The sequence below is a fragment of the Puma concolor genome, chromosome A3 (genome assembly GCF_028749965.1).
Source record: "Puma concolor isolate L17-30 chromosome A3, mPumCon1.1.hap2, whole genome shotgun sequence".
Lineage (NCBI taxonomy): Eukaryota > Metazoa > Chordata > Mammalia > Carnivora > Felidae > Puma > Puma concolor.
Window position 1 is genome coordinate 85,312,155 of NC_141669.1, and position 144,179 is coordinate 85,456,333.

A 144,179-nucleotide genomic window follows, 5' to 3' on the forward strand; every position below is an offset into this window, starting at 1 on the left:
GTTTCTCCTCCTAGAGGCACCCTACCTCCATTACTGTCACCCCGCAGGGTCTGATCCACCAAAGGTGAGAGTAGAGCATTTCAGGGCTCCTCAGAAGGCCTTTCTCACTTGAGGGCAATTCCCTGACTAATCTATCTCATTATGGGCCCATAAGGACACCATACGGTCACCAGGTTAAAATTAAGTTGATTCTTTGTCTTCAAGTTCAGAGCAAAGCTAACCAGTTGTAACTGCCAAGAAACAAACACTAAGAAAGATAACTGAAAAACCAAGCCAGGTTCTGTCCTGTCTCAAAATTCAGTTTACCTGTGTCTTTAGTTTATAGGCATACCCTTTCTACTTAATGGAATAGTCACTATGACCTTGACTTCTGCCTGGTCACATACCATATTGAATTATTTTCATTGACGTAACGTAGGCTGATGGAGCAAGATAACAAAGAAACAAGTATTTTTCCTGTTCTCTTCCTCCCCGACATACACGCAAACACACACAACGGACACGGGAATGACTCCCTCTTTTCTGACTCGTATGAGAAAAGCAATAGCCGCGATGCCACCAAATTACCCAAAAGAAATGAAGGCATAGATCCTCAAAGAAATCCCGTGTTATTATCTGCTCTACCTCTCCTCTTTTGTGCTATATTGTTACCTTAAAGTCATTACGCTGTCAAAAATGTCTTTTCTGTCCCGTTCCCCAATCTTTAGACACTCTTACGACAGTAGACAGTGTAGGAAGAAAGCAAGCATCTCTGTTATGCAGACGAAGCCTGCCAACCACGCTTGCTTAATCTTGGGTCATAAAAGACTTTGATCAGTTTCAACAAAGAGCGGTGTGCTCCTCTTGGCCTTTTCAAACTTTTACCTGTTTTCCAGATTTTACCCAGAAGAGTATCTGAGGGGCTAGGGTCTCTTCATAATTGTCTCTGGGTGGAAACCAATGATCGCTGTTACCGTTTATCTGCCCACAAACAGTCTCGTCTACCTGGCTCCTCCATCTACCTTTGTGATTCCTACACAATCTCCGAATGTCTTGACCTTCAGGGACTCTTTCTTCCCTGTTTCCTTTATGAACATTTAGGAAGAGGAGAGGAGGCAGATTTAATAGGGCCAAAAGGATATAGACCCCTCTGTAGAGATGTTCATGGGTGGGTGTCCAAATTTTATCAGAGAGGTTTAAAGAACTTAGGTCTGATTTGGGGGGTTAGGATGCCCATTCTGTAGGTGTGGTGCAACCCAAGTCTACGATAACGCCACCTCCAGTGGGGTGGGGGGTGGAAAGACCAGCAAACATCAGCTTATAGGATTGCATCTGTGTTGAAACAAGACCTGTATCAGCCAGCATTGTAGTTCTGGGTCAGACCACCATTCTAGAAAAGGGGGCTGCCATATGTAGACAAATCTCACCAAATATGTTTAGGCAGGACTTCCGTGAGGAAAGGTTCTGAGAGTATATGACAGCACATGAAGTTCTCTAGTGCATTCTCAGGCTGCATTCTTCCTGTTCATGCCTCCACAGCCACAGTCCTCTTGCCCAGACTTTAGCTCCTTGTTGCCTTAATCCCCATGTGCTTTGTTTTCAGTTTTGGTGCCCAGACCTTTCACTGGGTTTAACCTTTTGGATGCCAGTTTCCTAACTGGGATCACGACTGGCAAATAGGAATGACTTTCCCAGGTCTAAGGCTGTTTCTCCCTTTGGTGGCTGACCTCTCTGAACTTGACTTCAGCCTGGAGTCCTTTTTCACCTTGCTCACCAGGAGAGACTGTCCTTTCTGACTTCACAACTCCGGACCCAGGGCGCCTGGCTGGCTCAGTCGGCTCAGTCAGGTAAGCATCCGACTTCCGTTCAAGTCACCATCTCACGGTTCCTGAGTTCAGAGTTATAGCCCACATCCGGTTCCACACTGGTGATGCAGAGCCTGCCCGGGATTCTCTCTCTCTCTCCCTCTCTCTGCCCCCTCCCCGCACACTTGCTCTCGCTCTCTCTCTCTCTCAACAACAAATACATAAACTTAAAAAAAAAGTTAAAAACTGAAGATCCTCCTCTCCATTTTCATAGCACTACATGAACCTCCATTTTCACTTATTGTATTATGTCCTAAAGACCTGTTGAAGTTACAGCCTACATAAGCAACCTGAAAACAGGGAAAATCAGAAGGGCGGAATTTAGTCCCAGAAATATACAAGACGTTGTTCATTACACGTGTTCAAAATATGTTTGGTGAATGAATAAATGAAATTGGCCACCCTGATTTACGGACCTCACGTAACCAGCTCCTTTAAAATGCTCATATCTCTGTTATCCAATTGGCCAAACACACAGGTAAAATTTTGCTTAAATCGGATCTATCATTTTGGCTCATTTTGGATAATACTGTTTAAATCAGGCGTATGAGTGAGTGTGCTATAGACACAAATCTATAACATCAGCTCGCTAGTGACGTTAGGTGGAAGCTTAGCCATCAGGCTCATTCTGAACTTAATAGCTTTACGTTAAATGACTGCACTATATCCTGATGAAGAAATGTATGTGGAGATCTTATTACTTACTTACCACCTATAAGATGGTTATCTAGATGTGTTAATTAATAAATTAATGGAGGGCATAAGTTTAATAATAAAATGTACAGACTTAAAACTTCTAAACCATCATAGCATTTAATCTGTATAAGATTTTTCCAGTCCTGGAAATTAAACAAATGGACTCCTTTTAATGTATGGGAGGTGTTCATTTCCTAGGGAGGATTTGAGGAAACTTGTCTTCACAGTTCAAGAAAGAACACTGAGATGAAACTTGATACCAATTTCATAAGCCCTTTGGGTTTTTATAATTGAAAAAAAAATTGGAGCGGGGGGAGGTTCTTTTATGCATCTGTTACCACACTAGATGTGTTACCGGCAAATGAAAATAGTGTGGAGCCTCTCCACCAAGAGGAATGTACTATGAATTCTTTGTTTACGAGGGGCTCAATATCTCACTGGATGCCTTTACCCAGAGACAGATATTAGTGGAACCATAATTATGGGTCGTAGTGGTGATCCAAAGTTTCCCAGGTAAGGTGGCTGGAGAGGGTCCAATGTGAAACACTGTCTTACTTAGCGTTGCATTCCCAAGGCCGCTTCATCCCATGAACTTGAAATGGATATTTCAAAGTACTCTCAGTAGATTCTGTAAGAATCATGGCTATCCTGTGTTGATTCTACTTTCATATTGTGGATTTGGGCAGCACAAATATTTTTCCTGTGGCCTTGCTTAGGTGTGCCCGTTTGGGAAATAAGAATAATAATATTTTAACCAGCTGCATTCTTTTTAAAAAGTCCAAAGTTTGCACATCTTTGTGACCTCATGCTTTGCTTTTAATTCAAACTCAGGTGCCATGTAAATCCCTTCTGGAGCAGAATTTACAGGTGGAGGAATAAGATGCCCGTGTGGAGTGACTTCCCAAGGGCAACACAGGTGTGTGTATGTTATCAGAGCAGAATTTTGTGGCTTTGACTGTCAACCCAGTCTTTTGCTCCTAAGTCATTTTCAGTTCACACCATTTTCTTTTTCTTTCTTTCTTTCTTTCTTTCTTTCTTTCTTTCTTTCTTTCTTCCCTTTTCTTTCTTTCTTCCCTTTTCTTTCTTTCTTTCTTTCTTTTTCTTTCTTTTTCTTTCTTTCTTTCTCTTTCTGTTTCTTCTTTCTTTCTCTCTTTCTTTCTTTCTGTTCTTGCTTTCTTTCTTCTTATTTTTTTTCTTGATTCATGGACATCATGAACAGAAACTCTAAGAAGTTTAAACCAGGCCATTCAAAGAATAGATAAAATTCAGTTTTTTCTTTCCTTCTATATATTTTTTTCATATTCTTATGTTCTAAAATAGCGAGCTTTAGCAATACATACTGTCTTTTTTCCAAGGCACAGTACTCTTTCCTAAGTGTGAGTTTTAAAAATAGTCTTGCTAGGAAAGATGGGTCAGACCCAATCATTTGTAAAGGAAGAAACTGAGGTAGAGAGTGACTTAGTGATTTTCGCGTGGCCATTCATGACTGAGCACAAGCCCACTTGGACTTTGGAACTTAATTTATTCCAGAGAAGGGCCAAGTTCCAGACTATGCAACTTACACATGAAAAGGCAACCCAAACAAGACTACTTTCCTGAATTTTAAATAGAAGTCTTAAATTGCTTGCAAGTAAGCATAAAATTCCAAGATTTTACTGTGCAAAATCCTATAGTATAGGCACACAGATGGACAAATAAGCAGGCAAATGACTAGAATGAAAACAACAAAAAAAAACCCCACCTTTTTCACATTAAAATTACATTGTAGGATGCATTGTGCATATTGGGAGACAAGAGTATTTTTCCCTGTGTATAGGTTTCATGGTCTGCATTACAATATACAGTGAAGATATACTTAAGTATGACTATCTCCCTTATCTGTGTTTTAAGCACAATTATGAATATTTTAAACATTTCCTGGGCTCCCCCGGGACACTTGGAATCATGCTACCCAAGTGACAGGAGATCTAACAAGCCCATCCCAATGGGAGTGGTGTTTGCGTCTCACACTACAATTTCTCCAACATCTTGCCCTCTGGTATATCTGATCCCGACGGGTCCCCCGGAGTACCTTTTACATCCCATGATTTTCCACCTCCAGGCCAAAATCTGAGCAACGCTGTGGCAAGACAAGACACCTGGGAGAGGCCTCAAGAAGTAGCCCCAGAGGTTAAGGTCTCAGGGATTGCTAGAAGGCCAAAGCGGGCAAAATGACATCTGTGGTAAGAAGTAATAGAGGTCTCTCAAACCACACGCATAGCCGAGGGGAGTGAAGAGGAAGGCAGGGTGAGAGAGGAAGGCTTTCAACACCAAACAAGTCTGACCTTAGGCCAAATGCTATTGCCCCTTGGTATCTTCCTGTTCTCAGTGGTAGAAAAGGGGCTGGGTGACCGGCAGAGAGTTCCCTGGCCCAGCAGGTGTAAGCGGAGTTTGCAGATGGGTAGAGAGCACTCTAACGACAGCTGCAGGAGAAATCAAACCTAGAGAAGTGAGGCTTTAGTAAAACACTTGACGCCCAAATAATACGGTTTTTATATTAGTTTTTCTTTCGAGGTCCCATGGATATCGATCACGATTCCCTGATATTTACGTTGCGCCCCGTCTGCATGTGAGTATGCTTGCTCCGGGTACTACAGCTGCTAAGAAGAACAACTTAGGATGTTTCAGTACACGTTAGACAGGTGAAAAGTTCCGAGGACTCTTTAAGTTGCAAACTTAGGACAAGCGGACAACAAATATCCAGTGTTGTCATTTACATACAAAATAACCTTTAAGCTTCCATTTGTCAGTGTCCTTAGGGTTCAACTTCCGCACTCCTGGATTCTCAGCATTAGTTTATAAAACTCATATAATCACAGAGAGAAGAAAAGAGTTTTTAAAATCGAAAATAAGGAGTCCTAAAAGACAAATATCCCAGAAAGCCTTGTATGGGGGGGGGGGGGGAATACAGAACTTAAAACAGGGTGACTGGAATGAATAGGAATGAAAATGCTGAGTTTTATGTTTACTTTGGATTCTATTTATGCACCACTCTCCCTCAAAGTAAAGGAAGTTTTTAACAATGCTTTTAACGATGATCTATCTGCAAATTCAAAATAGTCTCAGGGTTTCACAGAATTTCATACTACTTTATGGTTTGGAATGAACCAAATAGATTTATAGGTAAATTGCCCAAACACAAATCATTCGAGGCAATCTCATAAATGGAAAGATTCTGTACCAAGAATTTTTTCCCCCAGAAATATATGGATGAATTAACACCATAAGCTTGAAATGGTAATTTTATGTTAATCATTTTCCACATTGCAGAGGGCATCGATACTTTTGTGCAATGCACAAATGTGCTCTTGCGAGCGCGCGTGTGTGTGTGCGCGCCCGTGCCCGGGCGTGCGCATGAGGGTGATGTTAATTGTGAGTCTGCTCTTCATATGCAGGCTGGGTTCATCTTAGCAAATCCTAAATGAAGAAATAAATGTCCTTGACATTCCATTTAATAGACAGTGGGTGGCACCATCTTAAGGAGCGGATGATGTAAGGTTGCATTTGGCACTATTTTCTTTATTTGGGCTACAAACTCTATCCAAATTGTGAAGGACTTTCCACATTAGCAATTAATAGGGCCCCATTATGCTAACTATCATCCAACGTAGGACATCTTAGAGGAAAGATAAGAGATGAATAATTTGAAGTAATTTTCTTGTAATCATGCCAATCACTTGAGCAAAGTAGTTATTAAAGGAAACAGTATTATGATGAATTATAGGACATCTAACACTGAATACCTTTTCTTATCAGCTGCTTATAGTTTCTGATGCTTAAAAAAAAGGCAAACAAGTAGAAGTCTATTTCGAATAACACTCATCTTACTGTAAATAATAGTTTGTTTAGCAAACCCTGAATTTTAATGAGGTTTGAAAGACAGATTTTACCTTCGTTTCTGCGCATCTCCTTGAAAAGAGCTGAAGTTTGCTGCTTTGCCTTTCCTTAAAAGGTAGATGAGTCACCTTTGATGACAAGGATCCTTCCAGTTCAGATTTGCTGAAGTGATTAGACATTATTTATCTAATTAAATGTTCAAAACACATCATTATTGAAAGGAATAAATTTAGTACATTTGTGGAGCAGTGTTAACGGAAATATAACTGCACATCATTTGACTTTTTAACATTTTATTATATCTATTAAGTCTTTCTGTGCTTAATTAAATCAACTTATTTTTTACAGTTAATTTAACGTGATTTCATTTTCGTTACAGCGTCTGCATCAGATATTATGGAGAAAGCCAACTGTATACACAAATTAAGCTTTGACTCCTCAGGTGCTCTCTTGCATTTCATTCAAGTCTGGCACTTCTGAGGATTACCGGGATGTTAAATGGATGTTATTTTTCACGTAGTGAAAAGCTTACTCTTCATCTTTCTCCTTCTTTAACGCAACAATTTTTAAGGCTACAGAGCCATCAGATTTGTGCTCTTCGCATCATTGATCATGGCCAACATTTGGAAGCGATATTTTTTGTTTGTTTGTTTTTGGCGCCTGGGAAAAAGTAAACAAGAATGAAAATTTGGAAGTATAAGCATTAGCCGCCACCCCCTGGGAGCCGGGCTTCGTAATTGTCCTTATAGGAACAATGGTGTCTAAATAATAATGCTATACGGTCCCTGAGAAGGCACAAAGTATCTGAGTAGCAATAAGTAGGGGGCTGGGCATCCTGGAGGAAGGTATTTCACCACTATTATTATTATATTCAAATGAGTGCCTCTTGGTGATCAATATGGAGCAGTATTCTTTTCTTCGCAAGAACCCCAAACTCTAAAATGGGGGCGAGGGGAGGAGCAGCATGAAAGCCACAAATGCTTGGTGCCAATCAACTGCAGTGAATCGTGAGACACGGGGATGAAGGGAGCGATCTGGTACATTCAAATCTACCCTGAAAAGTGTTAAAATGGAGAGCGTGGCTGGAAACAAATGGGAAAGCAAGATTCAAAGGTTGCAAGGGGTAGTGGAAAATTCTAATTAGACATTTACGTCAGCTTGCAAAGCTCCTTGTTTTTCCCAAATGTTGGAGTGTTTCTTGCTCTGTCAGTCTTCAATTGAAAGTCCTAAAAAAGGGGGGGGGGGGAGGGGGAGGGGTTCTGAGACCTTCACCGAGCCATAGGGACGGTGAATTTAAAAGGTGGCCACAGACGCGTTCGCTGGGAATGAAGTGTCCCATCCCAGAGCGCCAAATGAACACGGGAAGATGAAAAAGAAGAAAGTGAACGTATGTGTGTCTCTGCGTCCTCCCCCGCCCCCCAGGGGCCCGGGAGCTTCATCAGAAATGGCCCGCTGCTTTTGCCCACTGCTGGCTACTCAGAGGCCACTTGGACTGGCTTCGATCCCCCCGGGGAAGTGTTCATGATCGCAAATTTGGCCAAAAGATTTTTTTCATTACCCTCCAACATTTCCTTTCACCTCCAACCTCGAGGCAGGGCCCTGGCTTTCCCTTTGGAGCCCGGAATATAAAGACGTGGGGCCATCCGGGCTGACCCGGAGGGCCCCTCTGTCAATCACTGCCTCCCCATCCCTGCTGCCTTTCACACCAGGCAGCTGGACCCATCGCTGTCAACCAGGTAACAACCCCCAGACAATAGCGGACTGAAAGCCTGGTCTAGACACTCTTTTAGCCACTTATTTGCTCCTCTTGGCAGCTGTTGAAGCATAAATAAGCAGTTTGTAATCAGAAAGCTGACATCATCGCAGCTCGGCTGAGAGGGGAGATTGTTCCTGAGCACTGAGCGGCTTTTTTGTGTGTGTGTGACAACAGATTCCGGGGTGGGGATGCAGATTTGTGCCATGCTAAGCTGGTCTTTCTTTGATTTACAGAAGACAATTGGACCAGGTCTCCAGTTCCTGGACATACGAGAATTATTCTTTCGTGTTCAGTCCCTGATGGCCAGTAAAATCGGAGGAGAGACTGGGGGGAAGCGTGTCACTGGGCTGGTCCTGGGTAGTCGGAACAGAGCGGGGCACATGGGAAGTTTGGACTTGAGACGTTTTCTAGGCCACCGGGCATACGTCTCGTCAGCCCCTTGAAAGTGCGCCTGCGGCATGGTTTGGGTGGGAGACACCGAGGGGAGGTTTGGTACTAGATACACATGTCTGACTGCTTTGAGAAATAAATAGTTTCACAAAAGGCAGCAGAGAAACGGGTGTGTTTATCCCTGCTTCCCAAGTGTGGCTTGTTGTTTTTTCTTTCTTTCTTTTTTTTTTTTTCCCCCTCTCAAGATCAAGTTTGCCATTCAAAGTGATTGGCAGTTGTCCTCGTGAAAGAGAATAGACACGAACCATTCTCCAGAAACGTTGACTCTTCATCACCTCCACAGCTGAGAAACCCCTCTGTAGGTGTTTCTTCCCCCAAAACTGGCTTTGTTATTGGAAGAGACAGAGATGGCCAGATGACAGACGTTATTTATTTATCATAAGTGATTTCTTATAATTATTTTGAGGATGCTCCCAAAGGAAGGAGAGCTTCTCTGGTTTCTTTTAACAGTGTGGTTCTGATTGCCCTGATGTCTGCTTGGGACATCTGACTCAAGGTCTATTGGTAAATGGTGGGGCCGAATGAATGTCAGGTTACCACAGAGCAGGCTACCTGAAACCCATTCAGGTGGTTTTGGGTTTTGCCCATCTCCAGTTTCACTTACCAAAAAAAAAAAAAAAAAAAAAAAAAGAAAGAAAGAAAAAAAGAAAGAAAAAGTAAAAGTAAAAAACGAACAGAAAGACAGAAAGAAAAAAAAAAAAGAAAGAAAAGCGTTTCAACAAAAATATTGACTTCCTGGCTCCCTGAGGGTTTCTGGTATTAGTTTGCTATAAGTAGCTCATGATTTAGAGTACAAAGGCATTTCCAGAATGCATGTTTAACAAAATGACATAGCAGATAATTGAAATTTATTTGCAATTTTCAAACTACAATAAACACAATTCTCCTTTTCTTTCATTAATAATCGCACGGCTAATGCATAGCAATCCCTCTGCAGCTTTTACAAGCAAACTTGAGCTGCTGTGTTGTAATAGCTGGAAAAGTTAATGTAGCTTGAACAAGGTTCCTAATTGTCCCTGTCTCTGTCATATTTGTCTACTTGAATGGTCCTAAATACCACAGCGATTAATTACTACAGAGCAGGTATTACAAGATGTTATCATCCTTCCCCAACTGTCTGGGTGAATGGAGAGAAGCAGGAGACTGTTCCAGTGTTTCATCTTTGCTCTTCCTGTAAGGCACTTTAACCAGAAGATTTAACGTGTCAAAGTTAACTGCGTTCTCTAGCAGATATTCACATTCTAATTAAAGATTAAGAACGTAGTACATTACACTGTGATTTGTCATACATGGCTTGTTAAATAGGAAACCTACCGGGATTCCCTAACATTTTATAAACATTATTCAGGGCTTTTAATGTGGGCAAAGAGAAAGATGATTCAACTGCATTGCAGTATGGAAAGCAGGTCGCCCTCTAAACCCCCCCCCCCCGCCTCACGCCCCCCAATAAATAACAAAACCGGAGAACTTGGGCAGTTTGGAACTGTTTTGCTGTGGAGATTTTGTTCAAACCATGAATCACCTCTGGTTTGTATTTGGTGGTGAAGGGGGAGATCTTAATGATTATCCCTCGGCATTTTTTCCCCCTACTTTTGCTTTTTGCTGTCAGCTAAGTAGAGGAAGGTAAGAGTCTTTGTTTGAATTAGAGTGCCAAAGGACGGAATAAAGATGAAACAGTGTTTCAATATGCAGCCTGAGCTTTCTAGTTGATTCACATCGCCCTGATCGGCACCGTCTCTAGCACTGGTGGCACAGGGCTGGTTCACATTCTATGATTGCCTGAGGAATAAATTAATGAGGTTACTGAGACACTGAACATTTGCATATTCACGGATGCTTATTAGGTAGAAAGTGAATGCCAGGTGCACTGAATTTGGGGGATATAGGATTTGTTGAGAATTAACATCTTTCCGTTCCTCAGAAAAGGGGTGTCTTGTCACTGAAAATAACGTGCAGGCAAAACTCCTGCCTAATAACTCTCTGAATAATTATGATAGAATAGAAAGCCAAGGCAAAAGAGGGTCCTGCCTGAAAGCAACAGAGAAGCCACTGCAGCGCCCTTGTTATAGGGAGACCTGGATCCGGTGGTCCTGGAGCGTAAAAGAAACAAATGCCCTGCTCTGTTTGGATTTTAGGCTGTAATTATGCTGGTGGCACGCACGGCAGAACACGATGCCATCTTACCGAACGCAAAAGGATCAATTTAAAGAGACCTTTGCATTTGTAAATATCAGTATTGACAGGTCACCCTTCTAAGCTGGAGCAGGAGAAAGCTTTCCTAAGAAATTATGTCCAAACCTGAATCACACAATGAATCTTAACTGTTTCTCTAAGGGGTATCGGTCCAGAGTTCCGTAGTTGGGGGTTTCTGCTGGGGCTGTGTGGAAGCATATTATTTGAGCTATGTGTATCTCATTATTGAGAGAAGTTTGTCTGCTGCTCTGGGTTGTAGGCTTGGAGACTACCTCTTCACAGCTCACATGGGCAGATTTCCTATTCCTCTTGTCCTTAGGAATACTTCGTAAGACAGAATGATGACTGTCCAGGTTTTTCAGAGCCCTGCGCAGTGGGGAGAGCCTGCCTTGTCTTTTTGCTACCATTGTACGCAGGTAGGTTTTCTTTCTTTCAATCTCTTATTCTATTTTATTTTTTTCCCCTCTTCAAAGAAAATGATTGGCAGAGTCCAACCTCAAGGAACTGATCTATCAAAATCAAGCTGGGATAAGTATTTCTTTGAGAAATAATATATATTTATCAACAGGCTCTATTCTGCCCCCTTGTTTCACTGTACCTTGCTTACCACTTCCCTTTCCTGGCCAAGGCCAGTGATAACCCTGTATTAAGAACACAGTCAGTGTATCTGTATGTGTGTGTGTATATATATATATATATATATATATAGGTATATATATATATATATAGGTATATATATATATATGCATTTTTTTCAAAGATTCCCTGATGTGCATTCTATATACATTTTACGGCCCCTTCTCTTGATTTTAAAAATATTTTCGACATCTCACCCGTATTTTGAAAGATTTTTTTTTCCTCTTTTTAAAAATAGCCTTTAAATATGAATGAGTTAAATGTCTTCCCAGAGCAAAGTCAAAGGGACTCTCAGTGTTTATTTCAGTATTGCATCAGACTTAAGCTTTCCATTTATTTTGTCGGGGTTCAGGGGTATAGTAATTGTCAGAATAAACGCCTTCAAAATAATCTGCGCATGTTTGAAAATTCAGTCGGTTCCCTGCCGCAAATTTTTGATGCATTCATAAATCTGCTGAAAAATCACAATGATTTCGATGTGGCAGAGTTGCAAGCAGGAATCTATAGATTTTTTTTCGTGGCGTATTACAGATTTCTGACTATTTGCTGCAAATATTGCATAAGACGTTTTTTTTAAACGCGTTTCACCCCAGAAGGGCCTGCCTGAAAACATACCCTGCAGTAAAATCACTGTAGTCCAGGCTTTTTGTCACATACACAGAGCACAGATTTTTTTGATTATGTAGATTTCTTTTCCTACTGCAGTTTCATATGCAAAGCATGCATCCGCCACATCCATGCTATCTCCTAAAGCAGTCATTCTGAAACCCAATCTGGGGACAGTGCAGACTAAATAAAATTTCATTTTGATTTGGCCTCCCGCTGTGAATAGGACTGCTTTGTCTCAGCCGACAGAACCAGCAAGTCAGAAAGGTATGTCCTGTTTTGCATGGCTGATGTTGTGTCTTGAGGCTTACAATCAGGCCGTCCTGCTCCGGCTCCGCGGCTCTCGCACTCTGCCTTCTCTTTCCCCTTCCATCCGCCTTTCTCTTTCCCCGTCCATTAGCTCCCGTGCTGCCTGTGGTCTTACCTGCAGGGCAGAGCCGTGGCAAACCCACACCGATTGTTTACTTTGGCATATGCCTGATAGCGTGCGTGGCTGTGTGCGTTTTTTTTTTTTTTTTTTTTCTCCCACTGTCTTTGTCGGTGGTGGCTTTTTTTTTTTTTTCCTCTTTTGGTTTTTGTTTTGTTTTGCTTGCCTTGCCCGCATTGGCTTTCCCTGTAGCTCAAGGTGTTGAATACTAACATGCTAACTTAAAGAAAAATTGTTGAAGTGCTGCTATGATGCTCCAGAGACTTTACTGGAAGATTTGTCATGCTGAATTTTATTGTAAATTTGAGGATGCGTTTAACAGCTTTGAAGGACTTTAGTTTTCATGGCCCTTTTGAGCCTATTTGGCAGAAAAGCAATTGCCCGTTTTAGATAAGGGGGGAAATATAAAATAAGGACTCTCTTCTAATGGGGTTGAACTGTTTCTGCCATCCTGGTGCGCTTTTACAAAATCCATTGTGGTCTCTGCCTGAAGAGCTGTTAAATATGACGCTTTTGAACGCGACGACCTTCATCCGGGGTCACGTCACTAGAGACTGGATTGTGGCAAATGTTCTTCTTACACTTGTCCCGCCTTTGGGGGAATTTTTCGGCCATCAGGGACGAGCTGCTGTGAGGTTCTCAGAGGCAGCGCTCTGGACACCTGGTGAAGTGTCAGGGGGGCTGAGAGTAGTGGGAACTCTGCGTTCAAGCCTAGTTTCTCCTTGGAGTTGTCATTGCCCGGAAACCACTTCGCGGGGAACCATAAGGAAAAGAAGCTTCTCCCTGGTTCACGTATGGACGTATCATGAATCTAAAATACATTCTACCAAACTGGTAAAGATGGGTAGAAAGTAAATGAAAATAAATTGCTTAAGAGAAGGGCAGGGAGCGACTGCTCTTGGACGCTGGGCTCAGCCTAAATCATTCCACCTAAGGTAGAAAGGAATTAAAAAAAAAAAAAAAAAAAAAACTAATCAGCAAAGGGATCCCATCCACTCACCCACCCGGAAGCAGTAACTTCTGCCGTAACTCGGCACAAGGCCAGAAGTTAACTTTCATAAATCCGTGCTTCGGCCATCCCGGTGGTTTGTGGGAAGGTCGTGGCGCCATTTCTGGAATTCAGTGGGTGAGCGTTTGGCATTACAACAAATTTTCCTTTTGCCACAAAATCCGTAAGTTCACCATTGTGCACCTGTTGGCCAAGAGCCCTGGGAGAGGAGATTCATCGAAAGCTTTAGTAACTTATTGGAAGCTCCCCTCCTGATCAGGTACAACAGGTTGATGAACCCAGTAACAGTTAGTTAAAGAAGATGTGGCAAAATAATACTAGCCTGAAAACAGCATTAGAGGTTGTTTGATAAAGACAGCACAGTCTTACAGCAGGAAGAGGAAAATGGTGGTGAGGGGCACCGCTGGTAAGGTTTGGATTGAGAGATGGATAATTTCTACTATTATCCAGTAGTACGTGTTTTTGCTCTAACCTCACTAAGAGAGCCAGTTGGTTATTGTATGGCTTGTTGGTTGATGATGTTAAAAAGCCCCAATTGGTTTTTTTGTCTGATTTGTACAGGTTCTGCAGGGGGAACACTTATTGGCATTATAGGGACTTTTTTGATACCTCGGTGATGTTTTAAAAAGTAAATTTGTTACGTTGCTGCGTAGGCTTCTTTTAAAAAATGAAATTATATAGCGACAATAAAATACCTTTAAAAAAAATGACAACATGAGCACTGGTTTTAGAAAACAAGGTACTCACAAACGATCTAAGGATCCATAAAAATACATAGGCATATATATCTATGTTATGTGTGTATACACACACACACACACACACACACACACACATATCCAGAAAGAAAGAGAGAGGGAGACTGAAGCAATTATGCTCTTAAGGAGAGTCATGTGGGGGTGTCTGGGTGGCTCAGTCAGTTGAGCATCTGACTCCAGCTCAGGTCAAGATCTCACTTTTCATGAGTTCGAGCCCCACGTCGGGCTCTGTGCTGACAGCTCAGAGCCTGGAGTCTGCTTTGGATCCTGTGTCTCCCTCTCTCTGCCCCTCCCCTGCTCACGCTCTTTCTCCCTCTCTCTCTCAAAAACAAATAAAAAGAAGGAAAGAAAGAAAGAAAGAAAGAAAGAAAGAAAGAAAGAAAGAAAAGAAAAGAGAAGAAAAAAGTCATGTGGCGCCTGGGTGGCTCAGTCATTTAAGCACCCGACTCTTGATTTTGGCTCAGGTCACGTTCTCATAGTTTGTGAGATCAAGCCCCATGTCGGGCTCTGTGCTGGTAACGCGGAGCCTGCTTGGGATTCTCTCTGTTCCTCTCTCTCTGTCTCTCTCCCGCTGGTGCACGCTCTCTCTCTCACTCAAAATAAATAAACCAACATTTTTAAAAAAAGAAGAGTCACAAAGCTGACTTTGAAGGTAAAAGTCGAGAACTATATCTAGCAGACAAGATTCTACGCCACAGTTTGACTTATCATATACCTGTAATATATACCAAAAGTTCGCTTTGAGCCAGATGATACTTCTAGTAATTCATGTGTTCATCTTCGATTTCATCTGCAGGACACAAATGCTATATCATGTTGTTTGTTTGGGAATGACCTCAGTGAAGAACGAATGTTCGCCTTACATCAGTCTATGCCTCTCTGTCTTTGATGTCGGCCAAGCCGGCTGTCCCCCATGTTGTAGTACGTGTGCTCCGTAAATGCGATAGCTCAGTGTGTCTGCAAGCACTTAATAAAATAATGTGGTTAAAATATTGAAGATAATGACTGTAATGGAGGTACTTGGCATGGGAATTCAGTTTATACTAAATTCCATTTGCTAATGTTTGTGGTGACCATAATCTGACCTTCCATATTTCATTATCTGCATCCCTCTACCAGTAAGAAAAAGAACACTGGCTGGGGCTCAGTGTGCATTGTGGCCAAAGATAGATTTCTGTGTTCTCTTGATCCCTCGTAACTCTTGGGAAACGGTGGACACTCAAGGAATCTTTCTTGAGAAGAAGGTGAATGGGTGAGTGAATGGCCCTGGTTGAGCCCAGAAGGAGAACAAGAGGCCCTTTCACTGGTTGGATCCTGCCCCTGCACCAGCTAGAGGTCATCACACATGAAAGAAAGATATTTGAAAGCCACAGGTTCGGGGCGCCTGGGTGGCGCAGTCGGTTAAGCGTCCGGCTTCAGCCAGGTCACGATCTCGCGGTCCGTGAGTTCGAGCCCCGCGTCAGGCTCTGGGCTGATGGCTCGGAGCCTGGAGCCTGTTTCCGATTCTGTGTCTCTCTCTCTCTCTGCCCCTCCCCTGTTCATGCTCTGTCTCTCTCTGTCCCAAAAAAAATAAATAAAAACGTTGAAAAAAAAAATTTTTTTAATAAAATAAATAAATAAAAAAAGCCACACGTTCTCCACCTGGGGCCCCCAGTCTTCCTAAGTGTGTGAATCCTCTGAAGACACATGCATGCTTATCCAAAAGAAATAAATTACCTGACCCGCTCAAGTAGGTCTAAATAGAACCCCAAATGCTAAGGATCCAGCAGTTCTAAGATCTAGCTAGAGAAACATTGCAAGTGGCAGGGGAAGGAAAATCCATGGCATTCTCTGAAAAGGTCCTAATGAGAATAAGGAAAGAGATCCAATTTATGTATACTCTGTAACTTTCCCAGTAAGGAAAGTTTATTTTACATTCCTGTAGGTGTAGTAATCGAAAACCAGAAACAACAAAGAGAATGCAAGCTGGAATCCAGACACTGGGCACTGGGGAGATACCCCTGAAAATATATCTCTGGAGTTAGTTCTCAAAGCATGACACTAGATTTGAATAAAACGGTTTATGTTGTTTTTATATAAAAAAAAAAAATAGTTACTTTCAATAGAGAAGCCATTGACAATACCAATCTTCATCTGAAAAAATACTCTGCTATTTAGATGTGTGTGATAATAAGAAAGGCCATTATAGATCCAAAAAGTCTACCAAGAACTATGAACATTTGGATTTTCTGTTAAGACTTAGGCAGCCTCAGAAAATCCCCACAGAGTAGCAGATTACAGGAGGGAGTCAAGGAAGTTAGTCCGTGAACAATTTGAAATCTAAATTTACTGTTGAAGAGAAGGCTTCTATTTGGCCTATGAAATGAAAAGTTGTACAGTCAGAAAATCTCTGGAAACTGTGACTTTCATGCCCATGGAAATAATCTTAGACCTCAATATTTTGATCTTTGAAAGTGTACAGAAAAGTTGAATGTCCAGAACAAACAAGACCTGCGTGCTAAAGGTACAGCTCTAGATGCTTTCCATACGATGTTTGTCCTCAAAAACTCGTAGAATGGGCATAATGTTTCTTATAAAGCCTACACCAAAATGACCGTTGCCCTAGTCACGTGATAAGACAGAGGGAGGGCCTATGAGCTTCCCTAGCTATCCCCGGTTATGTAAGGGGTGGACCTGTTGTCACAGGGCAAGCAGCCCCACAGGGAGTGACTAGGAGTGACCACTGGCCCCTGAGCTGGATGGAACAGTCCGCAGGAAAGTGGTTCTATAGACACAGAGGGCCGAGCTGAGTTCATAGGGCTGGGAACAGTTACATGCCCTTCCCCTATCATTCTATCCCAGCCAAAATAAAGGATCATGAGTTCACCAGCTCCCGACTGCTTCCAGAAACGCAAGCAGGCCTCTAGAGACTAGACAGACAGTGGAGTCAGCAAGGAAAGGGCCAGAAGAGAATACAAAGCTACCATGTGAATCTGAGAATTCCTACTTTATTCCCAGGGCCGGCAGAATTCATAAATCGCACCCACCTTTCCCCACACAGCAAAATGTCATCTAAGGGGAAGAAGCGGGGAAGGGGGCAAATACATAAGAGAGTGGGCCTTTTATCCAAATGGAAGAATGAACATCAATTAAGAAAGACGGCTTAAATGATCAGGCCTGACAGCTCCAAACTTGATTGGACATTTAATTAATTTCTCTCCCCTACCCTCACTCACTGCTGATTGAGGGCTCAGGAAGAGGCCAAGATGAGCCGCCGCCAAAATAAAGAAAATAAATTATATTTTTGCTTATCTACAAGTTGTATTGGGACTACCATTTTGCAACCAGCGACGCTTGAAAGATCCTAGATTTTCTCACACATGCCTACTACCAATAACCCAAGGAATGTTAGAAACTTCATATGCCAATCTCAGAAAAAGAGGGGGATGTAATGTTGAACAAATACTGATAGCAATGTGTCAAATTAATCTTCAGTACCTGCCATGCAATATAACTTTAACTCCAGAAGGTGAGACTCCTTTTATGTATGGATTTTTCACCCCGGTTTCTCCAGCTCTGGGATGGATCTCGGAGGCACAAGGACTCTAGCTTGCGGCCCTTTAGGCACAAGGGCTCTAGCTGCAAATGTCTGGAGACCAAGTCCCCGCCCTAGTTCGTAGGTTCATCTCAACAGGGGCCCAAACAAAGCCAGATTCGCTCTCCCCACCATTTGAAATTGAAAACAGAGAATCCCACCTGCTGGGCGCCATTGGCACTGAGTGACATTAACGTCAACAGGACCGAAGACCCGTCAATTTTACGCCACATTTCAGAAGACCTAGAAACTGGCCACCCTTCTTTTCCTTCCGTGGCCCTGATTAGTCAGCTCTTTCTTTATGTTTAATGCCTTGCAATGCCACCGTGTTATCTTAGTGGATCTCCTCCCTTCCACTCTAAGTTTTCTGGCCTTCCCTTTTGTTGGTTTCAACTTACATGCCGCCAACAAATACATGAACAAGAAATTCTTAGAAATCAGTGGCACGCCCTAGACATTGGACCATGCAGCCTAAGGAAGGAAGTATAGAGACGGTGAAGACTCAGCCTGGGACTTGGGTCCACATGCTGAATCTGGCAACGGATACAAACGTTCGTGATATCTGCCAGAAATTTTCCAGAAAGGCACATAAATGTCTTCAGCAATGCCAGTAGCTGGTAACATGAAGATGCTCTTACCGAATCAAGTGTTCCAGGGTATGGGCCACAGAATAACTTTCCAAAAGTTATGTTATATTTCTTCTGTTCCGTTGGCTTGTTTCTTCGTGTAAGACTTGTGTCAGTTATTATGAATATACGCAGAAAACCGGCTTACAATTCAAGATAAAAGTGAGAAGAATCAAGCAGGATCACAGTATTGAAGGATAGAGGCAGACCCCAGCCACTACTACAGGGATCTAATTATTTCCTAAACAGAGACCAGGGAGGGAGTTTTGCAACATTGGAGGAAAATGAATCGAAAACTTGATTTCTAAAACGTATATTATTTTGAAAGTTCGCTGCTGAAACAGAGTCTTTTCCCGTCGCCAGTAAATCAAATTGGTAAAGCAGTCTAAAAATAAAAAAGAACAGGTCGTGTTATGAATGAGACCTAAGTTAGGGCTTGGTTTTCCCATAAGTCCTATCTTGTAATATTTTATGACCCTCTGTAATAACACAAATTATTCATATTAATGTCACTGGTTTTATTAAAATAATGATTATTGGTAGAAAATATATTGTCAAGGAACGTTTTTGTACAGCAGGAAAAACACTCGTTCAATCCATAACAGGCAAGGATGATATAAAACTAGTATACAAATAGACAACTTTGGGGGAAAAGCCTTCCACCAATTGTTTTAATGGTTTGCTCCGTCTGTGCCAAGGGCAAAAGAAGGTGAATGTAGCTATACCATTATCGCCCGCCCACGTTAAGAATGCCTTCATTCCCCTCTAGTCCGTTCCAGACTGCTGTGGTTTACACTTGTAGATGTTTTTGGATTATTAAAAAAAAAATACTTGAACCTTTTAATATTACAGAATGCCTTTGAGGAGAACAGTGTATGAGGGAACAGACATATTTTTCAAGGAGAAGTAACTATCTGTGGTCTAGCCAAGTGATGACTGAGAGCGGGTTAGTTTTTTGTGGTCATTTCTGGTGTGTGTGTGTGTGTGTGTGTGTGTGTGTGCACGCGCGCGCGTTGCCAGCTATCTATTACTATTTGGGGAGTGTAAACACTAATGAAGGTGAGGAGCTAGGTGGAACAAGAGGACAGGGTTTGGGGTAATGGGATGAAATTAAGAAAAGGGAAATTTAGGTTGATTACCAATTACCAATTGAAAATCTTCTTAATGTCGAAGCCTATTAGACTGTAGGGTAATCTTGCGAGGGAGGTGGTGGGACTCCCATTGCTTAGATACTTAAAATTAGAGTGGACAGAGCACTATCAAGAACACCCCGTGGTGAATGATCTACCCCGTTGTGTGGAATGAGCGAGTTCACCTTGGTTGCCTTTATAGGCTCAAGCTTCCCCACGACCTGGGGAGAGAAGGGAAGAAAAATGACCCCAGTCTGTCCCACACAGGCCCACCAAGCCCAAGTGATCGGGGGAATCATTTGAAAATACTTCTGCTTTTCATCTGGAACAGTCTTTCTACACTTCCACAGACACCCCCGAAAAAGACAGATCTGTTGGCAACAAAGACCTTCCCAAGGGTACACGTTTCCCACCTGGGAAGTTCACAGCTTTCTGAGATTCACAGACGCAGCAGCGTCTTGTGTCGTGTGGTACTCTGCTTTTCCCTGGAGTAGAAATTGGATCAAGCAGGCCAGTGACATTTTGAGAACGTGGCTATCGTGACATTTGTGGGCAGACATGGTCTGTCATTGTAGGAAGATAAAGAAATTGAAGGAAGGGAAAGTGAGAAAGAGAACCTCAGCTTGAGAGAGAACAGATCAGAGTAGCAATTGATGAACATTGTCCCATAGTCCAGGTGAAGGTAGGGAAGAGAGATTACATGAGGAAAATGGTCATTCCCTCTTGTTCCCTTGGAGCCCGTTGTGGTACCCGGGAGTCTACTTCAGAAGAGGCTCTTTTACTTAATGGGAACATTTCTGGAAATGAATATATTAGAGACGATGCAGTCGTATCTTCTGATTTTAATGAAGTCTTACCTCACGCTCTTCGATCGGGGTTCTTTCTGTCAGTCATAATAAAATTTTTAAAAATATATCCACGTGGTTTTAGAATAGTTTCTTTTTGCTCAGAATATCTCTCTGTTCTGGCTGACATAGACACGTCCAGGCTTTTCCAAAAGCCTTCAAAAAAGAAGTGAGGCATGAGAAAGAGTGTGTCTCTATATGAGTTGCTGAATGTAATGGACAGTGGAAGCCAGAGACATGAACGACACAATAAAGTCATCCAGCACTGAACGTCCTCTCCCTGCTGGAGGTGACAGAGGAGGCTGAATGCCACGGGAAGGTGGGGGCAGAGAAAGCCTGTACACTGAAACTCTATTTTAAATACATCCAGCCTCCTCTGCTCTGTAAAACCAACCAGAACGTCAACAGACTTAAGCTTCCTTCCTGGTTCCTCTTACCTTTCTAGTAGACAATGGCCACAAAGGTAACTCTTGAGGTTCAGAGAAGGTAATTGGAACAAGAGAAGTTAAGTGTAACGCAAGGTTCAAAGTCCCCTTCTGATAAGTGCTGGGCAAGAAGCAATGTATACCTTCCATATCTGCATGTGTATCTTCCATATCACATGTGCCGTTCTAATCTCCCATTTCTTCCTTGTGGCAAATTCTTTCTGTCTTTCTAAGTTTAAGGTTTTATTTGATTACAAAGTCACTGTCGTTTTGGGGAGCCTGGGTGTCTCAGTTGGTGAGCGTCCGGCCTCGGCTCAGGTCATGAGCTCGCAGTCTGTGAGTTCGAGCCCCATGTCGGGCTCTGAGCTGACAGCTCAGCGCCTAGAGCCTGCTTCCGATTCGGTGTCTCCCTCTCTCTCTGCCCCTTCCTCGCTCATCCCCTGCCTCTCTTTGATTCTCAAAAATGAATAAACGTTAAAAAAATTTTTTAATTAAAAAAAAAAAACTAAAAAACAAAGTTGCTGTCGTTTAAATCAATAAAAATATCTCACTCCTACCAACTGGTCTCACACATAAAATGAACATTTTCCCCCTAAAAGTTATCTTTTTTTTTCCCCTTGTGGGAAAAAAATTTCTTCAGGAACTTGTGATTGTACACAACGAAATGTATGTTTCAGAATTCAAACACCTACGTGCAACCTACTGCTTCAACTTTCGGCTTGAAACAGACTTGCATGACTTTTCTTTAAGGGGAATGGTATTTGGAAATAACCCAGGTCCTCTGTTGTGAGCTCAAGGTTCTTGAACAATTGGCAAATGCGTCCTAACCACTAGGCTGCAGGGAACACCCAGAGTCTGGGTGCAGTTGACTGGTTATTCATCTGAAATAAACACCAAAATGTTTCACTACAAAAAAGCCAGTCTTCTGAAAAGATTTCAAAGTCATTCAAATGTACCTTCAAAACAGTATGCAATATGGAAATCTCCAAATACTCACTTCTTATGCTCAACTAAGGGTATCGTTTTTCTGTTTCTTAGATCCAAACATTGCAATTTACTTTTAGGGTGATAATACTTTATGCGGAAATATCTTTTTGCAGCACTTTCCTGCACATTATTTCATTTTGTCTTCTAAGAGATGTTCAGTTTTTATTGCCAAAAAAATTTTTTTAATTTAATTACAACTGAATTTTATTTCACCAACTGGTAGGAAAAAAATAGTAGAGTTGTGATAAAACTCACATACGATAATAAACATGGCCATAAGGGTAGACTTTAACAAATCGTGACCACTTAATGCATTTTCGTATCTGCTGAAGTAGGCTTTCAAATGAGAGTGGGGTATTTATATATCATAAAAACTATGCGCCCTTCTTGGGAATAGAGATTAAAGATACCCCAAGACTCTTTGTTTTATCGACCAGTTCAGTTTTTAGATTCTATTTTTCAGATTCCCAGTCTCTTGGCGTTCTGGCTTCTCCCACCTCTTCACATGTGGTCCCCACTGCCCCACTAGACAGACAGTCGTGGCGGGGGCAGGATTGGGGTTGTGCTTTCTCTCTCTCTCTCTCTCTCTCTCGCTCTTGGATCATTCTCCCAACTTTAACCCTAATGCTTTAAATGACTCACCCAGAATACCTTCTGATAATCACTTGGGCTCAATTTCCACTACCTAGAAAGGTTCTAGTAGCTTCGTTCTTCCTTGAAAACTTTTCACAGAACTTCTTCCACGTGACCAAGATGATACAGGGTACCTAAAGAACAGCGGGCAAAAACAAGACGAGAAACACACCAGGCCTGCATTCACCGTGAGCATATGGTCTGATGGAGGTCCTGAGATGTTCGTCTGGGGTCACTGTAGCAGGATGGGATGGGAGAAACATAGCGCTAGGCTGGCCCCCAGGGAGTCTCTGCACCCGAGTTCAGAAAATCCCCAGGCTCACTCAGCACTACTTGGCAAGCTTTGCTGCAGCCCTGGGGGACAGCCAGGCCCAAGGGGGGGAAAGGGAGACAGCCGAGGTAAGTGTCATTTCCAAAGTCATAGCATCAGTAAGAAGCACGAATCAGCATTCAAACCAAGTGTTCCGCGGATGCTACTGGTTAGCTTAGACCCTGCCTCACTTAGCCAAAACATGTACTTCTCCTTTGATTGACAGGGAGGATTTGGGTTAGTATTTCAAAAGCAAAGGACAGAGAAGCTTAATAATGCTGAAGTTCAGAGACTGTTCTTTCGTCGAGTTTGTATTCCTACCCTTCCTGGAACCCCACTGAATTAAGTGGCATGATGGCACTGGGCAATGGGGGAGGGGGGGCAATCCATGAATTAAAAACTGGTTTGCAAGGAAGTCCAAGGAATATTATGTAATTCTGTTGACAAGACGTATAGATAGATAGATGACGGGGGGAGGGGGAGGGGGTAACAAAATAATATAGCATTGGAAGCCCACAAAAGCATGCTACGAAAGAGTTCCTGTTGGTCACTCATCTCCAATTACAATTGGCAAGATCCACTCTGTAGTTTGTGGGGCCCGCTACAACATGAAACGGTCGGGACCCCTTGTGAGAAATGAGTAAGGATTTCAAGACAATGACAGCAGAGCATGAAACCAACCAGGGGGTGGCACGTGACCACACAGGTCCCACACGCACGAAGGGGGCCCTGGCTGGCATTAACGCTTCTGCACATTATCCAGTCCTGCTTGGAAAGGCCGCCGTCTCAACGCAACGTCAAGAAAACCACCCAACGATTAGGGCCGTTTACAAATAGAGCGGACTGCTTTGTTAAGCAGAATTTGCCCTTCAAGGGAAAGTTCACACCGAACCTGGAAGACCATCTGTCAAAGATGTTGAGGACGGATTGATTCCTCCATTAGGGGAGCGCCGGATTGGGCCCTAGAGGTCCCTTTCCATGCTGGGATTCTGTGAGTCAGACAGTTTCCATCTTCCGATTTTTGAATGGAGCCACTTTCTATGATTCACCAATACCGCCTACGAAGCACACCAAAGTTCCCGACACTGTCACCTTAGCAGGGAGCAATCAGATCTTGGCTTTATGGTTATTTGACGTAAGTAAAGACGGTCGTACTTACGCACGTGGGCAGTATAAGCATGTGCACAATTATACTCAGCATGCGAGAGCGTGCTGATAGAAGACAGCCAAGGCAGCTTGGGTATTTCATTACTTCAAGATCCTGTGTCTGTCAGTACTACGTGAAGCTTATGGCCCCCCTAGCCACAGAGTATCACAACCAACCCTTTTTGGTCACTGTAAGTCTCCATACAATCGCGGTGCCATTGCCCAGAGAAGCCAAGGTAAGAAGCCACTAAGGAAGTATTTGAAAGGGTTGGAGCCGTAATATTGAAATGTTAATAAAGACGATGCTGTGGACTTGAAAGGCAGCAAATGCAGGATCCCATGCCTTCTTGAGTTGATCAACAAAGAAACCAGCCCACACATAGAGTGGAGCTGAAAAACTATTCAGATTCTCTACTGGCATTGCATTCAAAAACCAAAGCAACAAGGGGGAAAAAAATGAAACTACCGAGGTCCTATTGTTTTGCCTAAGTAGCAACATCATTAGCGATATTAATATCTTGTATATTGCGTCCCCCCCCCCCACCCAGGCTGCTCAGCTATTTTAAGTCTTCTTAACGTTAGTTAAATGGCTAGTGGCGAGGTTGATGTGCCCCTGTTTCCTTCCAGAGCTCCCAGGCAGTAGCATGTACCGTTGTCATTTTGTTAATAAAATGGGATGGCATTGGTTTCCAGCATCCTGGATTTTTGTTGAGCAAAGCAGCATGGTGTATCAAAGGCATGTCAAGAGATGTGACGTAAATGAAAATCACGGAGTATCATAATGCCGCACAACAGGTGCACAAAATAGATGTTCAGAATGGTTTCTATTATTTGGCTTTTTTGGAATCAAATCAGAATCAAGAACAATAGTGGCCATTTCAGATAAATTACTTCTGCACATTCTTGCAGATTGAGCAGCTGTAAAGGAGGGGAGGGGGGAGACGGGGGTGCACGCTATTTGGAAGGTGGATGCAAATATATTTGTAATGTGTATACAGTGTCCTCAGTATATTAAATTTTTGCCTTTCATGTGCAATGATAAAAGTGGTTTCCTTTCCAGGATTGCATGTTTCATTAATACCACATTTTAATAATTAAATAGCACAACTCTAGAGGCAATAGCCAAGATAAAAGTTTGCAGACAATCCATTATTTCTCGCAGACAGCCCTTGTGAAGAACCCATGCAGATGCAGCCTAATGATTTAAGTTCTAAAATGGGTTGTTTAATAAAGTCTTGGGTGTTTGTGGAGTTTTGTTCTGGTGGGCAGTCTCTTTTCTTTTGTCGGGTGTGGCGTTATTATTAATGATAAGAGATGGGCTGAGGGGCTGGTATCCCCTCTCTACATCATTATCCACCTTGGCCCACTCGGGCTATTTTTGTTGCATTACAGTTCCTATTTGTAATTTTTAACGTTGGGAAGAGAGAGGTTTGTTGTCTTTTTAATCCTCTCTGTTAGCATATTCTATTTTATTAGACATAATTCACAGGGAGAGAGAGAAAGGGAGGTAGACACTGGTTCAGGGGGATATATAATTGGGTGTAGGGGGATTAAACTATTATTATTCTACCCTCTTAATGGATGCCCCATAAAGAACCCATAGCACAGGCATTAATGAGTTATGAAGGAAGAGTAGGCAAGCTGAACAGTGTTTCCATTATTGCAATCCTACTTACGCACAAATTGTTTAGCACCACTCGAAAGGAACCCCGGACTCCTGATGTATTTAAGCAGAGAAATTTTCCTTCAGAATTGTCTTGTTCTTTCTCAATCTCTGACTTCCAGTTTGCAGGATCTTTCTCACATGCCAATCCCGATATTTAGTTTTGCTCCACATCAGGCCTTGCTATTAAAAAAAAAAGAAAAAACTGCCTGAAATTTTTTACATCAAATAGAGAAATCTATAAATAGCTATAAAAACATATTCTCTTCTTTGATTAAGGAAAAAAAAAAAAAAAGCGCAAGATATGTGAACACTAATGCCCCCAGGTGATAGGAGTGGGAAATAAGTTTAAAGAGCATTATTTTTTAGGTGTAAATATTCAAAAGTTAAAGAAAAAGGTTACACGTGAAAATTACGGCGTGCTTTGACGTTGAGCTTAGCAACAGAATCAGAGCCTTGCCCTTGTGCCGTGGTTCTTGTTGTTGATGTTGGAGGTGAAAAAGCAAAGAGAGAGTAAAAAGCACAGAGCTTTCACAGATGTATTACATAATGTATTCAGGTGGTTTTAGTGGATTACTCCTTGGTTTAAGGGGCTTTCGGATACACTGCTCTCCACTCACATGGTGTCAGTGTATACAGTAAATCTTTCCCTCCTTGTATCCTCTCCACTCTTTCTGCCTCTTACAATACAGTTGGATTTTTCCCCTCTTAAGGGAACGTATAAATTTGGTGACCACAGCAGAGAAGCCATCACACATCACTTGGAGCTACCTTTGTGTGATATTTTGCAAACCTCGCAGACTTGTCATAAAACTTTTATCGAAGAATTACTACTCCGCTGAACTGTAATTCACAGCAGTGTTTGTGAAACGCTTCCTCCCCAGTAAAATCATCACTCCACCAGATGATGATGGCTTTGAGGCTTCTTTATTTTAAACTTATGTATAAGAATTAGAACTGGAGGTCCTGTTCAATTGGAAAGTTTTTGAGTCATATTCTTTCCCAAGCGAAGGTATTTTTAAAAACAATTTTAATTCCACAGCTGGCTGTGTTTTCTAATAAATCCTCTCTACTTTTCTTCTGTGGCAATCTGTCCAGCATCTGTAACTTGGAATGTGTTTGTAAAATATGAAGCAACCGAGGATGGTGTTCCAAAGGAAACTGAGCTACCTCCCTAAAGGGAATGTTTATGTAAGCAATTTCACACGATAAGGTTTACGGTTAAGGTAGCACACATCCAAGATCTAGGATTTAACCTTCCAAAGAGGCACCGTTTCATTTTTGATGTATCTTTTCGCTTTTATAAAATGCGTTTCAGTTCTCATACATAAACTACGAGGCAGAGAAATGAAAAGTTCTTTGCATGAGAAATAGTATCCTAAGGTACATGAAAACTTGGTGTTGGAAGTCATTTTCACTTCTTTCCATTCGTTTTTATTGCTTTCCAAAGTGAAAACTCCACAGACTCGGAAGCCAAAGGGCCTTTTGAAAAATGCCACTTGCAGATTTCAGCCAACAGCCACAGCTGAATCGACAAGGGAGGGTTCTAACAAGACAGTTGCTTGCTGCTGGCTACAGTTCCCACTTTTGTTTCCTATGGAAACTAACACGGGGCAAATTGAAAGACTGATTATTTTAAGGCTCCGCTGTCTTTCCTGATCCAGTGTCTACAGTATTTTCATAGAAAATGGGAGCAGGAAAAGCAGGGGAGATGTCAGACCTTGTCAGTTCCAGCTGTGGTTGTTGGCAGAGGGCTGAAAGTTCCAGCTTTTCAAACAAGCTACAGAAATCTCTGCTCTTTTTGCTTTTACAACAAAAATGTTAGTTGAACGGCGACTTCACCTTTACCTGTCCCTTCTACTCCTTCCTCTCGCACTGGGATTTCTAGGGAGGAAAGACGGAACGATAGTTCGTTTGGGCAGTTAAGAGGGAAAATTGCACGGCCAAAAGTTTGTTCCAATAAATAAGCCATGAATAATGGATTCCCTCTAACCACGAGACTCTGTATCTGTGAATGTAAGTAACTGGTCTATCCGATTGGCGATGTATTCAGAGCCTCGGTTTTCTCTATTGTTTTCTTCCCAATGAACATTTCTTCCCTTGTGAATCTCACCTTTTGTGGGGTGGGGATAAAAAAGGCAGGAGGTACAATAAATATCAGTTGTCCGGAAAACGTGAATCATTACCGATCCTAATGCTAAAAGTGACTTAAATTAAAGAGTTTGATTGGCTTTGCACGGATAAAACCTGTCCTGTCCTCGAGTGCCCGCCACTTCCTCAGTCTCCTCCAGAGATTTCACAAAATCGCTCCATTTAAATTTTACAAACTCTATGCATTTAGCAACTTTTGGTTCCCTGATGATGACCAGTTACCTTTTCAATCACATGGTGGTTCAAATGAGTTCATAGTTTAATGCATTCTATTTTAAAAATGTCAGAATACGTAATTAGAGGAACGGGGGGGGTTTTGAGTGCTTTATGTTATCACGGGAAGGAAACTCATGATTATCTACTCAGGGCATCTATTATTATTGTGTGCTTACTATGAACCAGGCACTTAATATATACCGTCTCAATTAATTCTCCCAAGAACACTGGGGAAGTGGTTACTATTATCTTTATCGCACAGACGAGAAAACTAGGGCTGGCTTGAACGGCGTTCTAACGTCACACAAGAAGAGATGGAAAGATATGGAAACCCGGATCTTTCTGACTCAGCACACATCTTCTTAACAACTGTGCTGTGTCACTTCCTTTCTCTCCACTTGCTCACACACGGGAGAGGGGAGGGGTGAAATGACATAAAACGATTGTCCACAGGCTGCTTGCCGGTATAGACAAAGAGCACTCCCCGAACCGTGAGGCCGACACAGTGGAGGCACGGTAGGTGCAGTCGCTGTGGCCCTGCAAGGTCATTAGGAAGAGTGAAAGCTGCTCACAGAGAGAGCTGTCAATAGAGATCTGGTTTGTCCTCTCACACCGAAGCGCCCGGCATCTCCGGCCAGCCTTGCTGTCAGCAGCTTTCCACCCCATTCCTCCTGGGAGCAGGGAGAAGTAGTGATAACTCACTACTGTTCCTTCCCAGAGTGGCCCGAACCCGAGCAAGAGCCTCATCTTGAAGCTGAGAGGATACAGAAACGCAAGAGACGTGTGACCTCAGGAACATGTGCACCAAATCCCTGGCATCCAGCCATCTTGGGCGAAAGGAGAGAGATTAGGTTTACATCAGAGAAAGAGGCCGGCCCAGGCATTTTCTCTCCTTTCCAAAGGCATCATTGCAGACACGCACACACTCTGTGCAATCCGTATTTCTGTACGAGGTCAGAGTTCAGAGTAGGCCCATGGTTAGACTCCAGAAGCTCAGTATTGCCTATTATTCCTTCGATAAGGAGAATTAAAAAAAAAAAAAATATCCCACAGATTAAAGTCAATGCCGTTAACATTTAAATATCTGTGAGCTTTGGGGCGCCTGGGTGGCTCAGTGGGTTAAGCGGCCGACTTCGGCTCAGGTCATGATCTTGCGGTCCGTGAGTTCGAGCCCCGCGTCGGGCTCTGGGCTGACCGCTTAGAGCCTGGAGCCTCTTTCAGATTCTGTGTCTCCCTCTCTCTCTGACCCTCCCCTGTTCATGCTCTGTCTCTCTCTGTCTCAAAAATAAATAAACGTTAAAAAAATTAAAAAAAAAATAAATATCTATGAGCTTTAACGATTGGTATAAATGTTATATTTAAAGTCTAAACGAAGACCCCAAATTTTTTCCCAGGTTGAGGAAGATGGAAGACGGGAATTTAGGCGTCCTAGGACATTTGTGGTCTGAAGGGGTGGGCCAAAGAGATGGCACGAATCTTGGGTGGGAGAAAGGCAGAGCGAGACAGTCAATTCTTCTCCACCACAAACTGGCATTTCTTTTTTTTTTTTTTTTTTTTTTTAGTTTATTTGTTTATTTTGAGAAAGAGAAAGAGAGAGAGCACTTGTGGGTGGGGGAGAAGCACAGAGAGAGAGGGAGATAGAGAATCCCAAGCAGGCTCCATGCTATGATCAGAGAGCAGGAAGTAGGGATCGATCCCACAAACGACGGGACCATGACCTGAGCCGAAATCAAGAGCCGGTCGCTAAGTCAACTGAGCCACCCAGATGCCCCCAAACTAGCATTTCTGTGTACCACTTAGTGTACAGGAGCATTTTTGTCTACACTGGTGCATTTATAAGTTGAAAAGAAAAAGCCTCAAAAGTATGCTCTCTGGTTATGGTTTGAAGCACGAGAATTTTTCCAATTTAATTAATGAGGTAAATTGGCAACTTTCTTCCTTCAGAAAAACAAAAACAAAAACAAACAAAACTCGGCTCTTAAGGACTGAACTCTTAATGATTGATAACAATATTTTCCAGACAATTTTTTAATATATGTTTTGACTGAATCATTTTAGGCTTCAAGAGCAAAACCCCAAAACTACTTTCAGACATCTTACAAATTAAAAATACACTGCAGGGGCGCCTGGGTGGCTCAGTCGGTAGGCGTCCGACTTCGGCTCAGGTCACGATCTCACGTTCCATGAGTTCGAGCCCCGTGTCGGGCTCTGGGCTGATGGCTCAGAGCCTGGAGCCTGCTTCCGATTCTGTGTCTCCCTCTCTCTCTGCCCCTCCCCCGTTCATGCTCTGTCTCTCTCTGTCTCAAAAATAAAAATAAAAACGTTAAAAAAAAAAATTAAAAAAAAAAATACACTGCATTGTCAAAAGGCCAATACTCAAATCTTCTAACTTAAAAAAATCCTACCTATTCCACGGATCCACACTAATCTTGCCGTTATAGACATAGGTGTGTGTGTGTGCACACATACATACATACACACACACGTATATATGTATATACGTATACACGTATATACACGTATATATACATATATATGTATATATACACATATACATATATATGTATATACGTATACACGTATATACACGTATATATACATATATGTATATATACACATATACATATATATGTATATACGTATACACGTATATACACGTATATATACATATATGTATATATACACATATACATATATATATACACGTATATACACGTATATATACGTATATGTGTATATATACACATATACGTATATATGTATATACGTATACACGTATATACACGTATATACATATATATACGTGTGTGTGTGTATGTATGTGTGCACACACACACAAACGTACATATACCTACTTTCTTTTAATTGAGAGAGGGTATGTAAGGAGTACAGTCTCTGAAGCCTGCGTCAGCCTTGGGGTTTGAGTCCTAATCCTGACAGTTACCAGTCATTTTTAAACATTTCTCTTTTTTTGCTTATTTTCTTTTGAGAGAGAGAGCAGGAGTAGGGGAAGCATAGAGAGAGAGGGAGACACAGAATCTGAAGCAGGCTCCGGGCTCCGAGCTGTCAGCCCGAGGTTGGGCTCAAGCCCACGAACCGTGAGGTCATGACCTGAACCGAAGTCGGACGCTTAACCGACTGGGGGCTCCCCCAGGCCTCCCTGACGGTTCCTAGTTGTAAGACTTTGGACAAGTTCCTTAGCTTCCTTGTACCTCAGTTTCTTCATTTGTGAAATACAGGGAAACAAGAGTCATTCTGTCCTGCTACATGGTAAGCACCATGTAAGTGTTTGTTGAATGAATAAAATACCATTATGATAATAATTCTACTCCCAATCCAATAAGGTAATAATTCAGGCTTAGACATCCCATTCTGTGTCTCAGAGAAATGACACAGTTAATATGGCATTTAAGTGCAAGAAGGACTGAATCCACAGCTTTGTCGTTTCCACTAAATCACACCGCCCATCTTTTCTCAATTTACTCTTGTCAGTAAATTTTCTTTCTATACCTACTTATTTTTAAGTCTTATATATATATTTTTACTTGAAGGTATTCTTCATAGCTTATGGATGCCAATTTTTTAACGATGACACAGCTTGTTTATTTTGGTTTTTGAACTAGTGTTTGATGGTGTCTTGTGTGTAACAGATCAATTGTGTAGCATGTCCTTTCCCAGTGTCACTTCAGAAAATACTTGAACTCCATGTCAATAGTATATTCCCTTGTATTTTCTTCTAAAAGTTTTAGCTTTATTTTTCATAAAGTACTTACCCGTCCGTGATACATTTTTGAAAATAGTGTGAGGTTGGAATCTGATCTTTTAAATTTACATATTTATTTATATTTCTATTTGGGTATATTTATTTATTTTGAGAGAGAAAACGCCTGTGTGAGCAGGGGAGGAGCAGAGAGAGAGAGAGAGAGAGAGAATCCCAAGCAGGCTCCACACTGACAGTGCAGAGCCCCATGCAGGACTCCAACTCAAGAGCCACGAGATCATGACCTGAGCCAAAACCAAGAGTCAGATGCTTAACCAACTGAGCCACCCAGGCGCCCCTGGGATCTAATCTTTTTTTTTTTTTTTTTTTTTAACATTTATTTATTTTTGAGACAGAGAGAGACAGAGCATGAACGGGGGAGTGGCAGAGAGAGAGGGAAACACAGAATCGGAAGCAGGCTCCAGGCTCTGAGCCATCAGCCCAGAGCCCGACGCGGGGCTTGAACTCACGGACCGCGAGATCGTGACCTGAGCCGAAGTCGGACGCTCAACCGACTGAGCCACCCAGGCGCCCCAAGGGATCTAATCTTTTAAATCTTTCCTCCATTTAAAAGATTACCATTTATTAATAAGTTCACTATTTCTTACATTGTCATCCCAGCTTCACAGAAGGGCACTATACTGTGCTCCCATGTGTATATACACACACCCACACATGCAAGCACATACACATCCACGTGCATATTTTCAAGAACAGATACAGACATCGATGATGTACAGGCATAGATTGGACACAGAGGCAGGGATATAGCGAGAGACACAGACACAGAGATATACACTCACACACACACGTATATATCTCTCGTCCTGAGTTTCTGATTCTGTTCTAGGTGTCAATTTGTTTATTTCATAAGCACCGCAATGGTTTAGTCACTGTGGCTTTATAATAAGGCTTCATACGAGTTTTCCTCCTTTCTGTTCCGACCCTTTTTTTAATGATTATTTTATGAATATATTGCTTTCATCTGTGTGGCTTTTTTTTAACTTTCTTGCGCACTTCTCTGCTTACTTTAGGGTTCACTTTTTCTATTCCTGAAGTAGCCCTTCTCCCGTGATGCTCGTGGGTGGTACACACTGAATCTTTGAAAATGTCTGAGTTTCAGCTCGGGTCTCAAATGCTTATTTATTTGACATTCTGTGCAGACAATTGAGTTATGTTCTTCCCAGTCCACTTAAGACACTGTTCTGCATTTCTGGCACCTGGGGAGTTTCCATTTTAGACGTCAGCTGCATTGAAAGAATCTTCATTAAATTATATCTCGGTTTTTTTGTTTTGTTTTGTTGGTGTTTATACCAGGAAGGCATTCATGTTAATCTAATCTGCCATACGACAAGAAGCTGAAATCTAGGAATTCCCTTATCAGATCTTAGCCAGAGGCCATGCTGCAAGGGAACCAATGAAAATAATAGGGGACTTGGGGCTCCCGGGTCCCTCAGTTAGTTAATCATCTGACTCTTGATTTCGGCTCAGATCTTGATCTCATGGTTTGGGGATTAAGCCTCGCATCCGGCTCTCTTCTGACAGCGAGGATCCTGCTTGGGATTCTCTCTCTCTCCCTCTCTCTCTGCCCCTTCCTCGCTAGCTTTCTCTCTCTCTCAAAATAAATAAACTTTAAAAAATTTATTAAAAAAAAAAAAAAAAGGAGAGTGTAGTTCAAAGGCATAGACTGGTACCAGAAAAACAGAGCTTGATAAAAAGTAGAGCATTTCCAAACTGTACAGTTTCCTAAAACAGATTCCTACTGAAGAATTTTGATTTGATTCACTTACGAAGTTGAATCTGAGAAGTATTAGCAGCATAACAACCACGAGGAATGATTTAAATATTACACATACTATATGAAAACACATTATTTGGGAACTATCCATATTGTTGCACATATCAGGAGTTCATTATTTTTTATTGCTGAATGAGGAATTTTTATTACCTTTTGTTTATCCATGAAACACCTTATGATATTTGGGTTAATTCCAATTTTGGCTATGACAAATAAACCTGGATGAGCATTTGTATACAAGATTTTGTATGGTCTTACCATTTCCAGGTCATTTTATCTCATAAATACCTAGCAGTGAGATGGTTTGATCACATGGCAAGAGTCCTTTTGTGGGTTTTTTTATTATTTTTTTAACATTTATTTATTTTTGAGAGACAAAGAGCATGAGTGGGGAAGGGGCAGAGAAAGAGGGAGACACAGAATCTGAAGCACGTTCTAGGCCCTGAGCTGTCAGCATAGAACCTGACGTGGGGCTCGAACCCATGAACCGTGAGATCATGACCTGAGCCATGACCTGAGCCAACGTCTAACACTTAAGCCACTGAGCCACCCAGGCGCCCCAAGGCAAGAGTCCTTTTTAAAAGAATGCCACAATTGTCCAAACATTGGTACCATTTTACATTTCCACCAGCAGGGCACAAGAGTTCTAGCTCCTCCATATCCCTCTCAACACGGGTGATGATCAGAGTTTTCGATTTTAGCCATTCTAATATATATGTACTGGTATCTCATTGTGGTGTTAATTTGCATTTCCCAATCATTAATGATGTTGAGCATCTGTTCATGTGCTTATTTGCCATCTATATATCTTTGGTGAAATGTCTATTCCAATATCTTGCCCATTTTTAATTGAATTTTTTTAAATTATTGAGCGCTGAGACTTCTTTATATTCCAGCTACAAGTCTTTCTTCAGATAAATGCTTTAAAAATGTTTTCTCCAATATGTAGCTTTTCCTAGTTTTTTAGTAATAGTGTCATTTGAAGAGAGGAAGTTTTTCATTTTGATGAAGACCAATTTAGATTTATCAGGCATTATTTTCCTTTTATAAATAGTGATTTTGCTTTTGAATCTAAAATATCTCTAGACAAAGCAAAGTCACAAAGATTGTTGTCTTGTGTTTTCTTGTAGAAGTTGTATGGTTTTAGGTTTTACATTTAGGTCTACGGTACATTTTGAGTTAACTTTTTCACATGATGAGGTTAAAGTTCACCTCTTTGGGTACAGACATCCCATAGTTCCTACACCATATATTGAAATGTCTGCCTGGTTTTAAAATGCAGAATTTTTCTTTTACATTTTGGCTTAGTTAAACATATCATTTCTTTGTTTCCTCTTTTCCATTTATGATGAGAAAAGGCTTTTCCAACCAGATATCAAGTAAACAGCATTTTCTTCAAGACTTTAAAATTTCTTTATCTCTTATTTTTCTGTTCCATGTTTTAATCCAATTGGAATTTATTGTGGTAGACAGTGTGTGTGTGTGTGTGTGTGTATTTATATATATATAAATATATATACATATATATACATATATATGTATATATATACACAAAATACATGAGTGTATATACATATACCTATATATATATATACATATGTATACCTATGTATATACTTTTATATGTGTATATATACATATACATACATATATATGTATATATACATATATACACATATATACATATATACGTATATATATACATATATATGTATATATGTGTATATATATATACAATATACATATATTGTATATACTATATATATACATATATGTATATTGCATATATGTATATATGTATGTATATATGTATATATGTATACATATATGTATGTATATATGTATATATGTATATATTGTATATATGTATATATGTATGTATATACGTATATATGTATACATACATATACATATATGTATACATATATACATACATATATACATATATACAATATATATGTATATATATATACAAAATACATGAGTGTATATACATATACCTATATATATATATATACCTATATGTATATACTTTTATATGTGTGTATATATACATAATGTAATTAATTAGAATCCTACAGGATTCCTTACACCAAAATGGTTTCAGTTGGTTCTAAAGGTTGCCTAGAAAACTAAAACTGAAGGCACGAGGAGAACATGTAAGTTTAGGTTAGGGTGGGGTAGATCTGAGACATGAGCTAGGACCACATAAATAGGATGTAAAAATGGTAATATAATATCAAATCCAAATTCGATGCTAACACATTTGGAAACCCTGGAGAGTCTAAGAAAATATCAAGTGATAAGATTGACTTTAGAAGTTGACAAACTGAATGTAACAATGAAACGGGAGACTGGAGTAATTTTCAAAGAATTCGCTTCACGAAATGCTATAGGTCTAAATAGTATTAGAGGTGAATTCTTTCAGCAATTTCAAAGAAGTACCATGGTGTATCAACTGAACCAAAGCAGAGGAAAGAGTAAAGCTCCCTGGTTATATATACAAAGCTCTTACCACACTCAAAAACAAAACTACAGTTTAATACCAATTGTGCATATGGAGGTAAAAAAAATCCTAAACCATTTTAGAAGACCGGATCAGTCAAATGGAGAAGTACATAGAAAAGTTGGGCTTTATTCCAAGATGGGCTTTACTTAAGAATACCATGGACAGTTCATTATGAGAATTCTATTAATATTAAATCAACAGACAAAAACTATATTACCACCAAAAAGCATCCTCCAACATCTATTTTTAAAACATGTTTCACTTTGGAGAATTGCAGACTCACACAGGGTTTAAGAAATGATACCGAAAAATAATGCAGAAATAACATACCCACTATTCACAGTGTAACATCTTACACAACTACGGCAGATTATCACAACCAAGAGATTTATATTGATGAAATCTATTTACCTTATTCAGGTGTCACCATTTTTACATGCATTCATTCATGTTACATGTGTGTTTTAGTTCTATGGAATTTTAATCACAAATGTAGATTCACATGACGACGACCACAGTCAAGATACAGAAGGAGTCCGCCTTAAAGATCCCTCCTGCTACCTTTTATAGCCACAGACACTTCCCATGGCAACCACTAATCTGTTCTCTATTTCTATGATTTTGTCATTTCATTTTCAAGAATGTTATGTAAATAGAATCACACAGTATGTGACCTTTCTGAGAGTGTTTTTTTTCACACAGCATAATGCCCTTGAGTTCATCCAAGTTTTTGCATGCATCACTAATTTGTTCCATTTTATTGCTGACCATTTTTCCATGGTATAGATGTACCACAATTTTGTTTTGGTGTGGGGTTTTTTATTCTTGTTTTTGTTTGTTTGGTTTGGTTTGGGTTTTTGTTTTTGTTTTTGTTTTTTGCTTTCTTTAACCATTCACCTGATGAAAGGACTTAGGACGTGTTTCTAGTTTCGGGTCGTTATGAATAAAACAGCAATGAAAATTTACGTACAGGTTTTTCTGTAACCATAAGTTTTATTTCTCTTGGATAAATTGTCCAATTTATCCCAAAATGTTTTTTTTTTTTTTTAAAGAGTGCCATTGCTGGGTCATATGGTATGCATATGTTTAGTTTTATAATCAACTGTTATACTCATTTTCATTTTACATTCCCACCAGCAATATATGAGTTTTCCGGTTTCTCTGCATCCTCACTGGTATTTGGTGATATCACTATATTTTTTTTTATTTCACCCATTCTTTTAGGTGTGTAGTAATATCTCCTTGTGGTTTTAATTTGCATTTCCCTAATGTCTAATGATATTGACATCTTTTCATGTGCTTATTTGCCATCTGTGTATCTTCTTCTGTGAAATGTCTATTCGTGTCTTTTGCCCATTTTCTAATTGGATTGTTTGTTTGCAAATATTTTCTCCCAGTCTGTAGCTTGTCTTTTCATTATCTTAACAGGGTTTTTACAGAGCAAAAGTTGTATTTTTGATGAAGTCCAATTTATCAATTATTCCTTTTATTATTTGTGCTTTTGGTATCATATCTGAGAACTCCTTAGCAAGCCCTAGATCCTGAAGATTTTCTCCTGTGTTTTCTTCTAAAAGTCTTATACTTTCAATGCATTTAAACTTGTGATCCATTTTACGTTGGCGTTAATTTTTGTATAACGTGACTTAGGTTGAAGTTTCGCTTTTCTGCATATGGGTGTATAATTTCCTGTTGCTCCAGCATCGTTTACTGCAAAAGCTATTGGTCCTCTATTGAATTGCTTTTATGCCTTTGTCAAAAATCAGTTGAGTATATTTGTGTAGCACCATATCTGGGTTCTGTATTGTGTTTCACTTCTGTGTGTCTATCCCTCTGCCAATACCACATGTCTTGAATTACTATATAGTGGGCTTTAATATCAGGTAGAGTGAAACCTACTTTATTCTTCTTTAGACTTTTTTTTAGCTATTTTAAGGCCTGTTTTTTTCTAAATAAATTAAATTTGTCTGTATCTACCAAAAAAAAAAAAAAAAGCGTTTCTGGGAATTTGTTAGGAGTTGCATTAAACCCATGATCTATTTGGGAAGAAATGATACCTTTACTATGTTAAGTCTTCTAATCCATGAATGTGGTATGTCTCCTCATTAGTGAGATCTTTGATTTTATTGGTTAGGAGTATGTAATTTTTACCACAGAGATTCTACACATAGATTAGATTAGATTTATAACTAAGTATTTTATTTTCTTTGGCACAATAATATGTTGTATGTTGTTTTTAGTGTTGGTCTCTACTGGTCTTTTCATGTTTATGGAAATACAATTAATTTTTTGGTGTTGATCTTGTATCCTGCAACCTTGCTGAATCATTTATTAGTTCTAGGAGATGTTGTGATGTCCTGGGGTTTCCTATGTAGACAATAAAATTATAATGTCAACTACAAATAAGAATAGATTGTTTTCTTTTAGATATGCATGTTCATTATTTCTTATTGCTGTGTAAGAACTTCCAGCACTATGTTGCACATAAATAATGGAGATAGACATGTCTCCCTGTTTGTGATGTTAGTGGGAAGGATTCAGTATTTCACCATTAAGTTTTATGATAGACATGCATCATTTGAAGAGGCTCTTCATCAAATTGGAAAAGTTTCCCTTTGTTCTGATTTTTCCAAGAGTTTTCGCTATGAATGATTATCGGAATTTGTCGAGTGATTTGTCTGCATTAATTGATATAATCACATCATTTTTCTTTTTAGCTTGTTGATATGGTAGACTACATCTCTCGATTTTCAAATGCTGAACTAGCCTTGCATACTTGGGAAAAAATTCCCTTTGTACATGGTATGCAATTTGTTCTATATATTTCTGGATTCGATCTGCTAATATTTTGTTGGAGGTTTTTATGGCTAAGTTCATGAAAAATATTTGTCTTTACTTCTGTTTTGTCTTCTTTTTATCTGGTACTGACATCCGATATTGATACCAATCTCACAAAATGAAGCGAAAAATGTTCCTTCCTATTCTCTTTTCTGAGAAAAATTTTGTGTGGAATCGGTGCCATTTTTTCAATCGTTTAGTAGAATTCTCCATTGAAAGCACCTGGGCATGGAGATTTTATTTTGGGAACGGTTTTATCTACAAATTCAATTTCTATAATGGTTTACAACTATTCATATTGTCCATTTTATCTTGGTTGAGTGTTGGTAATTTGTGGTGTTGAAGAATTAGTAATGCATTCTTCTGAGTTGTTGCAGTTGGGAGCATAAAGTACTATATAGTCTTCCCTTTTCTTCTTACAATGACTGAAGGATCTGCAGTAATATCCTGTGTTTCTTTCCTGATATTGGTGATGCTTGTATTCTCTCTTTTTATTTTTGTCCGTCTTGCTAAAGTTTTTTCAATTTTATTAATTTTTCCCAAAGAACCCACTTTTTTTCATTGTTTTTAATCTGGTTTTTTTTTTGTTTTAATTTCATTGATTTCTGCTCTTGTTTTTATTATTTCCTTATTCCTGCTTGTTTTGTGTTTATTTTACTCTTTGTTTTCTAGTTTCTTCATACAGGAACTTAGATGATTAATTTGAGAGCTTTCCCATTTTCTAATGTAAGCATTTACTGCTATGAATTTTCCTCTCTGTGCTGCTTTAACTGTATCTCACATGTCTTATAGGTTGTATTTTCAATTCATTGAGTTCTGTTTGTTTTTAAATTTCACACTTTCTCTTTTACCCATGGTTTATTTAGAAACATGTTATGTTTGGAGATTTTCCTGTTAATTTTCCCAGTTTGATTACATAATGGTCAGAGAACATACTCTGTATGATTTTATTATTAAAAAATATTTCTTAGGTTTGTTTTATGTACTAAAATATGGTCTATATTGTTGAATATTCTATGAGATTTTTGTTTGTTTGTTTGTTTGTTTGTTTATCCAAGTAGCTTTGAACTCAAAATCCCAAGATCAAGATTCGCATACTCTACTAACTGAGCCAGACAGGCACCCCTATTCTATGGATTCTTGATGTGTTTTTCTTTCAGTTGATTGTGTTGTTCAATTCTTCTATATGGTTGCTGGTTTTCTGTCTACTAGTTCTATCAATTGCTGAGAATACAATGCTAAAATCTGTAACTATAAGTGTTGATTTCTCTATTTCTCCTTTCAGCTCTAACGGTTTTGCTTCATGAATTTTGAGGTTTCAGGTAATTGGTGTCCACCCATTTTTAGGGTCATCATGCCTCTTTGTGGATTGATCCTTTTATCATTGTGTAGTGCCCATCATTGTCTCTAGTAATTATGTTTCCTCTGAAGTCCACTTTATTATATTAAGGTAGTCACTCCTGCTTTTTTTAAATTAATGTTTGCATGCTACATTTTTTCATTCTTTTCTTTTTTTTAAAATGTTTAATGTTTATTTATTTTTGAGAGAAAGAGAGACAGACAGACAGACAGACAGACAGACTGAAAGCAGCAGAAGGGCAGAGAGGGAGACACAGGATCTCCAGGCTCTGAGCTGTCAGCACAGAGCCAGATACAGGGCTTAAAGTCACAAACTGTGAGATCATGATCTAAGCCGAAGTCACCCAGATGCCCCTCATTCTTTTATTTTCTAGCTGCATATGTTATATTTGAATTGAGTTTCTTGTAGACGGTATATTGTTGCATCTTTCCTTTTTAAATCCACTCCACCAATTTTTCTTAATAGAATTTATTGGCAAATTAGCTAACATACAGTGTGTAAAGTGTGCTTTTGGTTTTTGGGGTAGATTCCTGTGGTTCATTGCTTACATACAACACCCAGTGCTCATGCCAACAAGGCCCTCCTCAATGCCCATCACCCATTTTCCCCTCTCTGCCACCCCCCACCCATCCATCCTCAGTTTGTTCTCTGTATTTAAGAGTCTCTTATGGTTTGCCTCCCTCCCTCTCTGTAACTATTTTTTCCCCTTCCCTTCCCCCATGGTCTTCTGTTAAGTTTCTCAAGATCCGCATATGTCCACTCTACCAATTTTTATCTTTTCCTTGATGCACTTAGATCATTTATTCTTAAGAAAATCATTGATATGATAAGCCTGCAGCCTGAAGTTTTATTGTTTGTTTTCCCAGTTTTTCATTCCTCTCTTTCTTTTTTCTTGCCTTCTTGTGGTATACTTGTGTATTTCTCAGGATACCATCTTGGTTTTTTTGTTTGTTTCTGAGTATATCCCTTTCTATAGTTTTCTTAGTCATTGCTCTAGTCAATTTTTTAAAATGTCATAATAAAGTGAAATTGAAAGGCTACTCGGCAAACATTATTTAAATATCTTAAAATAATTAACATCAAACATCACAGCAAAACATGAAAAGCATTTTCTTAACGTCATGGAAATATAAGAATGTGTGTTATTATTATTAATATTTATGTTTTCTGAAACTTCTAGCTAGTACAGTAAGACAAGAAAATAAATAAAGGAGGCCATACCTGGGTGGAAGTTTCCAATTTATGATTTTCTTTGTATATTCTGATCATTTGATTGACTTCCTAGAAACCCAATGGGAAAAATGCAATTGATAAGATATTTCAGTTCTGCAACAAGCTACAAAATAAATATATTCAGGGGTGACTAGGTGACTCGGTCAGTTAAGTGTCCTACTTTTGTTTTGACTCAGGTCATAATCTCAGACCTGATCACCCTCTCCCTCTATAAAATAAAATAAAATAAAATAACAGAACATAAAATGAAATAAAATAAAATAAAATAAAATAAAAAAATTTTAAAGGTATGATTTTGTATTTATTTATATTTTTGTCATTAACTTTTAGTTTTATAGCTTGATGTCAGAGAATGTGTGAGAGAATTTCTTTTTTGTGAACTATCTTGAGGTTGTCTTTGTAAATAATAAAATCATACTTGTATTTCCCACAGACATTTAAAATGTGTAGTATAATTTGTTTCATGACTTAGACTTTACATACCCATTAATTTTTTTGCCTATTATTTCTTAAGCATTCATAAAAGTATATCAAAATCTCTCATTTCTGTTGATTTCCTGTCACTTACCCTTTTACATTTATTTATATAGTTTGTTGTGATGCAATTCTGTATGTAAACTATCATGAGCATTATTTTCTTTGGTGATTCTATTCTTAATTTTTAAAAATTCTCTTGGTTTTGTCACATGCTCTTTTGCCTTAAAATATGCTTTGTCTGGTATTAAAATGCTAAGTCATTTTGATCAACTATCATTAAGTGATATGCGTGGTCCCTTTTTCTTATCAAGGTATTTCTTTTTTATTTATTTTTTTCCTTTCCTTTTATTTTCTTTTTCTCGTTTTGGCAAAGTCAGTGATGATCCATTTGATTGGTTTTCTTCTCGTAATTCTGAAGTTACAGATATGCTGTTTTAATTATGCTAGTAAATGGCTTTAAAACACATTCCTGGCTTTGGGCCCCTGCTAATGACTCCATCCAGCGTCAAGGGATGCTTGTGAAATACTGCTCTGCTGCTTGACGTAGCCACCCTTGATCTTCACTGTAGATGCTGTTATTCAAAACTGGACAAACCGACTCTGAGTCGCATATTCCCCATCTTGTTTGTGACCTGTTTTGCCCCGCCAAACGGGCACAGTTAGGTTTCTGAAAGAATCTCGACTTACATCTTGTTGAAGCACACTTCTTTCTAGGGGAAGGCAAATGAGGGTTTTCCGTCAGTGTCTTCTTCAAAGGCAGTCCAGCTACATAACATCTAACTTGAATTTCTAAAAATGTTTGTAATCCCACCTTGATTGTGTGGCACTGCTTTCCTCCACACCCCACATCTGGTTTTGATATTCCTTTGCTCATCTTAATTGGAATCCGTAGAGGAAGAGTCGATGTCTATGCTCAAGGTGCAGCTTATGTAGCTAAGACTGATCCTCAAGGCTGTGTGTGGGACAGATTGTGGAAGAAGGCAATCTATGGAACAGTTTATAACACAATCACATTTGGAGCTTTTAAAATAATTCCATTTTTTGTATTCTGAAGCTTCTTATTTAAAACCATGTATCTCAGTATATATGTAATTACTATAAGAACAAACTAAGAATATGGATTTGGTATCCTATGTGTAGGTGATTGGTTAATCATCACGTTTTCAAGCCTCATATTTAAATCCATGAAGAAATTCCTTTTTTTTCTAAGTTTTATTTATTTTGAGAGAGAGAAAGAGAGAGATAGAGAGAGCATGAGTGAAGAAGGGGCAGAGAGAGAGGGTGAGAGAGAGTCCCAAGCAGGCTCAGCATTGTCAACCCAGAGGCTTATGTGGGGCTGGAACTCACCAACCATGAGATAATGATCTGAGCCAAAATCAAGCGTTGAATTCTCAACTGACCGAGCCAGTCAGGGGCCCCAAAATCCACAAAGACATTTTTATTCATCTCCTATCCCTCCATGAGTAAACTTTTTTTTTTAAAGGTAAAATGAACTATCACAAAAAATATTACATTTCATAGTAGGATCAAGAACGATGTTCTTAAATCATCACAATTATAATTTAATATATGTAATTTTAAGTGTTTTCTTGAATTAATCTAGAAAAATTTCAATGATCGAATCTCATTACCTTGTTTGTTGTTTCCTTTTAGGTGGCTTTTTTAAGTTTATTTATTTATTTTGAGAGAGCGTGTGTGTTCTCAGGGAAGGATCAGAGACAGCGGGAGAGGAGAGAGAGAATCCCGAGCAGGTTCCACGCTGTCAGCACAGAGCCTGATGTGGGGCTCAATCTCATGAGCTGTGAGATTATGACCTGAGTTGAAACCCAAGAGTCAGATGCTTAACTGACTGAGCCACCCAGATGCCCCTACTTTTAGGTGTCTTTTATTTATTTTTTTTTCAACGTTTATTTTTATTTTTGGGACAGAGAGAGACAGATCATGAACGGGGGAGGGGCAGAGAGAGAGGGAGACACAGAATCGGAAACAGGCTACAGGCTCTGAGCCATCAGCCCAGAGCCCGACGCGGGGCTCGAACTCACGGACCAGGAGATCGTGACCTGGCTGAAGTCGGACCCTTAACCGACTGGGCCACCCAGGCGCCCCTTAGGTGTCTTTTAAAGGTAATAAAGATATGTTAGCCTGAGAGCTTCCCTAACTTAGAATCGTAGGCTTTTACAAAGACCATGCATCTTGTATCTCAAGAAAGACTGCTGTCACTAAGTGTCTTCAACGTAATCACCATTGTAAAGAGTTTCTTCATTTTCACAGTTTTACTCACGCCAGCTAAAAAGAGGCATACAACTTTTTCTCTGCGCTGCACATTTTCTTCAGAAGTCGTCAGAGTTCTTTGAATCCTTTTAAAAATAACTCTACTCTCCTTGGGGCGCCTGGGTGGCTCAGTCGGTTGAGCATCTGACTTTGGCTCAGGTCATGATCTCATGGTTTGTGGGTTTGAGCCCCACGTTGGGCTCTGTGCTGACAGCTCGGAGCCTGGAGCCTGCTTCAGATTCTTTGTCTCCCTCTCTCTGCCCCTCCCCTGCTCACGATCTATCTTTCTCTCTCTCTCTCTTTCAAAATAAATAAACATTAAAAAATAAAATAAAATAAAATAAAAATAACTCTACCCTCCTCTCTTGCCTTACACTGTTTTCAAAACCCAAATAACAAAACGTCAACAGAGCACCTAAACAAAATAGTTTATGTTCCTATCTTCATATCGCCAGTTGAAGTTTAATTTATAGTTTGGCATAGTATTTTTTTCAGTCATAAAGGTTAAGAGCTCGCTCGAAACCTTCAGTAGAAGAGAAAATTTATTTTTCTATGATTAATTCACTGTAAACTGGCAAGCACCAAAAAAAAAAAAAAAGAACCATGCTAAACTTTAGGAAGGAAAGAAACTCAGAGATCATTCTGTCAAACTATCCTATTTATAGATGAGAAAGTTTGGCCCTGTGAAGTTCTATAATTTGTGTAATGAAAGAATCATAATGTCAGTAGCGTTAGCATTTTCCAAGCAAAACAGGACGAAGGCAGAAAGTTGAATGGGTTCCCCGAATAATTCATATCAAAAGGAGCTGAGGTATCTGAATTCAAAAAGCCTGAGTATATGCTTGCCCTCAAGTATCAGGACACATTTTACTTGTAGCTTTCCTTCTCCAACTCTGTTTGCATCTTCCTGATTAAACGCTTAGTCAGTGATAACTAGTGAAGCATAAGAAATTCAATTCTCATTTTTGTTCACATCTATGAGCCACTTACGAGGCCGGACACTGGGCTGTGTGGATTGTACGTACTTTCTGTGTGAGAAAATGTTAAGAGTACCTTGCTTAAGTTCCTACGTCTAGTAAGAAAGTTAGACATTCGACACAAACAAACAAACAAACACTCTGACTCCAAAATGTACCCACTAGGCTCTACGCAAATCTTGGCTGGTGAAAGCTTTGTGGGGACACTTCTGTTCCAGTGACATTCTCTTGTCTAGCTCCCACCCCCTCATCCACCCTGACCCCAGGCCACTCCCGGGTACCTGGCTTCTCACACCTGCACAGGGACATCGGGCCTCTCTTCAGAGAGCCTCTCTTCTGACCAGAGTGAGTGTGAAAGCCAACCCCCCCCCACCCACCGCCAGACACACACACACACTTCAAGGAGGGGTATCAGGCTATCTCTCAGATTTCATTCACACTCCAGAGCCCCTCCTGGGTTCAGCCTGAGGACACTACTGCCTAAAATGGCTCCCCTGCCTGGCTTCCTCCCCTGCCCTCTCCTGTCCCGCTTCCCTGTTCTCTTACAGTTTCTCCCGGGAGCCCTTTCTTGTATGACTCCTCATTCCCTGTCCGCTCCTAGAGACCCCAACCTAAACTGGTTTCCGTCTTATCCCGGATAGCCTGAAGCTATAGCCTCTGCTGAAAAATGCCACAGCTTACTCTCTTGGCTTTAATACCTGCATCCTGCTCCTCTGTAAGAGAGCAGAGCAGATTTTTTTGTATCATCAAGGAATAGTTTGTGAGGAACTTATACTTTTGCGGAATCCCCAACAAGGAGGCTCGTTCGGGCAAAAGTGTTCACAGAGATGATTACCTGTTTTCCCTTTCCAGCTTTGCGTAATGAAACGTCCGATCCTTTGACTTTCCCTGGTGATTCTCAGCACAAATTAGAGTTACGTCCAGCTTCCCTGGAGATCGGTAACACGGGTATGCATTTCTCTTTTGCGTTTTGCCCATGCTGCCCACCTTCCCCCAGCACCCAGTGTAGGTATTCTGAAGCCCAGCCTGTTGACCAGGCACCCAGCCATGCGCACCTATGCCCATGCATCCTGTGGGCTTCCACAAGCTAAGTAAACTTGACCCTGTCTTCCCTGATTACTACAGTTCCCAAGCCTTGGGGGAAAAACATGGTTCTTTCTTTCTTTCTTTCTTTTCATGTTTATTTATTTATTTTTAGAGAGAGAGACCAGGGGAGGGGCGGAGAGAGAGGGAGAAAGAGAATCCCAAGCAGCCTCCCCACTGTCAGTGTAGAACCTGATGCAGAGCTCGAACTCGCGAAGCATGAGATCATGACCGGAACCAAAGTCAAGATACGGACACTCAACTGACTGAGCCATCCAGGCGCCCCATAAGAAAACATGGTTCTTAACTCAGTGAAGTATACTCCCTTTAGCCCTGTCTCTGTGCGTCCAGCTTCATCTCCTACACTCTCTGTCTTGTTCTTAATCTGTCTTCCTGTGAATTTGTCCATAGTTTCCTCAACTCAACATGACCCCACCTTTACTTCCAGGTGAATCCAGCCACAGCTATCATCACAGAGGCTAGTCTTCCAGAATTCCATAGAATGGACATCTCCCTTCCTGGTAAAACCGAAGCAAAGAGCTGTGCCCTCACATCCGACCCAGTGACCAAGCATCATTAAAATTAGTCAGTTTGTTTGGTGGCTCTTGATAAAATCAGAATCGATGCTGCCTTTAAAATAAACATCTTCGGTGACGGACCTCAGGACCCGTTGCCTTCAAGCCACACACGTTTCCCTTCTAGGAAGGAAATGTGCCACTCCAGTAGAAAAATTATATTCATCCAATTAGGATCTGCCTATGTTTGCAACCCCCATGGTTGTACATAGAAGCCAGAGATGGCTACTGGCATCAGAAGGGATCTTACACAATCGTCTGCTGGTCCAGCCCCTCACTTGGTAGAGGAGGAAAGAAAAGTGAAGAGATCTTTGAGGCTCCCTTCACTATGATATATTGATTTGAGCCATTGAGAAAAAAAAAGTAGGGGCGCCTGGGTGGCGCAGTCGGTTAAGCGTCCGACTTCAGCCAGGTCACGATCTCGCGGTCCGTGAGTTCGAGCCCCGCGTCAGGCTCTGGGCTGATGGCTCAGAGCCTGGAGCCTGTTTCTGATTCTGTGTCTCCCTCTCTCTCTGCCCCTCCCCCGTTCATGCTCTGTCTCTCTCTGTCCCAAAAATAAATAAACGTTGAAAAAAAAAATTTTTTTTAAAAAAATAAAAAAAAAATAAAAAAAAATAAAAAAAAAAAAGTATGCAAACAGTGGAGAAAGGCTTTTCTTATAACTCCCCATGGTGGTCAGTCTACACCAGGGGATCAGTACAGCTGCATCAAAAGGGCTATCCAATTCTGAGTCAGAAGTCAAAGTATCCCCCAACAAAATTGTGTCGGGGTGCCTTTAGGTTCCCAAAGGAATTATTTATTCATGTCTCATGTAGAAGCTTAATTTAAATACCAATGCTCCTTGTTTTATAAATGCAACACAACTATGAGTGAGAGGATTTCCGCCCAAGACTGCTTTGTCACTGGCATTCAACCGGGCCTTCACAAAGAAAGTAAATGAGAATCCAAGGCAACCCCTCAGATGGCTTGAGTCAAAAATCCATGAATGTGTTTTCTCCTGGGGAGAGCGGATAACCAACTGTAACCAGTTATCCTAGTAAGTGACGGTTGGACAGGAGATGGCCCCTGGAGCCACAGAGCCAGGAGGGCTCAGAGGACAGAAGATGTCACTGGGTCCTCGTTGTCAAGCACATTCTCCTAGAGGTCAATTTTGCATTGGATGGGCCAAGTCACAAATGACATACAGATTCCAAATCAGAATTATTTAGCCCAGATCTTTTGTAATAATGCATTGTCGCTGCCAAGCAGTGATACTTAACTATTTTGCTGCGATGACAGTCTATGGATATCTAAGAAATGTCCGAAATTCTGAGTCTAAACAAAGACTTGTAGATTCTAAAATGGCATAAGCCATTCAGTAAGTAATTGTTGACAACCTTCTAGGGGGATCCTATCCTGATGCTGAGACAAACTGGTCAGATATGACACAAAAGATGCTTTTGTCTGCCCAAGTCCACACCCCCTGGGGAGACAGATCCATAAACAACCCCCCTGTGTCACCAGTGAGTCACAAGGTCAGGTGATGAGAGTCACAGCAAAGGTCTGTGCTGCAGAGGAGAGGAGACCTTAGAAGAAAAAGCGATCCTCCCTCCCCGAGGGAATCAGCAGTGCTTTATAGGGTAGGTACTTTAACCACCACTTAAATAACAGTGGAGAAAGGGTTAACTCAGAAGTAAAGTCCCCACTAAGACCCAGAAGCAAGTACGTGAAATAGCGAGCACTTGTGCCCGGGGTTTGGGGCATAACCTTGCTTCTTTAGGTGAAATGCACCCATGCACCTGAAGAGAATAATCTTGTGTCATGACAGCATGGATTTCTAGTAATTTTCGGCCTTAGTAAATTTAGATATATTACTGTGCATTCTGTTCAGTTCAATTATACCACCAAATAATGCAAATTGATTTATGAAAGCATGAATTGTGGGTTTTAGATTCCTTAGCCTGTGTACTTCACGACAGTCATTAAAAATGGTAATACTTAGGCTTTTGCCCTTGCGGCTTGGTAGGGAAATATAAAATGTATATCTGCGATCCCTAAATAAAGGGTGTATCTTATTGGTAGGCAACACTTCAACCTGTCTCAGTCAAACAGAGAGCCATACATAACTTCCCTTCTGGGGCTTTGGAACTCACATGTCCTCAGTGAATACAAACGAGGGACAAAAACGCTTTTGTGTCAAGGCTCCACAAATGTGGAATCAGTTACCAGTCGATTTAAGAACAATTGGGAGCTTTTCCTGTTTTAAGATGGAACTGAAACAATACCTCGTGATGACTAGAAGTTGTCATAATTGTTTTAATTGACGTTATTCTTGTGTTATCGCGGTTTATTGTGTATTTATGTGCATTTGTTTATCACAGGTCAGGCTTGAAAATGGGCCTTCAGCTCCATTTACATGCACAGTTAACAAATCAATCACGTCATGTATGTATATTTCTCAGCCCCACTTGTTTATATCAGATGGGCCTGCCATATGTACTCTCCATACATTTCATGCCCACATGTTTATATCACACAGATAATCCATCTGAGATTGATTTCAACTTCACTTGTAAGTCCTTAGGACCAACACAGCAAATATGCCTCTTGGAATACAAGCTGAAGTTGCGATTTTGCCATCGAAGAGCAAACGACCTAATGTCTTTTTAACTCTTTGTTACGGATCTATTTAAAGTCATGTTCCTGCAGCTCCTTACAAGAATCTGCCGGTTGAAGGAAGTCGCCATCGCCATCGGAACGCTGCCCTTCTCCATTTGAGAGGACCATTGCCTCTATAGCCCCGGCCACCTCCCCGCCACCAACACCAAAAGCAGAAAGATGCTATAAACAAAGCCGCAAAGGCAATCGCTTGTGGCGAAATGCGTTCTGACATCAAGCATTTAAATCACGGCTGATGGAGACACGGCATGTTCAATTTGCACTCTCTTTAAAAATGATAAACATCAATACACACATCCCTACCTGTCTCTCGCATCCTTGTATCCCAGGCGTCGCAAATAAACCAACCAACACACACACACAGAAATGGAGTGTGGCATTGTCTCAACCTTACAAGCCACAAACATACATCTGGGAAATGTGTTTTTCTCTGAGCTTCATGAGGCTGATGTGTTAACTCGGACATAATCACAGCCATGTGGCCACTCTCGCTGCAAGGCCCCGCCTTCGTGGCTGTCTTAGGGGTGTTCAGCTGACAGTGAACAGAATTGGGTAGACAAAGTCAGGCTCCAGAGACCTGCGATGGCTGTGCCGAAATGATTTCATCATCCAAATTGGAAAGTAATCACCTAAAATAGTAGCATTTGGAATTTAGAGGAATAAACATTGTGTGAAGAACAGAGTGTCTTCGTCAGGGGACGTGCCCCTAGAAGTTGCCGGGCTCTTACGTGTCCCCGAATAGGCACCCACATCGGAACGGTGCCCACGGTAGTGGCTTGTAAGCAAATCTTCCGGGGGGAAGAGGAAGGATTGCAGTGTGCAAAGAGTATGAAAAAAAAAAAAAAAACCTGAAAAAGCTATTAGGGTCCATTGTGTCATTCCAGCTGCTACACAGACAGTCTTAGTCCATGTGTCAAAAATGCTTACTAAGTTTTTCTCTTAGAGGAAAATAAGCCATAAGTATACAATAGCTTTTGTCTCTTTCAAAGGCTGTGTAATTCACGGGCTCTGCACATCTGCATTGAAGGTAACTCGGTTCTGTACCTAAAGCCCTTCCTATGCTCCATAAGGCTTGCCTGGAATATCTCTGGGCACCACACAATCGACTGACAGGGACCCCGGAAAGCTCTGTGCTGGGCACCCGGGAGGATGCAGAACAGGCCAGGCCCCATCCTCGAGGGCCTTGAGAATGACCCCTTGCTCCTTCCCACAGACGTGCGCTCTCAGGGCTTTCTGCGGTCCGACCATGCATTTCCGGTTAATGGACGAACCAGATCCTAATGACCCAACAGGCTCCAAGGGTTTTCCAAATGTTTAAATCACAGTTGTAGGCACCGATGACGATGACCGTTTTCAAACACTCAGGACAGGAATGAAATGCATAGAAAGATGAGAAATTAGCTTAAGAAGAATAACCACAGCTAAGGGAAGACTCTACAAACCATATGGGAAATAGACTCATTCAGTTGTAAAGTCCAGAAGAGTCCTCAGGGACAACATGGTATAAACAAGGAATGGGAAGGACAGAGGAGTCAAATGATTTGTAGAAAATGGCAGAGGGAGCGACCTGGAGACACTGCATGAACCCCTGGCTCATAGCTCTCCCTGCTATTCCACACTGTTCCCCACCACACACATGGGAGCCATCCCTCTATAAAAATAAGAATATGAGGCCCCAGGAAGAAAATATTACATCAGCTAAATTATACGCTAACATGCTTTTATTTCACTAGAACTCTTGTAAGAGTTTTAAAATTGGATGTAGAATAAAATATGTTGCAACATATTTATCAGTAGAAAGGTATGTAAGATTGTTACCCGTTCCCCAAGACCTTTTTGTTTGTTTGTTTCTCATTCTAAGCTTAGCCCACGGTAACAGTTTCAAGGCAGGGTTGAAACAAGCAATCTACAGCAAGAAGTGGTTTTTTCAAGGTTCCCAGATGATCCCCCCCTCCCTTTTTTTCTTTTTGAGCCTACTGTCGTTCAAATCACATCACAATAATACTCCTCCTGATAAGTGTTCAGTTCAAATATCAAATTATTCTACTGCAGACCCATGGCTGTCACCTAAAATTATGTATTCCTAATCATTCATTTGCTAGAATTCTTTGAATTCAGGGAATCAATCTTGCCATGGAACACAAGTGTAGCATCACAAATGAGCTACGCCAGCTTCCGACTTTGTGGTGTGAGAGGATTTATAGCTGGCACAGAAATGGGCACTGGCCACGTCTGGCTACATAGACAGCGAGAGTAGCCACATCATTTCTGGACGGTATTGATTTGTAAGCAGATCACTTAATGAAACTTAGTTTGAAAAAATTAGAACCCGTGGCTTAGCAGACGCTTCAAGCTGGCGGCATGGTCGCTTTAAACACGACTATTTTTTAATTGACAGCCGCTAGCTGTGCTAACACATAGCAATGATTTTCTTTTAAACAGGTGATGCAGTAACTCGATGGGTATTATAAACCCACCCTCGGTGTCCGAGAAACCCGACTGAAATAGCAAGATCAAGAGGCGAGCCAGCTCGAGTGAGGCACGCTACTTTTTTTCACCCAGATCTAAGGAGCAGACAGTTTTCCCTGCTCATCATAAGGGTGTGCAGGGTAGGGATGGCTGTGGGTTGACTGGACTCTGTGGCGACCGGGAGAATATGATTCATTTTCTTATTTACCAAAAATTCACTGACCCTAGCTGATGCAGGCACGGGGCTTGAGTGCCAAGGATATAAAAAGGCGTGACTGTGCTTGATTTGCAGCAGCCACCCGTCCTACGGGAAGGAGTAACTAGTATTTAAAACAAAATACCTACAACAGATGAGATTTTACATCCAAGGGTCAGGGGCCGTGGAAAGCATTGCCGACATGTCACCCGAATCTCAAAGGCTGAAACGTCCGTCTCCAAGTGGCTGGGTAGGAGGAAGGCCTTTCGGGCAGAAATCATCACAGGTAAAGGATAGACCACAGAAAACACAGACATTTTTGGTGGATTGAAAATTGCTGGGGATGAAGTTTGGTGGTTGTTTTTTTGGAATCCTTAGGCTTTCAGTGCTTTCCAAACACAAACTTTTGTACCGTGGAAAGGAAAACTTTAATTGTTTGTGTAATGGAAAGGAAAAGGTTGACCAGAGTGAGAAGCTGCAAGAGGTTGGACTTTTCTGGGTAGACAACGCAGAGTCAAGAGAGTTTTTAAACAGGGAACGCGGATGGTGGTTTTCCAAGTTAGGAGGCGTCTTGGCATCGGTGAGAACAGGAGGTAGAGCGTGGCTATAATTCAGAAAAGGTGCAAAGGATTTGGGCTTGGCTGAGTTTATAAATCAGAAATTAGAAACTCTTTATTTCACGTGCAGTGCCCTGAGTCACTTCCACAGACTGTCTGAAATGTCCTTTTAAAGATCTAAGTATCAGGGGTGCCTGGGTGGCTCTATCGGTTAAGCGTCCGACTTCCACTCAGGTCCCGATCTCACAGTTTGTGAGTTCGAGCCCCGTGTCGGGCTCTGTGCTGACAGCTCGGAGCCTGGAGCCTGCTTCGGATTCTGTGTCTCCCTCTCTCTCTGCCCCTCCCCCACTCGTGCTCAGTCTCTCTCTGTCTCTCAAAAATAAATGCATGTTAAAAAAAACTTTTTTTGGGGTGCCTGGGTGGCTCAGTCGGTTAAGCTCCAGACTTCAGCTCAGGCCATGATCTCGAAGTCCGTGAGTTTCAGCCCTGCGTCGGGCTCTGTGCTGACAGCTCAGAGCCTGGAGCCTGTTTCAGATTCTGTCTCTCCCTCTCTCTCTGCCCCTCCCCTGTTCATGCACTGTCTCTCTCTGTCTCAAAAATAAAAATAAAATAAAATAACTTTTTTTTTTTTAATTTTTTTTTCAACGTTTATTTATTTTTGGGACAGAGAGAGACAGAGCATGAACGGGGGAGGGGCAGAGAGAGAGGGAGACACAGAATCGGAAACAGGCTCCAGGCTCCGAGCCATCAGCCCAGAGCCTGACGCGGGGCTCGAACTCACGGACCGCGAGATCGTGACCTGGCTGAAGTCGAACGCTTAACCGACTGCGCCACCCAGGCGCCCCAAAATAACTTTTTTTTAATTTAAATATCTTGTGATTTCGGTCTCAGAATTGCAAAGACAGTTAGAATGTTAAATTATGAATGTGTAGTGACTATCTGGTAAAATCAGATTCCACTTTGTTCTTAAGGACTTATTTATTTTAAGAATACAAAACCCGGAAGAAAAAAAAAGAATACAAAACCCACCATTCATTAACATATATTGAAAATATATACAAAGCCAAGAAATACAACCTTGAATTGTTTAAAGTCTATTTCCTCTGTTGTGTTCACTCAAAAACACCAGTTTACAGAAAGATTTGTGCTCGGTGGTGGGGAAATGATCTTGACCATCTTCAAGGCCTGAGTGGTAATTTAGGCTCTGTTAACCAGGAAATGTAAGCATGTCGGGGGGAGTATCAATACTTCCAAATAAACGAAAGCTTGTCTTTAAACAATTTAGAAAATCTTGAATTATTTCAAAGGAGGCTATTTTCGCAAAGATATCCCGGTAAGATCGGCATAGTGTAGTATTAAAGTGCTTTTATTTCTTATGAACGATTCCAATTTACTTTATTTTAATGAACAACTGGCAGTTGAAAGAGTTTGGGATAAATACAAATGTATGAAAACCCCGGGGATCTCTAAAACCGTTTCGCTGATTTCACAATAGACAAGATATTGCATATCTAAAAACTCAAGATTATGGGAGGTTGAAAGAACATTTTGTAGCACCAGTGATTTCAAGAGAAGTTAAGTTTGTAATGGCAACTAACCAGGGTTGCTGGTTTCCTGAATGGAGTAGGTGAAGTGTTGCAGAAGTAATATGCAACCCTTCCAGTGGAAGGAACTAAATGGGTCATTATGAAGACACTCATTACTGGCTGTTTCACTTAATGGCTCCATGAAAAGATGTATCAAGGGCTACAAACTTTGTGACCAATAAGAGAGTGGAGAAATAATGAGGTAAACTTTGCCCAATCTTTAGGCAGATAAAATTCCAATAAGCCACAGTAGGGGGTGAGTGTTTGAGGCTCTGCATCCCTTTGGTTCAGGTGCTAAGGGTTTTCTAAAGCCTGATTGAAACCAGGAAATGACAGAGAGAGGGAGGGAGAGAGAGAGAGAGAGAGAGAGAGAACCCACCAGCAAGACGATTTTATTCCTTATGGAAAGCATGTTTCAATGTTCTTGTCACACACTTGTTTAGACATTATTGAGTGTTATGTTTCTGTAAAACATTTCAAAGGTTGATGGAAGTTGTACATTTCACGACTTATGGAGTAGTACACTGTGCACTCGCTAATAACAGATGTAATAAATGTATTTTGACGTTAATTTAAGAAGAGTGTTCCTTCTCCTGACACTACAATGTAAAGATGCAGAATGGGAAGCCCTGAGACATATATATCTGTTCCCACTCGCGTCGATCCCCAAATCTATTATGTGAGGGGAGAGGGGTTCACTGACACATCAAGCTATGCGTATCAGAGAGGACTCGATCTGAAAATCCCCAGTCCGCCCCAATTAATCACCCATTAAATTCAACCTCAGCCATTTCTCAGCAAGGGGAGCCTACGTAAGCCCTCCCTCATCTTCTCCAACTTCTGATAGTGTGAAATCTCATCCTGATATTTAACCTGAATCTGCCCTGCCACAGTGTAAGCCTATTACTTCTTGTTTTGTCCCCATTGACTAATGAGAATAATTGGTCCCCATCCTCTTTATAATATCCCTTTATGTCGGAGTAAAATAGTTATTATGTCTCCCTCAGCTCTTCTTTTCTGCAGATTCAATGTGTCCAGTTCTCTTAACCTTTTCTCCCGGGTCACATTTTCTAAACCTTTTATCATTTCTGATGCTCCCTTCAGAGCTCCCTCTAATTTGTTCTGTCTGTGAAAGGCGGGATGCCCCAAACCAAGGCTCCAAATGGAGCCGATCCAGCTCCAGTCAAACTGAATAATTGCCCAGCTTGCTTTAAACGTGAGCACCTCTTAACTGTTTAAACGGCTATAGTCCGACTTTTCTTGGCAGACGGTCGTATCTGCTGGCATTGTATTATGTTCTCCACTCAAACAGTGCACCTGGAGAGGGATTGATTGCCTTTCCTCTCATGAGTTTGCAGACTTTTCGCAACAGAGATACACTTGCCGGACTATTTTCGGGAACCGGACCCCTACCTTAACAGCAGATCTACCCAAAGAAAACTCCTGTGGTGGAGTACCAAAGTTTTATGTCTCAAATTGTACCTTCAAGCAAATTTACCGGATGTGCCCTTTTATAAATAATAATGAACTTTCTTTTTCTTTTTAGACCAAGTTTAGGTTCGTAGCAAAACTGAACAGGGAGTTCTCATTTACCCCTCGTCCTCACGCACGCACGGCCTCCCCAGCTCTCAGCATCCCGCACAGGAGTGGTGCACTTGTTACAATCGATGAACCTACATTGACACATCAGTATCACCCACAGCCCATAGTTCACGTGACAGTTCACTCTTGCTGTTGTACGTTCCCTGGGTTTGGACAAACGCAAAATGCACGTGTATCATACGTGCGTGTATACAATTACATGTGTGATAGCAGGTGTCATGATAGCGTCGTACGAAGTAGCTTCACTCCCCTAAAACTCTGGGCTCCCTCCTTCCTCCCAACCCCTGGCAACCACCAATCTGAAGTGAGTTCTGCCTTTTCCAAAACGCCCCATGGTCGGAGTCCTAGCTATGCAGCCTTTTCAGACGGTACCTTTTTGAATTCTTTCAAAACAAAAAGCTCGTCATGGTATGCTCCACAGCCAGACCAGAGAAGATAGGGGTTCCAGTACAGGAAACATCAAGTTCCTTCCCAGTTCCTACCCCTGACCCTCTGAGCTCCACTCCAGAGGTAAACTCTGCCGTGGCCTCTCTGTGCACGCGTTCCCAAGGTAACGTCAGCACATTTAACGTCTGACTCTCCCATTCTGAAGCCTCAGAAAGAATGGCAAAACCTCCGTCTTCACACTTAAAATCTTACCGCCTTTGAGTAGTCCTACTTCCAATTTTAAAACAAAAGGGACGAGAAAATGTATTTGACCATCCTGTCACAAAAAATCACGTGTGCGTACCCTTTAAAATTACAAGGAATGGGGCGCCTGGGTGGCTCAGTCGGTTGAGTGCCCGACTTCAGCTCAGGTCACGATCTCGCGGTCCGTGAGTTCGAGCCCCGCGTCGGGCTCTGGGCTGATGGCTCAGAGCCTGGCGCCTGCTTCCGATTCTGTGTCTCCCTCTCTCTCTGCCCCTCCCCCGTTCATGCTCTGTCTCTCTCTGTCCCAAAAATAAATAAACGTTAAAAAAAATTTTTTTTTTAATTACAAGGAGTTATAAGCAAAAGAAGAAAGAAAAACAAGTTTCAAGCCCTCCCAGCTGAGGCCCAGAAGACATAAAGACAAACACCCCTTATATCCACTTTGAATTCCTGACCCACAGAATCTTCCAGTGTAATAAATGGTTATTCTTAAGGACTGAGTTCTGGGATAATTGGCTACACAAGCATAGATAACCAGAAAATTTACTTAACAGTTTCGAAGAGTGTCAGTCTAGGCAGAATGCAGAGATGTGGAAATTAGGTCTTCGGAATCGCTAGCTGGTACAACTTTCTCTAGCAATACATAGAACGAACCAGACGGACAAAACACCTATATAAAGAGTATACCGCCGTTCGACTCCCCGGAACATCTGCGAAATTATTCCAACGATCTCTCGCCTTGGAAAACCTTCCTTCCATGAGCCTAAATGTTATTAGCAATTTGTTACAGCCTTTCTCACTCTTCAAAGACACAGATTCAGACTATCATCAATAAATCACCGTTATATTTTCTGGGGCAGCCATTGCCTCTGTCGACACAATGTAATTAGCATGCAAACGAAGAACAAAGTTCACATCTCGGGCCAGTTAGCACTGACTTCCCAGTTGCCAAATCCCACCTCTGAAAGCTGCCCTTGTTTTCCTTCTCCCTAATACCTTGTAAGACAGGATGAAAAGTCGGCAAGTGCTACGCCGAGAGATCTTTCATCAGAGAGCTAACTTTCTGCATTCCCTTCCTTCCTCTTTCCTTCTCAGAGGTGTTGCAAGCCCGGGGAATCGCTGCTCCCCAGCAGAGATCCTGAGAAGGGGCTCTTGTCACATCAGATGATTCATCAGAAAAATGCCTCCACTCGTTCCTTTGTGCAGACCTGCAACTATGACAGAAAGCCAGGCAAGGTGTGGACAGGGCTTGTCCTTCCTTCTGTCTGGTTGGTGTGGAGTGAGGGTTTTGGTTTTTCAAGCAATGGCATCCCTTGTCGTCCTTTTCGTCCTTTGCCCTTTTCAGTGCATTGGTGTAACTGAGCTAAATGCCAAGCGAGCTCCCTGCTGTGCGGTGGTCCTTCGGCCACCCCACCCCTCCCCCGACCACGGACACGCGAGCTATTTAATTTTGGAAATGACATTTCCTTCCAGCCCTTCTCAGAGAGCAATTTATGTCAGTCATCCGGGATCTCCCTCTGCCAATAACAGTGTCAATGGACTTGAATTTCCTACTGACTTTGGGGTGAGAGGGGCTCTCTCTTTGACTCTTCCGAGCCGCATACTTTTCACCGCTGTAGAGAAAACTTGATTTCCCGAGGAAGTTTCCTTGTGCTCTCAGACCTAATCTAACCCTCCTTTTATAGTCTCAGAGAAAAGGGGGGAAATCTGCACAAGTCTTATTGCCGGGCAGCACGAGTCTGGCTGGATTTACTCCACCTTGGAGTCCCGTGATGGTATCCCCATAAAAACGTGGGTGTAACTCCGCAAAGAGATTAAGGTGACTGGAGCACCCAGAGTGGCCAATGTCGGTGCACTCTTGCCCCCTAGGAGCAGCTGTAAAAGTTACCTGCGTGAGTTCTAAAATGCACTGCGTTTGTACAAATAAAACGTGTCTCTTTATTCATATGAATGTGAAATTTTCAGAGAATGTGTGTGTGTCTCAGAATTGGACGACAATTAGACTTCAATTCATTTCTTCCCTCCCAAGTGCATAATTGGGATTCTTCTGTGTGTCACTCAGAGAAACCAAACATTTGTAGGATACGGGACACAATCTTATTGAGATGAACAATAGATATTTGATTTAAAAAAAAAAAAACCTCATACACTATTAATGTCCTCCACTTTATCTAAAGAGGTTGATGACCTGAGGGGTGCCTGGGTGGCTCAGTCAGTTAAGCGTCTGACTTCGGCTCAGGTCATGATCTCACCATCCATGAGTTCAAGCCCCACGTCGGGCTCTGTGCTGACAGCTCAGAGCCTGGAGCCTGCTTCAGATTCTGTGTCTCCCTCTCTCTCTGCCCCCTGCCCCGCTCATGCTCTGTCTCTCTCTGTCTCAAAAATAAACGTTAAAAAAAAAAAGGTTGATGAGCTGAATATTTTTATGTGGCAAATAGTTTACAAATTCCACGTTGAAATGGTAAGAAAAGTTATTGCCATCCAGAAGGAGATGATGTTCTGGAATAAATGTGAGATTCAGGTTAGATGATGAATTGGTAGGATTCTGCTAAGTCCCATTTTGTTCTCCTATGGGAGTAATGTGTGTGTGTTAGAAGTAATGATTGCTTTTTTGTTTTGTGAGGTGAGTGGACTCAGAGCATTTAAACTCAGGCAAATCTTCGATGATGCCATGCTACTTCAAGCTATCTGTTCTCTGCCTTCAATGGGAAGTATTCTGAAGACCAAATGTTCATAAATTCTACTTCCTTGAGGCTGCTCCAAATTATTTGTCTCATTCTTGAACAAGGGCTATACATCCCTCTACAGATTCATTGAGTGTGTTCTTAATGCAAAGTTGGTTATTCAATGTTTGATAGTCCCATTTAAATTTCGGTTTGGGGGTTTGAAGTGGCAAGTATAAATAAATTCTACCTTCCTTCCCTCCTGGTTTGGAATGCACTAAGAATTAAGACACGGGAGACAAAAAAGGAAGTATCAGCTATATTACTACCAAACTGATTTAAGCATTTGGTTTAGGTATGCTCCGCCCTCTCCAGTTTGGACATTTTACCGCCTGATCATAGCCCCACATGGGCAAAGCCTATTCTTCTAAGCTTACCAAGGGCCTAGCACAGGCCTCAAGGCACTTGTTTGATGGACAGGTACCTCCAAGAGAGCAGGCTACATGGAACCCACCACGCTCAGCTCGTTGTCTCGAATGCACTGTTCACCTAAAGTCATTCTCATGCAACTGGAAAGGAGTGCGGTTGGAACAGATTTCAGCTGGAAGTTTTCCTTCTGTATTTTTCTCTTCGGGCAAGTGAAACAACAACTCCCTTCTCTCTGTGGAAACACTAGGGGTGGATGGTTTCTTCCGACATCTGGAATCTTCTCAAACATCACTGGGGAATAAAGTCTAGATCAAATGGTACATGTACCATGCTCCCCTCCCCCCCCATGTCTGCCCTCTACCAGCTCTCAATTAGTGTTATTTTTATTGATCTTATAGCTTACTATTGTCATCTATAAAAGTTGACAACACCTTTGTATTCCAACGACAAAGTATCCTTTTCTAAATAAAACAAAATAATCGACTTGGCACTTCGAAAATGATGCTACACGTATGAGAAGTAAATGCTATTCCTTTAACAGGACCTGTTAAAGACTAGTGAGAAGCAGGAAGCAGGGTGTCTGTATGACTCAGTCAGTTACACGTCTGACTCTTGACTTGGGCTTAGGTCATGAGCCCACGGTTCGTGAGTATGAGCCCCGCCTCAGGCTGTGCGCTGACAGCGTGGAGCCTGCTTGGGAACCTCTCTCTCCCTCTCTTCCTCCCCCTTCCCTGTTGCACACAGTCTTTTCCAAAAACAAAAAAGAGCAGTGAGAAGGACACAGGCACAGCATTGAAATCTTCTACGTCTTCCACCCTCGTCCTCTCCTCCTTAATTTATTGTTTTTGTGGACCATAGGCACACCATTTTTGTTGCATGTGATAACATCGCCTAAAGACAGGCCACCACGACTCCTCATCCGGCCAGTGGACCTGGAAGTATCCATTGGAAGGGTCCCTGTATGATGTGTCCACACTGCTTTCCCCTCAAGCTTCACCGGTGTGAGTGGCTGTCGGGAAGTTGAGGGGACCACCGTGGCGAAGTCTGGAGCTCAGTTATGGTGACTCAGCAAGGGTGTGATGAGGTTCCGTGGGCAGGAAGAGACTGGCATTGCCTGGCCTGCATTCCCAATGAACATATTTTATCCAGGATACACGTGGACATGATAAATAATTTTATGATTACCAAGAATGTTCCAAATACCGTACTGACTCCATCATGCCATAGTAAACCTCTGGCCACTACGGATGCCTTAGAAGAAAAGTATCACCAGGGGCGCCGGGGTGACTCAGTGGGTTAAGCATCCGATTCTCGACTTCAGCTCAGATCATGATCTCACGGTGCGTGGAATCGAGCCCTGCACGGGGCTCTGTGCTGACAGCGTGCAGAGCCCGCTTGGGATTCCTTCTCTCCCTCTGTCTCTGCCCCTCCCCCGCTCACACGCGTGTGCTCTCATGCACACACTCTGTCTCTAAACTAAACAAAATAAACTTAAAAAAAAGAGAAAGGTATCGTCACCTTTAGTCTACAGACACACAAGCTGGGTCTTCTAGGACAGAAGTGTTTTCCTCAAGATGCAAGAATAGTAGGTAACACGGCAGGTTCAAGCTCGCTCCTTTGTAACGCGAAATCAGACTTCGGTTTCTCTTTTGCACCAAGACTGCCTTCTTTATTTTTTTTTTTTCAACGTTTATTTATTTTTGGGACAGAGAGAGACAGAGCATGAACGGGGGAGGGGCAGAGAGAGAGGGAGACACAGAATTGGAAACAGGCTCCAGGCTCTGAGCCATCAGCCCAGAGCCCGACGCGGGGCTCGAACTCACGGACCGCGAGATCGTGACCTGGCTGAAGTCAGACACTTAACCGACTGCGCCACCCAGGCGCCCCAAGACTGCCTTCTTTAAAAGGCAAACATGCTCAGAGGTTTTTGGTGCGTTTGTTAAATCTCATGTAGTCCCCAAATACGTGTTGTGCTTTTACAACAAAGTAGGTCCTGGGAGTAGCCTGAAGAGAAAGTTATACCCCTGACAATTAAAACCCAGCAGAGCACCGTAAGGACTGAGAAGGGCAAGGACTGTCTCCACATCGTCCGAATCTTTTCAGGGTAAAGATGTATTTCCAGCTGGATTCATCCGTCTTTAATCTGAGTCAGATTGGTGGACACGTCCAACGAGTTTAATGAAGGAGGTCGTAAACAATTGCAGTCAAAATTTAAATTCATGTAAATCACATGTAAGATCCTCCGAAGATGATTAGCACCTGATAACACCAGATAATGAATTCCTTGGATAGTGGGAGAATAATGATACTTTGAGGGCCAATTGGGACAATCAATTGGAGAAGCCTCTTTGGGGAAGATGGTCATTTCATCCCTCTAGAATAATTTTGATTCATTTAGGAACTCTTGATTCCAGCTTTCTGAATGTGATCTGGGGTACACGCATTGTTTGGGCATCACAGTTCTTTGTAAAGGTGATTTGGCCAAGCAAACTCCCAGGCAAATTCTGTTTCAAATTCCCTTGGCCTCCACAGAAGCCATCAATTTAAGCAACCTTCTGTCTGGATTTCCCCTGCCAACAATTTGCTGCTTGATCATTGTTTCCAATTGCTAAAGTGACCCTTAACTATGGCTACTAGAGAATTCCCTGGTTCCCACAAAGCAATGGAGAAAGCCTAGACCAGTGGGATTTTTTTTTGGATTAGCTTTGCGCCCCCCGCAAATACTTAGGTAGCCGCATTCTCCCTTGCCCTAAATAGGCATTCTTCAAAACGCTGATAGCGTGAGTGACATCAGATGAGAGAGATCTATACAGATCTACTTGTCCCACTAAAGGCTGCCCTTCACAGCGCCAGGAAACCTTTATAGCTTTAGTCCACCACCCAAAATTTTTCTTTTTTTTGGTGGGGGGGGGGGGTGGCTAAAGTAGCCAGAAAACGATATAACCTATTTGTGTGCATTAGGTTAGGTATAGTATCCGAAAAACTAAGCCCATTACTTTATAAAAACGGTAACTTCAAGTTGAAGCTCACCAAAAAACTTTGACTCTTACAGCAAGAAAGACTAATTCTGAGAAGGGGCTACGAGGTGGGGTCATTTTTGCACCTGGGCTCTCTTTGGTGTCTCAGCTACTTAGCAGGCCATGGAAGAACACGCTAGCCCCCCCCCCCCCCACCAAAGTCTGGGATTTGGCTTCAGTGAAGAAGAGGGGAGATGCTGCTTTGGGGTTGTCACTTAACTTCTCAAGGAGAGAGTTCAGATACAGCATTTATGTATGGTAAAAGTGTATGGAAGTGTTTGCTTATTGGTGGATATCTTCATTCCTCTAGTGGACATCTTCCATACAATAGGAACCATTAAGACTCTGGGTGCCCTCTGTCCTCAAGAGGCACCTGACAGCCCCAAGGGAACAGAAGCAAGCATATAACTGAAACACAATGCATTTCAATTGTGCAAAAAAAAAAAAAAAAAAAAAAAAAAGAGGAAAATAAATACAAGGTGATAATGCTTATAATCAAGATATAAACCAACTACTGGGACAGAACAGCTCAATGAGCAACCGACTTCCTAGGGACTCAGGCCATGCTTCAATGAGTGTGCTATTTGAGCTGCAGGTCAAATGTGTTTCTCACCTGTAGAATCATTTTGGTTGAAAAAAAGGAAAGACACTGGGAGTGGTTTTATTTCAGCTGATAAATGCATGGGTATATAACTGGGGTCGATACATAACATACCACACAATCATGAGTTGTATGTGGAAAATATGACAGACAAGATCTTTTCTGTTATGCAAATTTTATATTTAGTAGAAAACCATAGAGCTTAAATATTTAAAAGCCTTATTTGACTTTCCCAAACCAAAGGTGTTTGCTTCTTGAGAGCGTTAATCATTCACAAACATGAGTTATGAATACACAGTAGATGCCTGTTTATTCAGAATCCAAATTGAGGAGCTCAGAAAAGAGCTATTAAGAGCATATTCTATGATTTCTTTAATAGAAAACATTTACTAACTAATGTCAAAGATTTGTTATGAAGATTGAAATCTCTGGTGGCTCCTGGGTGGCTCAGTCGATTGAGCATCTGACCCTTGATTTCAGCTCAGGTCATGATCCCAGGGTAGTGGGATCGAGCCCTGATTAAGATTCTCTCTCTCTCTCTCTCTCTCTCTCTCTCTCCTCTGTACCTATCCCCTACTCTGTCTCTCAAAAAAAAAAAAAAAAAAAAAGGAAATTTCCATTTTTTTTTTTGTAGGAGCAAGATAATACCACATTAACATTAAAAATCATGGAATTTGGAAGGCCATAAGAAACATTAAACTTCAGTGGATTGTCACTGCCAAATACTTTTTTAGTAAGTGGAAATTTCCTGCAAACTTATTACTTTAGCGTTTTACAGATAGGAATTGAGCAAACAAAGATATTAAGTAACTTCTCCCCTCCAAATGTTTTGCCCGCAGTCTCTCCATCTTAGGTGAAGGATATTCAATTCTTTCCATTGTGTAGGTGAAAGACGTGCACTCCTTACTTTATTAATTTTCCTGCAGGAATTTGCTTCATGTATTGTGTAATTCACATACTTACCAGCCACAGTCTGTGTCTCCCTGTTAGAAGGTCAGACCCACAAAGGTTAGATCTGGATCTCTTTTCTTCAACTGAGCTATCTCTAAACAATTTTTTTTTTCAACGTTTTTATTTATTTTTGGGACAGAGAGAGACAGAGCATGAACGGGGGAGGGGCAGAGAGAGAGGGAGACACACAGAATCGGAAACAGGCTCCAGGCTCCGAGCCATCAGCCCAGAGCCCGACGCGGGGCTCGAACTCACGGACCGCGAGATCGTGACCTGGCTGAAGTCGGACGCTTAACCGACTGCGCCACCCAGGCGCCCCTGAGCTATCTCTAAAACAACTGCTGGAATATGGGAAGTGCCCACTATTTGTTGAATCTAAATAACTTACAGTCATCCTACTGTCTCTCCTCCTTTTCCTCCAATTTCCTCTTGATCCCACTCCAATCATGGCACCACCCTCTCTGGGTTCTCCTAGCTGACTTCTCACATCTTCTTGGACTTCTTTGCCAGTTTTTTTTTTTTTTTTCCCTCCTTCCACTTAGAAGTGGACCACTGGAATCACTTCTTATGCCTCCTCCCTCTCTTTCCTTCTCACAGCCTAAATGACATCATCCAATCCCTAGGTTGAAAACACTAACTCTACATTTCTCCAGATTTCTACATTTGGGTCAGACCCTTCTCCTCATACCCAGAATTCTATCAAACTACTCACTTATTTTCACAGGGTTGTCTAATATGCATCTCAATTTCAGTAAGCTCCAAGGTGAACTTTACCTGTTTCCTAAGATAAGCGTATCCGGCAGTCTACCCCATCTTCGTTAATGGCAAATCATACTTCCAGTTGCCCAAGCCAAAATCCTTCAATGCTCCTTAACATCTCTCTTTTTCTCACGGTATCTGTCTGTTGGTTATATCTCCCAAATATGCCTCGTGTCTGACCATCTCCAGCACTACCACCTTGAGCCAAGCCTCCATTCTCTCTAGCACGAATTATTGCTTTCCAATTGGTTTCAAATTATTCTCTGACCTGAATCAAGGTGATCCTTGTAAAGCATAAATCATCCAATCACCTGACCCCTTTGCTCAAAAGCCTCCAGTGTCTTCCAGTCCCAATCAGTGTTACATCCAATGTCTCCACCATGATCCATGAGGCCTCAAGTGTTCTGGTGCACCAGAATAATATTCATATATTCATATATATGAATAATATTCATATATACGTATGTATACACATTATATATATATATATATATATATATATATATCTCCCTCAGTTCTCCGTGCCTATCAGTCCTCTCCTCTTTACAGTTACACCATCCCTCAGACACATCTGGCATGCGCCCACCTCAGGACCCTTGTACATGCTGTTCAATTCTGCCTGAGATGCTTTTATATAATCAGATATATTCAGGGCTTACTTTGGCACTTTTTTCAAATCTCTGCTCAAATATCACCTTATGCAAGAGGTCCTCTCTGAGAGCTCAATATAAAAATAGTATCTTCACGCCTCTCCATTCCCTTTCATCATTCCGTAGTTTTCATAGTTCTTTCATGACTTAACTTTGTTATATTCATTTGTTTACATCCGTCAATGTACAATGCACCCCGTTGAAAGCTGAAGATTGTTCTGTGTTACTCCTGGAAAAGTGCCTGGCGTAAGCATAAATAGTTTTTGATAAGTCAACACTATTTTTCTGAAACCATTTCTATCAAAAGAAAGTTTGTTCATTCCTGGGAGGAAATAGCACATTACCCCTACCACACACCATATGTATAAATTTATTCAAAAGGAATGAAAGACCTAAAGGGAAGGGCTAAATCTATACATGTCTTCAAAAAAAACATAGGAGTAGATCTCTGTGACCTTGGACTAGGCAATGGCTTCTACTATATGACACCAAAAAGCAAAGCAACCAAATACAAAATAGATAAATCGGATTTCATGAAAATTAAAAACTTTTGTGTTTCAGGGGATATCATCAAGATAGTAAAAAGACAACACACTGAAAGGGAGAAAATATTTGCAAATCATATACTGGATAAAAGTCATATCTAGAATATATATAAAATCAAGAATACATATATGCAGATGGAAAAAGGCCGAATTACTTAATTTAAAAATAGGCAAATGGGGCACCTGGATGGCTCAGTCAGTTAAATGTCTGATTCTTGATTTCATAGTTTGTGAGAGCCTGCTTGGGATTCTCTCTCTTCCTCTCTTGCTGCCCCTCTCCTGCACGCTCTCTCTCTCTCTCTCTTTCTCAACTAATAAATTTAATTAAAAAGTAGGCAAATGGTCTGAGTAGACACTTGTCAAAAAAATACATATATATATATATATATATATATATATATAAACACTAAGCACATTAAAAGATATTTGAAAACATTACTTATCAAGGGAATTCAAGTCAAAACCACAACCAGCTACCACTTGATACTCACTAGCATAGCTATAATGAAAAAAAAAAAAAACAACAACAACAGATAATAATACGTACTGGGAAGGATGTAGAGAAACTGACTCCTTCATACACTGCAAGTGAGAATGTAATATGATGCAGCAATTTTGAAAACCAGTCTGGAATTTCCTCAAAAGATTAAATAAAGAATTACCATCTACCAGTAACTCTATTCCAGGGTGTATACACAATAGAAATGAGGACCTATGTCCACATAAAAATTTGTACGTGAATTTTCATAGCAGCATAATTCATAGTAGCCAAAAAGTGGAGACAGCACAAGTGTCCAACAGCTAATGAATGGGTAAATAAACTCTATTTAAGGGAATATCATTCATCAACAAAAAGCATCGATACATGCTACCACAGGAATAAACCTTAAAAACCTTATGCTAAGCGCAAGAAGCCAGTCACAAATGACCACCTACTGTAGGATTCCATTTTTATGAAATGTCCAGTGTAGGTAAATTTATAGAGACAGAAGGGTATTACACTGGTTGTCTAGGGATGGGGATGGGGGTGGGGGAGAATGAGAGAATTGGGTGCAACAGTTAGAAAGTATAGAGTTTCATTTTGGGCTGATGAAAATGTTCTAAAATTGATGCTGATGATGATTGCACAACTCTGTGAATACCTAAACATCTGTATCGTTTATTAGTTTCCTTGCCTGGCCTCAGAGTGTGAGCTTCATGGGAATAGGTACTTTGTCCCATTCACTACTGTTTCCACAGAGCCTAGAATAGTGTCAAACATACACTAAATACTCAATAAGCATATGTGGAATATACTCTAGCCACAGCATTGTTAAAAAGACTAGCAAGTGACGATTGTTAGCAGAGCATATAACAGGTGCCTGGCATATGTAACACGGCAGGAGCAGTATTTGGATTTTTCTTGAACAGCACAAATATTTCACATTGAATAATTATATTCATTGAAAAAGATCATTTTTAAGAGATTTCTTTGATAACCAAGAGTTTACTGCATTATTAAAATGTTTTAATGAAGTGTCCTCTCATAGAAATTGTTTCATCTAAACACACTGGAGTCTCATCTTAATTTTAACTTTGCTAATTAAGTTATACCAAAAAAAAAGATATGCAGAAGGGATTTCAATGAAGACCAACGACCAACAGCAGTTTCTATTTGATATACAATATACATTTGATTCTTCTGACACTTTTTAATGACTTTGTAGATAACCAGCCAAATCAGACTGATTATATAATCCAGTGCTAATAATTATCTTCCTGAATTTATAGTCAATTTTCTAAGGAATCCAACTATCAGAGAAACATCTGTTTGTCCCTCTTCTGTGATTTGTGTCTTGCTTTTTAATTTCACTACTAACACCAAAATGCCATTTAAACTACTTTTTAATTCAAAATTCCACATTGCTCATGCAATAGAACATTGGACTCTCTCTCACCTAATGTAATGCTACAAGGCTATTTATAGATGCTGCAGTATCTGAAAGCTATAAAAAGGGTTATTCCCAGGCAGCTGCCTGAGAAAAAAAAATACTAAAATAGCTGGTAAAGTTTGGAATTGATCACAAGGTCAAAATACAAATATATATTTACCACTTAAAGTATCCTACACAGACCTTTACTGAGCTCAGGATTTATATACATTTGAATGAATTTGAATGAATACATATATCATATATATACACATATATATATATCATATATATGTGTATATATATGTGTATATATATGATATATATTTGAATGAATTTCTCAGTAATACCAAAACTCAAGTCCCTTGATTCACACTTACTTATTTTACAGCAAATATTTACACGGCCCCATTTTTCCCCAAACAAGAGTCATTTTTTTCCCACTCCTCCAAGAAAGGTACTTTGAAAATATATGTATAATTATCACACAAAAGAGAAGCTACATTAAACTATATCTAATTGCTGGCAACAAATGGGTCATTAATTGTTGGAAGAAACGGGGACTTTTATTAAAAAATACTTTGCAGATGTGACATGGCTTTTTTAAAAGCACACATTTTTCTTTATTAAATGTACAGTAATTGAGAGTGACACAATGAAAAACACTTTCATGGCTTAGCAGTAATATAAAACTGACTATTTCAAATGAAATGGCTGGAAGGAAAGCAAGCTGTGTTTTGGGTTTCTCCTCTCCCTCCAGGGTTGTCATGGGAAAGGAAATATTTTTACCTGGGCTTCGGGAAATGGTGGTCTGGCCAATGGTCTCTGGGGTGACTGCAGATCATGAATAGTGTTTACACATTGGTGATGGTTCCTCCATGACCTCCAGTGGACATGCTCTACCCCAACCCACACTCACCAAAGATGGCTGGGGTTCTTCTGGAAGGATCTGGACAGAAACTTGAGGAAGAAAGCAGGAGCATAAAACAGATTCAAAGGAGAACCAGGAAAACTCCAGTTCCAATCACTGAGTGTTCATAAATTCCAGGAATGGAAGAGTCAGGACGTATAGAGTCCCTAGTGTTCCTCCCTAACTTGGCCAAAAAACCACATGAGGCTAAACAACAACTATCTTCTGTTTTTTTAAGTTTTCCAAGCAAGTATGTCTCTCAAATATTAAAATATTTTAATATTTAGTTCTTTTTGAGAGAGAGGGAGAGCCGGAGTGCAAGTGGGGGAGAGGCAGAGAGAGTGGGAGACATAGAATCTGTCTGCAACAGGTTCTGAGCTATTAGCACAGAGCCCAACGTGGGGCTCAAACTCACAAGCCCCAAGATCATGACCTGAGGGGAAGTCGCACGCTTAACCGACTGAGCCACCCAGGTGCCCAATGTCTTTCAAATATTAATAATCATTCCCTGTTTATTACCTATCTGCTATGATGCTTCAGATTGAATTTGACGCTGACTTAAATTTGAAGGGACTTACTAAATTACCCCCACGCATCTTTCCTTTGGGCTTAATACCGTTTTACTACCAAACCCTGCCCCTTTTGCATGAAGCCCAGAACTCCCTGAAGCCCCATGGAAGACTTCAGTTCACATCTTTCTTGCAACACCGGAAAGATTTCTCTAACCCTCTTCTGAAAGGTTTACACCCACATTCCATTCCATTCCATCCTGGTCACGTGAATTGCATTGAGTCTGTCTTCTCTCTCAGTGCTCCTGCAAGGAGGATGGTGGCTTTGGCTGGCCGATGCCACCCCACATGGCTTCTCCACTGTGCAACGGATGCCTCACCCCACCAAGGCAAGACACTTCCTCCCGGCAGCCGAGATCCTTCATGTCAGCGGTCCTGCACCCTCCAGTTAGCCACCTGGTCTTCTCGCAGGATTACTCGCCTCTTCCACCTCAGCAAATGCTTTTTGCATTTTGTTCATTTTTCATTTCCCTTGTACATGCTTTTCATCAGTTTCTCTAACTGCGCCTACAGCTAGGTGAGAAAAGTTATACTACAGCAAGATTGAACAATAAAATTGGGAACAGAATCACTTCCTTCACCTCCTAGAAAGGGAACATCAAAATAGCAGGGATTTCAGAAGGAAAAAAGAATTAATCTTCTGAAACGTCAGGCGTGTGTGTTGCGTGTGGGGAGGGGCGGGGGGACCGATTCCCCTGCCTTCTGATCTTTAAGGTCACAGTTATTCCAAATTCTAAAAACACATGTATGCTCATGTGGACAGTGCCTCCTTAATTATCAAAAGCATACATTTTCCCTCTTTAACCGGAACAATGACTTTGGCCATAAAATATTTTTTTTTACTCTAGTGTTAATGTTGCTATACCAACAGTTGAAACTTATGCGATTTATTTCCATTTTTTATTTTCAATATTTTCAGGGTGATTTTGTTTCATATAAGCAGAATATAGCTATATCTTTTTTTTTAAATAAATCACTCCACAGTGCCAATCTTGTAATAAAGGTGTTTAATCTATGAACACTTCCTGCAATGATGGATATATGTGGAACTAGCTTTCCTGCAATCTTCTTCCATTATACCTTTTTCCCCTTTCTTTATGTACCTCAGAAAATTAACTGTAAAAGTTTTTCACAAGACCCTATGGTTATTTGGCGTCTCTATTCTCCTTCTGAAAAGGACAAGGGCTCGCACTGTGCTTGGAACAGTACCCCTCACTCCTCAGTACCCTCTGTCCATCTGTGTGTGTCTTTCCGTCACTCTCTCACCGCCCCCTCTGTCTCATTATTGACGTTGAACACAGTTTTTGTTCTATTTTTTTTTTTCAACGTTTATTTATTTTCTTTGGGACAGAGAGAGACAGAGCATGAACGGGGGAGGGGCAGAGAGAGAGGGAGACACAGAATCGGAAACAGGCTCCAGGCTCTGAGCCATCAGCCCAGAGCCTGACGCGGGGCTCGAACTCACGGACCGCGAGATCGTGACCTGGCTGAAGTCGGACGCTTAACCGACTGCGCCACCCAGGCGCCCCGAGTTTTTGTTCTATTTTTAAGAACAAAAGAAAAACAGTGCACATAGGATGTTGTAGTCAATAGTTACTTTTTAAAATTTTTACATTTATTTATTTATTTTTAAGAAAGAGAGAGAGAGAGAGAGGAGGCACCCAAGGAAGGAGCAGAGAGAGAAACTCCCAAGCCTGCTCCACACTCAGTGCAGAGCCTGGTGCAGGACTCAGTCTCACAAACTGAGAGATCATGACCCGAGCGGAAATCAAGAGTCAGAGGCTTAACCGACTGAGCCACCCAGGCGCCCCTGTTATAGTCAATTGTATTATCAGTTTTACATTACTTTTCTATTCTACTCTGTATTTGTTTTCCCCTTGCTGAAGTACTTCATCAGGAATGTTTTCAATAGGGCCTGTAAGTGGTAAACTCCGTCTTCGTATTTCTGAATTTAAAAAAAAAAAATTTTTTTTCTTTACTGAATAATAAGTTACTTGGGTATAGAATCTAAAGTTGATGACCCTGAATATATTTACCCATCATCTTCCGGTACGATTTACTGCTCATGAGATGTCTGCCATTAAAGACTTTTGTCTAACCTGTCTTTTCTTTCCGGTGTGCTCTTTTATATTATGCTGTCACACTATGATGTACCTAAATGTGGATTTCCTTTCTGTTTTTTTTTTTTTTTTATTCTTTATTTGAATGGAATTTTTATTTTTTTTAATTTTTTTTTAATTTTTTTTAACGTTTATTTATTTTTGAGACAGAGAGAGACAGAGCATGAATGGGGGAGGGGCAGAGAGAGAGGGAGACACAGAATTTGAAACAGGCTCCAGGCTCTGAGCTGTCAGCACAGAGCCCGACGTGGGGCTCGAACTCACATACCGCGAGATCGTGACCTGAGCCGAAGTCGGACGCTCAACCGACTGAGCCACCCAGGCGCCCCTGAATGGAATTTTTAATATAAGAACACATATCCTGAATCAATGTTGGGAAATTTTCACCCATTACTTCATCCAATATTACTCCTCCCCTATTCCTTCTGTGTCTTTTTCCTGGAGCCCTGTTAGACATATGTCACAGTTTTTTGACCTATCCTCCATAAGTTTAAAAGTTTACATATTGGGGCACCTGGGTGGCTCAGTCGGTTGGGCGTCCGACTTCAGCTCAGGTCACGATCTCACGGTTGGTGGGTTCGAGCCCCGAGTCAGGCTCTGTGCTGACAGCTCAGAGCCTGGAGCCCGCTTTGGGTTCTTTGTCTCCTCCTCTCTCTGCCCCTCCCATGCTCATAACCAGTTACAAATTGGTTTTTCTTGTGATGAGAACTTTTAAGATCTACTCCCTCAGCAACTTTCAAATATGCAATATAATCTTACTAACTATGGTCATTGTGCTGTACTTTATATCTCCAGGACTTACTTACCTTATAACTGAAAGTTTGTAACTTTGAGTATATAGCTTTGTACCTTTTTAGAACAGATATATAGAAAGGGTATTTATTCATCTGTGTATGGATATAGAGATACATACGAAAGAGACAGACAAAACAGGCATATTCTGGGTGAAATCCTCAATTCCATCTCTCAATTTTCTTTTCTTTATTTATTTATTTTGAGAGGGGGAGAGAGAGTGTGAGCATGTGAGGGGGGGGGGCAGAGAGAAAGAGGGAGAGAGAGAATTCCAAGCAGACTCTGTGCTCCTGACATGGGGTTCGATCTCACCAACTGTTAAATCATGACCTGAGCCAAAATCAAGAGTTGGACGCTTCACTGACTGAGCCACCCAGGTTCCCCATATCTCTCAATTTTCTAGTTCCCTTGTGAACATGTCCACTCTAGAATTCACCTCGTCGTTTATAATTTAGTGTATAATTTAGTATATAAAATACTAATTTATATAAATTAGTATTTTTGTTATTCCCCAAATTTCCAACATGGCATTTTACACTCCTGTCTTTTGTGATTTACTTATTATTCTTGTTACAAGCCCTGTTCCTTCATTTGTCTCATCGATGATTCCTAAACGTACTTAAAGCCGCCTTCAAAACTTTCTGTTGTTTCGATTTTATCTGTCGTGCGTTTTTGGCATCTTGGCTCTCTTTCTCAGCATTACAAGTCTCTGATATGCTTTGCAATTTTCATCTCGAGGTTCATCCGTGAAATGTGTGGTTTTGTTGTGTGCATTTATTTACCTCTCCTTCTGTGTTCCTCCCTGCGTAGAGCTCTTCCGGTCACTCTTCCACATCCTGAGGGTCCTGACTCCAGAACCAGGTGTTACAGCGATCACAGTGATTTCTTTCCTTCCAGTGACGCTGCATACACTCAAGGAATGGCTTGTTCAGTTCTTGATGACCAAGTGGGGTCTCTGTCATCCTCTTTTCCGGACACACAGATTCATCTAGGCACTAGTCCCTGACAGCACGGGTGGCAAATATAACCTGCCTTCCTTCGCCAACCTGGGAGCTCTGCTCCAGATATGTTTTCAAGCAGCGATCTCAATTTCCTGCCCCCCACCAACTTATTTGAAACATCTTTGGGCTCTGTTACCTCCGGTAGCAAAATCCCATCCATTTCCACATACTTCCCAACAGGTATCCCCATTGGCCTCAGCACTATGCATTTACTTTTCTTTTCCTGGTCTCCAAGGAATGGTATCTTGCCACTGAGCAATTTTCTCTTTTAGTGTTTTTGCCTCTCATGGATAGAAATGTGTTCTGGTGGATTCGGTGGCACAGAATTTAAGAGCAGCCGCTCTGGAGTCAGTCTTGGGACCAAGTCTCAGCTTGACCACATGCTGCCTGCACCCATTTGGGCAAATTACTCAATCTCTATCTCACTGTCCCCTCTATAAAACGGGAATATTTATTATTTGCTGCAACGAATAAATGGTATAACATACACAAAGCACTAAAACGCAATGCCTAGTCCGTCGTATGTCAAATATGTGAGGTATGTTAAGTATATATGTTAAGTCATGATATTAAGAACACAATTAGGCCTTAGTTGTGACGAAGTCTAATATTATGTATTTTTGAAGAATATTTTGTTGGGGCGCCTGCATGGCTCAGTCAGTTGAGCGTCCAACTTGGGCTCAGGTCATGATCTCGCGGTTCGTGAGTTCGAGCCCCGCGTGGGGCTCTGTGCTGACAGCTCAGAGCCTGGAGCCTGCTTCGGATTCTGTGTCTCCCTCTCTCTCTGCCCCTCCCCCGCTCATGCTCTGCCTTTCTCTCTGTCAAAAATAAATAAACATTAAAAAAAATTTTTTTAAAGAATATTTTGTTAGTAGTGAAAGCGCGAAAGAAAACAGTCACCAGAGAAAATACTATTAATTACCTGATATTTATTCTTTCATAATTTTTCTAAGGCATTATAGAGATGTAATTTTTATAGAATGCTATCGTTCTGCTCACACGTTTTATACAATCCGATTGTGTTGCTTAGCAATATATTATGAGCTTATTCTTGTGTGAATAATATTCTATAATAAAACCAAAATAATATTCTATAATAAGACTAACATATCAATAACACTGTACTGGATATTTTTGGTCATACAAACCAGAACATTTCAGGCAATATTCTTTTGAAAAGTGGCATAACAGGATCTGTTCCAAGACTTATGAAACATACTGACAAATTATCTTGCAAAAAACTTTTCACTTTATATCTCAATCCAAATGTAGGAGTATCATATATATTTTTAATGTAGACAGATTTAATTGGCACTAGCTGCTTATAACATTTTAGAGCAAGATCAAGCCTGCTTTTCTGTCCAGTGAATCTATGTTGAGCTATCTTGTTCTACTGACAACTTACTTTTCAGTTTCAGCACTAAGTCTGATGTGTTCCTCTGCTTCTAAAATTTCTATGTTGAAATCCTAACTTCAAATCATCATAATTTTATTTATAGAAGTATTAACATGCGTTAGTGAGTTCTGTCTGAATATTATAATCTTCACTCTGTAGACATGTAAAACCTGATTTTCAGAAGACGCTGCACCATATATTTTAATTTAATTCCTTCTTTTTTTTTTTTCAGAGAACATATTCTTTCAGATGTCACGCTTTTGAAATTTCAGATTTATTTGATAGTCTAACAGATGACCAACCTTGGTGAGCATTCCACCCACGCTTGAAAAGACCATGTATTCTGCAGTTATTGAAAACTGTGTTCTATAAACATCAATTAGATCAAGCTTGTTAATTGCGTTATTCACATCTTCTCTACCTTTACTGATTTTTCTAGTTCTGGAAAATGATTGCGGTAGAGAAGAGTATTACATCTGCCATTGTGATTGCAGTGGTTTATTTCTCCTTTTAGTTCTGAGAGCTTTTATTGTGAAACTCTATTTTTAGGACATCATAATTATTATGTGCACATTAATATGTATATTAATAATCATGTACATAATAATTAAGCACATAATATAATTATGTCATCCAGATGTACTGACCCTTTTATTGTCATTGAAATGTGTGTTTACCTCTACTGACGCTCGTTTTCTTAAAATCTACTTTGGTCTTAATCTAGACATGCCAGCCTCTACGATTAGCATTTGCACCTATACCTTTTTCTATTCGTTTAGCTTTAAATCTGTTTGTGTCTTTGCATTTTAAGTATGTCTCTTATAGACAACATAGTGTAGGATATTGCTTTTGTTATCCAACCCTACATTCTCTCCCTTTTAGTTGTAGTATTTTATTCATTTATACTTAATGTAGTCATAGATACACTTGTGTTTAGGTTTGTGATTTTGTTTTTTGTTTTATATTTGTGTTTTTGGTTTCTCTCTTTCTCCTTTCCTGTCTTCTTTTGAAATAACTTAATGTGCCTACTAGTCCATTTTGACCTGTCTGTTGGCTTTTTAATCTATGCCTCTTTGCCTTTTTAGTGGATCCTCTAGGAATTATAATGTGTCTCTTTAGATTAACTCACCCTGAGTTAATATTGTGCTATTTTACATAAAATATAAGAACCTTGCAAAAGTGTCATTCCATTTACTTCCCTTTACTATTGTTATCATATCAATTATGTCAACAACCATGATAAAGTACTCAACAGAGTTATGACTTGTTTTGAAGAGATCCACGTCTCAAATAAAATTAAGAGAAGAAAATAAATTTACATATAGAATCTCTCATGTTTCCCAACTACTTGTCTTTTTTACTGGTCTTCATTCCTTCTGTTATTCCCCCTTTGGCCTGAGGAATGGCCTATAGCCTTCCTTGCAATGTAATTCTGCTGGTAATAAATTCTCTAGGCTTCTTTGATTTAAAGTGTTTTATTTCATCCTCAGTTTTGAAGGATGTGTTCACTGATCATAGAATTCTGAGTGACGTATTTTTTTTCTTTCATCATTTTAAAGGTACAGTTAATTTGTATTGAGATTGCTTTGTTTGAGTTCTGGCCTTCATTTCTTCTGATGAGAAGTCAGTCATCATTTTTTATCATTTTTCTCTTCGTGTTATACGTTGTTCTTCTACACCTGATTCCATGATTTTCTCTTGATCTTTGGTTTTACCTTTTATAAAAAGTTTATTTATTTATTGTGTGTGTGAGAGACAGAGAGAGAATGAGGGAGGGGCAGAGACAGGGGTAGAGAGAGAATCCCAGACAGGTTCTACACTCAGTGCAGATCCTAACGCAGATCGATGGCTAGATCTCAACTGTGAGATCATGACCTGAGCCAAAATCAAGTCAGACACTTTACCAACTTAGCCACCCAGGTGTCCTGTTTTTTACCTTTTTACTTCCAATATGTCCAGGTTTGACTTTCTTCTTATCTTTTGGACTCATTGAGATTCTTGGGTGTTGCACCAAATTTGGGAAGATTTTGGCCATTAATTCTTCAAATATATTTTCTGCCCATCTGTCTGTCCTCTCCTCTGAGACTCCAGTTATACATGTTAGAATACTTGAAGCAGTCTCACAGACCTCTAAGGCTGTGATGATTTTATTTCAATCATGTTTCTCTGTTTTTTTGATTGGATAATTTCTACTGATTTATCCTCAAGCTCACTAACTTTTCCTTTAATTATTTATTTTATTTAGTCTATTTAATTAATTTAATTAATTATTTTATTTAGTCTGCTCTTAAACCCATCCAATTATTTCTTTTTTCTGTTACTATACTTTGCCATTCCAGAATTTACATTTAGTTACTCTGTACAGTTTCTGTTTCTCTGCTGGTATTCCATATATCTTAGTTTATTATGTGTGTGTTTTTGCCTCTATGTCATTGACTATTTATAATAGCTATTTTAAAATTTTTTTTTTCAATGTTTATTTATTTATTTCTGGGACAGAGAGAGACAGAGCATGAACAGGGGAGGGGCAGAGAGAGAGGGAGACACAGAATCGGAAACAGGCTCCAGGTTCTGAGCCATCAGCCCAGAGCCTGACGGGGCTCGAACTCACGGACCGCGAGATCGTGACCTGGCTGAAGTCGGACGCTTAACCGACTGCGCCACCCAGGCGCCCCTATAATAGCTATTTTAAAGCCCTTGCCTGCTAATTATAACTTCTGAGTTACCTCAAGGTGACTTTCCATCGACTTGTTTTATTTTTCCTGATGTGGGTCATATTTTCCTGTTTCATTAAATATATAGTGATTTTTAAAATTTTGGTACTGGACATTAAAAATAGTATGTTATTGAGGCTCTGGATCCCATAATGATCCTCTAAAAAATGACTTTTGCAATAGCAGGCTCTTAATCTAGCTGGAGTTGGGCTGTAAACTTGGTCTCCCATGTGGTAGGTAGCAGCTAAAGTCTCTGCTTAATTATTTCAGCTTCCACTGATGCTTTTCTGTTGTGCTCCCAAGGCCTCCAACTAAATGTTGTTTGATAGGAATCTAAGGATCCGGGAAAAGATTTTGCACGAATGTGGAGTTCACTAACTTTCGCAACTCTCACCTACAATGACCTATTCCCGTACTTTTTGGCGGCTGCTTGACCAGCCTCTAAAGTGTCTCCTGAAATCTCAAGCCAGCAAGGCAGCCAGAGCCGTATTCCAATTAGAGAGCGTCCATAAAAAGGCCTCAAACCTCCAATCTTACCTGCCATAATCCACCTTTCAAAGTCACACCTCTCTCCACTAAGTTTCTGCCTGCTCTGTGTCTTTCAAAAGGAACTGCAAATTGTTTGTGTTGTCTGTGTATGTTTGCTTTTTGTTCTGATCTTACATTGTTATTGACAGAAGAGCTAAACATATCGAACTACTTTACTACTCCAAAAAGCCATGTAAATTATACCATCTATTTTAAATGGTTTATTTCTACAAAGCATAGCTTTGTCTGTATAATTCAAATAATCCACGATTTCAAATTCTACCGTCTTTGAACAACAAAAACACCAGTATATCTTGAGACCAACAAAAAGAAAAATTTTTTTTTAAAAAAAAAGCAAGTAGTGGGGCGCCTGGGTGGCGCAGTCGGTTAAGCGTCCGACTTCAGCCAGGTCACGATCTCGCGGTCCGTGAGTTCGAGCCCCGCGGCGGGCTCTGGGCTGATGGCTCAGAGCCTGGAGCCTGTTTCCGATTCTGTGTCTCCCTCTCTCTCTGCCCCTCCCCCATTCATGCTCTGTCTCTCTCTGTCCCAAAAATAGATAAACGTTGAAAAAAAAATTAAAAAAAAAAAAAGCAAGTAGTAATAAACAGCAGAAAACCTATTTTGACTCTGAAGAGAAAAAAAAGCCCCCAGAATTTAATTGGAATGTGAAATTTCTTCAATTTTCAAATTAAACATCTAGTGCAGCTCTGTCCAATAGAACTTTCTCTAATGATGTATATGTTTTACCTATGTCTTTTATGATAACCACAAGACATAGGTCGCTATTGGGCACTTAAAATGTGGCCAACGTTACTAAAGAGTTGAATTTCTATTATTCTTAATTTTATTTTATTGCTTTTAATCAGTTTATTTTGAGAGAGAAAGTGTGTGTGTGTGTGTGTGTGTGTGCACATGTACATAAGCAGGGGAGTGGCAGAGAGAGAGGGAGAAAGAGAATCCCAAGCAGTCTCTATGCTGTGAACATGGAGTCAGGCTTGGGGCTGAATCCAGCAAACTGTGAAATCAGGACCTGAACCGAAACCAAAAGTCAGACGCTTATCCAACTGAACCACCCAGGTGCCCCTATACTTACTTTTACATATTGGAAATTTATTTTTTTTTTTATTTTTTTTTCAACATTTATTTATTTTTGGGACAGAGAGAGACAGAGCATGAACGGGGGAGGGGCAGAGAGAGAGGGAGACACAGAATCGGAAGCAGGCTCCAGGCTCTGAGCCATCAGCCCAGAGCCTGACGCGGGGCTCGAACTCACGGACCGCGAGATCGTGACCTGGCTGAAGTCGGACGCTTAACCGACTGCGCCACCCAGGCGCCCCTACATATTGGAAATTTAAATAGCCACACGTGGCTAATGTCAAGTGCATTGAGCAGTATAGGTATAGTGCAAGCAAGAGATTATCATCAACAGCAGGTAGAAGCCATTTTTGATGAGATAATAGAGATATTTTAATGTGGCTTAATCAAAGAAATAAAGAATTCAGTGATTTATGATATAAAGATGTTTAACTATCCCTCACTGTACCATTTTCTTCTAAAACATTACATAGCATTTATACTGCTGCTGTTTCTGGACTATATTTTTAGGACCAAGGAGCAAATGACTAAAAAGAAAAAGGATAACATGAATTTATCAATACATTAAACATCTTATCATGCAGATTATGTAATAATTATGGCCCCCAAGTTAAAACTCACTTGATTTATTATGGTGAATACGTATATAAAGTAGGGTCACATCTCACTTAGAGGTGAGGATCTCAGGTAAAGTGAAAAGCAAGATGGTCTGAATCACCCTTGAAGCAAAAATTCCTTTATATCTATCTGCTATAAAATGAAGCATGGTCCTAACTCGTGATAAATTCACTCCCGACCATTTTTCCTCCCAGACTGGAATAGATCATTGTTTCCAAGGCTGAACGACAGATGGTAACAACGGTCTAATATTTAGATGTAACGCTGTGTGAGTAGCATTTCCTACACATAGACTCCCAGAACCCACTCAGAGAGGACAGGTATCTTGCTCTGAGATACAGGGACCGTGGCCATTTAAAGAGCCAACACACCTCTCGCCGTGCAGTTACCCCATGGCAAGGCTCACGGTGAAGGGAAGACGGGGACATTGCCCCCAACTATGACAATTCTCTCTCCTTCTCTCTGTGTGTTCATCATAACTCCTGTCAGAAATTCATGTACTTGAATTTGAGCAAGATAAGTATGCCTATGTGAAACTCCCTTACAATGCATTTGGGGAAATGATCAGTAAAAATGGATAGAGACCATAGTTTTTGACTCTAATTGTTTGTATTTCCGGTACCCAGAAAATCCAAACTGCCCCTTGTTTAGCCGTACTAGACAATTAAGTCTTTAGACTATTCTATTTAGATTCATGGGGAAAATAGAGTAAGACTGTTAGATCATCTCTGAGCACAAAGAATTACCATCCAGAAGGACTGACCAATTGTAAGCACGTCCTAATTAAGATATTGGCATTGTCTGCCACGCTTCTGGTCTTAGAGTACAATTAATCTGACATGTTTCCCCTCTGTGTATATGTCTATTCTAGTGCCTATTGGTATTACCAGAGTTACCCAAATGATGCAGTTACCTCCGTGTTCTAGCAGAAATAAATGGAAGCCTTGATTACCGTTATTTATCTGTTTGGGGAAGTCTTGCTGTATAATAAAATAGTTCCAAAATGTTAGGAGGACAGAATACAAACTCTATCTGTAATTTCATTATGTTTCACCCATTCTAAATAGCAGTGTGGGATATTTATTTTTAAAAGACTGGGGCGCCTGGGTGGCGCAGTCGGTTAAGCGTCCGACTTCAACCAGGTCACGATCTCACGGTCCGTGAGTTCGAGCCCCGCGTCGGGCTCTGGGCTGATGGCTCAGAGCCTGGAGCCTGTTTCCGATTCTGTGTCTCCCTCTCTCTGCCCCTCGCCCGTTCATGCTCTGTCTCTCTCTGTCCCAAAAATAAATAAACGTTGGAAAAAAAAATAAATTTAAAAAAATAAAAATAAAAAAAATAAATAAATAAAAGACTATCACATGAATGCTTTCCTCTCCTTGGCCCACTTACCCTTTCAATTTTTCCTTATGGAACTAACAATGATAATACCAACAGCACCAAAAACATAGCAAGTGCTTTATGTCTAAAGGTCATGACCTTGGCCTTCAGAAAAACACAGTCACTCTTCCCGCATGAGTCTTTGTGAATCTTACACTGAACCCTCTACCAAAAGTACTTCTCTACATTGACGAGAACTGGTTGGTTGACTATATTATTTGATAAGAAGAGTTGCATTTTTATTTGAGGATGGGATGATTTTCCACTTTGAATTATTGCTTGGTTTTCTTCCCATACAATTCCATTTTGAGCCACTTGTGCATGCAAATTGCCTTATTTATTACCCAAAGATCAGGATCCTATCGTTTGTGTGTTTTCTCCATTCCTTCAATGTTATGGGACTTATCCCCATAAACTGATTTTCTGACTTTCGACTCTCCTCTGTTTCTGCCTATTAGTCATTTTGCTTTTCCATCTCTCCAGCGTTAGATTGCCATTGTGCCACATGTGAAAGATGTTGCTTTCATTTCTCCGGTTACCCATAGTCTGAGATCTGATATCTTTAGAAAATTGCTTTCTATTGGTGACCTGCCCTTTTTTCTACAAGTCTTCTGTGATAGGACTTGTTCTCCCCCGTAGTCAGAATGCAGTGAGTAACTGGGGGAGACTTTTCTGGAATCAGAACCGCTCCTTTCACCGATCCTCTCTAGACAGTTTCCCCTGATCTGGGGAAATGCCTGATTTTCTGCCCAGTTTGTTTGGACCATCGTGTGGTCCCCACTCTTTGCAGGCAGAGCGAGCCTATAGATGGATATGGGGAAGTCCCGTGTTAGTTAGGAAGCTGTGGTGGTTTTTGAACCATATTGGACGTTTTTGCAAAGTCAAGTGTATCTTTACCTTTGCGTCTTTTTTCTTAAGAACTCAAAAGATGTTGGGGCGCCTGGGTGGCGCAGTCGGTTAAGCCTCCGACTTCAGCCAGGTCACGATCTCGCGGTCCGCGAGTTCGAGCCCCGCGTCGGGCTCTGGGCTGATGGCTCGGAGCCTGGAGCCTGTTTCCGATTCTGTGTCTCCCTCTCTCTCTGCCCCTCCCCCGTTCATGCTCTGTCTCTGTCTGTCCCATAAATAAATAAAAACGTTGAAAAAAAAAAATTTAAAAAAAAAATAAAAAAAAAAAAAGAACTCAAAAGATGTTTCGATGTATTCTCTTGCATGGCTCTTTGAGGAGAGAGCAAAGGTGATAGGTACATGTAAATAATGTAAATAACATCTTAGCTCAACTGAAAAATTCATCATTTCTCTTCCACATTCTTTTTCTGTTGAAGTCATCTTGCAAGATAACTTTTGCTAAAAGGGCCACTAAAATTTGTCGGTAATTCCAGTGGATATACTTTTGAACGCCCAGCAGAAGGCAGGCCATGGAGGTAAAACAGCTCATGGGCACTGCACAAAGTTATTCATGGGCATTCCATGGACAGGAGAAAGGCACAAGGAGAGGACTGACTAGAGTCAAAAACCCTCTGTCAGTGCTTTATAGTAAGCATCAAAGGATGAGACTACAAGTCCAGGGGTCCAGACAATAGATCTTAGGGAGTTTACTGACCTACACTCTGTCCCACTAAGCAGTCAAGTTGAGGAGGATTCTGGGACCTTTATAAGAAAATCAGTTAGAACAGGATCCCTCATCCTCCAATCCCACAAATGGCAACAATGCTTAAGAATCTTTAGAACTTAGTGTCTGTACCACAAAAATGCCAACTGAAACTCAGAGTTGATCAGAGTTGGTTTTTCTGAGAATTATAGCTCAGCTAAATGACCTACTATCGCTCTCACTCACTTCTGATAATTTACTTATAATCTCCCAGAATTGGCTTCCCCGTAGAATTGCTGTAAAGATTAAATGAGATAGTGCTTAGGATGTGCGCAGGCTAAGAGCCTGATAAATGAGCATTGTTCCTGCAGAGGCTGCTGAGAATAACAATGGTAGTTTCACTTCTGCTACATAGCCAAGGGGATACGTACTGGGGACCCACAAGGTGAAAAGTGCAAAGTGACGGGGTGCTTTTTATACCCTGTCACACACAAGCCAGAAGCACTTGGTGCTTTGCCTGGCGGGGCAGAGAGTTAAATTATGAAAGTGGAATGAGATCCAGAAGGTGAGGCTAGAGGTAGAAAAGGAGGACCAGAAGGCAGGCTTTTGGCAAGGGAGGCATAATGCAAAGCTGGGGTGAGTGGCAGCCAGAGTTCCTTAGAGAAGAGAACATCCTACTGGCAGACGATATCTCTGCTTGGATCCTGGCCCCTAGAGCCTGTCACCAATGTACAAGTTCCAGACTGATAGTCTGCCTGGTGGTCAATGGAACTCAGGCCCTCTACTGCGTCGTTGGGGCCAACCGAGGAGCACTGGACCTTACCGGGGTGAGGCTCCATGTGGTAGAGGCTAAGATGCCTGGTGGACCCTTCCATCCAGATACCGAGACTATGGCAAATCCATTGTCTAAAGATGAGTAAGTGATTCTCGGTGTTTCCCTAGCACCCATGTTGAAGGCCTCTCAGGATCACCGTAGCTGTCAGGTATTTGTAGAACAAGTCCTCAGGAAGGAGCCAGTAGTGTTATGCACCCTGCACAAGCAAGGGCCACGCAGAAGAGCTGCGTTAAACCCTTTGCCTCGGGTCCCGCAATTCGCCCTCCGCAGAGCTGGGTCTGACCAAGGTCATGGTGGGCTCATTTTCATGTCCCATAGCATCTTTCTGGTAAAGCTTGAAATAATTTTTACCAAGCTGACGATAAGAAAGGCAATTGTTCAGAGCCAATAAAGTCGAGAGGACAGCAAATATTTAAATGTAAGTCATATTCAGATATTTTCAGCGGAGCAATGCGCTAGCAAAACATTTCTTGTTGTTCTTTCATTAAGTGGAGATGCAGGGAGGTCATAAGATGCGCTATCCTGCGGTCTGCTGTTACTTGGATAAGCCGGAAGCTCGTATTTGCCAAGTTTCCTTAGTCGAGAAGTGTCATGTCGATGAAGTTAACTGTTGAGAACAAAGTATTTGAACTTCAAATTGTCATTCAAGAAAAGAATTTTGAGTACTCCTTTAAAAAAATTGGCAGTTGTCATTTAATAGATGATGTGATCTAAAAGCATATTATTTTTTAATGTTACCTAGGAGATCTCATCAGCTTCATGACATTCTTAATCTTTGGTATAATTGTCTAAATTGATAGAACATCTTTTATTAAACTGATAGAGGTACATCCTGCCCTTTTATGAGTCAAGTAAACAGGTGTGATTATTCAGGGCTCTAAGTTCTTACTTCTTTTGTCTTTCCCTTTTTTTTTTATCAACCCTCCTAAAACTTTCTGATACTGATAAAATGGCACGGTTTTAAAAGATAAGAAGCACCCAAATTATCTTCTCCCTGACCTTTATGGTTTCCAGAACAAGTCGTTTCTGTTAACAGCGCAGTTCAAGCTTTTTCTTACAAAGGATGCGTGGCATTGCGCCCTAAGAAAAACATTTATTGTTCCTGATAAGGAAAGTTATTAAGCCCTCATCTTTGCTCAGAAAACCATTTCGAGCAGAAGAAAGTTGGGGGATATTTTAGAACGCCTGAGGAAAATTTTGAAAGAAAGGGGGGGAAACGCCCCGTTAAGTTACATTTTCTTCAGGTACGCATGTAGTTTTGTAACTCTGACTATGCCTTGTTGCAACAAGTAAGGTAGGTTTCAAGGATAATTCTTGGCAGCCTTTCGATAGAAGCAGCACATTGACACTGCTGAAGTTTAGTGTGTTGAAGGTAAGTTTTGTAAAAAGGATTATTGGGAGAATGTGAACAGGAAACTGGCACAGAGTTAAAATTCATATAATATGTTAACCGAACTTAAACCTTTAAACCCGGCTGCTTCTTTTTATTATTATTATCATTATTTATCTTTTTTTTTTAGAGAGAGAGAGAGAGAGAGAGCTGGGGAGAAACATAGAAAGAGCGGGACAGAGGATCCAAAGCAAGCTCTGCCCTGACAGCAGCAAGCCCAATGCGGGGCTCGAACTCACAAACCGCGAGACGTGACTTGGGCCAAAGTCCAAAGCTCAACCGACTGAGCCACCAGGGCGCCCCTAAACCTGGTTGCTTCTTACATTGAGCAATTCAGATTCAGTGGTCATCTTCTGAACGAACCTGTGTGTTTTCATTAAAAGCGGTTTCATGAACAGTGTTTGTTCAGAAAGGCAGGTGCATACAAAAGCGCATCCACTAGTGGTCAGCTGCCTTCGTCAGTTTTTTCCTGGGGCTTCAAAACAAACAAGCGTGATCTATGGATCCTTGCAGGTTGCATGGTCTGTGACAATACAACTCTGTTGCCATTAATTCCTAAGGAACTACGGACCGAATGTCCAGGAAGGCAAAGTTATAATATAAACCTCCTCCCTGTTACCAAAAAAGTGGGGGTCTCTTTTGCGCTGTTTTGGACTAGCTGAAGGTACAGTGCACAGTCAGGGAAAAAGCACAAAGTATCTTGGAGCCACATAAAAGGAAGCATACATTTACAAATAATAAGATTCATTAAGGAAAATAATAGAAGCGGCAGTAATAGTCATTAAGTCTAGAATTCATAACTTCAGATTTCTCGTGCACAATAAGCTTTCTGGTGTGCCACTGTTTTCAATAGCCTAGCAGCTTTTTAAAATTCTTTTCGTAAAAGATGATGGGCTTCGAGCGCTAGGATATGCAAGTACACAGAAAAGACTGGCTTTGCTGACCATTTCTTTGTGTTTGGGTATATATTTCTGTATGGCATAATATTTCCACTTGCACTGGTTTCCTGGCACGAAAATGTTTATTGCGCTCATTAGCTAAGAGGGTATCGGCACTGGTCCAATGAACACAGATCTGCCTTCTGATTTCAGCCATTAAATTGCAGTGGGATTCACAGGCTTAACATTGTGGGTGTGAGGATGATAAAATGGAAACTCCGTCTTTAGCCCAGTTACCATGGATGCAGTTAAAGGTCATAGTGCCAGCTGCTAACTAGTTGCCTTTTGAGCTGTGCTTCCCCTCCTGGCTCTGTGTTTTCGAGCACTTCCGTTCCTTGAGGTCTGTCCTGGAATACCTTCACCTAATTTCGTGACACACTAACCTCTTCTTTAAAACGGCAGGCTCCCTCCTTTCAAGACAACGGTTGCCATGGATCTCCTCTTTTATGTACGTATTATAGACACGGTATAGAATCCAAAGGTAAAGGCCTTAATAAAAATCCAAATTGCTGTGGCTTCGGCATCCTGCGTTACTTTCTCATTTTCTGCACAGCGCTCATTCCCAGCCTCGCCCCCGCCGCCCCCAAAAAGTATGGTAAATTCCCATCTTCGTTCAAACTGGTAATGGGTTGAGGCACCGATGCATTCACAACGTGAACCATCAACTTCTTCTTCATTCGGCCCAAAGTCCTAGGAGTTAATTCCTTGTATTGCATGAGGTGTCAGGGTAATTACTGCTGATCAACCCTGTTTCCCCGAGTGCTGCCCAGCCTTGCGGGCCCCCTGTTTATGGATGCACCGCTACAGCATCTCCGGCGCTTTCATTCAGCCAAGCTTCTTAATCGAAAAGGTTTGGACAATGTCGGATTTTCAAAGAGAAGAAGTAGGGGAAAAAATTAAAAGTAGCCAAGCAAAATAAAGTGCCTGGTAAGAAACCAGAATGCTCTACAAAATATTTCCTGATGTCGACACTTCGTCTCAATACATTTTAAAACTCCCATTCATTCCCCAAAGAAGGTGCTGTGAGCCTTTCCTTGGGCGACCTAACTGTACGATCACATTTTGAAATATTTGGGGGAACGTGTAGCTTGAAAAAAAAAAAACACTTCGGGAAAGTTTATTGCTTTTTGTTCTATTTAGATATGTCTCAACTGTGTGGAGCTATATAAGCCAGAATACAAAGAAACTTACCAAAAAAAAAAAAAAAATGTTGTGCCCCTCTGTTTTAAACACACATTTATATAACTTGTCATTTCATAAAAATAAATTAAGTATTATATGAGCCAAATGTTTCAATTCCACACAAGAGTGGTTTCTGGGGCTCTTGGCAGAATGCCACTATGTTCATTTTTATTTCAAACACAATGTGAAGTCTTTAATTTTAATACACTTTGTAACTATAATGGTTATAAGGCATATACTGTATTAACCCACCCTCATCTTTTTCTGGGCCTGGGCAGATTTCACCGAAGAACAGAAAGATCCGTTGATTTCATGTACCTTACACACTTGAAAATACTGCGGGAAGCCTGGGGTGGGGTGCGGAGCCCGGAGAGAGAATTCAGAGCCGGGCACTCAGGGCTCAGCGCCCTAAACGTTGTCACTGGCGTTGGCCTATCATCCTTGCACGTGTCCGGTCCCCGAGTTCAAGGGACGGCCAGATAGAGAAGCCAGGCGAGCAGTCGAGAGGGGAGGGGAAGTCCCATCTGCCGCCTGGGGCTCTTCCCCGGCTCTTGAGTCCCTGGGCACCTCCCTCGGGAGCCATCTCTCAGCCTCTGGCAGTCTGAACGGAGAGGAGGACTGGTTAGTCAGCTGATGGGAGCCTCTCTGCAAGCGCCCCATGTGATGGCAGTGTGGTCATGGGCCAAATCCTTCCCCACAGCTCCTTTATCCTCTGGAACTCTACTGGCCAACAGTCAGAGAATGAGCAGGGGACAAGAACACTAGGAGATCCCTGCCCCGTTTAATCCGAGCTAGTCTGCCAGAAAAAACGAGAGGCTGATGCCTGGTAAGAGGCACCAGAGTGGCAACGACAAATACATATGTAAATCTATTAATCCCCAGGGACAGTCCCCAGGTCTCAGAGCGACCTCAGCAGCAGAGAGGTATTTCTTCATTAAAGGGGCCGGCGGAGGGGGCGGGAGGGAGAAGTCATTCTCCTAAGCCTTGCGACTGTATTCTTGGGGACACCAGAATAACACGTTTCCAGCGCTCAGGGAGACTTGAGCTCTCTCCTCTTCCTCTGCCACACTTCTAATCAGAGAATTTCTTCCTGTGCCTTGTTTACTGTTGATATTTTCTGGCTGATTGGAGAGGAATGACATTTTGACAATTTACTGTAGCAGTAAGCACTGTACAAACAAAAGGTGCTGATGAAAACTGGAACCCATTATTATGTAAATGACGGCTGAGTAACACAGAATCTGTCTCCCAGTCACCATCATTGAGACCAGTTTTACTCAATGATAATAATTTTCATGATTGCAGACTTCAGAGTGATCAGAAATATGCTTTAGCTGTTGCATTTATCTGCTGCTGGTACTTGACCCTTAATTAAATTCTGAAACTTTTTTATATAATAAAGTAAAATACAGCTGACACTTCCGTTCAAACAAAGAGGCTCAAACACAGAGCTACCAAATAAGATAAAGGTATTTCAGACTTACCTCGCTGTATTTATAGTAAACACGGATTGTACAGTGTATTTTGAAAGCGAGCTTAAAGTTTCAAATGCAGATGTGTGTTTTCAAGTAATTTCAATTCTGTACTTCGGCACGGCTCTTCTTAAATAATGCGAAACCTCTGCAGGCTCATCTTGGACACGTCATAATAAAAAAATCTGTTTGAAAGGCATGTAAATGTGCTCTGAAAATAAGTTCTGTGGATTCTTTAAATCATCTGTCTTAATATCTAGACTATTCAAAGCGAGTCCTCAAAACTACGCCACTTATTAAGACCCACACAGCTTGGGGAGCCTGCACTGAGCTTTGGAAAGGAATCTTTTCTTCAGAAATGTGTTCTTGTCTTAAAAGGAGAAAGCCAAGGCAAATTTTCAAGCAGCATTTTGGCTTCAATGACAAATTGATTGGCTAAAACAGATGTCAAAGTGAAAATACAAAGAGCCAGGCATTATATGCAGGTATCAGCTGTTTTCTTAAGACTGGCTGACAGTAAAAGACACTTTGGCTAATGTGTTCTTATTCTCTTGAAATCCTGCTAATGCTCCAGAGCATTTATTTACCTTGGAGTTCTCGCACTCCTTCAGGGTTGGCGGGGGAGGGCAGAATGGGGGGGGGGGGGGCGGGGAGGGGGAATCTTCGTTTTGAATATGTTAATGAGTAAAAGTCAATTTAAAGGGGGCAATTGTATGAGCCCGTTTTTAATATTTCCTTAAATATATAACCCTTTGTAGTCAGGCAGCTCACAGAGCCAATGAGCTAAGAAGGTAATTACTTAAGTGGATTTCATGAAGAGCAGAAAGATGATTGTGTCACATTAAATAACAATTGTGTCCTTAATGATGTGTTGTGCTAAAATGCAAACACCCCTCCGCCATCTCTGGCCAGGGCTCCAGTGTTCCTTTCTAATGACTCCTGGGGCTTCGGTCCCCTTGCCACGACTCGGGGCTTTCAGAGCCTATGTAAACACCAAGTGAGCTGGTATATTTTTTTAGACTGTGGTGCCTGCAGCTGCGTGGTCATTGATAAATTGGCTATGAATTGCTGAAATACTTCATATGAATATAAACATTGTTGTAGCTTTGTAGCTTGGAAATAGGAAGAAAGAAATGGACTGGACCTGACAGAGGAGACGGCAAGTCCAGAACACAACCTTCCAGAGCTTTCGTTCTTTGTAGAGTAAAGGCCCCATTTACTTGGAAAACCAGCACAATAGTCCCCAAAAGTGTGTGTGTGTGGAGGGGGGAGGGATGTGAATGCAGCTTTAGAAATTGCATGAAGTGTGGTTTCATATTTAGGCATTTCTCTCCTATAGAATATAGAAGCAGGACATAATATTGCTGCATATTAGATTTTGTTTCTTTGCAATATATAGTATTCTGAGCATCTGTACCCACTCCACTTGGTCTAGAGATACAAAAGAAGGGCCAGCATAATAAATATATCCTATCTCTGACTTAGGATTCACATGCGATGCTATCTAGCCTTAGAGGCAGAATTTTCACAGTGATGTACACTTAAGAAAGAGAGAAAAAAATAAAAACATGAACAGGATAATTAGCCCATGGCTATAAATTTTCTTGACTGCTCTTGGATGCTATTATAATGACCAGTTCCCATATAGTCCATCATGGTATCTCTTCGTAGACATGCACATAGAATCTTTACAAGATCGTTTCTTTCCTGATGTTAAAATTAATACACCTGCTTTCAAAGGATATGATTCAAATGAAATGTACAAAATGCAATAAACAACCCAAACGTGGAGAGAAAGTACTTTGCACGAAATCCTATTTGAGTAGCAACGTACCCATTTCACAGCACGAAGAAATAAGGTCCTTAAGGTCAGGAAATCTGAACCTCACTATAGGTTAAATATGTTGTGGTTGTTGAAATGAGCAAATCTCTTACCTCTAATATTTTGTCTTTGTCTGTTTGTTGTTTGTGCAATTCAAGGAAGGGAGACTTTTGGATCAGAACAGATGATTGAAATGGAGACTGGAAACGCCTGATCATGTCGAAAGACACCGGATCCGACTCTGGAAATAACTAGCACAAAATCAGATTCCATAATCATGAAAGAAACACCAGTGGGGCGCCCAGCATCTCTCTTTGCAGATATAAGATCACCGCCCTGGAGCAAGAAGGGGAGAAGGCCACCTTTACTGGGTCCTGTATAGGGCACTGCCTTGGCTGATGCTTCCTTCCCGCTCTGTGAGACAGAGTATCAGACCCCACAAGAAGCTGCATAACCCCCCTCCCCCCGCTTTCTCGGAGCCTGGGTCCACCCAGGTCTGACTGACTCCAAAGCAAGACTTGTTTACAGCATGGATATGATCCAACGGGTGGGAGAGACCGGTCAACATTGAAATCCAGATGCAATAATAAAGCCTCAACCAAGCGCTGCAGGCAGCTGGAGAAGGAGGCGACGCAACAATACGGATGGTCACAGAGGCCACCCCTCATCTCCAATATCCTTTTCCAAAACAAGTATGAGCGGCTCTACAAGCTTATGGGAGCTATACATAAGCTGCTTAGAGAGCCGCTCATACTACTGGGCACCGAGGACTCTAATTACTCAGCAAGTATTTCCCCCTGCACTCTAAACAGTTAAGTATTTTGTGTCCATTTTACAAACAAGAGAGAGAAAACGCATGAAATAAATGATTCCTCGAGCCACACACCCTTCCAAGTGTTTGACGTACATTAACATCTCAAAGCCACCTTGCGAGTTAGGCATTATTGGATTCATTCCCATTTTACAGATGAGGCAGTGAGCCACCAGGATGAGTGACCAGGGTGAGGTCACGTAGCTGGAGAGCGGAGGGCCAGTTGCTGACCCAGGATGGCTGTCCTGAGCCTGGATCACTGAATTGCACTGCCTCCAGCAAAAGCAATTAAGGCTGGTCGGAGTGAACCATCCCAGACCGTGGGCAGGGTGGAGGTTATAAAGATTGACCAAAAACCCTGTGACGAAATGGGTGAAGTATTTATTCCTTTCAATACAACCTACCCAGACGCTTTCCTTTTCTCATGACGCATGTACAGATTTCGAGTTGGTGCCCACAAAATTTGCCTCCTACCCTCAGATAGGCATACAGTAGAATACAGACATGGTTCCAGTGAAATCTACGCTTGTACGTATCACATTTAATGTGCTTCTGAATTGTAGATAAATTTATCATCTGGCATTTTGATGCCAATAAGCCAATTCATATGAAAGAGCCTTGCAAAAAGAAAAAAATTATTCTTGAAGCTTCAGGAAGAGACTTACAAGTAATAATCAAATATCAGAGGAAGGTATAAAATGATTTGGGGTGAAGTTATACATGATAGCATTCGCTCAAAACATTTGAGATAGTAAACTTTTCCATCCTTGAGTGATTTCTGAATTTCTCGTTCAGTGCTACTCAGTTTTCTCAATCAACGTTGGGGGCTGGCCCAGCATCCTTTGCAGTTTCCAGAGCATGTGATGATGTTCTATTTCCTTTTCCACCAAACAGAAACCATGGTCTTCTACCTCTTTCCCACGAAGCCCCTCAGACTGAGACACCACGGAGGTCACCACTCGCCTTCAGGAGCTGGCTGGTCACTAGCTCCTGCATGCCCTCTGCCCTTGAGGGTCGTGTACAGAACCTTCCCAATAAGAGCACAGTGTCCCTCTGTTCACATATGGCTGGGGGTTGTAATATATACATTTTAATGCATATTTGCTGAGCTACCACTATGTACCCAGCACTGTGCACTCCTTGTCTCTCCCTGGAGCATGCATGGAGATTTCAGAGCAGTCCTCTCTCTGAATACGGAGCGAGAGAGAGACCCTCACTGGCCTGAGGCTCCCTTAAGGCTTATGTGACAATGCACCTGCTGAAAATGCAAGCAGGAGCTCTAAACTACATCTAAGCCACTTTACTTTCCTACACAATGATGCTCTCTACCTGGGTTCCGAGAAGCAGACACAGAGATAGAGTTTATGGTGTGTGTGTGTTGGGCGGAGGGCGGGGGGGAGGAGGGAGGAGTGGTCTAAAGGGACCAACAGGTGGGAAGGAAGGGAATAAAGCCAGACTAGGCGGACAGAGAGGCTGGGCTGCCTTGAAGTGTCTACAAAGTCCCAGCTGACCTCAGGAGCTCTGGAGCTAGAGTAGCCCTTCAAAGTTGTCCCCAAATGGAGCAAGGCAGTCAGGCTTTTTATCCTCTACATCAGCTGACCGATGATAAGGGATGTCCCAGGAAGAGGCGTGACCTGGGACAAAGCAGCACTCTGCAGCCAAGGAGACTTCCGGAGAGGCTGACAGTTGAGCACCATTCTGCCCAGCTGGCAGAATGACGGATGTGGGCAGCACAGGATAATGTCCACGAGACTCTCCGTATCTTAAACCTAGAATCCCGTTCTATCTATGTCATTTATTGGGAAGCAAATGAGTCCAAAGAAGTAGCATTTCTCAGATGCATCAAGTCTGTGTCCGCGCACGATAGGAATCACTCCTACCACGCCCCGGACAGCAGGTCACCTAGCTTCTATTTGGACACTTCTAGGAACAGGAGCTCATTGTTGGGGAGCTTTAGTTGTTACACGGTTTTTCCCAACGTTGAGCCAAATCTTCCAGGTAGAAATTGCTCTTTAATAATAGCCATCGTATTGACAAGTTGTTGGCCGGGTAGCAAAACTAGGAAAGAATAGCGCGTTTGTGCAAATCCATTTGGACCAAGGACTGAAATAATGGAGTAGATATTTATTCCTTTTTTGAAAAAAAACTATTCTACGGGCTCTTCTCCACCGAAGAGTCAGAGTGATCTTTTTTTAAACAAAGATCAGATCAGTCATAGGCTATGCTCAAACTCCTTTACTTGGAATGTAGCCCACAGGCCTCGCCCTGGCCTACAAGTCCCCTCCTTTCCGAAGCCTGACCCTGGTGCGGCCCTCGCCTCCTACCTAACACCCTGGATTCAGCCACTTTGCTCTTTTTACTGTTCTGCAGACACTCCCACGTCATTCTGCTTCAGGCCTTTGTACTTGCCGGGACGTCTGCCCTTAACGCGCATCCTCCAGACTTTTGCAAGGCTTCATTCAAATGCCAACTTCTCAGAAAGGCTTCCTGACACACCCCTTCTCAGAAGAGCTCCTCACCCTCGCGACCCCCTCATTCTGCTTGCTTTCTCTTCATAGCCCTCGCTAATTCCTAGTGCGTGTGTTGAAGTTTTGTTCGGCACCACATCTCTACGCTCCTAAAACAGCTCCTGGCACATAGGAGCATTAAGTAAATATTTGTTGAGTGAGAACGCAAATAAATAAATCAGTGCACAAACAGAACCTTGCCCAAAAGTTACGGGTAGCGCAGTTGGGAAGTTACTGAAATGCTCGAGGTGGGGCTCAGAATAAACCTCAACCGAAAGAAAACCATTTAATAAAGGGAAATCCAAACGTTTATTCTCCTGAGTCACAATCAAAGAGAAGAGAATTTCTATCGCACTTCATATATAGGCACCATACTGTCAATTCCTAGAGGGCAGGGACCAGGTTTCATTCTTCTTTTATCCCCTGAAGCTCCTAGCCTGGTAACCTTGAGTGCATTAGGCACCCTCTAAATGTCTGTTGAACATAATCAATTTAGCATATCAATCAACCTGGCCACTAAAACCAAGACTTTGGTCATCTGATGCTGTCATGGGGGAACGGAGAAGGCTAGCCTGTTTCAAGCATCATTACATTTTTTTCTTCAGCATCTTTAAGAGCATTAGACCGGTGCACCAAGTTTCTTCACTGTGTCTGTAGACGTAGTTAGGAAAAAAAACATTCAAGATTGCATTGCCATTTAAGAGTTTGCTAACGTTCCGTAGAATGAAAGCCCCATTCAGTGGAACTCGGAAGGGCCAGCCCGTAAACAACATTTACGGAGTGGGCTCTGTGCTCAGCCCCACGGTGGTCAGAGCTGCGTTCTTAATGACCCGGAGGAATGCCCAGGACATACTCTGCTGTTGAAGGGAAGTTGTGTGGGGAGTTTGGCTGGGTTCCTTGATTTTAGTTTGGTAAACCACCCATTCTGCCTCCTTAGGAGAAATTGGTACAGCGTCCTGAGGCAAATAAATGACTGACCCTGAGTCTCCCCTTTGAGGACTCATGCTTCCCCGGGAAGGCCAGGAGAAGCAAGTCCTTCCGCCCTGCCTAGACCCCTCTCACCACAACGTGGGGATGTGTTGGCAATGAGGGTAGCTGGTCGATAGTGGTAGGAGACTCATTTAGCAGAGAGGTACTAAAGCAAACATGCAAACATGAACCAAATATCACATGCAAACATGAACCAAATGTCACCAAGTCCGGGCCAAACCTCCCATCGCCAACAGCCTGGGGGTGGGGGGGGGGGGGTGGGGAACGAGAAGATGAGGGAAGCAGAGGGAACAGGAAGAGCGGAACAGAGCAAGAGCGACCCATGTGACAGCAGGGGGCCCCGTGTGTCCTGTTCCTTTGTAAAGTGGTGACCCATGCTAAGAAGACATTTCTTTTTTTTTGTTGTTTTTAATGCTTATTTATTTATTTTAAGATGGGGGGGCACACAGAGAAATAGAGAGAGAGAGGGAGGGAGAAAGAGAATCCCAAGCAGATTTCACGCTCAGCGCAGAGCCCGACGCGGGGCTCGATCTCACGAACCGTGAGATCGCAACCTGAGTGGAAATCAAGAGTCGGATGCTTAACCGACTGGGCCACCCGGGCACCCCGCGACGTTTCTTTTTTAAGTTATCTCTTTTTTATTATCATAAAAGGAACCGACTTTTTTTTTTAATTTTTTTTTTAACATTTTATTTATTTTTGAGACAGAGAGAGACAGAGCATGAACGGGGGAGGGGCAGAGAGAGAGGGAGATACAGAATCGGAAGCAGGCGCCAGGCTCTGAGCCATCAGCCCAGAGCCCGACGCGGGGCTCGAACTCACGGACCGCGAGATCGTGACCTGAGCCGAAGTCGGACGCTCAACCGACTGAGCCACCCAGGCCCCCCCCAACTTTTTTTTAATTTAGACAACACACCCACGCACAGAAAGGTTGGATGAAACCACTTGCAATCCTACCACATGCAGATCAGCACTTGTTAATCTATTTACATGGATGCTACAAGTATCTTTTTCTCTATATAATGTAGCTAATGTCTATTAACAAAAATCTAACTGTTGACCATTAAAGAATTCTGCAGTTCTGCAGTATCCCAGAGAAGGGAATGATCCAGTACGTGACGTTGCTGTATAATCTTTGGTCCATTCATTCAATGAATACTTTGTAAGTACCTACTATGTTCCAAGAAATAGTCTTACAAGCTTGCGACACAAAATGAAAGACATTGTCCTTGTCCTCAAGCAGGTCAAAGCGAGACAAGAAAGTAATTACAGTTCAGTGAATTATAATTCAGTGAGTAGGTGCATCTTGCTTAGCCATAGAGACTGAGATTTTCAAAAGACATGATAAATGAATTCAGTATTGATGAGTAGGAGGCAGTTAATAGGAAAAGAAGTTAGGGGGAGGGAACCTGATGTGCAAAGACACGGATCTGAGAGTAAACACAGTGCATCTGAGGAATAGCCAGGAGATCAGATGAACTGGGGCAGAGCAGGCAGAAAACAAAGTAGGAGACGTAGGAAACGGATCATGCTAAAGAATACGGACCTTGCCAGGTGCGGGACTCAGGAGGATTCTGAAAAGCCCAGACTGGCATTTCCTAACACGACTCCGAGTCCAGTATAAGGCATGGACTGGGGATACTGGAAGCATGGACAGCAGTGAAGGGTTTACCTGAGCCCAGGTGGTAAGATGCCCCTGAAGAGTACCCAGGACCAAGGGGAGCATGCTTGGATCCCAAGGAAAAGGAAGCAGATGGAGCGGAGGGGGTGGGCAAGACGGGGGTCAGCGTCAGGTGATAAGGCTGTAGGTGGAACATATGGACCAGCCTTCTGGGAGAAAGGACTGGCAGACGTTGGGGTGCCCAAGCACCAGGCTTGGTGAAGAACCATACAGCCAAGCAAGGAAATGGAATTGAAACTTAGTCACATGGACTGAACTCTACGACAGACGCGAGAAAAAAGTTGAGGCTTGATGGTTATGCAGGTGTTTGAGGCACAATTCGAGACAAACTGCACCCCGGGCATATGATAGTAAGACTGGTCTTCCCCTTCCTGACTCCCTTCTCAAAATGGCCACCTTCGGGAAAAGTACTGCACAAATGCTGTTCCCCCCAGGTTTTCTGTATTTCACTTCTCACATCTTACCTAATCCATCAGAGGAACTCTATTTCTTCTTCTCACTCTCTTTCCCACCCTTCCTCCCCCTCCTTCCTTCCTTCCTTCTTTTTTTCTTGGAAAAAGACCTGTCGTGATCTGTCTGAATGGAAGGCCGGGGTGGGACAGCACATTAAGTTTGGGACAGTATTTAGAAATATTGAAGTTAGGGGGAGCGTGGGTGGCTCAGTCAATTAAGCATCCGACTCTTAATTTTCGCTCAGGTCGTGGTGTCAGGGCTCATGAGATCAAGCCCCGCATCAGCGCGGAGCCTGCTCGGGATTCTCTCCCTCTCTCTCTACCCCTCTCTGGCTCCTGCATGTGCACTCTCTGTCTCTCTCCCTCTCCTCAAAAATAAATTAGTTAATTTACAAAAAGAAATATTGCAGTTAGAGGTTTGCTTCAGAAGACCCACCACACACACACACACACGCACGCACGCACGCACGCACCTCAATCTACACCTCATCTTTTAAAATCAAACCTACTTTTCTTCAAGTGTTAGTATCCTAGATCAAATGTGTTAGAGGATTTCTTAGTTAACTTTATCACCTTATCATTTTTCTATTTGGTTTAATTTGCTGGCATGGCAACTCTACTTACATTGGCCTGTAAACTTAACAGTTTGTAGCTTTTTAGTCACACAGTTCCAGTGGATTAAACACTTTTATAAGGTACATCTAGAACACAGTCACTATTTGTCGTATTTGGGGGGGGGGCGGGGAATGTGTGCTGAGACTGCAAGCAGAAGTTACCTGCTCATAACTTGAAGCTTCCGGAATAGAGGCAGATATAGATATATGTAAATATGTCTAGATAGAACTTTTCATGTACAATATAATTGTGTTGTAGCTAAAGATAATGTTCCACAGCAGGGTAAATGAGCACATTCGTGAATTATCCATATGTTTAACATCAGTTGGAAAACTCTAATCATTAGTTGAAGAAAACCTTATGTCTCAATCAGAAAAAAATTTCTACATGAACATTGTTTGATAAACTTAGATTCCTGGAATGAACGGCAAGATCTATCAAAGTCAAGCAAGCTTGTGCTTTGCAAACAAATTTTTTTCCCCCAAACATAATTTTATTTGCTAATGGCCACTTGTCAACCGTGGAGTATCTTTAAGCTATACCGAAACGTACGAACACAAATCAGAAGAAAGCATAATCCATCAAATCGCAAACTTGTCCTTTCCTACCACAGACTAATCTTGAGACATAACTATTACAAGCAGGAATTTAGAAAAGCACGTCCCAAAATAGATTCTATGAAAGATTAGTACCCCATAAGATGTTGACTGTTACTCTATTAAAAAAAAAAAAAATCAGTTGGGAAGGTTTGGGAATGCTGAGTTAATCACAGTTAAACAGGCTTCTTTGCTCTAGACCTTGTCAGAGGCTTTACTACGCTGACATGTGCTGTGAACTTCCAAGGAAAGGCACTATTTCTCAAACGTACTTGTGAGTCAGCATCGGGAGTAGAGCTTTGTAACTCAGAGGGCAGGGAGCTAAGGCCCAGGATGAGAAGACTTTTCAAAATGGGTGAAAATCCCAGGTGTTTCCAACTGCAACTGGCCTCAGGATATCCAGGTAGCCAAGAGAGATCTGGGGCAGCTTTGTCACAAACGCAAATGTGAGAAATAAAGGACATTCGACGACATTCGACATTCCAACCAACGCAACGGAAAGGAGAGAAAAATGAAGAAAATTTCCCAAAGCTGCCACTTTTTTTTAAAAGCGTGGTATTCCGGGAGGGGTGGCTGGGAACACGGGGGAGGGCAGGCAGGGATCTCTGCCTGCATCACAGGTAACCTGAGGGGCCCAAGTGACGGGTGACGTCCACCCAGCTAATCTACTCTCCCCACGCTGGCAAACATTAATATTCATGTGTTCCCGGACATCTTGGAGGGATGGCTCAATTTAGCCACCATGGTGGAAATCCCCATAAACATTCAGTGCAAACTGCCACAGGGATTGGTCCTTCCTTCTGAAAGCTAAGCCCTTATCACTCCACAATGGCGGCACTTTACATTTGGGATCAATATTTAATTCACGGATGCTAACCCTGAAAGCCGAAAGTACTGTCAGAGGTGGCAAGGGGACTCTAAATTTATGTTTTAATTAGTTGGCCATTTCATCAAAAGGTAGACACGGTGTCTGTGGTTTAGAACTCTGAAATAAACCCTATATGAGGAAGAAAAAAAAATGCCAGGCACATAGAGCCCATTCATGAACATGTTTATGGTTTCTCTACCTGTGAAAAGGAAAGAGTTTGTGAAGGTGCATTATGGGAGAAATTTACACAGGTTTCTTGTTCATCAAATTCAACCCGTGCATATTTTACTCAGCGGAACGTGAACTTGGGGTGTGGCTACTTAAATCTGGGAGGGGGTGGGGTGGATGGTTTTTTTTTTTTTTTTTTTTTTTTTTTTGCATGCAGATTTTCTCTGGATTGTTAAAAGAAAATAGCACGCACACGGGAGAGAAAGTTTGCAGAGAAAATTTCGTAGGCATCATTTTTTTTTAAGTATGTCAACTCAAGTACTGTCAATTAAACTTTAAAAGACAGCACTTGTTGGAAAGGAAATCAGAAGCTGTCGCTAACGATGACATACGCGCAGAATAGGTTTTCAGTGCTTTATACACTAACGATTCCGTGACATGGGTGAGACTATCCATGTCACCAAAACCTTGACTTCTCAACACCACAGCCGAGAAACAGGAGCTAGCCACAGCTTTGGTCCTCCTCGGTGGAACCCTTGGATTGGCCAACGCACAGAGAACACAACCCTGTCTAAACTGGTCACGCGCCCAGTCTGCAATACAACCAGCCTCGGGACAGATGTTACAGGGAAAGTGGAAGGTCATTAACAGTTTCATCCCCATTATTGTAGGCGCAAAGCCCATCCTTACGATGCACTCTGCTCTAAGAGGGCTAGAAAACCAGTATCTTTCATAGTAATGACTTCCAGTTTACAGCCTTCATTTTGTTATATTTCCTCAATAGCTGTTGTGTTGAGATTAACTGCATAAATGGTCTGCAGCTGTCTGTTATGAATTAAGGGAGTTTAATCAAAGTATTTCTAATGTACAGCATAATGATAATACATGGGGGAAGTACTATTTAAGAGATAATGATGGCTTCAGAAGATCACTGTTGTAATGTTTAGTGCATATGCCTTCAGCATTGAATTTGTTGTTGTTCTGAATATGCTTTAATGGATCACTGAAAAGCTGCCTAATGCAGGATTGTTTGATGGGGCTGACAGAGCTGGAATTAGCCCATTGCTGTTTACTGCATACAGCCATTAAGATTAATTGCTGCCAGATAATTTTGACTGTTTTTATCTTCTGGAAAAAGTGTCACTAATGGGTTTATAAATTGGTTCACTATTACTAATAGTAAGGCCAGTGTAACAGGATAGAATGTCAGCTAATTCTGAAGATAAAGGTAAAAAAGTATAAAGTAATATATGGCTGGCTGGTTTTAAGGGATACTGTTATCTAATAACAGACACGCTGATATATGATGCTCATTAATGCTATTTCCTGAGCTTGGGGTTGAACCTAATAGATGCTAATAAAGTCTTATTTGATGTCCCATTAAAAAGCTCAATCTGTTTTCTACATTAATGCCCAGTGTGGTTTATCACATCTTGGATGACTAAAACCCAAATTCCAATCTGTTCCAAAACCAAGCTTTTTCTAAAACTGAGACTCTTTCTACCTATGTTTGGTTTTTGTATGTGTGACATCGATACAAACGCACGGCAGGAGGACAGAGAAAGTGTATGCACGTGCAATCGTGATCAATGGTGTGTAGGTTACCTATGAAGTTCCCAGTCTGGGCATTTTTATGTAACGTCCAGACAAGCCTCCAGAGACAGTGTGTGTTGCCTTCCCAACTATCGTTTAGGGTTTGTTTGCAACTGACTACAATTTGGAACGTACAGGTACTTTAGCTTTGTGGTGATTAAAAAACAACTCACATACCTAAGTCTTAACAGATTATAGCATTAAAAAGTTCTCGAATTTTTCTAAGGAAAGTTAAATGGACATAATTATTTTTAAGCGATGTGATTCTAGTATATAATCCAAAGAGCATCCATAGCCATCACCACGAATTTACCAACCCAGCTTCCCACACCAGTTTGTAGAGGTTAACACATCAAGTCTGCGTTTTCCCAGTTTGCCACAATTTATAATGAAATCCCCTGTGCATCGAGTTTGAAATGTATTCCTTATTTCTAAGAGTGCTAAAAATCAACAGGAAAAAATATGAACAAGACAGATGGACAGACAGTGAATATTTAACCAGGAAGAAGAAACCAATAATTCATGAGTGGTAAAGTTGCTCTTCCCTCAAGAATGGAGAGTGTAAATTATGAAATATTTCTTTTGTGAAGTCAAAAACATATTTATAGCTCTCAGCTACTTTTTTTTATGTTGCACTTAAAAGTTTTTACATTTAAAAATACTTGAACTCTCAAAGAATATATATATACATGACAGATTATTTTTCTTCCTTTTTTTGATGGTGTTGTCAGAAGAGAAGAGAACAAAGCTACATATTCTAAGATTCTCTGCTGAGTTTAGGTTCGTATAAGGAAGTTTAAGGAAGTCGGGGCGCCTGGGTGGCGCAGTCGGTTGAGCGTCCGACTTCAGCCAGGTCACGATCTCGCGGTCCATGAGTTCGAGCCCCGCGTCGGGCTCTGGGCTGATGGCTCAGAGCCTGGAGCCTGTTTCTGATTCTGTGTCTCCCTCTCTCTCTGCCCCTCCCCCGTTCATGCTCTGTCTCTCTCTGTCCCAAAAATAAATAAACATTGAAAAAAAAAAAAAAAAGAAAGCCATTCGGGGGGCGGCTGGGTGGCTCAGTCAGTTAAGCATCTGACTTTGGCTCAGGTCATGATCTCATAGTTTGGGGTTTGAGCCCCACATCGTGCGGACGCTGCTCTCTCAGCATAGAATCTGCTTTGGATCCTCTGTCTCCTTTTCTCTCCGTCCCTCCCTCACTCATGCTCTCTCTCTCTCTCTCTCTCTCTCAAAAATAAATTAACATTTAAAAAATTAAATAAAATCTGTAAAAGAAAGAAAGAAAGCCATTCTGCTGGATTTTACAACCTTGCTCTAAAGTAAGGTGAGGTCAGATACTGAATCGGGCCATATTTTTTCCTCTCATATTTTCAGTATTTAACTTAGGTTGAATACTTAGCACAAAAAATATGTGCACTGTCATATATCCTGCCTGCATATAAAGACATTTTTTCCACCGAAGAAAACTGGGACTTTCATTACATCTGTTGGCCACCTCTGGAGGGTTCCCCTCACCCCCCTCCTGAAGTAGGAAATATCACTGAGCTTCTTTACCAACATAGGCTGCAGTTCTCAGAATAGGCGAAATGTTGCAAGACATTGTTGCAGGTTACAGATTTAGAGGGAAGAAAAAAAAAAAAAAAGACCTATATTTAAGCCTCCCTCCACCTCCAGTCCCGCTGGGGAACAGGAATGCCTTGGCTTGGGCCACCTTTGCAAAAACAGTTAACAACCCCCACCCCAGCATAAAGTCGTGTATTTATTCCCTCACCTCTTAGACGCTTTACACGGGTTGGCTTGAAAAATGAAAAACAACCCTGATTGTACCCGATTGAGAAACCAAGAGGAAGTCTATTATTTCAAGACCTTTTTCTCTTCCCGTGCAAGGTACACAGAGGCCCGGTGGTGTCGGTCGGTGGGAGGCGCCGAGCGAAGCCAAGGACCACAGGGGAGGAAGGGAATGGCGCTCCGAAATGATGCGCACGTAGCAGCGGGGCACGGGGGCTCTCAGTCTAACGATCGGGAAAATGACGCAGCTCCAGGCCGATCCCAGAGCCTTCAGCTCCGTTCGTACATTTGTGCAACTCTTGCGGCGAGCGGGAAAGCTGCACCGGCAGGTACTTTAGGGCCGGGCACGATGTGGAGATTTAACAAGGATCCTGAAGCTGGAGGCACACAATGACTGCCACTGAAGAGGAGCTGCCTGTGCAGCATCCCCTTGACATCTGCCTCATTTCAATAATTTCCAGCCATTGAACCTCTGTCTGAATGAGCATTAAGGAAACAGAGGCATGTTTGGATACTAATTTGAGCCTCTCTCGGGTTTGAGTTTTATGCTGATGCCTGTGGCTCAGTTGACGGTGTTGACGTCTGCGGCTTTCCGTCCGTAAGACCGGACACATTCCCACCCAGTCTATCAAGGAGACGGAAAGCCCTGGTGTGTGTCCCCCTCTCCCTACTGTGGACGGTTAGCATCCGTTGAGCGGTGCAGACGCCTCGACCGTGAAAAGCTGAGCGGAGACCGAGAGCCTCGTTTCATACGAGGCTGGGTAAAGGTCATCTGAAGTCCTTCCCGGGTGAGCTAATGCTCTTCGGTTGTGACCACCCCAGATTTGAAACCGTGACCTACCGCTTTGCCCCACGCAAAGGACGAGTGCTCTGAAACCGACTTGCCATAAGACATCATGGGCCGCTCTGAGTTGTCCCGGAGGACAGGCGTGTGTCCTGCAGGTGAGACCCATCTGGCCATCCAACAGCTTTGCCAGTGCTTTGGGAGGGAGATGTCATGGGAGAAGGGCCGGTGGGAGTGAATCGGATGTGTCTGCCAGGTGAGGACTCTTAACACCTGCTTTTGTGTCGTCTCTCATTCCATGCTCCATCCTTTGTCTCAGCGTGGTCGGTCCATCCAGAAGAATCTTGAATGTTCACATGCCTCATGACTTACGAATGTATATTCACCGATGTCAGAGATCGGGACGTGTGCGTCCTGAGCTTATTACTGTAACAAGTTTCTCCCATGCTCCCGGGCAGATTCTTTGTGTCTCCTCGTCCAGACTACTGACTCAGTTTAAGATTACATCCTTTTCTCCTTTGCGTTTACTGCATTTGTCCTGTAAAACTCATTCCCTTCGCCTCATAGGACACCTAGAGACACCAGGGGCATTCCAAGACTGGGCATGAGGTACGTCTGATGCTGTTCCTTTAACACAACTCTGTCTCTCTCTGATCTGTGAAACTCCCTAGCATCCTGTCAGGGTTATTGGGACCCAGGGATAGAGGGCAGGAGCCTGCCTACGTATTAATTGTCTGGCGTTGGATGATTTTTTTTCTCTCAAGCGCATTCAGGCTGCTACCTCTGCAGTATGGTTCTCAGTGCCTCACTGCATCGCTGAGAAAAGAAATGGTAAATTAAGTAGATTTTGAAATTGCCCATTGAACTCACATCATTAAATAATTCTATAAGAAATTCATAAGCAGAGACAAGTAGGAAGATTAAAATGCTATAAATTATGTATGTGGGGTGGTGGGGTGGGATATACATTTATTTTGCCCTTTGTTCTGGCCACAAAGCACCCACGGCTAGGCATGGTTCTGCCCACGGCTTCACAAGAAGCACCTGAAAGGAAGCATGACCCCTGAGTGCCCCCAAAAGGGGGATGATTGTAACAACATTTAACCCATCTCTAGGAACTGACTCAACACCTCTGCGTCACTCAAGTTACACTTTGTCCCAGTGAGACATTAAAGGTTGTGTTTTTCCCTCTTAAGCTGCCCTTTTAGGTGCTTTGCCCTCCTCGATCCTATCCTATCCAGCAGCAAGGAAGTAGGGGAGGGACACTGCTTATCTTACGTTTAAGGCATTTTCCTCTCATTCACCCCAAAATGCCGAGAAAGTTCCGAACACACCTGGTCATTGGTCATTTTCCTCTTTCACTATTCTTAGTCGTTCCGTCCTATCACTTTGAGAAGTGTTCTTGCTAGTTATCCTCAGTGACTCTGTTTCTACCTGGTCTGTAAATACAGACAAGGACACTTGGATTTTCAAACCACCGTACGTCAGTACCTAAAACAATGCCTGGTCCCAAAGCAGTGCTCTGGTTATCCACAGCCATGTCAAATCTCTCCAAAATGTAGTTGTTGTTGAAAATGACAACAATTATCTTATTATCTCTCACTGGCTCTGTGGGTCAGGAGTCAGGGAGCTTTAATTCCTGACCTACAGTTTCAATGGTTCTGCCTCAATGTCTCCCATGCAAGTGCAGGAGGCCTAACTGCCAGGAATGGACTTTCCAGGCATCTTTATCTCTTACACGGAGAGGTCTCAGGGCCTCTCAGTGTGGTGTCTCTTTATCTGACTAGTTGGGCTTCCTCACAGCATGGCTGCCTTGGGACAAGAAGATGACTCATGAGAACTGAAAGCTTCAAGACTCAGCATTCCAACAGAAAGGCAGAAGCTATGAAGACTTTTCCAGCCGAGGCACCGGAGTCACACAGCACCATTTCCACTGCATTCTCTTATTTACAAGTGAATCCCAAGCGTATCCAGATTCTGGGAGAGGGGATTAAGACACTACTTCCTATAGGGAGTGTGGCACAGTTCTAGAAGAGCATTGGGTAATGGCTATACTTGGATAGTATAATCTACCACAGAGAGTGCTGCCCAAGCATTGTTTGTGAAACAAGTAAATAAATAGTTCTTAATGACTTCTCAGTCTCTCCTTCTAAGGATTTCCTCTGACCTCAAGTTTCAAAAGGACTGTATTTCCCTCCCAATATTTCAAGATCTCCACTAGAAACTGCATGCTGTCCTGTCAGCAAATGGCCCTCTCTATGCTACCAATTCAGCTCCTATAGATTATCTTTACAAAACACTGGTTCTCAATCTTGTCTTCCTTCTATGTGCTTTCTCCATCCAACATCTCTATATTGTGTAGAGCTTGGGTTTCTGCCATTCGTCTTAAGGAAGAGTCTAGAAAATCCAACACACCCCCTCACCTCAGCAGTATAATCCAGTCCACTCACACCCTAATGAAAATCACTTAAATGTTTTATAAATTTCCCCTTTGTTCATAATTTTCAGACTTCTCTTTGCATGTTTGGCCCCTGCCAAGGCATCTAGTTTGGCATCTCTGATTATGTTTCCAGAAGCTAACTAGACACAATTAATTAATTCAAATTTAGCATATCCACACTGACCTGTGTTCTGTGTAAGCTTCTCTTCTTTGTCGACTTCTCAAGGAACACGGTTGTAAGAATTGTTCGATTTCTTGTGTACTCAAGTGTGTAGCCACATTATTCACAACAGCCGAAAACTGGAAGTGACCCAAGCGTCCATCGATGAATGGACCAGCAAAATGTGGTTACCTACATACATACAATGGAATTTTCCTCGGTCTTAAAAAGGAAGGAAACTCCAACGTCTACGATAGGGATGAAGCATGAGGACGTTCTGCTAAGTGAAATAAGCCAGTCACAAAAGGGCAAAGACTGCACAATTTCACTTACAGGAGGTTCCTAAAAGTAGTCAAGCTCATGGAGACAGAAAGGAGAATGGCAAGTTCCAGAGCCTGGGGGAGAGGGCAACAGGGAGTTAGTGTTTAATGGGGCCAGAGTTTCAGTTGTGCAAGACGGAAGAGTTCAAGAGATGGACGGTGATGATGGTTTCACAGCAATGTAAATGTGCTCAATACCAGGAACTGTGCTCTGAACAATAGGATAGAATATTGTATGTTATGGGTAACCCCCTCATAACTTAAAAAATATTTGTAAAGGCTTGTTCAATTGCTTTTACGTTTTCTTGGGCAAAATTTGTAAAGCATAACCTTGTCTCGGCTTCTGCTTCTGGGAGAAAACACTGAGGCTCCTGGCCTCTCTGTTTCAGGTCCATTTTGTTAAAAAATCACCTGTTCTAAAAGAGGAACGGGTTTATTTTTTATAAAGTATTTTTAAAGTTTATTTTTAAGTTCATTGATTTATTTTGAGAGAGAAAGAGGGTGCGAGCAGGGGAAGGGCAGAGAGAGAGGGAGAGAGGGAATCCAAAGCAGGTTCCACAGAGCCCGACACGGAGCGTAACCTCCACAACCCATGAGATCGTGACCTGTGCTGAAATTGAGAGTTGGACGCTTAGCTGACTGGGCCACCCAGGCACCTCAAGGAACCTGTCTATTTAACAAAAGTGTTTTCTGAAAGCATGATGGGTAATCTTCAGCACCCTTAGATAAGGATGTGGATGCAAGTGATCTACCTATGAGTAATCGAGGAAGAACTGGGAGGATTGTGGGAAGTGATGGAAGGTAATACAAAGTACCCTCATGCGCAGGAGAATGCTAGATGCATCTGAACTCCAATAGCTGGAGATCTCTGGCAGCCTATGTAGCCTCAGATTTATCCCTTTTTATCTCTCTGGTCCTTAATGCTGTTGCTAACATTGGAAGGGTTTCAATCCCCAGTTGGGTCTCTGCTCTCCCATCACTTATGTTAACAACTTCCTTTATTAAACACCCTCTATTTGAAATACCTGCGATGAGACCAGCTCAGTTAGTGCCTGCCGCTTCTCCACAGACATGCTGATCCTGATATTATCAACCCCCGGAACAGTGACAGGGTCCATCTCTCTCCAGACATCATATAACATGAAAAAATAAAGTTACTTCGTCTGCTTTATTCAATCTGCTGTGATGAGAGTGTTATTTTACTCCTAAAGAATCCAAAAGGTCATCTAAACAAAGTTAGTCTAAAATGTGTACTGTACTTCAACTAATCAGTTCTCTCCATTTATTTATTATTTATCTGTTTATTTGTAGCAACATAGTAATAGACTGTTCATTCACTGGATTATTTGCTTCCTAGTGTGTCATATATTGTCCATGGGGAAGTCGAGACTAAGAGAAAGATAGACATCCAAAGAGTTTATTTCTGTTTCCAGTTCTTTTTGAAACACACTGAACTGTTCTGTTCCATCTAACCTTATACTCTCTTGGACCCAGGACATGTTCTTCTTGTGACCAATCCCTGGAGCACCAGAGCCAACCCAAAGCCACACAAATACATCTAAGGCTTATATCACATTGACTGACATTCCATTGGCCAATGCAAGTCACGTGGCCACATCCAACATGAATGGGGCTAGGAAAGGCTCATGCCCCCAGTAGGGGAGGAAAAAGTGTGCTGAAAAATAATTGTCAAACGTTAACATACATCAGAATTCCCTGGAGGGTTTGTTAAACTGGATTGCCGGGCCCCATCAATGGAGTTTCTGATTTGGTAGGTCTGGTGTGGCACCTGATAATTTGCATTGCTAACGAGCTCTCTAGTGATGCTGATGCTGTTTGTCCAGAACCTACACTTTGAGAATCACTGATCTAAACTATTACAGTCGGTATCTAACAATACCAGGCAGTGTCTAAAAGAAAGGGGGGATGGGAGAGTATAAAGTGCACAGGAATGAAAACCAAAAATTGTTAAAGCCCTGGGAATAGTCTCTATGAGAAAATGCAAAAGAATCTTGGTTTAATTAGCCTAAAGAAGGGCAGCTAAAAGGGAACTTTATAACACTCTTCAGGTATGCATTGAGATACGAGCAGCTGTTTTTCCGAGGACAGGACGAGAATTACAGGGCACCAGGGGAGATTCAAGGTGGCCATGAGCAAAACTGCCCATCTGCAAGGCTGTAGACATGACATGTATACTAAGGACTCTTAGAAAATCAGAATTAGGGGCGCCTGGGTGGCGTAGTCGGTTAAGCGTCCGACTTCAGCCAGGTCAAGATCTCACGGTCCGTGAGTTCGAGCCCCGCGTCGGGCTCTGGGCTGATGGCTCAGAGCCTGGAGCCTGTTTCCGATTCTGTGTCTCCCTCTCTCTCTGCCCCTCCCCTGTTCATGCTCTGTCTCTCTCTGTCCCAAAAATAAATAAACATTGAAAAGAAAATCAGAATTAGATCATTTAAAACATGAATCTCTTCTATAATTATTTGACTTTTGTCCCACACGGGAGCAAAATTAGAATTGTCTGCAAGAGTCACTTTGGCCCTATAATTCGGATATCAGGACGAGAGAAAGAACAATAAGGAAGGAGACAGAGGTAGCACTCCAGAGGAAAGAATGCCTTCTTCGCTTATAAGTGCATTGAAAGATGCCACCGATAGATTTTTCGTAACAGCAAATGTTTCAGAATTTTGCTGTCACCCCGAACATACAGTGAATCTCATTCTAGGAAGAAAACGGCCTTTGGGAGGAAACTGAAAAAAGCAATAATTATGGAAGTCGGAAGATGTGGCTGCACACTTACATTCTGCCATGTTTTGTTGCTTGATTAAACTTTCTGAATTTCAGGTTTCTTGTCTGTAAAATGCGGATAAAGATATCGAGAACACTGGGGTGTTGCAAGGATCCGAAGAAAAATCTACATTGCAAACCATAAAGCGGTATTAGAATGGTGGTTTGGGGGGGATCTAGTGTTGGTAGGGGCATGGTCTATATTTTGGATCTCAGGCAACGTAAGTTCAGTCAATTGACTTCCGTTAAGACACATTGCGAACATCAGTTCGTACAAGATCCTTCTCTTGCTTTCTCCTTTTCCCTTTAACCCTATTCTCAACCTTCTTCTCCTCCCCACCCCCACCCCACACTCGGTATATATCCCCAATATGCATAAATCTTTGAAATACAGTGTCTTCACTGACGTGTGTGTGATATTGTGCTTTAGATCTCATTCTGTGTTTTACTCGACACGATGTTTTTTTTGCCAGTCTCTCCATTTAACATTATGTACCTCAAGTGACTACTATACCTGTAATTCTTTTTTTAATTAGATTCTTGACATAGGTAATAAACTTTTTATTTTGTCAATTAAGGATATAGGACAAACAAATGCCTACCAGCTACTCCTCTTATCATTTCATCAAAAAAAAAAAAAAAAAGGCATTGCAACATCAAAAAAAATTCTAAAGGATAGACTCTCAAGCTAAAGAATAGCTTTTATGTTGAATACATTTAGATCATCTAGATCCTCTCTTGCTTGTGAACCAGTGAAGCTTTATCATGGGCCAGGAACAGGAAAGTGCTGGAGCTCGGCAACAATTGGCTGTAACTTATGTTTTTTTTTTTTTTTTTTTAAATTTTATAAGTTTATTTATTTAGTTTGAGAGAGACAGAGAGAAGGGGGGGGGGCAGAAAGAGAGGGAAAGAGAGTGAGAGAGAGAATCCCAAGCAGGCTTCGCGCTGTCAGCGTGGAGCCCAATGCAGGGCTCAAACCCACGAACCATGAGATCGTGACCTGAGCCGAAGTCGAGTCGGACGCTTGAGCGACTGAGCTGCCCAGGCATTACTTGGCTGTAACTTTCAATTGTGTAGTAATGGTGTAGACTTTGAAGGCCCAGAGCTGGCTTCGTGGGCAACTGCGAAGGCCCTACACTTAGAGGGGCCTTGTGCTTGGTTGAATGCCCTCTTGTCACCATAATAATTAAGAATTCTTAAATTCTTAATAATTTATAAACATAAGTCTTTGCATTTTCTTTTTTTTAATGTTTATTTATTTTTGAGAGAGACAGAGACGGAACGCGAGTGGGTTAGGGGCAGAGAGAGGGGGAGATGCAGAACCCGAAGCAGGCCCCAGGCTCCGAGCTGTCAGCACAGAGCCCAACGCGGGGCTCGAACTCACGAGCTGTGAGATCATGACCTGAGCCGAAGTCAGACGCCCAACCGCCTGAGCCACCCAGGTGCCCCAAGTCTTTGCATTTTCATTTCGCTCTGGGCCTCGGTCCCGTGTGGGTCAGGCGGCCTCTGTCACGACCACTTACCACTGCCACTGGAGCACACGCACAGCTCCAGTAGATCACGGGGACACAAATGGAAGTTGCCGTGTTCCAATAAAACTTTATTTAGAAAGGAGCAAGTTGGAATTGGCCCATGGGCCACAGTTTGCTGACCCCTGGCTTAGAGCATAGACTGCGGAGTAGGTCAGTCTAGGTTCAAATCTTGACGTTGAACGTACAACCCTGGGTCCTCACTTAAATTTTTTCCTAATGCTACTTGCTGCCATTGGTAAAAAGCACAGTAGTAACCGGGCTGTCTTACACGGCTGCTACCAGGATCGGAAGAGATGATATACACAAGGGGCTCGGTACCCTCCAGGTACAGACATGCTGGAAGCAAAACTCTTCCCATTTCCATTCTTATTCTTATTTTCCTCTAGCAAGGCCTCTCGCCCGCGTTCTTTGCATAGTCCACCTCTTCAACCCCCCTGGGAATATTTCAGACTATGTATCAGAGGAAAGTGGGAGACCATGGATTAGTTCCCCTCTTCCTCCTTTTCAAAGTAAGCCTTTTTTTTTTTTTTTTGGCTAAAGTGAGCAACCAAGCAATCATTTTCCATAAACCATAACAGAGCCAGCAAGCCATTCCTCCTAACTCATCCTGGGTTCCAGAGTTTTAGTCGTCAAGGTATGAATGAACTCTCATCAAATTCCCCCCACTGCTCACTGATAGGAGGCACAAAAGCTCATACATTCTACAGGCAATATAGTTGCTTCCGTAACTCACCGGTACCTCCAACGTCAGGCCATTGGACGTCCACGTATGTTTCCCATGTTCCCATGGCCTCAACCTTCTCTTCTGTCTGTCATTAAAAATAATAGGACAGGGGCGCCTGGGTGGCTCCGTCAGTTGAGCGTCCGACTTCGGCTCAGGTCATGATCCCACAGCTCCTGAGTTCGAGTCCCGCGTCGGGCTCTGTGCTGACAGCTCAGAGCCTGGAGCCTGCTTCATATTCTGGGTCTCCCTCTCTCTCTCTGCCCTCTCCCGCTCATGCTGTCTCTCTCTATCTCTCAAAAATAAATAAACATCAAAAAAAATTTTAAGGGGCGCCTGGGTGGCTCAGTCGGGTGGGCATCCGACTTCGGCCCAGGTCATGATCTCACAGTTCGTGGGTTCAAGCCCTGCATCGGGCTCTGTGCTGCCAGCTCAGAGCCTGGAGCTTATTTGGAATTCTGTGTCTCCCTCTCTCTCTGCCCCTTCCCTACTCACACTCTGTCTCTCTCTGTCTCTCAAAATTAAATAAACATTGAAAAAAAAATTAAAAAATTTTTAATAAAATAAAACATAAAAAAATAGTAATAATAGGACAAGTGACTCCTTACCTAGTGTCAGCTTTATGGTAAATACATTTTTTCCCCTTTAGTCTCTTTATTTATTTAAGTCCTCAGATCATAGGCTTTGCATCACAGATACCTCTGAGGTCTAAAGAAAACTATCAATATTCTACAAAGGAAAAAATATACACTTTTACACACACACACACACACACACACACACACACACACACAACATTCCAGGAGCTTATGGATCCCCTGAGGCCTGAGGCACAAGCACTAAACACATCTATCTATGAGAACAGGTTAGTAATTCCTACCAGACTTGCAAAAACTTTACTTTTTAAGATATCAGAATCATCAGCCCATCTATTCTGACCAGAGCAACCTGGAAGCAGAGGTTCATTTGTAAAAGTATGAATTAGCTAATGTGAATTCCTAGAATCTTCAAGTCCTGTTAGGACACAGGATGATGAATGAATGCCTCCCAGAAAAGAAGCACTTCAGCCATCCATCAGGATAGCTTTGCGTTTCCACAGTGATGAGACCTGTATGGATGGTTCTTCCGGTTCCTTTCAGGGTAGTGAGTTTTGCTTCAGAAAAGGTGATTGATGTGGCTGGGCCGCCATGCACACATCATTAGTTTGTGGCGGGTAAGCTCAGATGGTTGGACCTTCGTGCTAATGAGGCGAAGGTTAGGGGTTCAGTGCCCATGTGGGCCACTTAGCGTTTGTCTCATTCATGTCCCCAGACTACTCCCAACGCAGGCCACCTGTCTTGAAAATGTATGTCTACGGTCAAAAGGAGGAGCCACGTAAAAGGGTCCGGATAGATTGCTGCGAATCTATCATTACTCTTGGAAATCCACCCCTCTATGAGTTCCTGGTGGCTTATGAGGAAACTCACCGTTAGTTAAGAAGGACAGCAAGCATAATACTCAAGACATGCATGGCCTGTGGGTTTTGTGAATAACTGGTTAAATTACCACTGAATCCTATATCCTTGGAAAATCTGTAATTGAATGAGAATATGGTGGTGAGGTGCCCTTCACTTTAAGTAAACTAAATGTAAATATTTACTTAGGTATAAAAGGGTAAGCATTCACTTTCCAGAAAATTCCTTGCACAAAAAGCAAGCACAGACGGTCTCGACTTATTTAATTGGCAGACCCTCAATGAACAGTTATTGAAATAATAGCTACATTGAACCAAACTTCTCAGTCTCATATTTCTTTTCTAGAACAAAGCATATGTTTGTGTCCAAACTGGTCTTACTCACTTTGGGCAAAGGGCCTAAGATCCAACACAAGCCAAAGATCAGGAAAAGATCTTCAGGCCCTCCCTGACCCCAGACTTTTCTTCCCCTGGACCTACATGAAATCAAATGGTGTTGTTTGAGATCCTTTGCAGCTGTCACATCTGTCCCTCCCTGACTCTCATGACCATCACTTCAGCTCATACCCTGGTTCTTTCCTCATCAAATGGCTAGAGCACACAGCTAACCAGTCTTTCATTTTGCCCCAACACTGAGGACAAATTATTGGAGTTAGCTCCAGAGTACCACTGCTTGGTTCAAAACCCAAACCTACCATGTACTATTATGTAACTTTTCACCTGTGCCATAGATTTGGGGGATTCTTTTTTTCTTTCTTTGTTTCTCTGTTTTTACTTACGCATCGAGGAGAATAAAAACTGGTCCATGGGAGTTTTATGATGGTACAAACCAGTTAACTTATAAAATGCTTTTCTTTTCTTTTTAATGTTTATGTATTTTGGAGAGAGAGAGAGAGACACGGAGCACGAGCAGGGGAAGGGCAGAGAGAGAGCGAGACACAGAATCCGAAGCAGGGCTCCAGGCTCCGAGTTGTCAGCACAGAGCCCGATGCGGGGCTCGAACCCACGAACGATGAGATCATGATCTGAGCTGAAGTTGGCTAACCGACTGAACCACAGCCAGGTGGCCCTAAAATGCTTTTCAACAGGGGTGTCTGACTGTTTCAGTCAGTAGAACATGAGACTCTTGATCTCGGAGTCGTGAGCTGGAGCCCCATGTTGGGTGTAGAGATTACTTAAGCAAATAAGATGTTTAAAAAATCCTTTCCAACAATTTCCTGGAATATAGTTGTGCGTAATAAGTGCTATCATTATTTTTATTATTATTATTATTATTATTATTACCAACACTACTATTATTAATCACCATCATCATTTCTATACCTATAGCGTGGGCTCTGTAGGCAGACTATTTAGGTTTAAATACTACTGCCAAACTTCCTAATTTTCCTAATCAAGTTACTCTCGTTGGCTTTCCCCATCAGCAAAAAAGGTTTACTCACATGGAGTTAACAACAGTATCCTCATAATAGGATTGGTGAAGACTAAATCAGATATGCCACAAAGTGCTTAGGACGATGCCTGGCATACTGTAAAGGTTTGCTTGCTACGTGTGGACAAGGGCATAATTTCCGAATCATTGAAAAGCAACACCCATTCCCTGCTTAAGTCATGTCAGAGTTCCTCATCAAATAAAGACATCCTTCCCAACTTTTTGGAAAATCAGACACTTTTTAATATAAAAAAAAAAATTCAATGACCATCACATAGCAACTGTAAATACTCTAAATATCTGTAGGAGACTTCAGCGATATGCCGCACCCGGCTGATTTGGACAGGTGACGTGATGTGATCGGGTCCCCCTCTGACATGAACATATAACTATGTTGGAAAAGATATACTACGTTCTAATACATAAGCAAATTCAAAAGAACAAAAGGAACTTTCCAAGGATGAGGGACTGAGCCCTCAATGCAAAGCTAGAACAGACCCCATCACTGCTTGCTGGAGTATATTTCCCTATGTAGACCCCAGGGTTTGGGACTGGGACTTTAACACCCAAGTGGAACAGGTGAGGAAACCTTTCACCTGCACAAGGTGGAGAGCCAGAATCAGCCATTTTGTTAAAGCCTGGAGTTGTGAAGGGTCACCTCAGCCACAAAGAGAAGAATTAAAACTCCATTCACTAACCTAGAGAAACAGCAATGCCACTTTCCATGTGCCTTCAGCTATGGGAGAGAAAAACTCTCCTGCAAGAAATTAAGACCTCAGGCTTGTGCCATGAGTATATGTGGGGGCCAAATTTATATCATTATCCATGTGCTATGGAAAAACCACACTGAGAAACTTATATGAAAATTTTATGCATAATATCAAATACCAAGAAACCTGAAGAAGAAGAAAAAAAAGAACATCTCTGTAGGGAACCTTACACAATCCAGAAGGCATGTGGGCCCCCCCCCACACACACATATACACACACTCTCAGAAAAAAATCACAAAAGAAAAGAAATATTACATAAAATGCTTAAATGGCAAGATTCAACAACATGCTAGCTCCAAGAGACACATTTTAGCCTTAAAGTAGAGTGAAACTGAGTGAAGGGATGGGAAAAGACATTTCAAACAATGGTCACTGAAAAAAAGGGGTTTAGTTGTCAGACAAAATAGACTTTAAACTAAAAATGGTAAAAAGAGACAAAGAAGGCTATGAAATAATGAGAAATTCAATATATCAATTCAATATATCAAGAAATTCAATATATCAAGAAGATATAATGATTGTAAATATCTATGCACCCAACACTGGAGGACCTAATTATACAAAGCAAAAAGTAACAGAGCTAAAAGGAGAAATAAACATACAATAATAGTTAGAGACTTTCGTACTCCACTCTCAACACTGGATAGATCATCCAGACAGAGAATCAACAAAGCAACAGCGTATTTAAATAACACTATAGACCAAATGAACCTAACAGCCATATATAGAATGTCATATCCAACAACAGCAGAATACACATTCTTCTCAAGTGCATGAGCAACGTCTTCTACGATAAACCATATGCTAGGGCACAAAACAAGTCTTAGCAAATTCAAGAAGACTGAAATCATACAGGGTATCTTCTCTGGCACAATGGCGTGAAACTAGAAACCAGTAACAAGGGGAAAACTGGAAAACTCACAAACACATGCAAATTCAACAACATTCTCCTGATCAACCAATGACTCAAAGAAGAAATTAAAGAGGAAACTAGAAAGTTACTTGAGGCAAATGAAGATGGAAACACAACATGGCAGAGCTTGTGGGGTGCAGCAAAAGCAGTTCCAAGGGGGAAGTTCATAGCAGCAAACACATTAAGAAGCAAGAAAGATCCTGAATAAACTCAATGCCTTAAGGAATTAGAAAAAGAAGAACAAATAAAGACCAAAGTGAACAGAAGAAAGGAAATAATAGTAGAGTAATAATAATAATAATAATAATAGAATTATTATATAATTCTATTATATAGAATTATTATATTCTATTCTATAGAATATAATAATTCTATATCTATATCTATAATTCTATTATTATATAGAATATATATATTATATATAATATAAATATTATATATAAATTATATGTATATAAAAATTATATATTATATATAATATATAAATATATAAAATATATATATATAAATATATAAATATTATATATATATTATATATATTTATATATATAATTATACATATTATATATTATATATTAATAATATATAATAATTATTATATATATTATATAATATATATAATAATATATATTATATAATATATATAATATATATAATAATATATATTATATAATATATATTATATATATAATATATAATATAATATATATTAATATATAGAATATATATATTATATATCTATATCTATAATTCTATTATTATAGAATTATTATATAATTCTATTATTATAGAATTATTATAGAATTCTATTATTATAGAATTATTATAGAATTCTATTATTATAGAATTATTATAGAATTCTATTATTATAGAATTATTATAGAATTCTATTATTATAGAATTATTATAGAATTCTATTATTATAGAATTATTATAGAATTCTATTATATAATTATATAATAATAATAGAATTAATTATAGTAGTTAAAAGAATGAAAAATAAAGAAATAAATATCTCAATAGATACAGAAAAATCATTCAGCAAAATTTAATGTCCATTCGTGATAAAAAATGCAACAAAATAGGCACAGAAAGAATACATCTCAACACAATAAAGGCTATATATGACAAGCATACAGCTAATTTCATAATAAATGGTGAAAGGATAAAATCTTTTTCTCCACCATCAGGAGCAAGATAAGGGTGCCCACTCTTACTGCTACTATTCAACAGAGTACAAGAAGCCCTAGCCAGAGCAATGAAGCAAGAAAAAATAAAGGTATCAGAATTGGAAAGGAAGAAGTAAAATTGTCTCTATTTGCAGATGACATGACTTTATATATAGAAAATCCTAAAGATTCAACAAAAGGGTTGTTAGACCTAATCAGTGAATTCTGTGAAGTTACAGGATACAAAACTAACACACAAAAATCAGTAGCCTTCTTATACAATAATAATAAAATTTCTGAAAAAAATGATCCCATTTACAAAAGATCAAAAACAATACAATAATTAGGAATAAATGTAACTAAGGAGGTGAAAGGACTCTATTCTGAAAACTAAGATTTTGATGAAAAGAATTGAAGAAGACCATATACATGGAAAGGTATTCCATGTTCACGGATCGCAATAATGAATAATGTTAAAATGTCAATATACTGAAAGCCATCTATAGATTCAGTGCAATCTCAAGACTCTAATGGCATGAAAAATGCAATTCTAAAATTTGTATGGAACCACAAAAGATCCCAAATAGTGGAGAAAATCCTGAGAAAGCAAAACAAAGCAGGAAGTGTCACGCTTCCTGACTTCAAGTTATTTGTAAAGCTACGGTTATAGAAAACAGTATGATACTGACATAAAAACAGACCAATAGACCAATGGAACACAGTCAAGAGCCCAGAAATAAACTCAAGCATATACAGTCAAGTAATATTTGACAAGAGAACCAAGAATATTCAATGAAGAAAAGTCTCCAAAAAATGGTGCTGGGAACATTGGGCATTCACATGTAAAACAACGAAACTGGACCAAATCTTACACCACTCGTAAAAATTAACTCAAAATGGATTAAAGACTTCAATGTAAACTGGAACCAAAAACTCCTAGAACAAAACTCCTTGACATGGATTTTCGTAACGATTTGGGGATATGACACCTAACACACAAGCAACAAAATCAATAAGCAAGTGGGACTACATTAAATTAAAAACTTGTGCACAAGGAAACCACTGACAAAGTGAAGAGACAACTTCTGGAATGGGGAAAAAAATATTTACAAACTATAGATCTGATAAGGGGTTAATTTCCAAAACATATAAAGAACACATGCAACTCAAAAAAAAAAAAAATACCCACAAATAACTCTATTAACAAGTAGGCAAAAGACCTGAATAGACATTTCACCTAAGAACATCCACGGACGGCCAACAGGCACATGAAAAGATGCTCGACATCACTTACCCTCAGGGAAACACCAATCAAAACCACAATGAGGTATCACCCCACGCCTGTTAGGATGGCCATCATCGAAAAGATAAGAGGTCACAAATGCCGGTGTGGACATGGAGAAAAGGGAACCCTTGCACACGGTTGGTGTGATGGTAAATCGGTGCAGCCACTATGGAAAACGGTATGGAGCATCTTCAAAATATTCGAAATAGAACTGTATGATCCAGCAATTCCTCTTCTAAGAATATATACAAAGGCAATTAAAACACTAACTCAAAAAGATATCCGCACCCCCATATTCACAGCAGCATGATTTACAATAACCAAAGTCATAGAAGCCACATAAGTGTCCACCGATGGATGAATGGATACAGAAGGTGTGGCATATACACAGTGCGGTATTATTCAGCCAACCAAACAAGGAAATCTCACCATTTGCAACAACACGGGTGGACCTTGAAGGCATTATGCTAAGTGAAATAAGTCAGACAGAGGCAAATACTGTAAGATCTCACTTATATGTGGAATCTGCCAAAAAACAAAACAAAACAAAACAAACCTCATAGAAATAGAGATCAAGGGTGCCTGGGTGGCTCAATTGGTTAAGCATCCAACTCTTGATATTGGCTCAGGTCATAGTCTCATGGTTCGTGAGTTCGAGAGCCCCAAGTCAGGCTCCGTGCTGACAGCTGGGAGCCTGCTTGTGATTCTCTCTCTCTCTCTCTCTGCCCCTCTGCCCATTCACACTTTCTCTCCTTCCGAAATAAATAAACATTAAAAAAAAAAAAAAAAGTAAAAGAGATCAGACTTGCGGTTACCAGAGGTGAGAGGTGGGAGGAAGGGAAATTATAGAAAGATGGTCAACAAAGTATGAACCTCCAGCTATAAGATAAATAAGTACCTGGGATATAATGTGTGCTGTCTATAACTAGCACTGCTCTATGATACACAAGAAAGTTAAGAGAGTAAATCCTGAACATTCTCATCATAAAATTTTTTTGTCTTTTCCTCTTTCTGTTCTTTTTATTGTATCTGTATAAGAAGATGGATATTAGCAGAACCTATTGTGGTAATCACTTCACAAGGTATGAAAATCAAACCATCCTGCCTGAAACTTGCACAGGGATGCGTGTTCATTATTTCTCAATAAAACTGGGGGGGGGGGGGGCGGGGGGAGGGGAGGAATTAAAAAACAGACAACAACAAAAGAAAAATCCCCAAAATGCAAACCACAAAGTGCTGTGTATCATCAGAGGGAAAAGTGAAAGGAAGAAAGAGTTGAGGGGAAAACAAGCCTTTCTCCTGCGGTCTCAGAATGTCAGCTGGAGCTGGGAAGGAGTCTTTTACAAGAGAGATAATTCAGAGCGCAAAAATCTCCCGTCAGGGCAGGGACAGCCTCTGGGTTGAACAGAGCAAGTTCACCTCACCTCCGTGGCCTGGCTGCTCCACAGGTGCATGTGGCCCGAAATAAAGGTATAAATTATCAGCACAGCTATGGGGGCTTAGCCCGCCAGTGCCCTCCATTAACCTTCCACCCTCCTCTGCCTACAATCACCATGTGGAAAAAAGATCCCCCGTGTGGCCTGGCAGAACGTAACGCAAATGTTTCACGGACTTTTGAATTAAGAAAGAAAAAAAAAAACCCTAACTGTAGCATAGAAAAGACATAGCAATTTAGGGTTTGGCTGTTTCCTATGGAAGGTGTATGGGGTGTGTGTGTGTGTGTGTGTGTGTGTGTGTGCGTTCGCGCGCACGCGTGTTTTATCCCTCCTCTATTTTTCCCCTTAAAAAAAAATAATTGTTAAGTTTTTCAACGTTGTGGCCTTAGGAGGTAATTTGCTAAATAGGACAAAATTAGCTGATTTTTGGACCATTTAAAAGAACATTTCTTTTGAAAGCATATAAAATGTATTAAAGCAATCTTCGAAGTCTTTACCCCTGCTTGAGATTTTAATTTACTCCAAGCTAATAAATTATCCCCCTTCTCAGGAGCTATTGAAAAATTTCAGTTAAATCCTTTTTAAATTTTAATGTGTTCAATTGAATCCCGAGCAATTTAGACACACACACTCACAGCTTGGGGTGGTCAGCTCACCAAGGCAAGACTGAAAAGGGGTCAGATTAACGCGAACCCCTCCGCCCCCCGGGATTACCAAGGTGGTATTAACGAAGGCGGTTTCTGCCCCCACGTACAGGTCTGATTGTTGGATAATTACTTTTCCACAACAGCATTTAACAAACGCCCCATTTGAAGGCCAAGACCATTGGCTCTCCAGCTGGAGGAAGCCGCAGCGAAGGCAGGAGGAGCTGGAGCTGGGGACGCGAGGGACGGGGCGAGCCAGAAGCCCGGTGGCTCTGATCAGAGACCCAGGCGCCACCTTGGATCTGGGTCCGTTCGGTTGCAGAGTCTGCCAGAGCACAAAGGCTCACTTCATCTCGGGCAGGGCTCTGCCTTACTTCTACACACTTATCAGAAATATTTTTTCAGCCTATCAATTATTATATTTGAACACTGCATCCCCGGCTCGGGGGAGCCTTTAGCAAGCTGTAGCAAAAATCAATCCAGTTTTACAACTTTTACCTTGGCAGAGCTCCAGGTCTTTAGCTACGTTACCCGGGAATTTAAAGATGCCATAGCTCTTTCGGTGGCACGGGTATATTCCTAAGTGCGACACGTCCTTGATAATAACAATAATTTTGTGAAGTTTACGCGGCGCAGCCTGGGCAGGGTTAACTCCGGTGGAAGTTGCGAGTGTCACCTGGTCAATAACAGTCATTACAGCAGTGGTTAGCAATATTCATTGTTTTCTCTCCCATCGCTGCTCCGATGGGAGCAGCGTGCTCTTGTCCGTTACGCACGCCGGCAGCCCGGAGCGCTAATGTTATTTGATGGGGTAGGAGAACCTATTGCGCTTTGTACGTCACCAATTGGGAATGGAGTCCGAGTCCCATGTGGGACGAACTGGAAGACTGAGCTAGGCTGTGCACAGCTGACCCCTCCGCAACTTGCCTCTTTCATTGGCCCGGGGCGGGTGCCGAGCACAGAGCGTCAACCGCCTGTCAGCTGAGCGCACGTTTGCGTGGACCTCGGGACAGGCCGGGTGGCTGGCACCTCGAGAGAAGGCTGCGTAGCAAGAGCCAGGGTGGCATGATTTAAGAGGATACGGTGTTGCTCAGGGAAGCATTTACTACCTCGCGAAAGCCAGGAAATTTGGGCTGCAGCTGCTGTTCTCGGATACGCCAGAGTTGGCGTAAATGGCAGGAACGATTGGCAAATTTTAGGCTTAAGAGCGTCTGTGAAGAAATGGAAATAAAGGAGGAAGGCTCACCTCACAGCTGCATTTTGAAGAGACTTGCACGTGGATGTGTTTGAGAAGCAACCAGCATCTCTATCCCTCTGGTGAATCTGCGTGGATAGAGAGACCGGGGAGCAGATACGGCTGGTTTTCAGATTCCTTACTGTGGACGTGTGGTTCCAAATGTGGTTGACCTGGTTGCTGTGCATCTCATTTCTTGGAGTTCTCTCGGAGCATCTGACCAGAGGCTTCCAGGACCCTCTTCCTCTGTTTGAGGAGGTCTCCAGGGAACGTTTTGGTAGCTACGGTTGCTGTGAAATCAAAACTGAACAGGCATTAAATGAAAGATAAGTGTTCAGGGGCGCCTGGGTGGCGCAGTCGGTTAAGCGTCCGACTTCAGCCAGGTCACGATCTCACGGTCCGTGAGTTCGAGCCCCGCGTCGGGCTCTGGGCTGATGGCTCGGAGCCTGGAGCCTGTTTCCGATTCTGTGTCTCCCTCTCTCTCTCTGCCCCTCCCCCGTTCATGCTCTGTCTCTCTCTGTCCCAAAAATAAATAAACGTTGAAAAAAAAAATTAAAAAAAAAAAATGAAAGATAAGTGTTCAGAACGTGAAATTTTTTGAACACCAGCAAATTTTGAAGTTGGCAATTCTCCCACTCTCCCTTCCTTTCTTCTTCCTTCCTTCCTTCTTCTTTCCTTCCTTCCTTCCCTCTCTCCCTCCTTCCTTCTTTCTTCCTTCTTCCTTCCTTCCTTCCTTCCTTCCTTCCTTCCTTCCTTCCCTCTCTCCCTCCTTCCTTCTTTCTTCCTTCTTCCTTCCTTCCTTCCTTCCTTCCTTCCTTCCTTCCTTCCTTCCCTCCTTCCTTCCTTCCTTCCTCCTTCCTTCCTTCCTTTCTCCCTTCCTTCCCTCTCTCCCTCCTTCCTTCCTCCTTTCTTCCTTCCTTCTTCCTTCCTTCCTCCTTCCTTTTTCCTTCCTTCCTCCTTCCTTCCTTCCTTCCTCTCTCCCTCCTTCCTTCTTTCTTCCTCCTTCCTTCCTTCCTTCTCTCCTTCCTTCCCTCTCTCCCTCCTTCCTTCCTCCTTTCTTCCTTCTTCTTTCCTTCCTTCCTTCTTCATTCCTTCCTTCTTCCTTCCTTCCTCCTTCCTTTTTCCTTCCTCTCTCCTTCCTTCCTCTCTCCTTCCTTCATTTATTCAACCCTTCTGTTTCTCAGTTATAACCTGTGATGATAAAGCAAGTTCATATGTAAGATTTCTACGTTTATTCCAAAGGCATTCCAGATTTTTTGTTGGTGTTTTGTTTTGCTTTTTGCCTTTTATATTTTTTTTTTTTCATTTTTATTTTGCAATAACTATAGGTTCACAGAAAACCTCAGAGATGGTACGGAAGTGTGGTGTGCCCTTCATCCAACTTCCTCCAGTGGTTACATCTTATCACAGTATTTATTTTATAATAATACTGATTGACATCAGTACAACACATGTACAATTCTATCTCATCTTACCACATTACACATTCCATATTTGTATAACCACGATCAGGATAGAAAGCTACCCCGTTACTATCCTCCTGCCTCCCCTTTGTTATCGATATATATCTACCCTTCTCCCCCCACCATCCCTAAATCCTAACAACTTCTTTTTTTAAAAATTTTTTTTCAACGTTTTTATTTATTTTTGGGACAGAGAGAGACAGAGCATGAACGGGGGAGGGGCAGAGAGAGAGGGAGACACAGAACCGGAAACAGGCTCCAGGCTCCGAGCCATCAGCCCAGAGCCCGACGCGGGGCTCGAACTCACGGAGCGCGAGATCGTGACCTGGCTGAAGTCGGACGCTCAACCGACTGCGCCACCCAGGCGCCCCCCTAACAACTTCTAATTTGCTTTTCATCTCTATCATGTTGTCATGACAAGAATAACATCTAATGGTATCATTCAATAGATGATATTTTGGCCTTGGCTTGTTTTCACTCAGCATCATGCTCTGGAAACCCACCCAAGTTGTTGTATGTATCAACAGTCTGTTCCTTTTTATTGTTGAGTAATATTCCATGATACGGATTTACCAGAGTATTTATTTAAACATTCTGTTGTTGAGGGACACTTTGGTTGCTTTTAGCCCTGGGATATTACAAATAAAGCTGTGACGAACAATCACGTACAGTTTTGTATGGACAGAAATTCTGATTCCTCTGGAATAAACGCCTAGGACGGCATTTACTGAGTCATACGGTAAGCGTATTTTCACTTTTAACTATATTGCCAATTCTTCCCAGAGCGGCTGTATCATTTTCCATTTTATGTGACACCATCACTGTGTGAGGGAACCAGTTTCTCTGCATCCTCACGAACATTTGATATTTTCACGCTTTTTATTTTAGCTATTGTAATAACTGTATGGCGATAGCTCATTAGGGTATTTATTTACACTTCCCTCTGTGGCTAACGATACTGAACATCTTTGGCATGTGTTTGCCATCCCTTCATCCTCTTTGGCGAAATGACTCTTCATGACCTTATCCCATTAAAAAAAATTTTTTTAACGTTTATTAATTTTTGAGACAGAGACAGAGCATGAACGGGGGAGGGGCAGAGAGAGAGGGAGACACAGAATCGGAAGCAGGCTCCAGGCTCTGAGCCGTCAGCCCAGAGACCGACACGGGGCTCGAACTCACAGACCGTGAGATTGTGACCTGAGCTGAAGTCGGAGGCTCAACCGACTGAGCCACCCAGGCGCCCCGACCTTATCCCATTTTATAAGTGGATTGTTTGTTTGTTTGTCTAATATTGAATTTTAGGTATACACCACAACCCAGTGCAATTTATTCCAGGAATGAGAGGGCTGTTCAGTGGTCAAAAGTCAATTCGTTTAATCTACCATACTAATAGGCCAAAGAGGAAAAACCACAAGATTGAATCAATTGTTGCAGAAAACTTATTGAACAATTCCGACACTGTGTATCATAAAAACTTTTTTTTCAGAAAAAAAAATATAGGAATAAAGGATGTCCTCATCTTGATAAACATGTTTTTAAGCCCTACAGCTAATACGACACTTCGTGGTGAAAGATGGAACGCTTTCCCCCTAAGATTGCTAACAAGGCGAGAATATCGCATCCATCATTGTACTGGGAATCCAGCGAGCACTACTTAAAAAGTGTAGTCGGGGCGCCTGGGTGGCTTGGTCAGCTAAGCACCCGACTTCGGCTCAGGTCATGATCTCGCGGTCCGTGGGTTCGAGCCCCGCGTCGGGCTCTGTGCTGACAGCTCAGAGCCTGGAGCCTGTTTCATATTCTGTGTCTCCCTCTCTCTGTGACCCTCCCCCATTCATGCTCTGTCTCTCTCTGTCTCGAAAATAAATAAACGTTAAAAAAAAAAGTGTAGTCAAGGTGCGACAAGCAGTCTCCACCGACAGTGCCTGGGGTAGGGGTCGTTACACAGGGAAAGGAGTGTGAGGGGGAAGCGTTCATTACCACCCAATGGGAAGAAAGCGTTGCCTCCCCTTGGCCTTGTCCGAAGCAACTAGAGCCAGCTTAGGACTGAGGCGTCTTGCTACAGCCTCACAAGAGTGACAGGAGGGATGGGGGCCACAGATACTGTGTGGGGTTTGTCAAGCGTAGAGCATTTATTGTACAAAAGGTCTCTGTTGGGCTCAGCCTCGTCCTTTGGCTTTCCTCGGGGCTCTTATGGGCTGCATCCATTGGCATTTCCAGGTTGCTGGCTTGTCCAGTATCCAGTCTGGGATATATGAAGCCAAAAGAAAGCCCAGGAAACCCAGTCATGTGTCATTTCTCAGTTGCCACAGTCCTCAGCCCACCTGCTTTGTCTCCACTTAGCAAGAAGAACCGGGAAAAGTTGATCAATTCTGTCTTCCCGGAAGCGGAAGTCTTTTGATGTCTTCCCAAATTATTATTTAGTTTCAAGATGACTCTTTCCCGTGACAGTTCTACGACTGGATTCATTAATGGACAAATGAGTTATTTTTTAAGGTATTGAACTTTACCACATGAGTAGCATTTGTGTTCATTAAAATTTGAAAGCAAATATAAACAACAAATAGTTCTGATGATAACTGCCTCATTTTAATATTTATGTAGAAGCTACTGCATCATAAATATTGAGTTATGCTATTATCCCTGTCTATCCTGGCTTTTAATAAATGTAAAATCTGGCAAATGTTACTACATCTATTCCTTCGTTAGCTTTGAACTGAAGAATAGAAAATATATTCCCTTATTAAACTTTGAGAAATGTCTATTTCTACAGATCCCGTTTACCTATTTCTTTCCCACTACCAAATATCCTCCTAGACTTGCCCTATCTTCATCATTTTTGTAAATGCAGATAAATATGACATTATTCACACACCTCTTAGCTATGAAAAAACAGTGAAATAAGTTGCTTCTCATCTGCTCGTGGTTTCCTTTTTAATGATTTGGAAAAGAGAAGAAGCTGAAAGGAAAAGATAGGAAAACCTATGAGGGTACTTCTGGGCCAAGGAGGTGGTATGATAGCAAGGGGAAGGAGGGGGAGGAGAAGGAGGAGAAAAACTGGGCCGAGAGGCGTGAACAATAAAAGGGGTATGAAGGATGATTTGCTGCTGTGGTTCTGAGGCCAGATTAAAACATGCCTTGATATTGGGACCCAGAATTTAAGTGTCCACCAATGGACGAATGGATAAAACAGACGTGGAATATATGTGTCATCGAATATTGCACAGAAGTGAGAAAGAAGGAAATCTTGCCATTTGCATCAACATGGATGGACCTTGAGGGCATTATGCTTAGTGAGATAAGCCAAAGAAAGACAAATCCCTTATAGGCGGAATCTAATAAACCTGAACTTGTAAACACAGAGAGCACAGCGCTGGGTACCAAGGACTGGGGAGATGTTGTTCAAGGCTACAAATTTATAACTCGTAGATAAATACATTCTAGAGATCTGATGCACAACAGAGTGATTGTGGTCCACAATACTGTATTATGAATTTCAAAACTGCGAACAGACTAAATCTTAACTGTTCTCAACAGGAAGAAACGATGAGAATTACGTGAAGCCATAAAGGCATGAGCTAACACTACCATAGTAATGGCATTGCCCTATATAAATGTATCAAACCAACTGATTGTGCACCTTAAACTTATACAATACAAAGTTTCCTATTTGGGAAACCAGCATAGCAGTAGCTCTCAAGAGTGGTCTTCTCAGGACAGAGGAACCCAGTCATCAGTAGAAACCCAGCACACTATCTGATGCCTACCGAGCCACAAGTACACGTGGAAAGGATGAAATCCACTGGAGGGACGCTACCCTTAACAGGACTTTGGGGTCCAACACCTTCCGAAGGGCATAGCCCCGTGGAGATTCCAGGAGAAAACACGTACATTTAAACACAAACACATGAAAAGCATCACTGCCAACACACACGTTCAAATGTTGTTGTTCTAGTCAGCAAGTTCGGGAATAATATTTCAAACCTCCCTCAAGCAAGTAGACCGGCGCTTGGCAATGGTAACTGCCAAGAACTGTAGAAATACATTTCAGCTCGGGGAGTGTTGCAACTGTTTCATAAAGGCTGCGGGTGTGCACATTGAGAAGGATACTGAGGCAAGAACAGGAAACAAAACCACTGGAGAGGGGGGTGGAGAAGCAGAATGCCGTGGCGTCATGAATGCAAGGTCTTCGTGACAGGGGGAACTGTAACTCGCAGGATACACACATTATGTATGGCTTACGGTACCTAGCGACAAATCACACCCCGACTTCTCCAGTACAATTGATGAAGGCAGTGCAGCGTCACGGGTAGGGCTCGGGAGCCAGATTGCACAGGTTCCAATCCGGACTCCGCCATTAACCGGGTATGTGACCGTAGGCAATAGTTCACCTCTCTGGGCATCGGTGCCCCGGAGAATCAGGGAGAATGACGGAAGCATAGTAGCTGTCTCAAAAAAAAAAAAAAAAAAAAGTGTGAGAATTGAATGATTTAAGTTTGTAAAGCACGGGCAGATAATAAGCGCTAGGTAAATACGTATCGTTTCACTTGCCGTTGTTACTCATGAGTAGTTCCCTAACATCTTCCTCATGTCTTTACACAAACGTATAATGGTCACTGGAATTTTTCAGAAAGGAGGGGAAATGGGCAATGAAGCAGAGTGACAGATTTCTCCTCCAGGACACGGGGCTTCACCCAACCAGGGCTCCTTACTGTTCCCAAGACCATCTTCTGGTAAAGAACAAACCAGAGAGGCTGGGGATCAGACAAGCAAGCGCCGGGTATGGTTGGCCGCTCATCATGGGCCATCTGGGGCTGGGTCTGGCCACATCTGCGGACGGTATGGTTATAGCTGTGCCACGGAGCCACCCTCATCCCACGCTGCTGGGCTCTCCAAGAGGCGGGGGCCTGGCATCCCTACACCTGCCGGGCCGAGTGTGAGAGGTCCACCAACCTCCTGCAGGGGCGGGCCACAGACAGTCTTCCGCTTGTTTTTCTTCCAGTGACACACACCAAGCCCTAGCATCATAAATGAGAAAAAAAAAGTCACCAGCATGGAGCACGGTGCTAACAAGGCCAAGGCTGCGTCTTCAGGCCACAAATGCTTTCATTAGCTTTGCTCAGAATCGGCAAACCGTTCCACAAAGACCCGGCCAGCCTTGTTGCAAATGCGTTTAGGATAACCTATTACCATTGCCAGAAAGACCGCTGGTAGCTCAGACTGAGCACTGTTATCCCCAAGGGAACAAGGTCAATGCCAGTGTGATGTGTGCCTCTACAGCTGTCTGTCCCATTAGCTCACCATCAGCACTCTTTGCCCTGGTCCTTGGGCTCTAAATTGATTGACTACCTGTTGCATGGAAGGCATGTGCTACTCTCTCTAGGGCTACAAAATCAAATAAGAAAACAGAGGGGAGGGGAGCAGTAAGCAGGGGAAAAAAGAATGGCAAGAAGGAGGGAAAGAAGGAAAGCTTACTCTCTACAGTGTTCCAGTTACCGAAGGGCTTTTTTAAACACAGTGAAACCTTGGTTCGCAAGCATAATTCATTCCAGAACGTGCTTGGAATCCAAAGCACTCCTATACCGAAGCGAATTTCAAGTACCGTTGGCACAGTTGTGATCACGTGACGTTCGGCGTCCCGCACTACTCGTATTGCAAGACATCGCTCATTTATCAAGTTAAAATTTATTGGAAATGTTTGCTCGTCTTGCAGAGCACTCACAGAACAAGTTACTGGCCGTCCAAGGTTTTACTCTGTATATTATCTCACTTAATCCTCGCATCGACCTTACGGGTAAAAAATGTCATATCCATTTACACATGAGAGTAAGGACCGGGTAGCTTATAGTTCGGAAGAAGACGAGAATAAGGAACATACACAAAATTTTCAGTGGTCATCGCCCCAAGTGTTGGAGCTTGCAGTGGTGATGGAGGGGGTTCTGGGCTGGGATCAGCAGCCCCGGGTCCTCCCCGAAGTCACGAAGCTGGCCACCTCTGTATAGATTCCATGGTTCAGCAGACTAACTCCAAGTGACAGATTTTTTTTTTCCAATATCCATACCAAAAATTCATTTGCAGCTTTCAGATCTCAAAATACTTGCTTTCTTCTGAATGGAGCCCCTGAAATAACTTAATGCCCATGATCTTTCCAAAGACTTAATTCCTTATGCTAATGCACCAAATATTTCACTCCTTTCAAGGCGTCTATGCATTGGCCCAACTCTTTCTCACCGGCATCCAAGAAATTGGGTAAGATAAAAATAAGGGTTTAAAAAAAGGTAGGTATTGATCTCAAGTTATGAAACTGGTTCAGAAACTACTCTTTGGTACTGAATATTGGTCTGAGCTTTCTGGAGCTGTTGAAGAAATTCTTGGAGGTGGTAATAATGCCGCTTTCAACCAGATGACTGGATCTGCCGTATTCCGTGGTTTCCACAAGGGCCTTTCAGAATCTTTATGCAAGGTGACTGTGTAAACAGACAGAAAAGAAGTAAATTCTCACAACGATCTGCCCATTTCCTTCCCCGTTCTCCTCTTCCCTTCAGGAAATAAATGTGAGGGATTTTGGTCCACCGACGAGAGCGGTCAGGAGAGGGCAGGCACCATCTCTGAGGGTGCCCCGGGGCCACCTCTTCCCCCAGTGCCAACCCCCGCAGCCAGGCATTCCCCCACCTGCCAGGAGTCCCGTCGTGTGGGCTGACCTCCAACTGGATGGGGTGACTGCAGGAAGCAGACGCCTTCCCTATCCGGGCGCCTGGAACCCGTCTGCCACACTCAGAACATTCTCAGCTGGGTGGCATTTCATGTTTGTGTTTTGACTAGTGTGGGATGTGGCTGCAAGGGAGCAGGGGGATACGGATGAGGGCACTTAGCACTTCAAAGACCTGGAGGCCTTCTTCCTAAACTTGAGAGTCAAGGAGAGAAACCAACCAAGGTGGGCAGGAGCTGGGATGCTTGGCGACAGCCCAGGGCACAAAGGGAGAGGGGCTGAGGCGGTCTGCAGGGGTCCACATCAGGCAGGAAGGGAACTAAAGGCTTTAAGAAGAGAAAAGGGAAGCTGAAGCACTGGGCGCTTTTGTTATAAGGTGAGGTGAGCGCGGGGGGCCATGGTAAGAGGAGCCCGAAAGGCGGAAGAGAGACTGAGGTCACCCAGGTGGCTCTTTGGGCTACTGAAGAGGGCTTGGGCTCTGAACTGCCAACACTCAGCTGTGTCGTCTGTCCGGTCAGCTTTGTCCTCCCTCGACAGGCACTCTGCATGGGGCCTCTGTGAAACCTCCCACGGGGCAATTTGGTTCCTTCAAAGAGAAGGCAGCACAGGCAGTGATCTGATTCCAGGGGAGAGATGGCCTCCGAGGAAGAAAATATTTAAACAATAACCATGCCGGATGTGTGCTCCAATGAAAAGGCGAGGCATGCTATTTACGATCTTTCCAGAGAAACCTTTAGCGTATATTCACCGAACTACACAACACCAAGTATGAACAGGAAAACAAAAGGAAGTGAGAGAATCCAGACGGTGGCCACTGATGTCAAAGGCGTTCCCAAGCAATTGACCAGATTGCTGGCTTTTTATCTGAGTATTTGATATCATGGACATAAAGCAGAAAACAAACTACAGGGAAGTTATAGAACCAATGGATAGATTCTTTTTTTTTTTTTTTTTTTTTTTTGACCTTGATTATTCGGTATAAACCTAAACAGAGCGAGGATGTATCACCGTAGAAGTTCTGGAAATCTTAGTTGTTTTTGTTTTCTGAGAAAGCAAGTGCTGGAGAAAAAAATGGGAGATTGTCCTTCCTTAAAAATTAAGTTTCTTAGCTGGAACTTAAAACACTGATCTCGAATTCAAAAGGTGCATCTCTTGTGTCTCCAGCAAAAGTTCCCGAAAACAGAATAGAGAATTGACACTACCCTTGACAGGCTTCAAAATTGTCACGTGAGGGGCGCCTGGGTGGCTTAGTCGGCTAAGCCTCTGACTTTGGCTCAGGTCACGATCTCGCAGTCCGTGAGTTCGAGCCCCGCGTCGGGCTCTGTGCTGACAGCTCAGAGCCTGGAACCTGCTTCGGATTCTGTGTCTCCCTCTCTCTCTGCCCCTCCCCTGCTCACACTCTGTCTCTGTCTCTCTCAAAAATAAATAAACATTAAAAAAAAAAAAAAGGTGAGCTGTTAGCAGTTAAAGCGACTTCTTTGGCATCGCAAAAAGTACATGGAGAGCACAATAAATGCAAAATGGAAACCATTATAATTGTCAATATTTTGGTTACTCCTTTTTGTTACCCTTATGGTTAATCTATATTTATAAAACAAATACATTATTGGCATCAAAAAGACCTCCAAAGGATCTCAGTGGCAAGAAAGATGATTCAAACATTTCCAGAGGCTGAGAGTATGGGACATTTGTTAATGACAAGAGTACTGTCCTTAACTGAATTTCCAAGCTCGTGTTACCGCAATGTCACTATCGAAAGTTTAAGAAACTCAAAATCATCCAATGCCATTGAAATTTCTGATCTAAGAGAGAGAATTCCCTAAGAGTTCAAGGCCAATGAAATGGAAGGAAAAGCCAAGGTTTTAATCGTCACACTGTTGATCAAATTCTTCACCAAAGATCGATGGAACATTCTCGTCTGGTTTTGCTTAATTTTTGACCAGAGGAGGTCAGAGAATAGCCATAGGAGACAACCTCTAGTAACCATAGACCTTTTAAAACGAAAACAAGGGGCGCCTGGGTGGCGCAGTCGGTTAAGCGTCCGACTTCAGCCAGGTCACGATCTCGCGGTCCGGGAGTTCGAGCCCCGCGTCAGGCTCTGGGCTGATGGCTCAGAGCCTGGAGCCTGTTTCCGATTCTGTGTCTCCCTCTCTCTCTGCCCCTCCCCCGTTCATGCTCTGTCTCTCTCTGTCCCAAAAATAAATAAATGTTGAAAAAAAAAATTAAAAAAATTAAAAAAAAATAAAAAATAAATAAATAAATAAATAAATAAATAAATAAATAAAAATAAAAAAACGAAAACAAAAAAAAATAGGGGGGCCAGGAGGAGAGTTGTCTGCCTGCTCCCCATACCCCGAGCCCCCAGCCAGCAGTCCTGAAGGACAAGAGACCCCTACATGGGTGAAGGTAAAAATAGAAGAAATGGAGAGGCCGGTGCCTTGTGCCAGTCGCTGAGGAACCTGCTAATGAGGCTGACATGTTTGGACTAAGCAACCCAATTTGCATTTGTCACTAGAGTAAGACATTAGCAGTGTGAATATTGAGAGGGACAGATGTGCCCCAGCAGGACTCCCACCTCAGAAAGCCTGCTGTGCTACCAACACCAGGGAGGCTGACAGCCCAGGGGACGCCCCTCGCCTCTGAGGGGCCCGTGGTCCCTCCAGAAACCGCAGAAGAATAGAGAGACATATGTCCGTCCTCATGGCCCTGAGGTCCTGGCTAATGGACGGGGGACAAATTGGCTGGTGCCCCATTATGTGCTGAATTCACAGTGCTCGCAGACTGCGGCCTTTTAAATGTGGAGGCCCCTCGTCTCTTCTGCCTCCCCACCCACCTTCCACCCACCCTTGCCGTGTTCCTGAGAGACGCAAAGACCTTACCGGATTTGACTCTTGTCTGAGCTGGTGTATGTTGCTTCATTAGTGTCACCAGATCGTCATTCATCATCTTCTGTTTTTTCCAAACCTCTAAAAAAAAAAAAATAACAGCCCATTAAGTACAGTTTAGAGTAGCTGGTATTATCCCCCGGTAAGTGGAAGCCATGTTGTAGTATATCTGATTCTCTCCGTGGGCATATTTTCATTATAAAATGAGAATTTTACAGTGGACAAAATTAGAATTCCCAGCCGGTAATATTTCTTTATGCAACCTCACGGCTTAAGGCAGGGGTCAGCGAACTTTTTCCGTAAAGGGCCAAATAATAACATGGCAGGCCTTGCGTGTCTTTCACAACAACTCACCTTCGCTGCTGTAGCCATAGACAGCACAGAAACGAGAGGTCGTGGCCATGTGCCAATAAAACTTTATTTTCAGAAACCAGTAGGAGGCCAGATTTGTCCCACAGGCTGGAGTTTATTGATCGCTGATTTAGGACAAGGGCTAAATGCACAAGTTTCAGAATTCGGTCCCGTTTTGGAGAAACAGATGCCCCACTGGATCAGAAGCAAAAAGGTGGGGGGGGGGGGGTTGGTAAAAGGCAGGTACCCCAGAACCTGACCTCAGCTCCTGCTCTCACAGATGAATGACCTTGGCAAAGTCACCCAGCTTCTCTAAGCCTGTAAAACGAAGATGTGGCCTTCTCTCAGGCACCAGCTTGTGGTTCGTATTAAGTGACACTGAGGTGGTGTTTTACAAGCTTGATACAGTGTAGCAAAGAGTAAATACACCATAAAATGCTAGTCCTTCTAAACTCTGCAACATGTGTTTCTAATCCCTTCCCTTGAAACGCTCCCAGCTTCTAATCCCACCTTGAAACGCTCCCTTTCCCACACCCCCCTGAGTCCCCTCCTTCTCTGACCGCTCCGTCTCAATCTCTGTCAAGTTTTTGCCTTTCTTCTCCTCTGATCAACTACCTGTGGGTGCTCTCAAAGGTTCTGGCCTCAGCCCTCTTTTTTCTTTTCTGATGATATGGTCAGCGAGGAACCTTCCCCTCTGCTCTCTTAGGTTTAGGGACTGGGGGCCCGCTAGTTAAACTGACAGAAAAACAGATTAGGAATAGAGAAGACAGATTTTTTGTGTGTGCATACATATGTGGGAGTTCACAGAAAAATAGAACTCAATAAGATGGTTAGAATGGGGGGGGGTAAATACCATCTTAACAGGGGGAGGGGAGGGATAGAAGGATACGGATGGGAAAACATGTGACTTCTGAATAGGGGAAGAAGTGAAAAAGGGCATTGTGGGAAAACAGATGACATTTAGGAAAGATAAATGGGCCCTTACGAGAAGAGATGGCGATATGATCGTTTTTTGACAATGTCTGTTTAGGTGGGGTGCCGACTTCTCCTCTTGGTGATAAGTCCATCTTTTTTGGTTTCGGAACTTCCAGGGAGGGGATTTATGACAACTGACGTCTTTTGGGAGGCTCTGTTCATAGGCAGATACGGGACTTCCTTCCAAAAAAAAAAAAGAAGAAGGAAAGAAGAAGGAAAAGGAGGGGAAGGGGAGTATGGAGAAGGAGAAGAAAAGAAAGGAGGGAAAAAGAAAGAAAGAAGGAAAGGAAGGAAGGAAGGGAGGGAGGGAGGGAAGGAAGGGTGGGGAGGAGGGAGGAAAGAAAGGAGGAATGGAGCGAGGAAGGAAAGAAGAAAGGAAGAAAAGTCTATTCTCAAATGCCTTCAGCTCAAAATAAATTTTTTATGCCACAGTGGCTTATTCTGGAATCTTTCAATACAGACTCTCACACTTTCAACTACTATCTCTGAATCCAGGATTCCCACACGGTTCTCTCTCCGTTCCAGCCCGTCTTTAGGGAGCTCCACCCACATGCACCTGTCGCTGCCCTGGCCACCGGCTAAGCCCCTGTCGACAGCCGCAAGGTGCACAGCCATGCTGATGGCCCAGAATCTGACTCCTGTGCTGACACTGCAGTCCCCCGGGGGCCACCCTTGCCACTCTCCACACCCAAATCATGGCCAACTGCTGCAGATTCAACCTCAAAACCTCATCCTGTCCTTCTCTCCTCTTATTTCAGATCTTCGCTCTCAGCCGGGCACCGAAGGCTCCTTGGACCAGACTTCCATCCACTTTCCCAGACGCATGGCCTCCTTGTCTGCTTAAAACCAATTCTGCTTGTCAAGCCTGGCTGTTTTGTTGAAACAGAGTATCTTTCTCCCCTTTCCCCATGCTTTGCCCTCTGCTTGGAATGCCATCGCTCAGGCCCACCGCTCAAAATCCCACCCATCATTCAAGGCTTTTGCCAAGGGCCACTTTATCACACTTTGGTAGCAGGGACACACGCTTGAGACTCATTGCTCCTGGACATGTCACTCTAGGCACTTACCAGATCCTGTGTCGTTCCTCGAACTTAAGAATGGTCCCTCATGTGCTGTCCCCTGCGTCCGCTGGCAGTTCCCTGCAGACAGCAGGCACTGAGAGGCCGTGTGTTACATCCACGGTTCCTGGTTCCACATTTGATGCGGGGGACACACGTGGAGGAGTCTGCATGTGTCGCTCCTCGGTGGCGAGTGGGGATGCAAAGCCCAGCTGTGTCCTGGAAAGCTCGTGGTCCTTGGCCAGCCCATCTTCTGCTCTGCACTTCTCTTACCCTTGACATAAGGGTAACCCTAGCGCCTACTCTTGGACAGAGGCCATACTTAGGCCTCCGCTCCCAGTAGCCTAGTCTCCATGGATCCTGTCCATAATCCAGAAGGAGTTGTGAAAGCTGAAAGAAGAGCCAATGAGGCATGAATCTTGACCACCTTTTGGGTGCCCAGACCTGTCGTGATATTTGTTGACTCAAGAGGAATAGATCAAGGTTGTATTTAAGTTACTATATATATATATATATATATATACACATATATATACATACATATATATACATATATACATACGTACATATATATATACATATATACATATGTACATATATATACACACACATTTAATTATGTTGTCTGAACTGGGCTTTGGGGAAGCTATCGTGCCTAAATTTAGTCCCTGTGTTAGCCTCCAGTCATTCATGGCCGCTGCAGAGTGAGGACCACAGAAAGCAAAGGGTCCCCAGAACTGCAAGGTGTTTCGGATTCATGGGCCTGTAGGCGCTTTGGAGGTCTCCAGATCTGCTGCCTCTAGAGAGCTGGGGAGACCAGGGCTGGGACTGGGACACGGGCAAACCCAGAAGCACACGCAGAGAAGCCCTGAGATGGCCAGGCCCAGGGAAGCTGTCAGCACGTGCCATGTCGTGTGAGAGTCACACGGGAGAAAGTCTGGAAAAATCCAGAAAACTTGTGTTTCACTTGCTTTCCCAGCAGCACATAGAGGCCCAGTCCTAGAACCCACAGCCCTAGTAAGATGCCATCAGGGAAAGAAAATCTAGGTAGGTTTTCACTGGAGGAAAATATTTCAAGGGGGAAAAAAAAAAACCTCTCTTGAGAGGAACTTTCTGAGGAGAACAGAGCATTTTCCAGTTGTCTATGGTTTGAAACCCTGTCTCGAGCCTTAAGATTTTTCACTTGCAGCTCTGGGCCCAGTTCTTCTTGGATTTGATCAACCTTCTTGGTGTGTTCAAAGCCTTGAAACCTGTTCCATGAAACTGAAAAGGGGGGCAGGGAGGAAAAGCCTGAGTGGTCTGAGTGAGCCTCTGACGTTATTTCTTCCATCGGAATAAATTTCGCCTCCAAGTCTGGCAGATTATAAATGAAAGAGCTACATTTTTAGAAGCCGAAAAATATTTTTAAAGAGAATGAAGTAGAAAACATGAGATAATAAGGCGTCACCAAACTGTCCTCTCTCAAACAAAAAGCTATGGTAATATAATATAATAACTTCAATAACAATGATAATATAATAACTTCACAACTTACTGACCACCGACTCTGGGGCATCTCTTTGGAGTGTAGCTGAAATAAAATCTTAGTCCTTAAAGAATTAAAGAAATTTTGATTTAATCAGAGAATCACAATTAACCAGCCCAAGAAAGACAGAGCGTAACTGAAACACCTTAAAGGGGCACCTGGGGTGGCTCAGTCGGTTAAGCGTCTGACTTCACCTCAGGTCATGATCTCACGGCTCTCGAGGGTTCTCACGGCTCTCGAGGGTTCGAGCCCCGCCTCATCGGGCTCTGTGCTGACAGCTCCCAGGCCGGAGTCTGCTTCGGATTCTGTGTCTCCCTCTCCCTCCGCCCCTCCCCCACTTGTGCCAGCTCTCTCTCTCTCTCTCAAAAAATAAATACACATTTGAAAATTTTTTAAATGAATAAAATAAAAATAAAACACCTTAAATACTCTGCAAACAGTTGGAGGCGGATGAACATCTTTGAGTGTCTATGTAAGGAATCTCCGAAAATGTAGAAGAAGAAAGTTAAGAAATATTAACCCAGACTCCTCTGAAGGAGGAAAACAGACCAGATGTTTCTCGACAACCCTCCTGGCTTTATTAGTCAGGCTGCCCTGGGGCTTGAGCACCGGACAAGTTGGGAGGGTCCAGGACAGGTGCACTCGGCTTTCAAATCATAATGTGTGAAAATTCAGGTGTAGAAAAAGACAGACTGGTGAATCTTCACTCAACAGGGAGATTTTGATCTGGAAAGAAGTCCGAAGCGTAGAATCACCTTAAAAACCCTCGAGTGCATTTTGAATATGATCCAATTTACAGAAACATGACAACATGTTCTTCAAACAAAGCCATCTATTCATGTGCGTAGATTACAAATAATGCTTCGGCCTCTGTGCTGTCTTTGCAAACATGTGGCAACCCTGTGAAGGACGATGGCCTTCCTTCTTGTGCGTTTTGGCTTATTTGTGTATAAAGAGCGAATGACCATCTGAATACACTTGGCTTTCATAAATACAAATTTAAATATCAAGGATTCACATTTGACCCTGGATTCAGCGATGCCTACCATCGTGGAAGGTCTGTGTCGACTCTGGGAAGGAAGGAGAGCTCCAAAATAAAATGTCTGTCAAATAAAGTATCTATTCCTTTCCGTATCTTTTCCTCAAAGCAGCCAGGAAGGAAGCCGAGGGATTGAAATGGTCTTCCTGCTAGTCACTTCTTTTTCTTCTGAAAATAGTTGACGGAAAACCGTAAGCTGAAATAATTGTAAATTCCATAGCTCACCGAGAAGCCATCGTTCTCTTTTATTGGCGTGGAAAGCCAGCCTGCTGAAGCTCCCAGCAGCGACCTGGAGAATAATTAAAACAGGGAAGTTGCCCGAGGAAAGGCACCTAAGGTTTTGTCCACAAGTGAAGGGAAATGGTGAGGTGAACGATCAACCAACAGCCTCAGTTCCTGCCAAAAGTCCCATTTCTTCACATCCAGACCATTGTCTTTGCTTATCAATGACGGCGCATGACAAAAAAAAAAATCGATTCCACCCTGGCTTCCTTCCCCTCTCTGCCTGCAAAAACCCAAGCTTGATATTGCATGATACCTTCGTCCGTCACCTCGTTCCAAAACTTGAAGTTGGAACTAAGCAGAACCCATTTTTATTGAATGGTTTCAGCTCCCATGAAGCGAATGCTTAGTTTCCCAGCGGTAGATTTCAGAATGCCAAGAATTCCGCATAATAATGATTCCTTTTTGGTGTTAACACTGAGCAGTAAACCTGAAAAGAAGGAACCCAACTATTTTGAAAGCTCAAACAGGGTTCAGAAATACAGTTTGCTCAAACTTGGGAATCCAGCATGAAAGGCTAGGGAAGAAGTCTCTGGATAGGGAGCTACGCCCAAGGAGAGGCGGAAAGCCCAGCGTGTCACATGCCCGGGCATGCCCTTCATCAGGTGCCCACCATGACACATGCAAGCCCATCCCACACGTGATGCTGCCTGTGGTGTGTGTGTGTACCACATACGTGAATTCTCCTGTTGTTTTATGTTTTCCACTTCAGATGATATGATACATTTTGGCAACCTTGACTCCTTTTGGGGTGTGAAAAACTGTGGTTCGGTCGCAGTCACAGGTAGCATAATATGTCATGCTGGTAAAACAGAAGCATGGGCCCTGAGGTAATCTCCTTCAAAAACGCCTGAGGGATGAAAACGTGGCATTTCTTTTACTGGGCATATGGCATTAGTACTCATGAGTAAAATTTAATGCTTTATTTGAAGATGTCAACGGATTCTGAGGCAATGTTTCTCTTTGGCAATTGCTTGCTTATAAAGTAATTCACTGAGAGTCAACAGCCTGTTAGGAAAACGCACTTGGCGTCAGAAACACATACATTAAGGATGAAAAATTAATTCTGCTTCTTTCTGATGCTATCTGACATTCTTATAGCATCGCATCTAACACCCTTCGGGTTTCAATTCCATTTATTCTGACTAATTTTCTAATTTCTAGGGGGAAAAGCATGTTAAACAGGTACAGAGCGACCAGTAGAATTCATTGGTGATGCTTTGTTGAGTTCAATATAAATGGATTGGGGGCTCAGGGTCACATTTCCCTGTAAATCACCACCCATAGTCAAAAAAAAAAAATAGTTTAAAACTTTATGGGCAAAGCAGCTGGAAAAATAACTGAAGACATCTAATATTTACATTTTCTTCTCATGACCAATTAGTATTTAGGATCCAATAATGCTTAAGTCATATTCTTTTGCTAACTACACAGTGTGATTTATGACAAGACATTTTAAACACATAGAAGATTTTTTCATGGTATTTTTTGGAACATTCTTTAGTTTATTTGTATGATGGTTGGTGTGTGTGTGCGTGTGTATGTGTTTTGTTCATGTGTTTAGAAAGAAAATGGAAGTCCAAATATAATTTCCAGGTTTTATCTATGAAAGTAACCTTCTGTGTCATATTAATTCAGTTTAGTATCTTGACACGTTTAAGTGATTTTTTTTTTTTTTTTTTACAGATCAAAGAAGCAACAGTTTTGGCAAACTAACGCCCTCATTAAAACTGAGTTAGCATAGGGTTATACACATCATCAAAAGAAATTTACATTTAAGAGTCAAAGTAGACCACGGAGTGAAGCCAATCCCTTCTTTTCTTGAATCAGAGATGGACACGAGCCAAGCAACAGGAAATCTTGGAACGTGGAATATCTTAAGGGACTTCATAGCCTGTTTTTTGGAATTCTGCATAAGGACAACCGCTCTAAAATGCGAGACCCAAAACCAAAAAAGGATTTAGTATTTTCACTGGAACTTGGATCGAACTGACAGATATCTAACCTCTACTTTCAGGCACAAATGGGCAATTTAAAAATAAACTTTCATGAGCCTATTTGCATATGTTAACTTACCCACCCTGTTTTGTGGGAAGCTTTATGTATTCTCAGGGCTCAAAGAACAACAAACAGGATAAAGAAGATTTATCAGATCCTCCTGTCCCTTGGGTCCTGCCTCTCAGCCTTGATTCCCAACCCTTCAGTGATGTCCAGCTGTGATTATTTATGGGACATGGGACATTCTTTTGCTGTTGACTTCTCTGGAAAATCAAGGCTGCTAGCTGATACATTTGAAAATGCTAGATTTTGGACGAACAGGAAGCTGAGGCAAAGGTTCTCTATTGTACTCTCAAGGCTCACAGAGTCCCTGATATATGCTTGGGCCGGCTTAGTTTTATATGCTTTAGGAACTGGTGCTTGCGGGGGGAGGGCCGGGGGATTCAGTCAGTTGAGCGACTAACTCTTGATTTCAGCTCAGGTCATGATCTCACAGTCATGGGTTTGAGCCCCGCATCAGCTCTGCACTGACAGTGTGGAGCCTGCTTGGGATTCTCCCTCTCTCCCTCTCTCTCTCCCCCTCTCTCCCTCTCTCTCTCTCGCTGCCCCTCCCCAACTCATGCTCTCTCTTTCGCTGTCAAAATAAATAAATAAACTTAAAAAAAGAAGAAATGGTGCTTCTTTCATCAACTGGCAGTTAAGTTACTGTCACTTAAAAGATGCCAATGAACAAGCCTGCGGAATGAACCAAGAGCTCACCATGGTCAAGCTACATTTGAACCGTCTTGTGTAGCAAGACTTCAACTTGAGTAGAAATCTTACTAACTATTGGCTACTCAGAGAGATGCAAATTTTATAACCTAGCACCATGTACTTCTTTTTTTTTTAATGTTTTATTTATTGATTTATAGAGAAAGCAAGAAAGAGCACACATGAGCAGGGGAAGGGCAGAGAGAGAAGGAGAGAGAGAATCCCAAGTGGACTCCTCGCCATCAGCACAGAGCCCAACACGAGGCTCAATCCATGAACTGCGAGATCACCACCTGAGCCAAAATCAAGAGCGGGACACTCAAACAACTGAGCCACCCAGGTGCCCCCCCCCCCAATCCACTTTTAAAACCTATCTCAGGGCTGATTTAGCCTAGAATTTCACTCCCAATTGCATAACTTTATCTCTGGAATTAGCAGAATATCTCTTCTGCAGTTTTAGTATTTATCCACAAGTATCATATCAGCACCTAAATCACGGTCACGAAAGCATGATTCCTTAGCATGATCAATCCCTCCCAACTCTGGACACTGTCCCCAGTCCTCTAGATATTTCCCATAATGAAATCCCAACTATCTAAGCCCAGAAAGAGAAAAAATATCCTCATCAAAAAACTTTTCAAATAAAATTCCTACACCATTTATTTGTGAATCTTCTATTACATATTGAGTACATTTATGATTGCTAGAAGATGCCACCTGAGAAACCAAATCATTCACAGTAGCTGACATAACACATTTAATGACCTGAATACTTCAATGACAAACACAGGCTGAGAGCTATTTTTGCAGTCATTTAATATTTAAGTATTGTTAATTTTCAAGCACAAGCTCTCAATCCTAATGATCCTCCTAAAACAGCCAGCTGCCTCCCATCCTTCTCATCTTGAACTTGAAAGTTTCCTTTCTTTATCCCTAAACTTCATGTAGGACTCATCACCCTAACGTTTTACACTACATTTGACCCAACTACTGTATAAGCATCGTCCCATTAAATCTTGCAAATGTCCTTTTTTAAGAAACTCTAACGCTAGCAATGTATGATGAAAAATTATCATAAATAATCCACGTAAAATACTTGCCTGTCAAAATAAGCAGACAAGGACATTTTGCAGTGCAGGACTCCTGATTTTTCTTGTTTATTCATGTTCTCGCTAATTTGCAAAATTCTGTAATCCACAATGGGTCCCCCTGTCATTAGTGCTAATTAGTGGGATTCTACTGTACTAATAAATCAACATTACCCAAGCACAGTGCGTGGAGATAGGGGTTATGGATATATCCCTGCCTATGAATTTTTAAAAATCAGGTAGTGTTCACCACTTGCAGTCCTGATGTGCACTGATAGTTTGATGTGGGTCCCGTTCTACAGCTGGATCTCCACGGAGAGAACATGCGCATGTTTAATGATTGCGTACTCATCAGAAGTGTCACACACTCACTCGGGGCCAGGAGGGAAGGTGCTAAGGGCAGGAAGGGACTGGTGGGCTCCTATCTTCCAGCGCATAGAGATAAGCGCTGAGGGATAAACGAACTTGCCCAAAGTCCAATGGGAGCTCAAACTGGCCACCCATGTCAAAGGTATAAACACACAACTCCGCTAAGGAGTTATTTTTCATATGCCCTAAAATGCCCATGATTCTCCCACAGGCACTTTCATTTCCCAGTCTCCCAACCCGTACTTTTACTGGTCCCAGTTCTGCTGACCTTTCGCTCTCCCTGCCCCTTTTGTTGTTTAGCTGTGAACTGTGTACTTCCTGCTCCTAGAATACTGAGTGTGTGTGCGTGTGTGCGTTTTCTCATGAGAACGTTCAGTTGATTAAATTAGACTTCATGGTTGGTATGTACCTCCGCTCTTCTAAGGCATTTATCTGACCTTGGGATCCATTTATTGAACAGTATACTTTTCTTTCAACCTCACATCATCATTTAATTACAATAGACAAAAATGGTTTTCTTGGCCAGTCGGCCCAGTGGAAGGTTATGTGGTCACTGACCCACATCGGTGCAGCTTTTCCTCAGCTCTTTGCACAGCCTAGCTCTCTCGTTGGCCAGTCATGGCCCATAGCCAATCAGTGCAAATGCCTTTGACTGTGCCGCTATTTTCCAGTAAGCGACATTCAACAGTAGCTGTGCAAGACCCGGTATTTCTCGCCTCTTTCCAAGGGGATGGGTGTCGTAGGAAAGTTCTTAGATCACAACAGCAGCACGTCCTCCAATGTCACAGAGATGAGGCAAGAAACCAGTGGGTCTTCCTCTATAGAAAATCTCTCCAAAAAAGAGCAGACCGTTTTTCCTTTGAAATGGGAGGGGAAATTTTCTAGGTGATCTTCCAAGGTGCTTTTAAGTCCCGTTGACTCTTTGATTCCCTCAGCAGTTGCTTTGAATTGTAATTCCTCCCAAATTTTTGTGATCTTGTATCTGAATGTACATTTATATGCACAAATGAATATTCAGTGTGGCTCCGCACAGTACATTGGGAAAAAATTGAGTATAATTTTAGTATCCCCATACTATACAAAGGGTATTCAGAATCTCACTAATAAATACATTGGCATCCTTCACTACTCTGTAATCCAAGATGCAGAAACTGTCTGGTTTTTGTTAAGGCTGGAGGAATTAAAAAAGATTGCAAGATTGCATTTGGGCAAGTATCCTGAAGTTTGGCTGCTTATTCAAATCTTGTGCAAATTTCCGCAGACTGCTGAATTGGTCTGAAGCGAGAGGTTAGCCTGTAAATATTATGGACGTTGACATGTCTTTTCATCTGCTGTTTTTTCTATCAGATTATAAAATAAACTTGAGGTGGTTCAGTTAAGTGAGAAAGTATTGAGAGACACGCCCCAAAGCCAAGTAGGAGGAAAGAATGATACAAAGACAGGTTATATTGGGTTTCAAATTAAGCATATCATAGTGGATATGCTAAACATCATATTTTACCATAGGGGAAATATAATATGTTTTTCCAGCCATTTAGTACTGAGGAAGCCTAGACTGTATTTGCAGAAGGAAGTCTTTGATTTGAGAGAGGTTTTGATTAGTTTTAAGGTCTCCTCTGAAACTTCTAAAATGTGATTTCTATTGGAAATCATGATTGTGTGTGTGCGTGTGTGCGTGCGTGTGCCAGAGTGTGGGGGTTCACTGGGAGGGGGACCCTTTGTATCTCTTCATCATGGGTTTTCGCATATCAATATTCCACTTTATGATGAATATGGGAATAAACTGGAAACAGAAAACTATACAAAAGCGAGAGATTCAGCAAAAAGCACAGACAGCTGGTTGCAGAGATTCGGGACATAATTACAATTAGTAATTGCCATGTTGTTTCTAAACAGGAAGTTCATGGAGAAGATCTTAGGATGCTGTAAGTGTTTTGCCACAAGATTCCTTTCATCCTTTCGAGTTGTGAAAACAGTCATTGAGGGATCGCCTCAGGAAAACCAAAACTGCTCAACGCCTCGCTGAGGAAGACATCACTCCTCCAAATTTCCTGCAGAAGGGAGCAAAGAGAAAAGTATTGCAAACAGCAAATGCGTGCACAAGCGCGCACAGGAGCCCAAATTTCCAAAATGTGAATGGT

The 144,179-nt window shown here is 42.0% G+C and overlaps 1 long non-coding RNA gene across 2 annotated transcripts; it reads left to right on the plus strand.

Moving 5' to 3' along the window:
- Nucleotides 1-11,887: 11,887 nt before the first annotated feature.
- Nucleotides 11,888-92,569, plus strand: LOC147582574 (uncharacterized). 2 transcript variants are annotated; one of them, XR_015248750.1, is made up of 3 exons: nt 11,889-12,324; nt 90,564-91,216; nt 92,111-92,569. It is a non-coding gene; the product is annotated as an uncharacterized LOC147582574 (long non-coding RNA). The 2 variants fall into 2 exon arrangements; XR_015248749.1 differs by lacking the exon at nt 92,111-92,569 and having other exon boundaries at nt 11,888-12,324; nt 90,564-91,286.
- The last annotated feature ends 51,610 nt before the right edge of the window (nt 92,570-144,179 follow it).